This window comes from Homo sapiens, chromosome 15 (genome assembly GCF_000001405.40).
Source record: "Homo sapiens chromosome 15, GRCh38.p14 Primary Assembly".
Classification (NCBI taxonomy): Eukaryota; Metazoa; Chordata; class Mammalia; order Primates; family Hominidae; genus Homo; species Homo sapiens.
Genome location: NC_000015.10, coordinates 92379470 through 92501365, shown reverse-complemented (window position 1 = coordinate 92501365; position 121896 = coordinate 92379470). Strand labels below are relative to the sequence as shown.

Sequence of the window (121896 nt, the reverse complement as noted above, 5' to 3'; positions counted from 1 at the left end):
AGAATCTCCAAACTGCTTTTCACAGTGGTTGAACTAATTTACACTCTCACCAGCAGTGTATAAGTATTTGAAGGTCCATTTTCTATTTTGATAGCTATTTGCAAATTGTCCCCCAGTGGAGTGGCACTGCTTTACACTCCTACCAAGAATGTATGAGAATTCCTGTTTTCCCACAACCCATACCTCATCAACCCTGGGTGTTACTACACTTCTAGATCTTTGCTCAACTGATAAGCAAAACTATTATTGCTTTAATATGCATTTATTCATTTCTTATCATTTAAATTGGCTTTTACTCATTTGTGAGGAAAGTTGGGCAATTTTTCACATTTTATTATGCTTAAAATTCATTTTTATGTATTTTTGTAGAGACTGGCCACAGAGATATTTATATTTATGTTGTTTCCTTGAAGGCTTCTGGCTTCAGCATCATGCAAAGAAAAGCCTTCTCAACTTTGAGGTTTTAAAGTGATGCTCCAATAGAAAAAAGATTAAATAAAGCATTTCTGGAGTGATAAAGAAGGTCAAGCCCGTTCCATTTGCAAGCATTTGGCTTGTTCAGAACTTTTCAGGAATGCGTGTCTTGGGTGTAGAGTGGCATAAGTGTATTTCTTTCCCATCTGGATGCCTGGTTAAAATGGTTGTTCCCCCTTCCATTGAACAATTACGAACAGCTCCAATCTCAGCTTCTGGTGAAGGCTGGAGCTCCCGATCTGAAGGGCGAGGTCGGGGCTCTGGTGGGAGCCCCTGCAGGATGCCCCCCTCTTCCTGATGTTGTTTGCCACCCATTCCTAGGGCCTCGTCGATCCTCTGTAGGTAGCTTCCAAATACCAGCTCCTCTGGGTCTTGTTAAAATCCTTTATCAATGCCCATCTTTCTCAGCAGGGGTGACCTTTAACTCAGCTTTGCTGTCACTACCTGACTTGGATAACCTCCAAAGGAAGGTTGCCATGGCGATCCAGCATTCAGCTCAAGCAAATCTGGTTTCTGTATCTTATTAAATGTTCCCTAAAAAGGAAATCACACCGAGATACGGAAGACGAGGTCATTAGCATGGAGCCATAATGTTCTGTCACCCTCTCCCCCTCCCCAATTACCAGCCTGTCCTCTACCATGAGTTGAGTCATTGCCCCTCTTCTCCTTTTCCTAATCTCAGTTGTCATGGTGAGTGCTTAAATTTTAGGGGGTGGGAGGGGGTATGGTTATGGCAAATGTCAATCTGCCTTTCAAAAGACGTTTTTATAGCTCAAATCTAACACCACTGGCAAATGTCAGAAGTGGGTGCATAATGAGGTCGTGTTAGAGAGGCCGATTGGATGGATGGATATGCTTTTCTTCTTTTTATTGTGGCATTTTCTCTCTTTTCCTGGGGACGCTGTTTTCACCATGACTCTCATTAAATTGAGAGATAATCTCCTTTAAACTACAAGCTCAGTGCTCCTTGCTCTGGGAGAGCAGCTGGAATGTACAATTGCTGCTGGTGGCTTTCAGAAGGTTATTTTGTATTCACTCCGTGATTAAAAGAAGAGAGGAGAAGGCAGGCAATATGGGCACCCGCAGAGTTTGTGGGAGGGTGGACCCGGCTTTCAGTCCTTTGGTGACGGTCAGCCTGGTGAAAGGGATGATCGGGTATCAGGGAGGATAAAGCCACTATTGGAAAGGTTAGGGGCTGCGGTCAGTCCTTGGGCACGTCAGTGGCCTTGGCCTCTAGAGGCAGAGCCCCACATCTGCTCCGGGTGGAGGGGAGGCCTGACCTTCTGGCCAGTGCACAGAGAAGTGGAGGGTGCAGGGGAGGCAGAGGAGGAGGGGGCTTTGCTGGGTGGGGGCCTTACCTCCTTCTGGAAGGTGGTCCCCACTGTATTTGTCTGCTGGGGCTGCCTTAATAACATTGCAGTCTGAGAGCCACAACAATGGGAATTTATTGTCTCTCAGTTCTGGAGACTGCAAGTCTGGGATCACGGTATCAGCAGGGTTGGTTCCTTCTGGGGCCCCTCTCTCCCTGGCTTGTAGGAGGCCGTCTTCTCCCTGTGTCCCACATGGGCTTTCCCGGGCATGCCCATGTCCTTATCTCCTTTCTTTTTTTTGAGATGGAGTCTCGCTCTGTTGCCCAGGCTGGAGTACAGTGGCACGATTTCAGCTCACTGCAACCTCTGCCTCCCAGGTTCAAGTGATTCTCCTGCTTCAGCCTCCCGAGTAGCTGGGACTACAGGTGCCCGCCACCACACCTGGCTAATTTTTGTATTTTTTAGCAGAGACAGGGTTTCACCATATTGGCCAGGCTGGTCTTGAACTCCTGACCTTGTGATCTGCCTGCCTCAGCCTCCCAAAGTGCTGGGATTACAGGCGTGACCCACTGCACCTGGCCTCCTAACCTCCTTTCTTACAAAGTCACCAGTCAGATTGGATTAGGGGCTACTCTAATGGCTTCATTTTTACCTTAACCATCTCTTTAAAGACTCAGTCTCCAAATACAGTTCTATTCTGATATATTGTGGGGTAGGAGTTAGGGTTAGGTTAGAGTTTTGGTGGGACACAATTCTGCCTGTAATTCTTAACTGCTTCTGCCCAGCCCTCTGTTCTGGGCCACTCTTGGCCCCATGCTGTATTTGAGGGGAATAGCCAGAAGTCTGTTCTGCAAGCATGCTTCAGCATTGTGCAAAACCAAACAGTGTCTGGGACTTCACATTTACGAGATGTCGGCTGCTGTCTTGACGGAATGCCAATAACATTTGATGTTCAACTAATACAATAATCTGCTGTTAAAAATATAATAAAATATAATATTCTAATAAAATAATAAAAGTTGTCAGTTAGATCACTTGTTATAGTATCTCCTAGCCCTCTGTTCTTCTCTTCTGCTGACTCCCCAGACCCATAATACAGTGCTTGTAGAATGATTAGGTTATTGTTCCACTTGATTAGAAGCTTCATCCAGGCAACATCCAGGCCTGTTTTTCTCACCCTGTATTTGGATCCCCTTTCACAGGGCCTGGTACATAGTGGGTGCTCAAAGGTACGTGGTGGATCAATGGAGTGATATGCATTCTTATTTTTTCCTCTAGGAGGGAATGAATGACCACTTGCATCAGACACTTTTTTGACAAGTCAGTGTCCAGCTTCCACACATATCTGGAAGATACCCACAAGCACCAAAGGGGCCTTCAGTTGAGGGGGAGTCCATCTCATCCAGCAGTCTGCTCTGACCCCAGAGCTAAACACTGGTTCTTCCCTTTTTTCATTTCTAGTTTAAAAAGTTTCATTTCATGTTATTTTTTAATTGGAAAATAATAAGTGTACATATTCATGGGGTGTCGTTACTGTACCCCACGTATTGAAATAATGATATTTCAGTACACATAATGTACAGTGGGTGATCAGATCAGGGTAATCAGCTTATCCATCATCTGAAACATTTACCATTTGTCTGTGTTGGGAACGTTTGCTATCCTCCTTCTAGCTATTTGAACCTATGTAGTATATTATTGTTAGCTCTCATCATCCTGCAGTGGTACAGAGCCCTTGGACCTACTCCTTCTACCTAGCTGTAATGTTGTTTCCTTCCCCCAGTTTTCTAAAGGACCAGCACAAACACTGATCTGTTTACAAAACCTCACCAAGGTTTGAAGAAATTACACAAAAGAAAATGAGACCTTAAAACTGGCACTGGGGTTTCCTTTCCATCAAAGCCCATCTCTGCTGTGGGCCCACAGCGCTTCTCACCTGCCATCATCCTCATAGCAGTCTTTTGCCTGAGTCCAAGTTATGAGGTCTTGCCCTCCACAACTGAGTCAGTTTTGTGTTCTCATGCCCTCACCCCCACTCCCACACACCTCACCCCTATTCTAGAGCCCCCGAGCCCCTGTGGGCTTGTCTGGGCCAGGTTGGAGCTAGCAAAAATCAGCTAGCCTCAAAATCCTTTTTGGAGAGACGTCCCTGACCCTGTGGGAGTGACCGCCTTTGCCTTGATTATACCCCGAGGTCCCTGTCCCCATACAGCATGCACATCTAGTTGCCCATCAGGCTCAGCATGCCTGCCTCAGGACACCTGCATGGGGGCTTAGTCCTTGCCCTGTAAGAGAACCACCAGAGTGGCCTCTACCCACCGCAAGGGAGGGAGCCTGCCCCCAAGGAAAACCACAGCATCTCCCCCAGAGCCTCTGGAAAGAAATTCCCTGGTCTTTGGCTTCACGTACTGGAGCGTCAGAAATACCGCGTTCGGTGCCAGAGATGCCTGTATTGTAGCTCTCCTTATCCATAGCCTGGGACCAAGGTGACACTCTGAGACATTAGCGGACAGTGACTTGGCAAAGGGTGGTAACATTGCTCAGTGAGGAGTGGCTGGCACAGGAATGGCATCAGTCTCTGATGCTCATCTGGGTGACCCAGCACACGTGCTGAGAAGCCCACTGATAGGCTAAGTGGAGTAGGGAGAAAGAGAGGGTTCCAGAGTCAGCCCCAGGTGGTCAGTACACTTCCCATCCCCTTCCCTTCACTCCACAAACCTGGGATAAAATCAGCGCTGCTGGGTCAGGCCAGAAAGACAGGGCTTCCCCGGGGACGGGGGCAGTGGAAGCCCATGCCTCTCCCTCCCCTAGGCTTGCCTGCTTGGAAAGAGGGCTGAGGAACTGGGCTGAGGTGAAGCTGGTACCTGTGGTGATGGAACAGGCTGAATTGTCCACGTCACTCTTTCTCACTGTGTGCTAGGCACTACACTAGGGATTCCACACGAATGTTTCCATCCAGGTCTTATGGGCACCTGTGAGTTTACAAATAGATCAACGGGAGCTTCTGTGAGGCCCAGATCACACTGCCAGATTGAATCATGGCTAGAATTTGAACCCAGATCTCCTGACTCCAAACCTCACGTCTCGATGACTCCCACTTCTTTACCACTCTCTCTCCTAGTAGGCAGAGTCCTGGGGAGATGGTGCTCCTGTGTGGTTTTGAAAAGCTCATACCTGAGAGGTGATGACTGAAAAAATATTTTAGAAGTCTTTATATCATCAGTAGCAGCAAACTCAACTCTCTGAGTCGCTGGAAGGACCCTAGAATTCTCGGGGCTCCCCTCCTGAGTACATGGTAAAAAGAGCTTGCAGCTGTAAGGATGGCAAGCTCCTTAGGAGCTCAGCACAGAAATGGCCGGGAGCTCTGGGGAAGGCCAGCCCTGCCTGCATGGGGAGGGTATTCTTTCCAAAAGTACCTGCTCTTCCTCCAGGTCACCTGCTGCTTTCTAAGGAAGGATCCTGTGCTGTCCCCACCATGACCATGGGCTTCCCTGTCTCCAGCCCTCTCAAGCTCGGCTCACCTTCCAAAGAAGGTGGACAACAGATCACACCACCTTGGGCTGCTGCAAGGTGGTCACTGGGAGACTGGTGTCATGTTTTTAAAAGGCGTTAACTGTGTTTGTCCCTTGATAATTCCTGTCTTTGCCTCCCATACACCACCATGATTATCCTGCATCCCACAGCAGCAAAAAATCATATCCAACAAAACAAAACCAATGAGTGGGGAAGCCTGACTGAGCCTCTGCCTGAGTCACCACTGGTGACTGTGTTTCAGGAAAGGGCAAGAATCCCAGGCAAGCATCAAGAGTGGAACCTGGAATCTGGGTGAGACAACAGCCAGCCCCACCCCAAACCCCAGAAGAGCAGAGTAAGAACCTTCCATCAAGGCACAGAAGCAGGGGAGAGCAGCCTGCAGGGCATAAAGGAATGGAATGAAGGGGGTGTTGGTAAATGTCTAAGTTGACAGCTGACATCAAGGACCAGATGGTGCCCCTGCACTGGCACCACGTAAGTCTCAAAGTTTAGGTGCAGTCACTGGGAGGCGAGAGAATCCTGCATTGACCGAGGAAGACTTTTTCTAGCCCTGTGGAGATGGCCCCAAATAGAAATAAACTGGAGTTATGGAAAGAGGAGGCAAGTCTTATTACCCACACACAGAACTGGGGACTATGATTCATGTCAGCCACACATGTTAAAAGATTTAAAGGCCCTTTCTTCAGGCAGGAGAATGCTGGGCTTGTTTGCAGAATGGATGTGGGAAAGAGGGGAGGGGCCAGTTCCGAATCTGGAAGTGTGTATATTGGGGTCGGGGGCGATGAAAACAGGCTTACAGGGGGCAAGGGCAGAGTGGGGGTGGGGAGGAATCATGTGGCAGGACGACATTGTTTGGCCTCTTTTCCCAAGGAAGGGAGTGAGGAGGCAGGGATGAATGTCTGAGCATAGAGTAAGTTTTCCAGGACATGGGCTCTGTTGCCAATTTTCTTTTAGAAGCAAGAGCTGGCTCCCAGCCTGGGCAAGCAGGCCCCTCTCCCTGGGACCACACTCAGCCCAGCAGGGTATCCTCGACTTCACATAGCTCTTTACTTATGCACCCTGGAACTTGCCCACATTGGCACCTGCTGGGCCAGCCGCTGACAAATAGCTCCTCAGTGAAGAGCTCTGATGTGTGTGCTCTGAGATCAGGAAACCAGAAAGAAATTGTGCTAAGCCTCACACTGGGTGTCAAAATGAAGACAGAGAAGAAACCAAAGGAAAACAAACAAACAGAAAGAATCTTCAAAAATGCCCCTGATTTACCTTTTCAAGAAATCCATATGTTATTGTTTTACTTAGAATAGATAATAGAAAACTAAATAGCATCTTCTTTTAATTTCCTGATATGTTTCATCCCCATCTTGAAAGCGGCAGCAGGCACAAAACAAGCGGATGTGACAACTTCCATGACCTCCTTCCAATCAAGCAACAAACAAGGCACAGTCCCTGTGCACATGCCTTGTGGTCTGCTACAAAAGAAAGGCCACTTCTGTCTGAAGGGCTCCACTAATTCTTTCTCTTGGAAGTGATTCAGGCTTGGGTCCCCTTGACCTGCACCATATGTGATTATCTAGGTTGGTATAGTTTGCTTAATGTGTGCAATTATAAAAATGGCTCTTGTAACCAATAAGCCTGGTAGCTTTCCACAGATCTGCTTCCAAGCAAGAAATACGCATCCATGACTCTGAGTCTGGCAGGACATTTACAGATGGAAGGTGAAAAATGGGTCTAAAACAGCGGATTTCCAACAATGGTGGTTGGATTCCTTAAATTTCTTAGACTTTTCAGGGTTTCTCCTTATGGGGAGAAGAAGAGCCATGAGTCTCCCCCACCGCCACCTCCCCACCCCATGCTTTCTTCAAATGAAGGAATTCTGTTTGCTAATTTCATCTGGGGAAAAATAAAATAGGTTGCCAAAATAGTCTTGAAAACCATGGAACTAAGACAACCAAGAATGGATCGTAAGAAGCACAAAGCCTTCACTCCATATGGAAAAATGGGCAGTATGGGATTTTTGTACATTTTGGACTTAATCACTGCTGTCTTGATCGGAGTTATGTAATAAAATGTTAAGAAAACCAGTGTGAAGATCATCATTTGAAGCTTGGTCCTATCCAGGTGGGAATGATGACGTCAAGGTCCATGCAGGGCCTTGCCCTCTTCTTTGAATAAGGGTCATGCCTGGGGAGTAGTTGCTTTTCCTGGAAGCCCCACTTTGGGCTCACTAGTACTTCAAACAGCAGGCGAGGCCATCTTATCCAGAGATGCCACAGCTCAGATGGGTGTTCAGAGGGACAGCCATGCCAACTTTTCCTCTTTAATCTCCGCCTGGGCTGTGGGGCAGGAACACTGGCGTTTATATCCTGGGCTGCCACTTTCTGTCTTCGTGACCTTGACAGCTTACTCTTTGAACTCCAGCTTCTTCATCTGTGAAGTAGGGAGGACAGTGCCAATCTCATGAAGGGACTGTAAGAATGAACTCGGACAACTGGTGCGTCACGTGTAGTGTGATGCATGGCACAGAGCAGGCGCTTACCGCTTTTCAACATCTCTATCACCATCATCATCACCAGGAACTCGGGAGTGGGTAGGGTGTAGTTCAGTGACTGAGCAGTAGCTGGGGCTGCACGTGTGCCCTTTGTGATATTCCAGTGCAACATGTGGCATGGAGGCACAGTACAGTCATTCCAGGATTAACTCCAAATTCTCTAGTTCTTTCTTCATTTGGGAAGGGCCAGGTCTCCTGCCCGCTGGGCCTGCTGATGTCAAGTGTCCCTTGGAGATTAACTGGAAGGGCATGAACTGGTCTTCCACTCACAAGATAACGACATGAGGCAGTTTTAAAAAGAGCATCTCCTTGAATTCTCCCTCCCGTCCTAGACTTGGGGTGTCAAAGCAGGATCAGCTGTGTCTGGTGTTGTGAACCCCTTGAAGTCTGGCTTGTTAAAGAAGTCGAAATGCTTAGTGGATTTCCTGGGGGGAATGGCTCAAAATAACTTAACAGAGGGTGGCTTGAAAGATGGAAAAAAGGCATTTTGTTCCTTCAAGGAGACTGTCAAATACTCAGTCCAAACACCCCCGTAACTAATTCATTACTTTGCACCAAGCAGACATCTTTTAAATTAGGCAGAATACAAATGAGTCTTGTTTTGTGCCATTAATTTCAATGGTTTTACACAATATTTGAATCACTGGCTTTTCTTCTCCTTTGGAGGCAGACCAAATCAGGCTGAATCTACTTGCATTAAAAGCCATTCATGGGACCCAGCCAGCCTCATCCTGCAGATGGAACACCATATGTTTTGGCTCGCCCCCCCATATGGAATAGTAATATGCAATCCAGGAATAGAATGCGCTATTTCTTTACATCTGCATTCCCGGTCACCTCCAACCCACAAGCACTTTCCATTCTGGACAGAAGTAGGCAAATTAGTCAGAAAAAGATTCAGAAAGATGCCGAGCATCTGAACGGATGGTTTTTGTTAACTCTGGTTCCTTTTAGACTCAAGACCTTAAATGTAATCAGCTCCAAAAGTTTAGTGCTCTATGATATGGTATTTGTAAGTATTCCATTTTCACTTTTCCAGGAATATGTTTGGCCTTTTAACTTGAAAGCATAATATTTGACTTTTTGCTATGGCTCTGGAGGCTCTAGAAGTTGTGAGTTAAGTAGTCCATGCAAAGGCATTTGAACTTGATTTGATATTTTTGGGGAAGATCTCAGGATGGAAGAGCAGGAGCATTGTGGCTCAGGAGATACTCTGGTAAAAATGGCATCTGGTCACATATACAACTAGAATAAGCCTTCAGTTTTTGAAAGGACTTGATGGGAGGGATGGGCCAAAGGTAAGTAAGAGGCAAGGGCTCCTTCTCCCATTAATTCGAGGTGGGGTGGTTGAAAGAGCACTGAACTGGGAGTCTGGTCTTTGTTGTTGACCAGCAGCGTGACCTTGAGCACACTGCTATGATATGATAGGAACATGATCTAATGATGTTCCTTACCAATAAAATAAAGAAACTAGGTAGAACTGGTAATGGCAAATAGATTTTATCCCTCATGCCATCTTGCACTGGTGGGTACTGCCGAGGCTAGGCTCAGAGGCAGGGTGGTGAGATGAATTAATACTTGCCATGAATATGTAGTCTGAGAACGAATGTGCTCTCCACTTATCCAATTCAGAACAGAATAGAATGTGTCCAAGGTCCCTTCCGGCAACACCATTTTTCAAACTATGATTCAGTTACTTCAGCAATTGACCTTAAGAAGCCTGGGCACTATTTGGAAACCTCTTAATGACTGAAGAAGGGCATTTCAGCTTCCACATCACTCTATCACACTAGGAGAGCCTCTGTAAAAAAAACTCCTATAAACATCTGTCCATTGCTGTGAAGTTTTACTTCCTGGCTAGGGAAGAGTTCTAGTAACAGACTATTCAATGTCATGAAAACACAGACGCTGCTAATCTGGAATTCTGATTTTAATGCGGTTGTAAACCAGAGGCAAGGGGCAGATAATGGAATTTCATCTAGTTTCAGATTGCCAAGATGTGCCTCACATTTCTTGCAGTTCTCTTAAGTTTTAATCAGCTATTATCATGGCTCTTAAGTTACCAAATATCTATTTTCTGGGACCTTAGAGATTGTGCTGTAAGACATTTGGCTTCTGAGATTGCCCGACCTTTATAAACTGTCACTGTAACAGCATGTTAAAACGAGACTCTCTGCTTCTCTTTTATGCAAGATGACTAAGGCCCAAATCTAAAACACTGCAGGTACGTACCCTCACATTTCAAAGCTTGCTAAGCATCTATTCAGGACTTGCCAATGGGGATGACCTAAAACCAGTGTCCTGACCCTTAGACTGTCACCCATCTCAGTGTAAAACCATCAAAATTGGCTACTGGAAAGAGAGGATATTTGGGGAGAGAGTTGCCAGTATGTGGTATGATTTGCTATTAAAACATAGCCCTAATCTATGCACTGTAGGGGAGGGGAGGTAAAAGAAGTGAGAGAAGCCATTGGAAGGGCCACCTGGAAAGCTAGAGAGGCATCCATGGAATTGAGGGCACAGTCTGGCCTGGAGTCCGACACATCTCAGATCTACAGACAGTTTTTCAGGCTGAGGCACCAGGGCTGGGAGAACTGGGGCTGCTGGGAGGCCATGTTGTGAATTTCCTCTGAGTTGAATGGTCATGAGGGGGAGACTTGGCCTGGAGATGCCTTAAAAGGGACTTTGCCCAAGAAATTCAACTGGAAAGATAATGAGACCCTAGCAGAGAGCATCTCTGAAGGGTCTTCAGAGTTCCCAGAAGCCAACAACTGGAATTGTTAAGTGGCCAGTTAGAGGAGGCATCTGCCATGGCTAGAGGCATAGGAGGAGAAGGTGGAGCTAGGAGAGAGAAAAATTGAGTCTTCCTTTCCTTTTCCACTCTCTCACAATCAGGCATGAAAGCAGCAAAGATTTCAAGGATGGAAAACAATCTAAATTCATTCATCTATTAATAGTTTGTTCCTTTTTATTGCTGAGTAATATTTTATTCTATTGCTATTTTGCAATTTGATTATTCATCCTTCTGTTGATAATGATGTGGATCGTTTCCAGTTTGGGGCCATTAGGAATAACACTGCTAAGAATGTTCATGTACAAGTCATTGTGAGAACATATATTTTCATTTCTCTTGATTAAATACCTAGGAGGAGAACTGATGGCTGACAGAGTAACTGTATGTTAACTTATTAATACAAGGAACATGCTGTTTTTTTTCTGTATTGTTTCATTTCAGTACATATGCTGACAAAGTGAGCACTGCTTGGTTATTTTTGACTGTGTGCTGCTCATTTTCTGGAAAACTTATTTGTGAGAAGTCTTTTTTGGGCTAGGATGAAAGTGTCTTCCTCTGGAGAATGTTCACTTTGGCTTTTGCAAGGGGCCTTAGCAGCCCAGGATCACTTTCAACTACATTTAGGGCTGGAAGTTTATTTTGGACTATCCGTGTGATGAACATCTGGGCTGAAAATTTACATAAATGCCAGCTTTTGGTCATGATTGTTCCAAGAGGACTTCTTGATTTTTATCCCCTGCTTTGTTGAGTGCCAGAGCACCTGTCCTTGCAGACCCCTGGGTATAAATGGAAGCTTTATGGAATGGATTTCTTCCTAGTCCTCTGTTATCCTGGTAGTGTAATGTTTGTTATCTCACAAAAGGAAAACTTAATTTCACTCAGTTTGGCAATGCCTTTTATCAAAACAGACCTCAGTGCTCAATTTACCTCCCTAGATTTCTGCTTTCATTTAGGTTTTGGATGGGACATTCATTATACTTCCATTAGTGTTTTTATGTTTGTAAGGTATTTTAAATATTTTATCTAGCATTTTTGGTTGCCTTCAGAAAACTTCTCCAGATAAAAGGTATATTCCCAGATAAAAGGTATATCAGTCTATTTTCATCCATTTTGCTGGACATTTTGTGAGTTTTTTTTTAAAAATTAAAAATTTATTTCTGTTGTTAATAATTTTTTTTAGTTATTTATTTGATACTTATTTTTCGCCTTTAAGTTTTCTCCACTTACTTTGGAACTACAATTATTTGGATGATAGACCTCCTATATTGATGTTAGTCTTTTTGCCCTGTTTTCTGGGAGAATCCTTCAATGTTTTTCAAGTGCTTCTATGGAATTTTATTTTTTGCTCTTATATTTTTAATTATAAGAGCTCTTTTTTGTTCTGTGAATGCAGTTTTCTTTTTTATAGCATTTTTGGTCATATCTTTTGAGTGAAATACTTTATTTTACTTCATTGAAATGATTAATCTCAATGCTTCATCTTCTCTTGATTAATCTTTGTTCTTCCAAGCTGCCATCTTTGACTTGTTCTAGCCTCTATTTTTTTTTTTTTATTATACTTTAAGTTTTAGGGTACATGTGCACAATGTGCAGGTTAGTTACATATGTATACATGTGCCATGTTGGTGTGCTGCACCCATCAACTCGTCATTTAACATTAGGTATATCTCCTAATGCTGTCCCTCCCCGCTCCCCCCACCCCACAACAGTCCCCAGAGTGTGATGTTCCCCTTCCTGTGTCCATGTGTTCTCACTGTTCAATTCCCACCTATGAGTGAGAACATGCGGTGTTTGGTTTTTTTGTCCTTGGTGATAGTTTGCTGAGAATGATGGTTTCCAGCTTCATCCATGTCCCTACAAAGGACATGAACTCATCCTTTTTTATGGCTGCATAGTATTCTGTGGTATATATGTGCCACATTTTCTTAATCCAGTCTATCATTGTTGGACATTTGGCTTGGTTCCAAGTCTTTGCTATTGTGAATAGTGCCACAATAAACATACGTGTGCATGTGTCTTTATAGCAACATGATTTATAATCCTTTGGGTACATACCCAGTAATGGGATTGCTGGGACAAATGGTATTTCTAGTTCTAGATCCCTGAGGAATCACCACACTGACTTCCACAATGGTTGAACTAGTTTACAGTCCCACCAACAGTGTAAAAGTGTTCCTGTTTCTCCACATCCTCTCCAGCACCTGTTGTTTCCTGACTTTTTAATGACCGGCATTCTAACTGGTGTGAGATGGTATCTCATTGTGGTTTTGATTTGCATTTCTCTGACGGCCAGTGATGATGAGCATTTTTTCATGTGTCTTTTGGCTGCATAAATGTGTTCTTTTGAGAAGTGTCTGTTCATATCCTTCGCCCACTTTTTGATGGGGCTGTTTGTTTTTTTCTTGTAGATTTGTTTGAGTTCATTGTAGATTCTGGATATTAGCCCTTTGTCAGACGAGTAGATTGCAAAAATTTTCTCCCATTCTGTAGTTTGCCTGTTCACTCTGATGGTAGTTTCTTTTGCTGTGCAGAAGCTCTTTAGTTTAATTAGATCCCATTTGTCAATTTTGGCTTTTGTTGCCATTGCTTCTGGTGTTTTAGACATGAAGTCCCTTGCCCATGCCTATGTCCTGAATGGTATTGCCTAGGTTTTCTTCTAGGGTTTTTATGGTTTTAGGTCTAACATTTAAGTCTTTAATGCATCTTGAATTAATTTTTGTATAAGGTGTGAGGAAGGGATCCAGTTTCAGCTTTCAACATATGGCTAGCCAGTTTTCCCAGCACCATTTATTAAATAGGGAATCATTTCCCCATTTCTTGTTTTTGTCAGGTTTGTCAAAGATCAGATGGTTGTAGATATGCGGCATTATTTCTGAGGGCTCTGTTCTGTTCCATTGGTCTATATCTCTGTTTTGGTACCAGTACCATGCTGTTTTGGTTACTGTAGCCTTGTAGTATAGTTTGAAGTCAGGTAGTGTGATGCCTCCAGCTTTGTTCTTTTGGCTTAGGATTGACTTGGCAATGCGGGCTCTTTTTGGTTCCATCTGAACTTTAAAGTAGTTTTTTCCAATTCTGTGAAGAAAGTCATTGGTAGCTTGATGGGGATGGCATTGAATCTATAAATTACCTTGGGCAGTATGGCCATTTTCATGATATTGGTTCTTCCTACCCATGAGCATGGAATGTTCTTCCATTTGTTTGTATCCTCTTTTATTTCACTGAGCAGTGGTTTGTAGTTCTCCTTGAAGAGGTCCTTCACGTCCCTCCTAAGCTGGAATCCTAGGTATTTTATTATCTTTGAAGCAATTGTGAATGGGAGTTCATTCATGATTTGGGTCTCTGTCTGTTATTGGTGTATAAGAATGCTTGCGATTTTTGCACATTGATTTTGTATCCTGAGACTTTGCTGGAGTTGCTTATCAGCTTAAGGAGATTTTGGGCTGAGACGATGGGGTTTTCTAGATATACAATCATGTCATCTGCAAACGGGGACAATTTGACTTCCTCTTTTCCTAATTGAATACCCTTTATTTCCTTCTCCTGCCTGACTGCCCTGGCCAGAACTTCCAACACTGTGTTGAATAGGAGTAGTGAGAGAGGGCATCCCTGTCTTGTGCCAGTTTTCAAAGGGAATGCTTCCAGTTTTTACCCATTCAGTATGATATTGGCTGTGGGTTTGTCATAGATAGCTCTTATTATTTTGAGATACGTCCCATCAATACCTAATTTATTGAGAGTTTTTAATTTTAGACCAATATCCCTGATGAACATCGATGCAAAAATCCTCAATAAAATACTGGCAAACCGAATCCAGCAGCACATCAAGAAGCTTATCCACCATGATCAAGTGGGCTTCATCCCTGGGATGCAAGGCTGGTTCAACATACGCAAACCAATAAACGTAATCCAGCATATAAACAGAACCAATGACAAAAACCATATGATTATCTCAATAGATGCAGAAAAGGCCTTTGACAAAATTCAACAACCCTTCATGCTCTAGCCTCTATTTTTTATATTAGAGACTTTTCTCAGAACTCTGGTGATCCTTGAGTACTCATTTAACATTATGCACCAAAATGGTGATTAAAAATTCTGTGTGTGTGGTTTTGTGTTAGCTAGGAGAGACTAGACTTATGTTTTGAAATAAACAACAAACAGTTCTCAGTGGTTTAGAAAAAGAAAGTTTAGATTCTCACACAGCATATCTAGTGATGTTTTCTATAGAACTCTACTCCACACTCAGGGGACCAGGTTCATGGAGATTCCATCATTTTATAGTTGCTTCATCCGGACCATGCAGTCTCTTTGGGTACCTCAGCAGGGACAGCCAGACAATTGTATACTGGTTCTTATATGTTTCAGTCCATGCCACTTCTGCCTATAGTCAATTGGTCATATCAAGTCACAGTTAGGCTCCACCTAACTCCACCTAACTGGAAGTGGGTTGGAAAATGTGGAGTTGCAAATGGAATGCTTATTAACCACTGCTGCCTTTGACACAAGCTTTTTTTTTTTTTTTTTTTCTTTCTTTCTTTTTTTTCTATGAGCTTCAGTATACAGTGATCTGGCTGGCTTCTGGTATCAGTATCTTAATGGTTTTTCCTCTTGAACTGCTCAGAAGCCTTAAAAAAAATCTTTTCTAATTGCCTACCAAGAAGGTGAGTCCTGGAAACCAATGTTCTGGAAGCTGAGATGGGAAAGAAGGATAGAATCTGGGTTGGAGGTGGGGGCTCTATCAGCATTCAGTACGGACATAGTCATTCAGCCCCTGTTTTTAGTTGGTGCCCTTGTTCTATACCTGTCCCTGGTGTTCACAGTTTTTTGGCTCCAGCCTTTCCAGTGTTGGGTGTTTGAGAAGCCACCTTCCAGTTTCCCAGAGGGGAGAGGCAACCTGAAGGCCTAATTGCTCCTTTAAAGTCTTTTAATCAGTTTTTCTGTTTTCAGTCTCATCTTCATCCTCACATTCATGGGCACCTGGTGCCTCCTTTCCTGAAGCCAGCTTACAGCGTAGCCAAGTCAATTCCCACTCATCCATCTGCTTTTTTTCTTCCAAATGTCTCTTCTTGTTTTCTCTCCAATTATTTATGTGCCAGTGGATTTGTATTCCTTTTTATCATTTTAATGGGGGTTCTGGAGGAAGTAGAGTTAAATGGATGCTTTCCATCCCCATCTTTATACAGTCCTATTCCCACAATTCTTAGGAAATGGGCTTTTTTGTTGGATGACTATGACTGGAATCCTACATATATCTTATCATTTTAAATTGTTTTTACTTGGAACTTGGAACAGTTCTGTACCACTGCTATTCATGAAGCAAAAATAAAAAGCATTTTTTAATTCACCCTCTATTCCTCCTCATTAGGGAGGGTGATAAGCATATTTCTTAGCTTTGAAGCATTTTTGTAGATGACAGATCATGGTCAGTTGGAGGAAGCTTCCTCGAAGAGGAGTGTTGAAAGTAGAAAGGTAGTTTTCTTTCTCACCATCCAGAACAAAAATTTATCCATCAAATATCCCCTCAACACCTAAAACTGTTGTACTGTTACTCTGGTACCATAAGCCTTAGAATGTGAAAGAATAGTCTACCGTGGCCTTATCATGGACTTTTTCAACTCAGAAAAGTCATCATGTTGCTTAATGTTTAAGAGTTTCTTTAATTTTAAAAAAAATTATTTTTTTAGATGTTTAATATCTGTATAGTTACTATGATTTAGCCAATCCAAGAACAGTGGTAGAACCTGCCTTGTTTCATATGTGTGTGTGTGTGTGTGTGTGTGTGTGTGTGTATGTGTATTTTTTTGAATCAAGACATAATTGTACATATTTATAGGGTACATGTGATATTTTGCTATATACATGTAATGCGTAATGATCAAATCAAGTAATTAGGATGTCTATCACCTCAAACATTTATTATTTCTTTGTGTTGGGAACATTCCAAATCTTCTCTCCTAGCTGTTTTGAAATATATAATAAATTATTATTAACTGTAGTCACCCTACTGTGCTATTGAACACTAGAACTGGTTTCTTCTATCTAACTGCATTTTCATACCCTTTAATCAACCTCTCTTCATTCCTCCCTCCTCTCCACCCTTCCCAGCCTCAGGTAACCATCATTTTACACTCTACCTCCACTTTTTTAGTTCCCACATATGAGTAAGAACATGTGATATTTATCTTTCTGTGCCTGGCTTATTTTACTTTAACACATGACCTTCAGTTCCATCCATGTTGCTGCAAATGACAAGATTTCATTCTTTTTTATAGCTGAATGACATTTCATTGTGTATACATACCACATTTTCTTTATCCATTCATATGTTGATAGACACTTAGGTTGATGCCATATCTTAGCTATTGTGAATAGTGCTGCAATAAACATGGGTGTGCAGCTATCTCTTTGACATACTAATTTCCTTTCTTTTTGATATGTACCCAGCAGTGGGATTGCTGGATCATATGGTAGGTCTATTTTTGGTTTTTTGAGGAACCTCCATACCGTTTTCCATAATGGATGTACTAATTTACATTCCCACCAACAGTGTACTAGCATTCCCCTTTCTCTGCATCCTCACCAGCTTTTGTTATTTTTTTGTATTTTTGATAATAGCTGTGTTAATTGGGGTGAGACAATATCTCATTATGGTTTTGATTTGCATTTCCCTTATTTAGTGATATTGAGCATTTTTCTTTCTTCTTTTTCTTTTTGAGAGAGGTTCTCACTCTGTTGCCCAGGCTGGAGTGTAGTGGTGCAGTTACAGCTCACTTGTAACCTTGAACTCCTGGGCTCAAGTGATCTTCCTGCCTCAGCCTCCCAAGTGGCTAGGACTATAGGTGTGCACCACCATGCCTGGCTAAACATTTTTTCATATGCTCGTCAGCCACATGGATGTCTTATTTTGAAAAATCTGTATTCAGCTAACATTCCACTGTGTACATATACCACGTTTTAATAGAATTATTATTAACTATTGAGTTGTGTGCATTCCTCATATATTCTGGTATATATAAATTCTTTATATATTCTTGTTGGATGGATAGTTTGCAAATATTTTCTCCCATTCTGCAGGCTATCTCTTCACCCTGTTTATTGTTTCCTTTGCTGTGCAGAAGCTTTTTAAAAATTTATTTACTTTTTAATTTTATTTTTATTTTTTGAGACAGAGCTTTGCTCTGTTGCCCAGGCTGGAGTACAGTGGCACGATCATGGCTCACTGCAGCAGCCTTGACTTCCCCGGCTCAAGCTCTTCTCTCACCTCAGCCTCCCAAGTAACTAGGACTACAAGCATATGCCACCATACCCAGCTAATTTTTTCTGTTTTTTGGTAGAGATGGGAGTCTCACTATGTAGCCTGGGCTGGTCTTGAACTCCTGGGCTCAGGTAATCCTCTCGCCTCAGCCTTCCAAAGTGCTGAAATTTCAGATGTGAGCCACCGCACCAGGCCAGAAACTTCTTAGCTTGATATAATCCCATTTGTTTTGGTTGCCTGTGCTTTCAAGGTCTTATCCACACAAAAATATTTTTTCCTGGCCAATGTCCTGAAGTGTTTCCCCAATCTTTTCTTCTAGTAGTTTCATACTTTCAGGTCTTATATTTAAGTTTTTAATCCATTTTGATTTGATTTTTGTATATGGTGAGAAATAGGGATCTAGTTTCATTCTTTTGCATATGGATATCCAGTTTTCTCAGCACCATTTATTGAAGAGACTGTCTTTTTCCCTAGTGTATAGTCTTGGCACCTTTGTAAAAAATGGATTGGCTGTAAATGTGTGGATTTATTTCTGAATTCTCTATTTTACTCCATTGGTCTATATGCTTGTTTTTATGTTAGTACCATGCTGTTTTGGTTACTGTAGTTTGTGGTAAATTTTAAAGTCAAGTAGTGTTTCCAGCTTTGTTCTTTTTGCTCAGGATGCTTTGGCTATTCAGGTCTTTTGTGGTTCCATATGAATATTAGGATTGTTTTTTCTATTTCTGTAAAGAATGTCATTGGCATCTTAGTAGAGACTATACTGAATCTGTAGATCACTTTAGAAGTATGAACTTTTTAACAATATTAATTCTTGCAATCCATGAGCATGGAATATCTTTCAATTCTTGTGAGTGCCCTCTTCCACCTTTTTTTAAATCATGTGTTATACTTTTCATTATAGAGATCTTTTACTACCTTTGTTAAATTTATTCCTAAGTATTTTATTATACTATTTTTGTAGCTATTGTAAATGGGATTGCTTTCTTGATTTATTTTTCAGGTTGTTCACTGTTGGGGTATAGAAATGCTACTTATTTTTGTATGCTGATTTTGTAACTTGAAAAATCACTTTACTGAACTTGTTTATCCACTCTAACAGTTTTTTGGTGGAGTCTTTAAATTTTTCTAAATATGATGCTATGTCATCTATGAACAAGGATAATTTGACTTCTTCCTTTCCAATTTAGATGCTGTGATTTATTTAAAGCTTGATGAAAGCCAAGTTTGTCCTCCTTATAAAGAGTCATAAGAGACCCCATTCCAGAAACACATTGCAATGTAGCTAATATTTTGCATGGAGAATACGGCAGAATAAATGGAGAGGTCAGGGGAGTGTATTGGGACACAGGGACAGTATGTGGAGATTGTAGCCTGGGATAGGCTCTCACGGGCTTCATTGCGTCCCCAGTAGAAGTGTGTTATTGTTTTACTTTCCAAAGGGAGGACAAACACAATGCTTTGCGCTTGGGATTTGGCTTCTGAACCCTGGTATAATGTTGAGAAGATTATTGGGACTCAGTTAACGTACACTGATGTTAAGTCTACTCTGGATGTATGTTAGGCATCTTGGACCTACCCCCTATAAACACATATGTGAGAACATTTGACATTATTTAATCCTCTGGTATAGAGCCAAGGCCTTTTGAGTTAAGCCCTGGTGGCAATGCCTAGTGTCATGCATAGGAATCAAGGGCCAGAATTATAAATCCAGAACAGTTCTCCTTGCTATCTAAATGTTTCCTGCCTTTAGAACATCCATTTTTGAGTCTAGCCTATGACTGAGTGTTTCCCTGGGAAACCTCATAGCAATTCCAGAATAGAAATCATGTTGTTCTCAAAATTCTCTCTCAGAACTGGTAAGGGCAATGCCTGAGTCAAAAGCAGGCAGGGCACCTCTTTGTGCCCCAGCTTCTAGACCCTCACATTGTGCATGCTATTTTAAAATAGGCTGAGTTCAAAGTCAAGACCCGGTACAGCCAGAAGCATGGCTAGAGAGTCCTATGGAGGAGTGAACCCAGAGATGAGCTCTGTTGGCATCTATGCTGTTGGGTGTGAGGTTATAAGCACTGATAAAACACTACCATGTCGTTATGTGTCATTATGTTTGATTTCATCTGGCTTCATCTTTCACACTTGATCTTAGCCAAAAGGCCAAGAAGTGATCACCTGGCTTCATCTTTCATGAGTCTTAATGACTGTCATGCCAACTTACTAAACACTTTTGAAAAGTCATCACTTTGTAGAATGGCCTTCTCTGTTGTCCTCTTCCATGACCTCCAAATAGTGGTGGCAGACCCTGGGTGGATACTCCTGTTCGTACCCCCCTCCAAACCCTCACATTTCTTTTTAACAGAGAGGCAAATTGTGGAGCACCTTACTGTTTAGAGTGCTGCATTTCTTCCTGTCATTCATCTCTTCCTGTAGTTGGGAGTGAGCTCTGACTTAGGACTTCATCACACATCCTTAATTCCCATGGACAGGGTGAGTAAGAATTATTCCTTTGTTTGGAATGGAAAACCAAGTCTCCTGGAGATTGTAAGAACTTTGGTGGGATTCTGGCTGAAGACATCATGAGGTGCTTAGACTCTGCTCTTCGTGTCAAAGAAAAGTCCTTCTCTTTCCAGGCCAGAGTAAAAAAATACTGGGTCATGTTTACCTGGCTTGGTTATCTATGAAGCTACTACTGCTTTTCTTCTCAGCCTCTCTTCTCTGTCTAGTTTTACTCCATGAGACAATGGCGAGAGACTTCTATTGTCCCCGAGAAAGACAAGGAGAAAGCTGATCTGCACCTCAGTGGCCTGTGCAGTTGATCATAATCCTGGGAAACCCCATAGTATTTCCTGAAAGACTGGACTGGCGACTAGCCGACTTTCAAAGGCCATCTGCAGAACTTCTGAAGAGGCACCTGGGAAGTTAGAGCAGAGGCTTGCCAGGACTCCTCCTCTGTGCTCTAGCTTGAAGATTAACAATGTCAAGTTGAGAGTAGGCAAAAAATGTCATGCTCACAGACAGCACCAGACAACTAGGGCTCAGTTGAAGTTGGTGGGGGAGACATGCAGTGCCAGCATCAGGACCATCTGGGAAAGAACATCTAGAGAGTGGGAGACATAGCTGCATGGAAATGCTGAGAAATAAGGACACCTAAACTGAGGCCCCTGGATTGGGAGAAACTTGTCCTTGGCAGTGCACTGCAGATGCACTGCAGGAAGGACATGATAGGTTGTAGAAATTTCCTAGATTATTGTATGAAGCAGGGCAGTGTTGTGGAAAGAGCATGGGCTCAGAAATCTGACTCGTGATCCCTGGTTGGTTGTGTGTCCCTGGACAAAATTACCTAAGAAGTCTGAGCTCTATTGCCTCATGTGAAAAATGTGGGTGATATATATAAAGCTGCTCACTGTTCACAATAGGAAAGCCTTGGAGCCAACCCAAACGCCCATCAATGATAGACTGGATAAAGAAAATGTGGCACATATACACCATGGAATACTATGCAGCCATAAAAAAGGATGAGTCTACGTCCTTTTCAGGGACATGGATGAAGCTGGAAACCAACATTCTCAGCAAACTAACACATGAACAGAAAACCAAGCACACATGTTCTCACTCATAAGTGGGAGTTGAACAATGAGAACACATGGACACAGAGAGGGGAACATCACACACCAGGGCCTGTAAGGGGGTGGGGGGCTAGGGGAGAGATAGCATTAGGAGAAATACCTAATGTAGATGATGGGTTGATGCGTGCAGCAAACCACCATGGCACGTGTCTACCTATGCAACAAACCTGCACGTTCTGTACATGTATCCCAGAACTTAAAGTATAATTTTTTTAAAAAAGCAAATTATATATATATATGGCTGTTAACATAGTTCTTAGAGAATTGTGGACCTCCGATGTACTGGATTTAGGAAACTAACATTCATTGCCACTCCCTTCAAAGCTCTTTGCCATATTTGTGTGGTTGGAATTCTGGGAACTGTTGCATTTCCTGGCATCCCATACCAGCAAGACTCTGACTGGGACTCCACCAATGGGAGGCACCCATGCATGATTTGAAAAGCAGAAGAACAACAGAGGTCATTCTTATTCCTGCAACAAGACAGAATCACCTGGGAGTCAGGAAACAGTAGACCTGCCGGAGGTTTCGCCAGTGGCTTACGGGACCTCCTGCTACAGTTTACCCTCTTTTGGGTGGTGAGAGACACAGGTTCTGGTGGCAGCTTCCTGAGGTTCCTGTATGTTCTAATTTCCTGAAATTAGTGGTAGTTTTTTCTGACTTTCATTCTCTTAGTTCATCCAACAGTGTGGTAAGCCTCAAATTATCTGCATTAAATCCTTCTTTATTTGAAATGCTTGGAGAAGTTTCTGTTTTCCTGACCGAATCTTACTAACATATCTGCAGAATAAAGTGCAAAAAAATGCAAAAAGAAGGTGAGAATGAGTAGTCTTATATTTTCTTAGTAAGAAAGAGAAACATTTGAATATCTGAAGGATAGACTCCGGGGACTCTAATTGGAACAACTGAGGTTGCTCTAAGAATTGGGAAGACTTGGCTCAGGTTTAGCCAGTAGAGCTCGAGGAAGAGAGGATGGGAAATCATAGGCATCGCAGTAAGAAGTGAGATTTCAAAATATCTGTAGATATTATCTATATTATCTTTATCTTATTTATAATCTTATTTATAAATAAGATAATTAAAGAAATATTTATCTTTCCCTGCTGCTGGACAAGGGATTCTTAACAGTGGAATGATCTCAAGAAGAATAAATTTAACAAAGAAAAATGTAACCCAAATGGAAAAATCATCTTCCTAGTGCTGATGCACATGAGACTGTAGCCGGAGAAGAGATGATTGAAATAAAGAGATTTACTCCATAATAGATGTGCACCCATATGACCTGCGGGGAGAGGAAGAAATCTATAATCTCAACAAAACGATAGCTTTTTAATGTTTTGCTGGACAAACATCCTGACCCCTTTTAAATGAATGTTATCCAAATCCCATTCAACTAGCCTTTTTGGAGTTTGCTAAATTATACAATTTGTCTTCCCCTTATCTGCAGAGAAGCATGAAGCCCCTCCTCCTGTCCAGACCACAAGGCACTTCTCAGAGAGGGTCTTAGGCTGTACCCTGGCATAATAGAAAGCCCATAATTTTGATACATTCAGCAATGTGATTGTCAATCAGCTCCTGCTTGCGAATGTTCCCTTCGCCTCCTTCTTCCATGCAGGTTTTAGGTAAAGGACAAAGCCTTATTTTAAACTCTGAGTCTTTATCTTATTTTCTACACAAAATCAATCAAGATAAGGGAGCAAATATGAAGAGAGACTTCATCAAGTAACAGGGATGTGTCTCTTCCATTATCAGTTGATGGCTACTCAGATTGGGGTTGAGAGAAGCAATTTCAGTGTTACATACTATCAAGATGGTTCCTCATATCTGAGATTTTATTTTCCTTGGAGTCTTGAATGCACTTCCTTCGGCACTAACACCAGCTGGAATGGAGTGCCTGGGGGTTGGGGCCCAGGAAATTCCTGTCTTTACCCATCTGGACTGCCCCAGGAATGATTTCTTTGGAGGCTCCCCAGGAAGAGTCAGGGGTCAGCCACTCTGGGGTCTACTCGGTGTGTGGGGTCAGAGAGAAGAATCACAAGCAGACTTGAGCTAGGGGAGGTTATGGCAGGGTGAGCCCAAGATGGACAGGCAAATGAAGCCGCTATACCTGAAGCCTGGGCACAGTGAAGCCCATGGCTGAGGAAATGAGAGGGAGCAGACTTCGCGCCCGGGAAGATGAGAGGGCCATCTTGGACGTAGTCAGAGGAGCTTGTGGTTGCTGGGTTGGGCTCTGACTTTTGTGTGCCTTTTATTAGTGACCTTGGATTCCCATGCCAGCCTGCCAGTCATGACTTAAGGGCATCCAGCTCCCTCTAATGCCTACTTTTTCTGTAGGCAAATTTAGTTTTACCCAAATCTACTGTTGGGTAGATTTGATGAGAAAAGCTATTATTTTGGAGGAAGCGTGTATATTAGGACAAGTAATGAACATGTATTTGTTTAGAAATGATTTAGGCGGCTTGTAAAGGAATAGTGTTATTTTTATATGTGTGTGGGCATAGTTCTGTTATGTTGGTAGAATTAAAAGTGTTAAGTAAATCAAGAGAGTGGGTCTCATTCTATAAGGACTAGGAGAAAGTGATGTGATGAAGAGGGGAGAGCCACTTAGCAAGGCCACGTGTGGGGTGACCCAAAGCACAGGTGGACGTTGAAAGTCGAACAGAGGGTGCAGCTGAGAACATGCCAGGCAGCCCCCACCCCATGCTGGTGGCTGTGGTTAGAGACAGTACTGGGCCCCACTTGCCCAGCTCAGTGATCTGTGGAGCAGCCACCACTTTCATCCTCAGCTCCCCATTTCTTTCCACTTTGACTCCCACAGGAGGGTAGTTGGAAACATCCATCCTCCCCCAGAAACACCAGGAGAAAACTGATCTGCATCTCAATTGCTTCTGCAATTGACAGTAAGCCTAGGAAACTATAGCATTCCCTCAATGGCTGGCCTGGTGACTGGTATTACAATCAGAAGATCCATAAACAAACCATGAAAACTATGATTAGAAGTGGAGCATTGAGGTCTCATTATACCTTGGGGGAGGGTGCAGAGGAAAGAGAATGAAGGCATGAAGGGGTGGACTTGGGTTGGACAAAAACAAGGTGAGGCTGCAGGTCTCAATGTTGACTGTGTGGGCACCTGCCTCTCCCTCCTCTGGCATCGCTGAGACCATTATCCACAAATCAAGGGCCTCGTGAATCGAGCTGGCCTCACCTGGGGCATCATCACGACCTAGTAGGGAGGCTGGGCAATGGTGGCAGGGCTTATTCCCCTGGTGGCTTTTGTAAATTGGCCAGGGTTGGCAGCAGTGTGATAGCTAGCGTCTTGAATGCTTCTTCTGTTCCTTGCTGCCACTGAAGAGGGTGGAGGTTTCCCAGAAGGGTAGACCAGAGAGTCAACATCCCACTATCAAAATCCCACTCATTCTTCAAGGTCCAGCTTATCTATCACCTTCTCTGTGAATCCTCTGAACCCCCTCAGTTGGTTGGATTGGCATTTCCTCTTTATTTCATTCTGCCATTGGCTGTGCATAATTGTTCCCCCCTTAGACTTGAGCTTCCTGAGGCAGGGACTGTGTGTCCTACAACGTCCACAGCAGGCGTAGTTCATTGCTGGCTCTCAGTGGTGTCTGTGAAGCTGGATGAATGAATGGAAGCACATACTCTTTGGCACACACATGGAGACCTCTTCTTGACCTATTCTTGTTGAGATCTATTGGGTGGCGCATCAGTGTAGGTTGTGTACTATGCATGTGTACTAAACCTCACAGCCCTGCAGCTAGAAGGGTGCGAAGCTTTGGATGTGGGGGTATGAGGGTCAGAGTGTCCCAGCCTTCACTCTTCCCCTGCAGCCTGTGTCTGTAGAGGAAAGGAGAGCTCCCTTCATGGGCACATGAACTACGTTCCTAAGGCTTATTTCAAAGTTCTGCTTCCATTCGGCAGTAAAGATGGTCCTAGAGAGAATGGATAAGTTAAGGAGGAAGGCATTGAAATGGGTGAGTTGGGGAAACAGCAGCAAGTATTCAAAGGCTACCCTCTCCTCTGTGAAGCTTCCCCTGAAGTGCCCTCTCTGGTGTAACCTCCTGCAAGTAGAGTTCCGGGCTCCTTTCCCTCTGTGCTCCCTCTCTCTACACAGCAGTATGCTCATTGTTCTACAACAGCTCTTACAGTGCTCTCCTGTGTCTGCTCTCTCTCCCCCTCCTACCACTGCATGGCAAGTCCCCATAGGAGCAAACACAGGGTGTTCATATGCCAGGACGTCTAGTGGACACTCCCTGATGTTTCTTAAATGAATGGGTGAAGAAATCCCCTCGAAATTCATAGGTTGAAATCCTAGCCCCCAGGTGATAGTATTAGGAGGTATTAGGAGGTGGGGAGATAATTATGTCATGAGGGTGGGACGTTCTTGAATGAGATTGGTGACCTTATAAGAAGAGACATGAGACACCAGAGCTTGCCTCTGTCTCTCTGCTTTCTGCCATGGGAGAATATGGCAAGAAGACGGCCATCTGCAAGCCAAGAAACAAGCTCTCACCAAGAACTGAACCTGCTGGTACTTTGATGTTGGACTTTCCAGCCTCCAGAACTGTGAGAAATAAATGTTTGTTGTTTAAGCCACCAAGTCAATGTTATATTTGTTATAGTAGCCTAAACTGACTAAGATAGAGAGGAATGAATGAACGAATGAATAGGCTTCAATTGCTATACAGATTAGGGAGGCAGAGATTCCTAGAAGCAAGTTTCAACCTGAGTTTGATCCCTGTTCTGCCACTTACTAGCTATGGGACAAGCCATGGGCCTTGTCCATAAAATAGAGATAAATAACACCAGCCTCACAGGGGGTGGTGGAGGAATGAGTGGCCTAATCAAAGTGCTCGATGCCATAGCTGGCACACAGCAGACACTCAACAAGTGGAAGGTATGATGGCTGGTTACTTGACTCATTTAGGGTGCTGCAGGAACACAAAGCCATTCCAACATTCAATGAGGTGCTGACATTAGATTGAGGGTGCTGTCTGTTCTATCCCTGTGCTCCTAACTGTGGCTCTCAGGTAGAGGGAGACAGAGATTTCTGTTCCCTCAGTTGTTCAGGCCTAGAAACTGAGGTCTGGGGAGCCTACTTGTTGAGTAGCCAAAGATGAAAGATTTCAGTAAACTGGAAAGCATTCATCCATTCATTCAACAGGGATTCATTCATTATTGGGCACCTACTGCATGCCAGGCCATGCCTGCTTGCTTCAACAGTGAAGAAGGTAGGCTGAGCTAGGTACAAACTGAGTAGAACTTGCCACCAACTAGTCCTTGCCCCCTTGGCCTGAGAAAGCAGCCCCAGAGGAGAAGCAATGAGTTGCCAAGCATCTAATGCTCTGAGTGGGTGAAGAACTTAAGGCTGTATATCTAGTTTAATCACAAGAGCAACCCAGCCCGGCAAGCTTTTAATTTCCACTTTACTGATCATTGAGTGGCTGGATCCACTCTGCTCAGTCAGGAAGCTGAGGAGGCAGGGGTAGGGCCTGGGCCATCTGAGGTCCCCTATTTTCCCTGATGCTGCAAAGGAGGGCCTGATACCCCTTCCCTGCAGTAACCCAGCCTGATGCAAACACTTAATTTCAAGGCAAGCTGTTGGAGCAAGGGAGCCGATTAGGTGAGCTGGTAGCGTCTTGTAGCATTCAAGGACAATGCCCTGCACTTTAGCAGCCCATTTCGCTCTCCAGCTCTTCATTCGTTTGCTCTGTCCTCTGCTTTGTTGATTTCACTTCTCGCTTCCAGGCTGGCCTCTGCCAGAGAGTGATTCCACATTTTCCCAGCAGCCTGGCTGCCTCCCATCTCATCCTCAGACACTGAGCCAAGTGGCCCGGTATGTGCAAAGAAGGATGCTCAGCTTCCCTGGCAAATTCGAAAGGCAGCCGCAGCAGCCATGGGCCCAGGGCTATGTAGCCTGAGCCTGTCGCTGGTTCTGCACTAGGAGCATTTCCACTGGGTGGACCCGGGTGACAGCTGGGGTCGGAGAGGCGCTGGCGGCTGAGCCAGGTGTGGGGACAGCAACTGTGGGAACTGGCTGGATCACTCACCTACGAAGTCTAATGCTGTGGGTTTGGCTTGATCTCAGGCCTCAGTTTCTAGGCCTGAGCAAAATAGGTACATTTCTCTGTCTCCCTGTACCTGAAAGCTGCAGTTAGGATCATAGTGATAGAACAGACCACACCCCTAAATTAATGTCAGCACCTCATTTAATGTTGGCATGGCTTTGTCTTTCTGCAACACCCTGAGTCGAGTAGCTAGCTACCTTCCATTAGCTGAGTGTCTGCCGTGTGTCAGCCACTGCACTGAGCACTTTGACTAGACTGCTCCTTCCTCCATCACCCCCTCTGAAGCTGGTGTTATTTATCCCCATTTTATGACCTTCATCAGCTTCAGTGGCTGCAGATCAAGGTCAAGCTTAGAGGCTTCCTGCACCACTCTGGAACCTGAGGGCTTCAGTTTAAATTCCTGCTCAACCATTTCCCAGTTTTTTGGCCTTGGGGAAGTTTATCAACCTCTTGGTTCAGTTTCCTCCTCTGCAGAGTGAGAATAATAATAATGTCAACCTCAAATGGGTAGCTATGAGAATTAAATGATCTAGCCCATGTAAAGCGTCTAGTTAGTGCTCAGTGAACATTTCCTGTTCTTTTCTGGTCCTCAGACCCTCTTTCTGTTTCTGTCATCCTCTGGCCCTTCACTGTGTACCTCTCAGAGGCTATTCAAGGTGATGGTTTGCTCATTACCAGTCCTGGCTGACTCTCATAAGATGCCTCTTCTGGTGCCTCTCTATGCTTCCGCAATTGAATTTGCAATCTGTACACACATCAGCTACACAGAATATCTGCTTTGGGTCGAGGATGTGTCTGTGGAAAACAAGAGAGGAAAGCCAGTCACCCAAAGTAGCTGCCACAGAAACAGCAGTGCAGTGAGGCTCTGGTGTCTTGCCCAGTGGTCTAAACGCCCAAATCGGCCACCTGGCCCCTAGTTTCTTGCCTGGAGAACCTGGGAGCAGGGGTGATATGCAAAGTATTTACCAATACAGAGGGCCCCTGACCAATCAGAATGGACCTTGGCCACAGTGCTGGAGCACAGGGCACAGGGGGTGCTCAGAGCTGTGGCTCTTGACCACCTGGCAAGGAAGCATTTGAACAATTGACATTGCTATACAGGTGTGCTCTGGGTCTGTATCTGCTTTGCCAGTGGGAAGAGCCAGGGTGGAGCAGTAGCCTGTGAGGAGTCTGGGCTATAGGAAGGTGAGTTCTGTCTTCCTGTCACTCCTGAGTGCAGGCTCACCTTATGACAAGATGGTTGAAGGTTGGTAGAATTAAGTGGCCTTCAGGGCTTTTGAGCTGAGATGGTGTTAACAATGTTGGCTTCAGCATCAAACCATCCACTCGTGAGCTTTGGCATCTTAAATGAGTCTTTAATTTCTGATAAACTTGGTTGTTTGATCTGTAAAATGGGTGCAACACCCCAACAAGGGCTAGTATAGAAAGCATCTCACACAGGGTCCAGACACATGGCCTCGCCGAGAAAGGGGGAGCCGTTCCTTCTCCTCTTGGGGAAGTCTTGGTGTTCTTCCTATTAGGTGGGACCCCTTCCCCACTCTGGGGGTCAGCCGGGTGCAAGTCTTCCTTTGAAGCATCCACACTTGTTCTTTTGTTCATGCAGCAGGAGTTTATTAAGTGCCTACTCTGTGCCAAGCACAGTTCTAGTGGTCAGGAATGCCTCGGTGAACATGCCAGACAAGGCCCCTCTCCTCACAGAACATGAAGGGGAGGCAGAGAACATGGTAGACAGGCCTTTCCTCCCACTGCAAGCATGCAGTAATCCGGAGACCTGGATGCCACTAACACAACGGCAGTGGCAAAAAAACCCACCAGACAAAACCGAGCCCAGCCTGGAATCAGGAAAGGAAACTCTCAGAAGCCAGAAGCAAAAGAAAGACCTCACACCAGGGGCCTGAGAGGGGCTGCCATGGAAGCGGTCACAGAAATTCAGGAACTGAGTCTGGGTCAGTGGTTCCCAGCTGGGGCTACACCTCTGTGTGACCTGGTGAGCTTCAGGAGATGCCCGGGCCATACCCCAGACCAAGGAATCAGATTCCCTGAAGGCCAGACCTAGGTTTCAGGAGGTTTTAAAGCTCCTCCAGTGGTTCCAATGTCCAGCTGAGCTCATAAAGGTCTTTGGGGTGGGGCTAGGGGGTGGAGTTCTAAAGCCTGCACAAGCCAGGAAAGAGCCTCCTGGGTAAGGCAAGGCTCATGAAATTCTCTGAGTGGGTCAAATGGGGACTGGAAAAATTCCACCCACTAGCTCAGCTAATGGGTAAAAATGCTGGACATTTATCTGGAGCTGCAGGGGGTAAAGTGTCATCCTTGGGAAATTCAAAGCTGGCCTGTACCTGCTGAGAGCACCAGGGATATGGTCACATTGCAAGCCTGTTGCCAGCACCCCAGGCAGAGTCATCAACAATTACTTTGGAGGAGGGCCACTTCCACCTTCCAGGGCATAGGTGACCCCTGTGGAAAACAAGTACCCCTGGAACATCCTAGAAGTGGAGGTGGACCATAAACTAGTGAGCAGATATGTCATTGTTTCTCAGTTCTGACCGTGAGCCAGGAAGATGTCCGTGATCAGCTTCCAGAGATGTTTAAACTTGTGTGGAGTGTGGCCTGAGCACTGGGATCTTTTAGGAGGGTCCTTGGGGTTGAGAACTACAAAATAAATGAGATAATTTAGTTTATGAAGACCACCTAGCAGGATAATGTGTCGTGTAATAGAAAGTAATTAGCTGAGGGAGACAAGGAGCAGGCTCCCCAGGAGGTGACATTCAATTTGAAGCATGAAAGATGAGACAGAGAGGGAAGGCAAGGAGCTGGGAAGCAGATTTCCAGGCAGAGGGCGCAACAAGTGCAAAGGCCCTGACACTAGAATAACAGGGAGCCAGAGGGAGGAGGGCTCAAGGTCTTGTAAGCCATGGTAAGATGCTTGGAATTTTCTTGCAAGGATGAAGGAAAGCCACTGAGGGTTTAAGCAGGGCAATGGTGTGATCTGATGTTGGACAAGCAGAATCCTGAAAACTCACAGCTGCATACATTTCACTTGCTTTATACCACTGAGCATCCCCACTCCCTCTACCCAATTTCTCTATCTACCTTGTCCTGTATTTGCATTTTTGCAATAACTGCATAAAGGAGGTCGGTAGGTGTCTTCTCCATTTTACAGATGGAAAAATACCAGAGCCAAGTCTCATTCATGCCCTCTAGGTTCTTGAGTGGCAGGCTTTCAGATCATCTGGTACTCCTTCCAGAGCTCCTGACCAGAGATGGGGCATTTGTGAACACAAGATACAGCCAAGCAACCTGTCCCGCTGTTGTTATTACAGTGAGTTATATTCTTGCCCACCTAGGCCACTGGAATGAGAATGCAGTAAAACAGCTTGCCTCAGAGTGGTCTTCCCTGGAACACACAGCTTCTGTTAAGCATTCATGATTCTGACGGGCCAGTCATCCCTTCATTGACTTTGTCCAGCAGCTCCACCATTACAGTCTCATTTTAGAAAATAAAGACACTTGGAAACAAATTGAAAGGGCGTTTTCCTGCACCAACCCCATTTGACTTGCCTCAGCATGCTGAATGGAGGGCTGCACTCCCCCCATGACTGCCTGGACCCATCACTCTAGGGTCCATGTGGGTTGCATGGCAGTCCTCCACTTTTTGGCCATTGGATCCTCATTTTCTATTAATTCCTTAAGGGATGGCCGCTCATAGCTGGTTCTGGGTCAGTTTTGGAGAATGCTTTTAAATATTTAAAAATGTTGTCATGACTGGAGAACTTGAGGTCTTTGTTGGCATGGTTCTTGGAAGCCCACAGTAGCCCCATTTCCCATCCCCCAGGTTCTAGGGAAAGGTGGCTGAGGAAATGGTGAGGAAGACTGAGAAAGGCCACAAGGGACCTTTAGTGCTCTTTGTTGGGTGGTTCTATTGGGCTTTGGCTGCAGACAGCTAGGACGATTCTAGAGAAACTATGATCTGGGGCTGGATGGCTCAGTGGACTATATATGGAAATTGCCCTGTCACCTGGATTGCTAAGAACAGAAATTACATTACCCCCATCATAAAGCCCCAAACAACTAAGATATTGCTTCTAGATGGTAACCATGGAAACATCCCATTGTTGTGGATGACCTGCCACCAGAACAAAAGCCTGTTTTTTTCTGCTTCCATGAGGAGTGGCATATAGTGCTCCCCACTCCACACTCCCCTCCTTTCCTGCTGTCTCACAGCATTGCTCCAGGTCAGGGCTCAGGGACCCAAGAAGAAGGGATACCACTCAGCTCTCTGGGCTCACTCTGCTCCTGGTGAATGCCAAGGGAAGAGCCCTGAAGACAGGAAGCAAAGAATAGAGATAAAGATGAGAAGAGATGACATTCGGCAGTGTTGGTGAGAGACAGAGGCTGGGGCAGGCTGTCAGTGTCATTGGGGATAGCATTAAGGACATTCATGAGGCAGTACACATGTCTGGAGTCCCATCTGACTGGCATCAGTAAACATCCTCTTCCATTCATTCTGGAGAGGGAGCCTTAATTAGGCATGAAGAGATTTATCAAAAAGCAGCCCCCTGGAGTTGTTAGTCTCCCTGCCATCTGGAAGGATGGTTTCCTACCCTCAACAACAGCAGTGGGAATGACTGATGGGGTCCTATAACTCCACCTCCCAGGACTCGTAAAACCCAAATGGCTTTCGTCCTTCCCAGAAAGGAGTGAGATTTTGCCTGTGCTGATGGGGTTCATGCTGAGGTTTGTTGGGTCTCTGTGTCTAGGCCTCTGCATAGGGCTAGTTTTCAGTTTACAGTGATCCAACCACAAAGATGAACAGGAAAAGCCCTGAAGTGAGGATGAGAAGACCTGGATGAACATTCTACCAGGAAGCCGTGAGGCTTCATGCAGGTTTTTGGCCTCAGTTTTATGACCTATACAACGGGGATAATGATTTCTGCTTTGGTCCAACCCACATGATTTTTCAGAGGTTCTTGTGATATTATAGATGCAAAATGACTTCCTTAAGTATAAAGCCCTCTACAGGTATTAAGGATTTAATCCAACAAACATTTATTGAGCAACTGCTGTGTGCTATGCACCACGCCTAGTGCTGTGATGGATACAGATGAATAAAACACAGTCCCTGCCCTTGGCAAGCTTACAGTCTAAGAACAGTCAAAGGACAAGTGCACAAATAACTATAATACAAGGCAGAATATGGTAAGTGCCATGAGAAAGGTACAAATAAAGTGCTACGGTGGTTCAGCAGAGGGAGAGATCCCAGTGGTTGGTACATCAGGGAGGGCTTCATGAAGGACGTGGTTTCCGCATGGGCTTTGAAGGGAAGAAAAGGGAGCATTCCAGGGGATGGGGATAGCAAGACCAAAGGCACAGAGACAGTAAAACGCAGGCACCCTTTCCAGGAAAAACAACTCTCCTAGGCTGACCAGGGGAGGGTGTAAAGGAAGAATGGGGCCTTATCCGGTGGTCTGTAATGTCAGAATAGAGAATTGTACATTTGTTCACGGGCCGGGGAACTTTTAAAGGTTTGTGTGCAACGGGAGAGGAAAATCACTGTGCATGTTCAGGATGGACGGGACCACGTGTCAGTGTGCACAGAGGTAATCTGGGAGATGAGACTGTTGCTGAAATAGTCCAAGTGACAAAGAGTCGAGATTAGTGCTAGTGGGAAGAATTAGCAAGGCAGGACAGGGAAGAATAGTCGAAGATAACGTCAGCATCTCAGACTGGGTGGCTGACGGGATCACGGGTCTTTTACTAGAAAAAGGAGGGATTGTGGGGGAAGGGGACACAGATGATCCACTTGGCTTCTGACTTGTTGAGTTGATGGTGCTGCCGTGGGAGCAGATGGGGTGAGTGTCCCTCCAGCGGGTGTAATCCCAGCCTAGAGCTCAGGAGAGGGCTGGGTTGCAGAGAGGAGCTGGGGCAGGGGCAGCTTAGGAAGTTGCAGCCGGGTCTGAAGGCAGGTGTGAGGTTGCTGATGGAGAGTGCGGAGGGACTCAGGAGAGGACGCCAGTGTAAGGCATGTCCATGTGGTGGGACAAGGAGAAGAGAGGGGAATACTGGTCAGATCTACCTTGATTCCTTTGTCAATCAAAGTAGGGGTTTCAATAAATAAATAATAAATAAAAAAATACATACATATATAAATAAATACATGGTTGAGAGGGATTGGGAAAGAAGGAGGAAAAAAACACAAGAATGTGGCATTCTGGGTGCCGAGGGGCCAGGGAGCGTCTAGGAGGGGTCGCTGCAGAGCCAAGTGGCGTGGAGAGCTGGGAGGTGAGAGGGGCAATGTGGAGGCGCTGGGACGCTGCTGCCAGGCTGGGGGGAAGCCGAGGGGCATCAAGAGGAAGGGCAGTTGTGGGTGCTGGAGGCCCTTCCTGCGGCTAGTGGAGGAGGTAGGGAAGAGGCGGCAGGAGCCAGCCCAGGTGGAGTCAGTGTGTGCTGATGTGCAGAGGCAACAGAGATGGACGAGAGAGGGTGAGGGTGTACAGGAAACGTTAACTGGTGGGGATGACGTTTCTCAGAAAGGGGAAGGAGAAGAGATTTTCAGGGTAGATCTCATTTCAGAAGGCTCCGTCTCTTCCATGAAGTGGAATGACAGGGGCCTGTTGGGGCTTGAGGTGAATGGAGGTCGGAACCACTCGGGTGGCTGATGGCGGGCAGGCTGGGTATCTGACAGGTGGCAGGAGGTGACAGAGGGGTGCCTGTCAGCAGTGAGGGCTGGCTGAGGGTGGAGGCCCATTCTCCCGGGATGCCTGTGACCCTGCAGTTACAGCAGAGGATCTCGGGGCCGGGTACAGACTGTGTGACTCCCTGGGGCCACCCAACACCAGCTGGCCCACACCAGGAACTGCAGTGGAGGCTCAAATTGAACTCTGAATGGGCAGGGAAGGACAATTGGCCCAGATGGAGAAGGACAATGAGCCAGAGAAAGCCAAGGCCCCTGGAGCTCCGCCATCAAATGGCCAGGCCATTTTGGTAGTGCAGGACTCAAGCCGAGGAGGGGAACGGTGCACATGTTGATTGTCCTGGGGTCTCTAACCTTTCTCCAGAGAGAACCTGAAGGCAGGGTGGAAGGACTCCTTGCACTCCAGCTCATATCAGCTTCAATTTTAGGAGCCATGACTAAGATAGGCAGAAGGAAAACCATGTTCTGGTCCCCCAAGGAGTTCTGGCCCTTTGACTCCCCTGCAAAGGGATGGTGGGGTGCTGGCTTGGTGGATAGAGCTCAGGGCCAACTCCAGAACCTGACATGTAGGTTCTCCACAGTGCTTACCATGAAACATTCTGGAATCCAAGGCCTTGGTTAATCCACCAAGGCCCTGCTGGAAATTCTACCTGCTCCTCGGGGCACTTCAAGCTTTAGAAATTAAATGTCTTCTACGGTCTTTGAGATCCTCAAGATGAAAGGCTCTGGAGATGTATAAAATATGGTATTAATTATTTCCACCGCCTGTGAGGAGTCCGAAACCACTCAGTTCCCACAGAGGCTATTAGGGCTGTTGCTTTTTAAAATATTCATTTTATAACGCAAATCCCCAATCACAGACTTCAAGCAACAACAAGGGAAAATGCAGAGATATATCACCTTCCTCACGGTTTTGGGCTGGAGTGTTCTTGTGTAGGGTTAATGGTTCTGCCGCCTCCAATCCCTTCCGGTCAACCATTAATTTAGAGCCAAGGTCCTGTTCTGCATTGCCATTGATTAATTACATCTGGTCTCATATGCTTAGGAGCAGGTCTTGATTACTTTTCTTAACTCCCTTCACCTTCAAGATGGTAGTTTTTTACTTACCTTTCAAATATGTTTTAAAACACTGTTATTCATCAGGTGAAGGAATACGACTAACAAATTCAAGCTGGCTATTTCTCTATGTGAGACCTGTGATTCCAGCCCCTAAGTTGTAGGCCTCGAGCCCAGATTTCCCTGGGAGATTATGTCCACTATTTGGAACTGCATTTGGCTTTGGGTATTTTTTTTTTAATCTTAAATATTAATCTCAATAAGGGGAAAAGAATTTTGCAAAATTCTAAAATTGCTTCTGTGGGAAGAGGCGGGTACCTGGGGGTGGGGTGGACATTGGAACCTCTCCCTGCAGAGATGAAAACCTCAATGTCGGAGCTTGGGGTGGGCTAGTGTGACCATCAGGGTAGGAAAGTGACAAGAAAGTAACATTGACACAGCAGTCTGGCTGCAAAGGCCCCGCAGAGTGCAGAATGCAGAAGGCAAACAGAGAGTGGTTGCAGGGACATGGAGCTAGATGCTGAACATTCTTTCAGGTCTCACACTCTGGGGCTCTGTGAGGCACCCAAAAAGGCAATCATATGTATTTTAAGAAGGATGACATTTATCTTGACAGCACCCTTTCAAGCTCTCATTGTGGCTTCCCTGGTGACAGAGGGGACAGTACAGTCCCTCGTGACATTCTAACAGGGTGAGACAGAGACTAACCCAGAGGGTGAAATCCCAGGGTCTCTTCCTCCTCAGTGGACTCACATTGCTTTAAAAAACACCCAAAGCAGCTAGATTTTAGACACTCTCCTGCCTTATTCTAGGGTCAAGTGGGCCCTTAACAGGAGGTCTTGATTTTTCAAAAACATGATTCGGAACATTACTCCTCTTCATTGTCATCTGCTTGCTTCACCCAAAGTTCTTGGTGGCTCTTGCTAAGCCAGAACATGAACCATCCATTGTGTCTCCTCCAGCCTTCTCTCCATAGCCGTGGAGGCCTGTCTGAAACATGTGAGTCATTCGTGCTGTCCCTTAGGCAGTCAAACTCTACGTTCGTGGAACGAGGCCCTCTGTGCTGATGGGGCCTCTGCTGCTTGGTTTCCTTGTGCTCCTTTGCCCGGTTGAAGTCTCCAACCTCCCTCTCCTCCGTGAATGGCACCCACTTTAGACTGGGTCGAGTGTCCCCTCTGGGCCTCAGCTTTCTCCGAATCCACATATCCCAGAGGCTTGGGGCAGCTGACAACAGGTGGCTCGCCATTCATCCATGAGCCCAAAGATCCCTCCAAGCCAGGAGGCAGTTTGTCATCCAAAGTCATGGGACTGGCTTCTTTTCATGTCAAGTCCTTCCACCCCCAAAGATGGATTGAGTCTCAATCTGGTTCAGGTGGGTTCTCCACACCTTCTTCCTGTGGCCTATCTGCCTAATGCTAGATGAACACCACACAGTTATAAATACTCAGGTCAATATATATATGCAGGTATAGATATATATATTCTGGTCACTGTTTTACACTTTAACAAAGAAAACCACTAGCCTGCTTGTTCTATTGTTTGTGCCACCCCGACTCCCATCTGCCTGTGGTGTAGCTGGCAGGAAATGTGAGCCACTGAGTCCCATGGGGTGCCCACCCTACGTGGCCCCATCGCACTGGCCGACAGTCAGTTTCAAAGCCCCCTGCTCATGTAGGCTCTTGAGGGCCTTAAACTCCAAGGGCATGGTATGCGGGCTGGCCTGGGAGGTGTAGCCATACTTGAGGCTGTCATAATAGTGGTACTTGACTGGGTTCTGGTTCTGATCCAGCGGAAAGGGCCAGAAGCCGTAGAGGTAGATTTGTTTGCAGAAACGTGTGGCCAGGGTATACATCAAGAGGCCGGTGGTGGGTCTTTTGATGTGGACTTTGTTGGTCAGCCAGTATCTGGAAAAAAAAAAAAAAAAAAAAAAAGAAAAGAAACATGGGTCTGTGAGTCATCCTTTCCAGGAAGACAAAAATTTTATCCTGCCCAGCAGCCTGCCTTCTGCCACTCCAGGGACCGATCAAGCTACACATCCCTGGTTCCCTCCACAGAGGAGTGACAAGCACATGAAGCAACTGAACTGCTCCTTAGCCTGGATGCGGTCACAGACACGAGTTTATGAAATTCTCAAAACAAACCTGTTGTGGGTACAGATGCAGAAATGGGGCTCTGAGGTGAAAAATGGCTTGCCCAAGGTTACCTGGGTAGAAAGGGGCAGCACTTGACTTGAACTCAGGCCCGTGGACAGCTCAAGCAGGAGCTGGCAACCTTTTTCTGTAAGGGGCTAGATGATCAATAGTTTTGGCTTTTGGGCCACAACAATCCCAATACTACTTGACCGTTGTGTAGCTGTAGCATGAAAGGGCCACAGACAACACACATGGGTGTGGCCAGACTTGGCCCTTGAGCAGCAGTTTGCTGACCTCTGAGAAACCACTGGCTCTTGTGTGGTGCCTGCTGCCTTTCCAAGAGTCCCACAGGGCGTCCCCTCGCGGATCTGCATTCCTGATTCCATCCTTGCCTCCTGAGCGTCTTCAGATTTCCTTGCTGTCCCTGCTGCAGGACCCCCTCTCTGATACCCATCTCTGACCAAGGGTGACTACCCTGGGGGCCCTGGACACTGGTTTGCCATGCAAGGCTGGGTTCTGCCCACTCTCTTTCTTCTAAAGACTGCTCACTACATCTTGGTGTATCCACCTCTGAAACAGAGTCCCCGCTTCCTGCCTCAAGTCGTCTGTTAAAGGGTTACGAGAGGAAACAAAGAGAAGTGAAGAGAGAAGGGTGCAGGGTGCACCTTAGCCAAGAATGCAGTGAGGAAGAGACTATGTGCATTCCACAGACTAAGAAACATGCTCAGAGGGGGGAAGTAACTCAAGACCTGAGTTTTAGTGACAGTTTGGTCACCAACTATCTGTGTGCCTTTGAGCAAGTCACATCTCTCTGCTGAACCTAATGTTTCACATTTATGCAATGATGAGTCACAGTCTAGGTGATCTCCAAGATATCCTCCAGGTCTCAACATTCCAAGAAAATCTAGAACTTTCTCCCAAAGTGGGAAAACATCCATTCTATTTGTCATCCTCTTACGTTCCATCACAGTTATTCTCCCTCTGGGACTCAGAACGCATGCTGATGTGTGGTCTAATGTCTTTATTTCTAGTAAAAGCTTCCACTTACCCTAGGCTGAATCCCTTAAAAGGCAATGCTTATGGCTTGGTGGGAAGACATTTTCCTTACCACAAATTTCTTACCATTGTGTCTCTAGACCAGACACAATTCACATCTTTCTGTCCTCAAGCAAACTCCATGGTTTGCCCTCCCTAACTAAAGTGAAGGCCAGCATGGTTTCTGTTGACATCTCCACAGAGATGCATGTGACTGTATAATCAAACACACCCATTAAATTCAGGCCAGAAGTAAAGACATGTCAGAGAAAACATTTACATATTGCTGAAAGATGAAACTGTTTAATATGATTTAGTGCTTTTAGCTGAAAGGTTGGGGTGGGAGGGACAGGTTTTCTAGAAGCCCAAATACTTCTTTATTTTTGCAAAATTGTTCCTTTTGCAGCTCATAAAAGGAAACCCATAAAACATCCCACAGTGTCGACCTTAAATCCTTTTTGTTTGTGTGTTTGTAGGAGGTGTTAGCCTGTGAATCAGATGAGGTTATAGATTATCAATAACCTATGTAAGTTCAGTGAGTCACCTAATCATGTAACAATTGATGAAATAAAATGCATTTTGAGAATCCTCATTCTCACACCCCCCATCCCGACTATGGGGCTGGGGTGACTTGAATCTCCCCTTCGACATTGCTGATGAAGGCTGTGGTCCTAGGTGGCCAGAATCGGAGTGAACACGATTCTCCCGGGCACGACAGGAGCCTCCTTGGGTGGCCCCTAGACAACCGCGGTTGTTTCATAAGCCTGTCTTTCGAAGACCCCTTTCCTCGCACTTTCTCTGATTTCATCCTGTCTGGGCCAAGAAACTTCCTTGCAGCTGAATTTTTCAACTGGAAACCCAAGGGAGGGACAAAGGCAGACACAGAACAGGGCAATGGCTCTGGCTGGTAACTGCAAACACAGTGCAATTGAAAAATAACAGGAGCAAGTGTTTGTGGACACTGAGATCTTCGTCATTTCTTCCCTGTGCTCTCTCTCAGAAGTCTCTGCAGTGGCAGCCCATCACCGTGATCTGTCCTCCACCTAGTAGCCCCCCAGGCATTTCTCCGAAATCTCTCCCTGCTCCACATACAATCCAAGTTCCATAGTTCAGAAACTCTGCAAGACCTGGCCCGTGCCACCCTCCAGCTTCAGCTCCCACCAACACTTGCACCCTCCCCAGAAGGTCTGGCCCACAGCTACCATGGCACTGCGCTATTTCCTTGTGCCTCCTGCTACCAAGGCTCAGATTGAGATTCCTTTGAGCTTTTGCCCATCTCTGAGCTGTGCTAAGTTTGTCCCTCTGGGCACCCATGGAGACCTGTGCGCCAGGGGCTGCAGTGTCCATGCCTGCCTTACACACTGAGCTCTGGGGTCCTGGAAGGTTATCTCTCCTGCTGTCTCTGTGCTATGGCTCATGACGGCTGAAGAAGTGGATGGTTATTTCAGAATGGGAAAGGATGCTTCCCAGAAGAGATATATATTTTTGGGGCTTTTTCCTCTTATATTTGTGATTCCAGGGGAACACAGCCAATTTTCTATGGGGTGGGGTAGAGGGCTGGGGCGGGGTGGTACCAGTCCCCAAGAAGTTCTGGGAATGTGAGGGGCAGACTATGGGTGGGGTGTCCCACTGGCCACGTACAGAACTGGTGCCACTCTCAAGAACTCCCAAGATGCCTTGGAATTTTTAGGAGGCTGCGTTGTGATCAGGGTTATTAGATAACTGGCCCATGTCTCCACTTTGCTCTGAGCTCTGGGCTAAATGTCTCGTTTGAAAGGCCCATTTCATGCCCCTTTCTCTCTCTCCAAACCTTCCTAACCACACTGCACAGCTCCTCCCTTCCCTCTGTATCACCCAGCTGAGATCTGGCCCTCTCTCAGCATCTTACCCTCACCTACCACTTTACAGCGTGTCCTCGACTCAGGCCCACACTTCAGACCCAGGCTCCACACAGGGCACGAGGATTGAGCAACACACTCAGATGGCAAGGGGAAGAGCCAGGTCCTCCTTTCAGGCCTTCTGACCCCAAGTCCTTGTTCTTTCACCTTCATGAAGCAGACCCAACAGATAGGTGGGTGGCTAGGAATGTGGTTGGTCTAATGTGATTGTCCTGGGACTACCCCACACGGCCCTTTGCTTAGTCATCAGCTAATATGTAGGAGGCAGGAGGAATGGTGCTGGCTCGGGGATGTTTGATGCTGAGCTTGGGGTTTGTTGGATAAGGAGCCCTTGCCTAGACCACCTCGGCAGCATCTACGCTCAACGGAGCTAAGCTTGGGAGGCTTTGAGGGGCAAAGGCAGGAGGACTGTAAAGAGGAGAAGAATCTCAGAAGAGCAGCAGCTGATGCTGAGATCCTCTCACAGATCCCTGCAAAGTATTCATGCACCTTGGCTTAACTACGTCCCATAACAGGGAGCTCACCCCCTCCTAAACTAGCCCATTGCATTTTCAGCTCTAATGCAGAAGTTCTCAACCTACGCCACATACTGGAATCATCTGGAGCTTTAAAAGCTGCCTGGATCTCACTACCATGTGTGGCCTAGACACTGGGATTCTCACAGCCTCCTCCAGTAATTCAAATGTGCAGCTACGCCTAAGAACTCCTGTGATGACTGGTGGGTGGTTCTGCCAAAAGGACCCAAGAATGAGATATATTTAGAGAAAAAGAAGAAGTGTCAGGAATATAGTCATAGAGTTTTAAAGGTGATTGGGACTGGGGAGCTCAGTTAGCTCAGCAGCCTTGCAGGGCACGTGACTGAGCAAGCTGGGATTTGGGACATGTGTAAGAAAAACGAACACCCAGCCTCAGTGTTGTGAAGGCAGTGGGGAATGGTGAGGACTGGGGCATCGTGACGGGTAGCCAGTCTTACTGTTGTTGAGTATGGTGGTCCCAGATCTTCAGATTTTTTCTGTATTAGAAATCAGGATTTTTATGCAAATTCTCCAAATTTTTAAATGTTGGCAACTAATTAAAATTTTACTTTGAGAGGCTGAGGCGGGCGGATCACCTGAGGTCAGGAGTTGGCCTGGCCAACATGGTGAAACCCCGTCTCTACTAAAAATACAAAAATTAGTTGGGCGTGGAGGCATGCACCTGTAATCCCAGCTACTCAGGATGCTGAGGCAGGAGAATCGCTTGACCTGGGAGGCAGAGGTTGCAGTGAAACAAGACTGCGCCATTGCCCTCCAGTCTGGGTGACAAGAGCGAGACTCCATCTCAAAAACAAAACAAAACAACACCATGTGAGGCCTTACTGGGTGATCCCACAGGCCATGTCTGTGTGGTGAACGCATGGGCCTCCTAGACTGAACTTGTCCCCTTCTGTCATTTTAGAAAGGAAAACGCGGGAGTCCAGTGTGACTTGCTTGAGAAGAGACAAGCTTCTCAAACAGCTGGTTAGACAGAGTTTGGATAAAACACAGGCATCTGAGGCTCCTGGTTCTTGAGCATTTTTCACCCCATGGCAACTCCCCAGGCTGGGAATGAGCTGGCTGCAGCTGTGGGCTGACGTTACCCAGGGATCGTCGAGCCACCACGGTGTCCCTGCATGAAACATCACCCCGATGTTTACTTCCTAAGTGAACTCAAGCCCTAACACAGGCCAGATAAACAATGGTTTGTTTATTTTCTGATAGCAAGGTCTTAGTAGGGGAAGGCTTTCAGAAATGAATTTCTTTTCAGGCCATCAATGTTATGACCAGAAAGGGGGAGAGAGGAATCGAATCAGCGATGAAACGTCCAAGTGGCCCATAGGTGCTTCTGAGGTTACTCAGGCGTGTGCTGGGCCTCCACACGTGCTGGGTGCTCGCCTAGATGCCTTTCCCCACTGATCCCTGTGGTGAACTCTCTTTCCCACCTCCAGAAACTAAGCACGTGCATCCTGTCTTCCTGGAAATATTGCCTTTGTTCTACTGTCATCTCCCCAGTCAGACTGTTAACCACCTCCAGATGATTACCATCAGCTTTGTTTCTACTTCTCTTATTGTGCTTAGCAGCCCAGGCTGAAAATTCATTACTATGCTGTTTCATGGCACCTCCTCCTATCAAGGCTCAGATCAACACTCCTTTGCACTTTTGCCCTGTCTCTGGGCAGCTGTGGTCACCCGTGCACCAGTGTCCTTCCCTGGCTCCAGTCTTATGCATTGTGCACACCTGCCTTTCCCGCTGATCTGTGGGCTCCTGGGAAGGTCGTTGGTCCTGCTGCCTCTGTGCTGAGGGCCTCAAGAACTATGACTGCGGAAGAAGTGAATGGTCATTTTAGAGACGGAAGGGATGCTTTCCAGAAGGGGAACATGAAACTGTACTGTGGTCTCCCCAAGCGCAGGGACCACACCTTACACCCCTTTGTAGTAGGATTCAAAGGCATCTTGCTCAGTGCATGCTGGGTCCAAAGCACTGTTGCAGAGACGGCAGCACTCAACAAACATCTCCTGGCATCTCTGGTAACTGGGCTGGGGTCAAGTGACTAGTTCTGGCCCGATAGCCTGCGACAAAGACAATGTGTACTTTCTTGGTTGGTGTTCAAGAGCAGGCTCTCCCACTTCTTCTTCCCCTGCCTTGGAGAACTTCAAAGTCTCCTGGTCAGAAGATGTCAGCCTAAGATGGAAGAATCCTAGATCCCCGAATCCCTGATTGGAAGAGAGCCCCTGCCAGCTCACATCACAGTTTGCGAGTGAGTGAGAAATAAACTTCTGTTGTGCTAAAGTGCTGGAGTCTCAGGGTGTGTTACTGTAGCATAGCCTAGGATTGATTATCCTGACTTCCGTTGCACTCAGCAAACATTTGACTCAAATGGAATTGAAAAATGGGAAGATGTAGGTAAGAAGAAAGGAGGAAGCCAGCAGTGCACACAGCTTTGTAACTGCGGCCAGCTGGGACAGGAATAGAAATGCCCAACCTCTCAGATCTGGGGCCAGGCTTTTCACCCAGAATTGCTAACTGGAAAAGGTGTTAACAGCAAATGAGGCTCCGGAATGAATCCAGAGCTCAGTGGCACAGAGGGACCCACTTATTTCCGATTCTGCCTCCACGGGTAAACAAGAACTCCTGAGCGATGTCTGACAGGGACACGGGAGCGCCACTTAACGAGCAGCTTGTAATAGAAGCTGACTGAGTTATACAGGAACAAATCACTCTCGATTTCCTTTATCTCTCCTCCGTTGCTCTGGCCAATTTAGAGACTGTGTGCATGGCCGACTTGAAGACTATTCCTTTCCTTAGGATAACAGCTGGGTGTTAAAACACAAACTAATTAATTTTGCCTTCCCAAATGAGGTTAGCTGGGTGCATCCGGGACGTTGTATTGACAGTGCACCTTTAATATCCCAGTCTTGAGATTTTAATTAGAAGCCAAAGTAATCTCAAAGAAGGCAGTAATTATTTTTCAAATTGGCTACCCCAAATGCCATGACAATTAAGCACCGTATTTTATGAGCACGGACAGCAATCAATGAGGATTGCCAAAATCATCTCCAAAGCACATTTGTCTTTTTCCCTGGGTTCCTGGGCTGGGTATGTGGAAAGAATAGTGGCTGTCACTGTTGGAAAAGGGGACCAAAAGGGCTTCCTCCAAGAAGCTAAAAGCACTGTGGGATAAAGCTGATGATGTCCCTAAGGAGCAGGAATGCCTCACAGGTGGTCATCAAGGGAGACTCAGTGATGCTTTGTGAACGATCAGCAGCAAAGCTGGGAACAGAACTTTCGGGCTCCTGCTCTCCTGTCCTCTGCATTGGCAGCCTCAGCCGTGATCCAGGGGCCCTACAGCCCACGGCTGTCCTTTCTTTGGGAACACTGTTGAGGCCTCTGGTGTGCTGCAGGATATCTCAGAATGAGACACCATCTCTGCAGTATTGGAGAGCTGAGGACTTCGTCTTAGAATTTGGGGCTGTTGGGAAAGGCTGATCAAGGCATGGGGATGCTGAGTCTAATTCCAGATCCCCAGGCCTCCCTGCCTGCCTAAGCCAACACTCTTGCTCAAGTAAGCCAGGCTAGCCTCAAATATGGACATGCCACTGAAAACTCTCCAGTGACTCCTGGAGTCCACAGCATAAAACCTGATAGCCTCCATCGGGCTTGTGAGGCCCTTGGGATCTGGGCCTGCACATCTCTCCCAGTACCCAGTGTGCACAGCCACACTGCCACGAGGAACATCTTAGTTTCTTCCATGACACGTCCTATGTGGTCCTGGCTAGCAGTCCCTTCTTATGGTCTTGGCTTTGAAGCCACTTCCTGCAGGAAGCCTCCTGGACCTCCCTGGATGGTTTTGTGTCCGGTATGTTGTTCTTCCCCTATCAAGCACCTATCACGCTACACTGGAATTACTTGTTTACTTTTCTTTTCCTTCCCTACAGTTTTAAATTCTATAAGCAAATGTACTGACTTCCTGCTTCTGTATAACTCCAGATCCTAGCATGGCACATATATAAAGTGGGCACCTCACAAATCTTTAATAGAGCAGTGAATGAAAAGCAGCAAGCAGAGGCTAGAGGTTCATTCTGGGGACATTATCAGGAGAGATAAATGACCCCAGCTTCACTGCAAGCCCTTTTAGGCAGCTGCCAGGACTGCACATGGGAAAGGCAGGCTCACACCATCCTAGACAGCAAGTTACCAAAAGAAAGGAGAAAGGTATGGCACTGGGGGTTTTTCCTGCTACATGGCGGGCCCCGCCAGGAGTGGTGAGACTACTGCTCATGCCCAGGTATCATCTCTGTCCCCTGTGGCCCAGCAGGAGGTCCAGCAAGACCATTTCTTGGGGGCTTAAGCCTTCTGGCTGGATTCTGGAGTTTCAATCGATGCCACTCCAAAGAAACAAAATTATATTCAATCTCATTCATAATCAAAGGAATCCAATTTCAAACAACAATCAGATACCACTTTTCATTGGATTGGTAAATATAACTAATGTTGATAATACACCCATTGGTGAGGTTAAGAGAAAACAGGTATTTTCCATAATTGTAGGTGAGGATATGAATCGATACCTACCTCTAGGGAGGGTAATTGGCAGTAACTATAAAAATTAACAATGCAAATTGGCAAAGACTTCTGAAAAGCAAAACCTATAGATGTGCATATGTTTGCAGATATCAGCACAAGGGTGATCGATGTAGCATTGATTATACTGGCAAAAAATTGGAAACACCCTCAATGCCCGCCAATGGCTTCTGCTTACATAAATTATGGTCCAGACACACAGTGGACTGCCAGTCAGCTGTGAAGGAGAATGAGGTGGTGTGTGTCAATAGGGAATACTTTCCAGAATTTAACAAGGTGCAGTACTTAAACCACGTTCCGTAGGTGTAAAAAGGGGTTATTTTTGGAAGGATCCACACACAGAAAGCAGGTTTAACAGCTTGCTTCTGTGGAGGAGGACAGGGGGTGCGGAGCGGAGTTGGCTTTTTACTTTAAATCCTTTAATCCAATTTGGATGTCTTTTCACTATCTGCATTGCTATTTAAAAAAAAAATTGGAGAGAGAGAGAATCCATTACACACAAATGCCGGGAGCCACCTATGCCTTAATATCACAGACGTCCCTCCTTTTCTCTTTCATGGAGCACGCTTCCAAAAAGGTGATAGTTCACCTCACCCTCTGTCAACCGGAGGAGACTGGGACCAGCACAGGGAAGGGACCAGCCCTAGGGACACACTCTCTGGATTGCCATGGTCCTGTCTGGGAGGAGCCACCAGCAACCTGTGCTGGTCTCTCCCTATCTTTTTGCACCTTGCTTACTCTTCTCTCACCTTGGGCCCTCAAGTCTCTGCAGCAGGGCTGGCTTTGCTGACCTGGCCCCTCTGGCCCTGGCCAGAGGCAAGCTGAATCAGTGCCATCCTAAAGCCTTAATTAGGCTCCTGGTGCCTAATTAAGCACCAATTCACAGGCCTTGTCTGCACCCAGGGCTGCTTTCCTGCCTGAGGGGCCACCGTCTCTGTGGGTCGCAGCCTCCTTCGATGTTGTAATTAAATTAGAGCCATTCACCACCAGCTGCCTGAGGCCATACTCAATTGCCTCAGTGTCCTTCCACTCCATTGCTCACCTTCCTAGCCAACAGCCAGCCAGGGCTCCGTGCCACCCCACAGGCCAGCAGAGCCAGGGGCCCCTGGGTGAGCTGCTCAGGTTGGGGCAGCTGAAGCCCGCCTTGTTGGCACCAGAGGCCGGGCCCTGCCAGCTGCTGGTGAGAGCGGAAGGGCAGGCCTTCTGCTTGGGTTTCAGAAACATGCTCCCCTCTCCCTACTCACTGCCTCAGATGGGCAGAAATTTTGTAAGTCCACTGTGGGGGCAGAGACTCAGATGTGTTGAATGAGAGAATCTCAGAGTGGGAAGGGAGGCCATCTAACCCAGCTGTTATGGGTTGAATTTCTCATTTCCCCCAAACTCATATGTTGATGTTTTAACCCCCAGTACCTTGGAATGTGACTGTATTTGGAGGGAGGGTATTCACGGAAGTAATGAAGTTAAAATTAGGTCACTAGGGTGGGCCTTAATCCAATATGACTGATGTCCTTGCAAAGAGGGGGGATTTGGAAACAGGCATACAGGTAGAAGGCCATGGGAACAAGAAGATGGCGATCTGCAAGCCAAGGTGAGAGGCCTGGTGCAGATCCTTCCCTCACAGCCCTCAGATGGGACCAACCACGCTGAACCCTGAGTTTTGAACTTCCAGCCCCCAGAACTGCTAGATAATACATTCTGTCGGTTAAGCCACCCAGTCTGTGAGACGCTGTTACGGTAGCCCTGATTAGCGAGCTAATCTGCCAACTCTGTATGACAGGGATTTCCTCTCCACCACCTCAGTAATGGGGGGTTCGCTGCTGCCTGAATATCTCCAAAGATGCTGAATTCACCACCTCTTAAGAGGCAGCCAAGCCCATTTCAGATGATCTTATTTGTTGGAATATTCTTCCCAGCGTCCGGAAGGAATCTGGCTTCCTCCCCCAACCCTAGTTCTACACCTGGAGCCTCACAGAGCAAATCTATGAGCCAATGGAGGGCAGGAGCCTTGTTCTATTGACTTTTTTATTCCCCCAGCACAGGGCTGGAGCCTACTGGTGCCTAAAGAGTATTTGCTGAGTAAATAAAACTCTCTTGTTCCTTGGAACCTTCTCTCTCAAAACCTCTCAGCTTCCAAATTTCTCTGCCACTGTGGCCCCTCTCTGGCCTGGCACCTAAAGAAAAATGTGATTCTCTAAGTGGGATCTGGCCAGGCAGAGAAAAGCAAGGCCATCGCCAACCTCCCTGACTCTCAGAGATGCTATCCATTCATTGCTGTGACCCAAGACCATGTTATCCTTTTGAGCAACCACACACCCACTGATGGTTGGTGCTGTTCATCTCTCTGCACTTGTATACATGATTTGAACCTAAGTACAGAATCTTGCATTTGTCCATGTCAAACTTTTTCCTCTTTGGTTGAGTTGGTTCTAATTCTGAGACCCCAAATATGGAGAATCCCCCAAAAGTCACATCACCAGTGAATGTGCTAAGCAGACCACTGATGCTGTCATTTAAGTTATTGGTAAAAATGGGGACAGACACCAAGCCCCGTGGCTGGTTCAGAGAGGTCTCTCTGTGGTCCACATTAATCTAATTAGCATCCTTTGGGTGTCAATGGTCAGCACATAGTGGTTAAACTATCTGTCAAGGATACAAGGAGGTCACAGTGGAGATAGTAGAGATCACTGATGCCTATATACGTGGATTTGAATCCCAGCTTCCTTCCTCTCCTCATCTGCAATTTACAGAAGGGCAGGCCTTCTGCTTGGGTTTCAGAAACATGCTCCCCTTTCTCTGCTCACTGCCTCAGATAGGCAGAAATTTCATAAGTACACCGTGCGAGCAGAGACTCAGATGTGTTGAATGAGAGAATCTCAGCGTGGGAAGGGAGGCCATCTAACCCAGCTGTTACGGGTTGAATTTTCCCTTTCCCCCAGACTCATATGTTGATGTTCTGTAAATTCCAATTGGGCAATTTACTTTGCATTTCTGAGCCTTAATTTCCTTATGAGTAGAAAGGAGAGGAAAATAATATCTATCTTATCAGGTTGTTCTGAGAAGTCAACATTTGTCCCCTTCGATTCCCTAAACTGTCCGTCAAGTTGCTTTGTCAAGGTAGCTGACTTACGTCCAGATGTGAAATGACTATACTAATCCCTGGTCTACCTGTCTGCTGCCTGCCTCACAAAGGAACATCAGAACAGTGTGCCCAGGTATCTTCCAGTTCTACTTCTCCATCTTTAAGCATTCATCAGCCATGGGATTGGTAACCTATTTGAAACTCTAGCTTGGTGTTGACATTAAGCTCACCATTGTCCATCCTTTCCTCCTGTTTAGAAAATTGGGACAGAGATTGCCTGTCCCTGATTCCCTTCTCTAATTCTGCATGATTTGGAGAAGATCATGGCCAGCTGCTCAGTGGTCTGACCGCAAGTTTGCCCCTGGGAGGTTCATTGGTTTTGACTTTGTGGGTAGCAGTGGTTCTCAAACATAACGCTGTGCATGCAAATTACTTGGAGCACTGCTGAGACACAGATTGGTGGGCCCCACTCCTAGAGTTTCTGATTCACCAGGTCTGGGGTGGGCCTGAGAATGTGCGTCTCTAACAAGTTCCCAGTGATGCTGATGCTGCTGGTCTGGGGACCATGAATGTAAAGAACCACTGCTTTAGAGCAGTAAAGTGGGACTGTCAGTAAAGAACCCAAAGGCCCCGTTCCCCTATCCAAGTAAAAGACTCATCTTTGCTGAAAAGACAGATATAGGGGTTGAGGAGTTCATTACACATTTGCCCTTTGTAGCCCCTATGCCATCTGCTCCTAGCCCTTTGGTTCTTACTTGAAACATAAAAAGACTTTTCTGTTTTTCTTAATATTTTCATAAACTCAAACCCATCCTGGCCTTGGCCTTCCTGACATGATTCTCTAGGGTGCCATCACTATTTCCTAGTTATGTGTAATAGGGGCAAATGGATGGTGATCAGGAGCAGGGAGGAGACCTGGATCTGTCCCTAACCAGCCGTGGGATCTTGTGCAAGTTACTCCTTGAGGCTCAGTTTTCCTATCTTTAAAATGGGGATAATGGCAGTAGTCCTCTCATGACATGAGATAATGCTACTTGGCATGGCGTGCGGCATGTAAGCGTTCACTATGGTAGTATGTGCCCCTCAGCTGTTTTCCTACATGTCCTGTGGCAAGCCATCGAGAGCAGCATGCAGAATGTGTGACTGTATTTCTGAGCCTTTCTGAGTCACCACCCAAGGATGTCTGCTTTCCTTCTGAAAAATGCCTTTGTTGTGAAGGGGCAGCCAAACAAATTGAGAAGAGCGAAACCAAAGGCACATTCAAGGGCAAGGGCAACCTCAACTGGGGTTTCAGCACAACTGTGTCATGCCCAGGTGCTGGCTGGTGTTTGAGGGGATGCTGAGGAGCTCTGACCTTTCAGCTTGTTCTCCCCGATAAGGTGCTGCCCCAGGCTCTGAACAACTGCAGTGTGTGCACGTGTAGCCTTGATGCGTTGCTGCCTGCCGTGGTCTTCTAACACCTCTTCTCCAGTGTGGCAGCTCCTGGCCCACTCAGCTCATTGCCATCCCTGTCCCTAAATGAGTGCAAATTTCTGCTGCACCTGGTGCACCACATTAGAGCGAGAGAATGCAGTTCAGTTCCTGGTTGTGCCACTTAGATGCTGGGTGGCCTCATACAAATGACCTAACTTGTCTGAGCATCAAGTTCCTCTTTTGCAAAATGAAGGTAACAAGATGAAGGTAACAAGTTAACGTTTGTCCCCTTCAATTCCCTAAACTGTCCGTCAAGTCCAAGTTGCCCATGAAATGCTTTGTCAAGGTAGCTGACTTATGTCCAGATGTGAAATGATTATACTGATCCCTGGTCACTGCCCTAAAAGTGAATTCTCATTTGAAATTCCCACCAGCAAAGCAGAAGGGTTCCTATTTCTCCACATCCTCACCAACACTTGTTATTTTCTGTGTGTGTGTATGTGTGTTTACTAATAGCCATGCTAGAGGGTATGAAGTGATATCTCATTGATATGGTTTGGATCTGTGTCCCCACCAAATCTCATGTTGAATTTTGTAACCCCTAATGTTGGAGGTGGGACCTGGTGGGAGGTGATTAGATCATCAGGGACAGTTTCTTGTGAATGGGTTAGCACCATGCGGTGGATACTGTCCTCATGATAATGAGTGAGTTCTCATAAGATCTGGTTGTTGAAAAGTGTGCAGCACCTCCCTCTCTCTCTTGCTCCTGCCATGTGAGACGCCTCACTCTCCCTTTGCCTTCTGTCAGAACTGGAAGCTTCCTAAGGTCTCCCCAGAAGCTGAAGCCGCTATGATTCCTGGCGAGCCTGCAGAACTGTCAGCCAATTAAACCTCTTTTCTTTATAAATTACCCAATCTCAGGATTTCTTTATAGCAGTGTGAAAACAGACTAATACATTCATGTATTTAATTTGTATTTCCCTCATGATCAGCGGAGCATCTTGCCACGTACTTATTGGCCATTTGTATATTTTCTTTGGAGAAATGTCTATTCCAAGTCTTTTGCCCATTTTCGAATTGAGTTATTTGGGTTTTTTGTTGTTGAGCTGTAAGAGTTCTTCACATATCCTGGATGTTAATCCCTTATCAGGTATAGTATTTGTAAATCTTTTCTCTAATTATATGAGTGCCTTGATAGATTGTCCTTTGATGCACAAATGTTTTACATTTCTAGGTAGTCCAATTTATCTATTTTTTCTTTCATTGCCTGTGCTTTTGGTGTCATACTTAAAAGACCATTGCCAAACACAAGGTGATGAAAACCTTCTCCTAAGTTTTCTTCTAAGAGTGAATTTCTTCTAAGTGAAATGTACAATTAACAATGCTTAAAATGCAGACAACCTACAGAATGGGAGAAAATATTCACAAACTATGCATCCGACAAAGGTCTAATATCCAGAATCTATAGGGAACTTAAACAACTCAACAAGCAAAAGACAACCCCATTAAAAAATCGGCAAAAGACATGAACAGCCACTTCTCAAAAGAAGACAAATAAGTGGCCAACAAATACATGAAAAAATGCTGCTCACCATGAATCATCAGAGAAATGCAAATCAAAACCACAACGAGATACCATCTTATACCAGTCAGAATGGCTATTATTAAAAAGTCAAAAAACAACAGATGTTGGTGAGGATGTGGAGAAAAGAGAATGCTTATATATTGTTGGGATTGTAAATTAGTTCAGCCACTGTGAAAAGCTGTTTGGAGATTTTGCAAGGAAAGTAGAACTACTATTCCACCCAGCAATCCCATTACTGGATGAGTATCCAAAAGAAAACAAATCATTCTACCAAAAGACACATGCACTGGCATGTTCATAGCAGCACTATTCACAATAGCAAGGACATGGAATCAAACTAGGTGCCCAGAAGTGGTGGATTGGATAAAGAAAATGTGGTACATATACACCATGGAATACATCATGGACGCATGGTGTATAAACAATACCCATTCACAAGTAACTGTCCCTGATGATCTAATAACTAGAGGCCGTAATCCTAAGTGAATTAACACAGGAATAGAAAACCAAATGCCACATGTTCTCACTTATAAGTGGGAGCTAAACATTGGGTATTCATGGACATAAAGATGGCAACAGTAGACACTGGAGAAGAAGGGAATGGGGAAAGGGTTGAAAAACTGTTGGGTACTAAGTTTAGTGCCTGGGTGGTGGGATCGTTTGTATCACAAACCTCAGCATCATGCAATATACCCAGGTAACAAACTTGCAGAGGTACCCCCTGAATCTAAAATAAAAGTTGAAAAAGAAAAAAATCATTAAAATCATAAATTTTATGTTATGTATATTTTATCACAATAAAAGTTCATTCACACCCCCCCCCACATACCCTATAAACAGGGGGTTTATTGGGTAACACATCTTAACATAAGGAAACAAGATTATTTTGCAAACTGCAGTCCATTATTGGGACTTCAAGGTGAAGAACTCATGAGTGACTGGTTTAACTTAGTCCACTGCTCTGACTACTACAGAGTCCTGTCTTAAATTCAGCCTATTGCACTCTCCTCCTTGTGGCTCCAGCCTCTGGAACTCTTGAGTCCATAGGACAAGTCTTATGTCTTTCCCACATTGTAGCTCTCCAAGTGGCAGGTGGCAGCTGCCACAATCACAGTAGGCACGATTGATTAATTACATGTGTCTTCTGCGGGGCTCTGGGGGAAGGCAGGTGATACAACCAAGCCAGTCACGGAGCTGGGGTCTGGACCCTTTGGAGGTGTCGCTACTGCCAAAGCCCATGGTTTTGATGCTAGGCCACAGTGCCTCTTGGCCGGATTCCTCCTCAGCCTTCCTCTCTACAATCCCTTGGTCTTTTCTCGTGTGACTTTGTACTGCATCCCTCCCCAGCCCATTCCTCCACTTGCAGTGAACACCAGGTAAGGTCCCACCAAGGCAAGGGCTAATGAACATGCTCCCTAACTTTTCATTGGTGTCCTATTAGACCCAGCACCCTGCAGAGTCCAATGGCCCCACGGAGGGAGAGGATCATTGGCAGAATTCCATTCCAAGCCTCCTTTTCCCCTTCTTCTCCCCCTGCTAAAAGAAGAGGCTAATCTCCTGCAGTATTTCCTCCTGGGGTGGTCCTGCAGCTGAAGATGTTGCAGTCTCAGGATGAACAGCCTGTTTGTTTAAAGGGCTTATTACTGGTGCTTAATGCTGTTTTGACAGATGAAAGTGAGTCAGTTATAGCTGGAAATAGATCTGGCTGCATCAGTTTCTTCCAGGTGGTTGCCCATTCCCCATTCAAGGGACATTTTCTCTCCTTAACAAAGGGCAGTGTTTCTCCTCTTATCCCCAAGGACTCCAGAACCATCTCAAGAGTTTCCTCCTTCTAGGAAGGAACGATATTTAATATTTAAACAGTCCACGAGATGAGGGTTGCCACTGCAGACCTACTCTGACAGGGATGAAGTGAAAACATGGTCCTGAGAGACCAACCTCTAGGATAAAGTATGTAGCCCCATTGAGCCCCGTGTCCATATGGGGATCATTCTGGCTCCATCAGACACACATGTGGCTGCTCCTTATCGAATGTCTCTCTCGGGCTTTCTTGGGGGCAATGGGTTTTCCCTGTTGATACCCATCTTAATGAGACCAGTGTTGGTCACAGGCTTGGGTGACCACAGTCACCATGAGGACAAGAATCCTTTGTGGGTGGCTCAGAGGGCTTCCCAGGGTCACACTGAGTTATGCTAAGTCCCCAGTGAAGAGCATCCTGATGCCCCTCAGTCAGTGGGGAGTCTGTACACTGGGCTCCCTCACATCCCTGGTGATCTGCCATGTGGTTGGATGGGCAATTGGGTATAGGGCCTGACCCCAAGCTGGGAGGTCAGGAGTGTGGTAGGATATACATTTGTAACAGGCATCTCACACTTCGTATGCTCAAGAAAGAACTCCCTTCCACAATGCCCCCAAACATGCATGGGCTTCTCTAAGCTCTGCTATCACAGACTATGGCACTGCCACATTGTGCTTGTTTGCTTGGGCTTGTTTGCTCAAACTCTAATTCTAAGAGTCATCCTGGATTTTTCTCTTTCTCTCCCCCATTATGGTCCTTAAATAGAATCCACCGGCAAATCCTGCTGCCTTTACCTCAAAATTTTATAGCAAATCTGACCAACTCTTAGATATCCCATGCCATAATCCTAGCCTAAGCCATCATTATTTCCTGCCAGAGCTATTGCAGCAGCTTCCCAACAAATATTCCAGCTTTCATTCTTGCTGGAGGGATCTTTTAAAGACACAACTCAGGTCTTCTCCCTCACCTCCTTCACTGCCCCTCAAACTTAGAATCAAACCCAAACTCTTTACCATGGCCCACAAACATATGTGCATTCTGGCACCTGCCTCTCTCACCAACATCATCTCCTTCCCCTTTCTCCTTGCTCACTCTGTTTCAACCACATTTGTCTCTTGGTTGAACCTTGAACACACCCTCCTACCTCAAGGCCTTTGCACTTAAGGTTCCCTCCACCTGGAAGGTTCCTACCCCAGATCTGCACATGGCTGGTGCTGTTTTGTCCCTTGAGACTTAGCTCAAACCAACTTCTTTCTAGAGAAGAGTTTCCTGATAGCACCATTTAAAAGTATCTTATTTATTTGTTTACCTGTAATTTATCTTTCCCTATAAGAAAACTTAATTGTTAATGAGATCTGAGATCTTTATTTTATTCACTACTGTGTCTTAGTGTATAGAACAGAGCCTAGCGCATAGTAAGCACTCAATAAATATATGCAGAATGAATGTGTGTAAGTTTTAAAACATGTACACAAATTGGCACTTTCCCATTGAGAGGCAGGATCTATGTCTACTCCCCTTGATTCTAAGCTAATTTAATGACTAGGTGACTAGTAGATGATAATAGAAGTGACACTATGTGGTCTAAAAATGTGATGCAGCTTCTGCCTTGGTCTCTGGGCCACTTGTGCTAGAGCCTGGGCCACCATGTACACGTCTGACCACTCTAAGGCTACTATGCTGTGAGGAAGCCCAATCTAGCCCATGCGGAGAGATCATTTGGAGAAACCCTAATATAACATAAAGAGAGAGAGACGCATGGTCAACCCCAGCTGCTTCAGCCCCCCACTGTTTTACTTCTAGCCAGTCTGACTGCACCTGACCTAAGAACCATCCAGGTGAGCCCTTCTCAGATTCTTAGCCAACAGAAATTGTAAACAATATAAAATGGATGTTGTTGTTTTTTTAAGCCACTAAGTTATGAGATGATTTTTACTGCAATAGATAACTGGAAGAGAGTGAATGAATGATTAATATTAAACTATTTTTCTTGTGGCTGCTATCATGGGCACTAGTAAATTCCTAGCCAATTTACTGATCCAAGTGCCAGGGAGATCTATGCCAGGTCACATGAATGGGAGGAAACAAGGAGGAGATTGGGAACTACTACTTGTTTGGCTGGGGCTGTTTAAGAATGCCATCCAGGTTGACATGGACTTCTTGATAGGAATAGTTCAGACCCTCCTCAACATTTCCTATTTGTTTTCCTTAATTCTTGGAATCTCTTTCCTGGAATTAGAGATCCAGGCCTAACCAGGAAAATCCTTACCTAATTAGTTACATCAAAACTCTTCTTAAAGAGAGTGGATTCCATTGCTTTAACTCTCCCTATCTCTTTCATATTGCCTAGGTAAAGTTCCCCTCCATCTTAGAGAGAAGACCTTGTGGACAAAAACATATCCTAAGAGACGCTCCTTTGAAGATCTCAGCCCAATCAGTAAGATGTGCTCTGTAGAGTTAGAGAATATTGCACTGAGACATAAAGATAGCGATGATTGATGATAACATTAAATGTTTCTACCGCAATTTTACTACGCATTTCACGTACATTATCTCATTTAGTCTTCACATCCTCCAATGTTACCATTCCCACTCATATTTCCCTGAAGAGGCAACTAAAGTTTAAAGAGATTAAGGTGAATTACTTGAAGTCAAGTGCATCTGATCCTGATTTTCTTGAAAATCACACACCTGGGATGGTATGTGACTTGCCAGCCGCCATCTCTCCTCCCATGTTCATGGCGTCTGTTCCCATTGAGCCTCAAGACAGCCCCACCCCCAAGATCATTCTCAACTCAGTTCCCTAGGCAGGCACTACCCATTGGTCAAAATTGGCATGCCAGATGAAACCCACTTGCCAAACCCCCTCATCTCTCAAGGAATGGAGGCTCAGAAAGGCCAGGTGACTTGCTGAGGCCATCCAGCAAATGAGTGGTGGAGCTGGGATGGAAATGCACCTGGGAAAGGGATACTGCCTACCAAGAATCTCCCACACTTAGTGACGGTCCTACTGGCCTGTAGGGAGGCCGCTCACCCGCGAACGGCGTGCAGCAGGCGCAGCGAGGGGTATGCAGTGCGCACGTTGACGTGGTGCTTCAGGATAAGCTCGTTGACCCACTCAACACGCTCCTTGCCGCCCCGGGCCATGAAGGCAGGGATCCACAGGATGCTGCCATTGAGGCTGTGCAGCCGTTGCAGCAGCTTCTCCCGCCACGTGGCATTGACCAAGTCCTCAAAGGCCCGCTGGATGACCGAGGGGTTCATGGTTACCAGGTCTGTCTTGAGCCCCACATCCCGGGCATACTCCTGTACTGGGGCCAGGTTGCACCTGCCGGAGAAAAAGGCAACATGATCCTTTTGGGAAAGCTGAGACCCCTTCCTCTGTTTAACTCGATCCCATCCTTTGCCTCTCCTTGCTTCTTTCTCATCCCCAAACAAAGACCCAGGGCATCTCTCCACACTCACAGGCCCCTCCCATCATCCTTTCTCCTCCTTTTTCTGCCACAAAGGTTTACTGAGCTCATATCGTGTACCTAGAACTTTGCTAGACCCTGTGGATGTAAATGCCTGTCTTCTGGAGTTCAGGATCTAGGAGAGGAGGAAAGAAGCAAGTAAGCCAGTCCTCAGTCCACAAGATGATGATGCTGTTGCCAAGAGTGATCTGGCCCATTAGGTGACAGAGTGAGGGATCTGAAGGCAGACTCCCAGGCTCTAAACTGGCTTGGACACTTTCTACCTGTGTGAGTCTGGGAAACTTGCTCAACCTCTCTGTGCTTCCTGAGACCTTCCATTACTTTAGCTTTGATAGAGATCACAACAGCATCCCTCCCAAGGATTAAAAGAATTGCTATATGCCCAGTACTTAGAACACTACTGGATATAATAAGAGCTTGATAAATGCTAACTGTTGTCATCGCTCTTATGGGAAGGAGGAGTGTCAGGTGGACTTCCCTGAGGTGGTGACCACTAAGCAGAAGTCTGTTAGTGGACAAGGTACACGAAAAGAGTGCTTCTCCAGTTTGCCAAGTCAGAAGAATCACCCCAGGCGCTCGTTAAAAATATAGATTCCCGGGTTCCTCGGCTGGAGATTCTGATTCAGCAGGTGAGCCTAAGCATCGATACCTATTTTTCACAAGCTCTTTCTCTTCAGGTAGTGTTATAGCCAAGCAGGTTAGGAATACCATGCTAGAGCACTGTAGGCACAAGAAAGGCATCCAAGGGCAGAGAGGTGAGAAACAGCATGGGTGTTTAGGGAAAGGCAAGTGATCTGGTCCGACTGGAGCATATTGTGTGGAGGAGATGGGCTTGGGGAGGCAAGCAGAGTGAGATATCAAAGGACCTGTGTGCCAGGGACTTGGTTCTGGGGGCAATAGGGAGCCACTGAGGGTTCTGGAGCAGGAGAGTGACAGGGACGGTTTAGAATTTTTGGCCACGATTAGAAAGCAATGAGATGAAGTTGCAGTATGGATTGGAGGGGATGGATTTGGGTACTGGAGGGCAAACTAAGAGGCCACTGCAAACTCATGCTGACAATCAGGCTGCCTGGGTGAGCAGCCTCTGCTATTTAACCTGATGACTTCCTTGTGGGAGACCCGGCCTGGGTGTGCACACCTGGGTTTCCTGCCTGTGCCTAGGACTGGGATGGCAGCAGAGGGCACTGCAGGGGAGGTCTGGCTGCTGTCTGGCACAGAGGATTTAATGGTGGAAAAGCCCTTTGACCAGTGAAAATAAGTCTGAGAAATCCAGTTAAGAGTGTAAAAATAGAGGCTGGAGACATGAAGACAAGGGATCACAGGTCATCATCAAACGAAGAAATCCAGGAACGTACCATTTATCCTCCCTTTAAGCAAGGACTTTCCTTTTTCAACAACTGGGGAGAAAAAGTGGGTTAATCAGAAAGAAAACTAATATTTTTTGAGCCCCTGGTGTGTGCCAGGCACTGACTGGTCCTTTAACATAGGTCAGCTCTTTTTTTTTGTGACCCAGTTTTAATCACCCTCCTGTCACACAGGAGGAAATGGAGGCCCAGTGTGTGAGAATCAACTTGCTCAAAGGCCCAGAGCTAGAAAGGGAACCACCAGGAGTCAAGATCAGGTATATTTGACTCAAAGAGCCTGTTTGTGATTTCAGACTGAACCCCCTAAAATATCGCGTCTTCCCATCCCTGCCCCTAGGCCTTGCTATCTTTGACTGTGGCTAAACATTGTAAGCAGATAGGATTGCCCTGGGTCAATTCACCTTCAGGAGCCCTTGCCACAGGCCTCAGAGACTGAGGTGTCACTGCAGCACATCAGCCAGTGTGGGGCTGCTCAGGTCTCAGTTACTTTTATTGCCTTGAAACCCGGCTGAGCCAGGCTTCCAAGGCCTTCCTGAGGGTCCTGGGGCCAATTCTAGGCCAAGCTCTGGGTCCTGAGAGCAGGGCCAAGTGGACTCCATGCAGTTCAGATGGATTGGGATCAACCATGGGGCAGGAGGGGCTGTGAAAGAGGCAAGGAGAATGAAGGGGATGTGGCACCTGACCCTGGCGGCTCACGAGGGGTGAAGCAGGAAATATACTCCCAACTGCAATGTTGGCCAGTCTGGGATGCCACCTCCTGGAAGATGCTGTGGGTAATGGGAACAGGGGCTGTGAGCTCCTTGCAGGCAGGCCCCAGCCCTCATTCAGTATAGGACTCGGCTCACAGTAAGGGCTCCATACCTTACCTGCAGAGACACAAGAAGAGGCAGGCAGGGATGGGCTGTGAAGTCCAAGCTTTTCCAATGACTGTGCCTCAGTGAGGATGCTGGGTTGGGGGAGCTCTGCCCTAAGTGGACTGTCTAGATGTCTTCCTTCCCCACCAGATGTGAATTGCTTCATTTAGTTGAGAAGGAGGCGTTAGGAAGGGGTTCAATCTGATCTAGGCTCTCTTTTGTCCAACAGTAGGCCAGGCCTCCCAAAGTGACTTCTGAATGGGCTTGGCTCCGGGCAGGAGAGGAGTCACTCCCTTCCAGAAACCACCACACCTACAGGTACACATTGAAGAGTACTCTGCAGGGTGAGAGAGGCAGCTTGGGCAGGCTCTGGAGGCCAACTACCTGGTCCACTGCCTGGCTCCAGCCCTCACTAGCTGTGTGGCATTTGCCTCTCTCTGCCTCAATTTCCTCACTGCAAAGCCAGGATAAAAACAGAGTGCTCCATACAGAATAGCTGTGATAATTAAATAAGTTAATAAACATGAAGTACATAGAATAGCACCTGGTACGTTCAAAGTGGCCAAAAAATGGTAAGGGATAACAGTGATGATGATGTGGTTTATCCATGGAAGGGCATTTGTTCATCAGATTCTCCCTATGGAAGAAGTGCGTGTGTGTGTGTGTGTGTGTGTGTGTGTGTGTGTGTGTGTGTGCATGCACAGTGAAGTTCTGTTCCCCAAACATCTGGGAACTTATACTCTGCACACACGATCCCAGATAGACACAGTGTCCTCAGCCTGGCACTGCAGGATCGTGGGGCTCTCCTGGGCCCAGCCCCTCAGACATTCCCAGCAGCACTTTGTGCAGCTGACGCTTGCTCGAGCAGTGCCCTGCCGGATCCATGCATCTGCCTTCTTGCTTCCACACCCCTCTTCATGCTGTTTCCTCCTCCTCACCACTTTTACTGGTCAAAGGCAAGCCACACTCCAATGCCGCTTCTGCCGGAAGCCTGCCCTGGACTCCCTAGGAGGCACTAGGTTTTGCAAGATAGTTGCATTTTGCGTGCCATGTGTCCCACCAGGACTTACAAGCTTGTGTTCCCCACACAGAGTTTTCTGAGAGGGGGTGAGGTCTTGCGTGTCTTTGTGTTTCTCCCACAGAGGAGGTAGGGTGAATGGATTGAAGACTTGGATTGGCAGAGACAGAAACCTCCATCAGGAGCTTCACAGCGTCTGCCATTCTAGTAAAGCCACATGGAGGCCCTCCTCTGGCCTGGCACAGCCTTGTACGGGAGGCCCAGAGATGGACACAGCCACTCTGCTCTGGAGGAGCTCACCACCTGGGGGTGAGGTGGGTGGAGTGGAGACAGAGTCCATGGGGAATTAACACTTAGTGTCCCTGTTGTGTGGGAGAAACCATCCCAGGCGTATTCACATATGCCGTCTCATTTAATGCTTGCAACATCATGCTCTCTTTACTGTTAGTGTGGGGCTTTGGCCTGTAGGATATTACCAAGTGCAGGGCACGGAATAAACTCCTAGATGGGAAGAACCCAGAGGAATAGTCCCAGTGGGGTGGAGGAGCTAGTGCCACTGCTGGGTATCGTATCCCTGATGTCAAACGTAAGTCTGTACCCAGTGGGGCTGCATAATCTTGTCCTAAAACACCCCACAGGTCCACCCCAGAGACACGTGGGAGTTTCAGAGCCATGGACATAGGCCTAAGGGACAAAGAACAACTGCACTTTTTGAAGTAACTTGCTCCTTGGCATTTTTGACCCATATTTTCCAAGTATGTGTGGATGGGTGTGGACGTGACTCCCAGGAGTGAGGCAGAGCACACCCCGGCTGCACCTGTCCACGTGCAGTCACACACCAGCAGTGGCGTCCCCTGGGGTGCTTGTTAGAAATGCTGAGTTGCCGGCTGTACCCTAGACCCCAAAACTCTGCATGTCAATAGGCCCAGGTGACTCCTGTCCATGGTAAAGTCTGAGAAGCACTGGGCTGGAGTACAGACTGTATTCATAATGAAAGAACCTCAAGGCCAGCCAGTCCACCCAGCCCGTTTTACAGATGATAAAACTGAGGCCCAGAAAGGCAGAGAGATACACTCCAAGTCATGTGACAAATGGGTAGCAGAGCCAAGGCACAGCTTTGGACTGTGCGCTGCTGACTATGTGAAAGGGTCCCAAAAGGAAACTGTGGCCAAAATCTGCCTCTCAAAATTCCTGGGTCAGGACTTCATGGGATGTGTAAAGCTCACTGTGGGGACTCATGACTTGTGACAATGGAAGAGGCATGGCTTACATGTGTGGCTTTAGGTCAGACAGCCACCCCCCCGCCTCCCCCGGATACTGCTGGGCACTCCTGGAGAGGATCCGACCCCTTGGGAGGAGGCCTTGGCCCCCACACACTCACCTTTAACACCCACCCGTCACTCCTTCTCTGGCTTCCAAGCAGACAGACCAGCCACTCTTCCTTCTTCCTTTCCCCTCCCCTCACCCTCCCTCCACCAGTCTTTAGGCTAAAGGGCTTTGAAAAACAGGGACTGAGCTGTTGGATATGCCAGGCCCAGACAGACCTGGCAGAGGATGACAAAACTCTGGCTGCCAGGCTGTGGTAGCGTTTCAATCCCAGAGGATGCAAGAGTAAAGACACGGTTTCTTCCCATGTCCCAAGGTTTAGGGAACTCTACAATAGGGCGGCTTCCCAAAGCCCCAGGACAAGGCTGTCTTTGCCTCGAGTTGGTCCCCACAGAAATATGAGAACGTTTGCGGTTCTGCCAGGGCTGGGGAGCCGGCTGGAATGAAACTCGAGGCTCCGCGTGCCCTAATTTTGACCTGGAGACAGCAAAGCCTTGTTTCCATGACTGTAGTGGGTTGGGGGTCAGGTGGCAGGGCCATGGGCAACCTTGTGTGCAAATGTCCCAGGCAACTGGAAAATGAGAGCTGATATTTTAGAGAAAATTATAGTCAGGTACAAAATTCAAGTTTCTCTGTTACTCCCGCACTTCCCAGATTTTGAGAACAGGGTAATAAAGTCACTAGTAGGGCACCCCCTCCCAAGACACTTACAAAGAGTTTTGCAAACTTGAACCAACAACTGGCCAGCCCAGGAGATTTTCTTACCAACCTTTTGTACCAGGCTCTACCTCAGGGGATCAGCAAACTTTTTCTATAAAGCGCCAGATAATGACATTTTTGGCTTTGCAGGTGATATGATCTCTCTGTTCTGACTCTGCAATTTCACCCAATGATTTAACCGTGCCCAGTGACTCCACTCTCCTTGTAGTGAGACAACAGCCATCAATGATATGAAAACGGGTGGCATGGCTGTGTTCCAACCAAACTTTAGGCTGCAGGCCAGCATCTGCCCATCTTTGCTGTGGATCAGTGATTCTCAACCTTGGCTGTAAATCAGAATGACCTGGGCTCCCTGGGTTGCCCGCACCCCTGCCACGCCTCTCTTCCCCTCTCCTCCATTGATTTAATTGGTTTGAGGTACATTCTGGACATTGGAGGCGAAGCTCCCCAAGTGATTCTGATGAGCAGTCATGGTTGAGAGCAGGGGCTAACTCCACCAGGGCCTCTTGTTTCAATCTCTTGGGACAGCTGGCAATGCTCCACTGAAACACAGCCTGCCCGCCGCTCTGGCCCCAGAGTGCCTGCTGGGGCATGTTACCTGATGACGAAGCTGTGGGCGTCAATCTCCTGCCCACAGCCGCTGTTCAGCAAGACCCCCGAGTTGCCCACGATGGCACAAGTCCCAAAGTGCTTATTCTTCAGTGGCGAAGTCCTGGGGAGGAGCTCGTAGAGGTTCTGGGACACATTCATGGTGCTGTCTCGATCGAAGATGTAATGAATAATATCTCCAGGCTTCAGGGTTCCCTTTAGGACAGAAATGTCCTTTTCAGCATCCAAGAACTTTAAAATCTGCTTCCTGTGAAAACCAAACATGCGTGAGGAAATTCTCCAGGGTGCCAGCTGCCCTTTGCCAGCCCAGCTTTTCCTATCCAGGGTCGCCCTGCACGGTGGCTGCAGCCCAGCAAACACGCAGAGTATGATGAGAGTTCAGATGCCCTCGAGAACAGGTTCCAGCCAGGGATGGCCAGAAGTGGCCCAGAAGCAACTACGGTGGTGGCCAATATGGGGGTTGCCAGGGTTACACCCTCTTCCTTTGCTAGGTGAAAACTGCCCTGTGGAATCACTCCATTAGGGCTGGAGTGAGCTCCTCACAGCGGGCCCCAGAAGGAAGGGTGGCCCACCACCCCAGTTTCCCCAGGACTGCCTGGCTCGGGCACTGAAAGCCCCATGTCCCTGAAAGCCCCACAGTCTGGGGCACACCCAGACATTTGGTGAGCTTACATTACCCTCACTGTCTTAGGGGGATTTAGGGCCATCCTCTGACGGGGATGAAAATGAATGGCTAGGTATAAAATCTAAGTTTCTCTGCTACTCCCACACTTCCTAGATTTTGAAAAAAGGATAATAAATTTGTCTAGGAGCAGAAAGCCAGATGACAGGCGCCTCTCACTCCTTACCGGCCCATTTTCTTCCACGGAAGGTTTCTCTGGGCACATTGCAAAGGGGCTTTCTGGGGGGATGGATACTGTGACGTGTATGGACACTTTCTGCCTTTGAGACACCGAGAGGATGGCCTGCCATCCTGCAAGCTGGTGCACGTCCCCTTGCTGCCCCCTCTAGTTGCTCTCTAGTGTTTATGGGGGGATTGTAAACATGGACCCCTCCCAGTTCCACGGAGAAGGGCTCCTTTGCATTGTTTCAGAACGAAGCACAGCTCTCTAGGCTCTGGGGTAGCTTTGATTTAGAGAAAGTTCTCGAATCGAATCATCTAGCAAAGCACAAAGAAAGGATGGAGTGGGGTCAGGAAAGGGATGGGTGTCCTCTTAGCCTTGCCAGAAAAGCTTTACCTGAAACACACAGCCTTCTGCCAAGGAACCTGAAAATCCTAGCTGGGCGTTTTACTTAAAGAACTGTTTAAATCACCTGAGATTTTAAGAAATGATTCCAGTCATAAAGAGAAAGGAATTGAGTACCTAGATAAGCTGAAATTAATTTCATATTCTGCTGCAAATTCCTATCTAGAACAGATACAAAGATGCTGTTCTTTGTTTTCAGAGTCCTGGAGGTGCAGAATTTTCATGCACTTTGCAAATGTTAGACGCTGCAGGATGGCTGTCCCATCTCGCAGATAGTAACACTGAGGCCTGAAAGCCTGCTGGATTTGAGATGTTCACAACCTATGGTACGTTCCAGTAGGCTGCACATTCAGTCACTTGGGGAACCTTTAAGTATTTCAAATTTCCAGGCTGACATGTGAGAAATCTTGATTCTGAGAGTGGCCCAGTTCTCAGCATTGCTCTCAAAAGCTCCCCGGGTGACTTTAATGTGTGTCCAGGTTCAAGAGCCTCCGGGGCAGCCAGGGGGCAGCTAGAACACTTGGTAAGCTCGGCGCGTCTCATCCATTGTCTTTCCTTATTGATGACCTGCCTCTCTTGCTATCATGTAGGGGAAACCACCCTTGTAGAATAATTCGTATCTGTTGATGGAAAACAGAGGCACTGTTTTTATTTACTGTGCTTTACCAAGGATTATATGACTTGACAAACTAATATAGTTGGGAAATTGCTGAAACCTTTGCAATTACTTACCCCAAAGCATTTAAAAACAAAGAGAGCCCCTAGAAAGCCCATAAATAAACACCTCTGTGAGTGAATTAATTTCTAACTAATTAGGAGAAATTACCATCAATTATTAAACATCATTCCAAATCACTTGCAGAATCTTTTATTATGAATAATCTTGGTGATTAATTGAAGCTGGAGGAAATTCTTTTTCCCTCTGGGTAAAGGTACATTGTTGCTGCTGAAGGGACTGTGTTTGCAGGGTCTTTATGAAGGACACAGTCTCGTCTTCACAAGGGGTGGGGGAGCTATTTCTCTATCCAATGGTTGGAGAAAGGGACATTGGGGACCATGGGTAGCTCATACTGGCAGGAGGATTTCATTCACGGTGGTGTAGTGGGGAGAATGGTGACCCCCTCTAAAATATATGCCCACCTCCTAACCCCTGGAACCTGTGAATGTGACCACATGTCAAAAGAACATCTTTGCGGATGTAATTAACTTAAGGATCTGGAGATTAGATCCTGGATTACCCGGGTGGGCCTTAAATACAATGACAGGTGTCCTTATAGGAGACAGAAGAGAAGAAGATAGAAGCACAGAGGAGAGGGCCACGTGAAGATGGAGGCAGGGGTTGGAGTTCTGCGGCCACCAGAGGCTGGAAGCGGTGAGAGGATGGGTTCTCCCTTGGAGCCTGCAAGGGGGTGCTCAGAATTGTGGCATCCAGAGCGGTGCAAGAATACATTTCTGTTGTTTTAGGCCGCCGCCGCGTTGTTGGTAATTTGTTACAGCAGCCCTAGGGAGCTAATGCAGTTGGGGTTGCTGACTCCACGGTGTCCCTGATCAAAGGGGGCGGTTGTTAGGGCTTCGTGAGGGGGATGGAGGGCCACCAGGAGGCCTCTGAAGAGGCGGTAAGTAAGGAGTGCAGGGTGGCAGGGAGTCAGCTACTTCAGATGGTTTCTCAGCTGCTAGGTCCCCAGAGCTCATGCCTTTCAATTCCCCAGCCCTGCACAGGTCCCAAAACTAAGCTTCAAGAACTAGGGTGCAGAGGCATTTCCATTTTGACAGTGAGCCTTGTGGAGGGGGCAACTCCCTGCTCTGCGTGGTGACATTGCTGATGGCTGCTCTCCTCTCTCCCCATGGTATGGCCTGGGATGGTCATCAATCATTCCCCGTCTGGTCCTGCCTATCGTCCCAACCTTACCCCCCTATTCCTTGCCTCCTGCTTCCTGCTCCTGCAGCACTGTCCACAAGCACCAGATCACAGACTCTGTGCATGTGGGAAGCAGCTTGGTGAACTCCTAATTATCCTTCAAAACCCACTGCTCCTGGCCAGCCTTTCCTGGCCAGTCTTCTTAGTCCTCTTACAAAATGAATGACTCTTTGCTCAGTATGGCCTGTTTATTTCCATCTATGTGTAAGATGCAGCACCACCTCATGTGTATGTCATACCACGCTGTCTTGTCTTTGCTTATATTCATGTCCCCAGCTAGCATGTCTGATTCATGCTAGCACTCCTGGGGCCCCAGCACGATGCCTGGAACTGAATAGTTGGATTATACTTACAAATATTTGCTGGGTCAATCATGGCTATATCTAAGCTAAGTGTCCAAAATGCCGAAGTTGTAATTCCTTCTCTACGGTTCCCCATTGCCACTACCCGATGATGGCTGCAGTGCTCTGAAAACATCACTCTGCACAGATCAGGACGAGAGCTGCTCTCTGGCTAAACAGACCTCTGCTTTCTGGTCGGGTGTCATGTCAGTTCCTGGGTTCTCCGGATGCCCCTATGGCTCTAGGTTTTCATTTTCACGTTGTTAGGGAGGAGCAGCCTATACAAGCCCAAGGGCTGAGAGAGGGAGCAGCTCTCCAGGAACAAACTGGAGGACTGTCACTGAAAGGGGATGTGACTCCCAGGCAGACCCCAACAAGTAAGGACTCTTTATGCCTGGGAAGAAGCAGCCACCTGTGGCCTCCACTGCCCAGATTCCCTCTGCTGCTGACCCGAGACTCAAGGTTTGCTGCTTCTAAGCCCAGAACCTCAGCGGGTGTTCCTGCCACCGCCTGGCCCCAGTCGCCACATACACAGGCTGGGCCGCTAGGCTTGTCTCGGGTTTTTATTTCCGATTGATCACTTACAGATGAAACCTGCCTCAGTGGGAGGTAAACATTTTATTTCTATCCTGACTTCTTTAGATGACGAAGAGAAGCAATTTGCCCGTGTATGCTCAAGACCAAGTCTACCTCTTGTCCTGTAGGTAATTACCAGTACCTGATCCTCAGAGAGAGCGTCTGGTTATGTCTCCATTTGGACGAGGCTGGCTGGATGTTGTGCTTGATGCTTTCATTACTTCTGTCAACAACAGCTGGTGATGAGGAGCCGTTTATTACAACTTCAGCTCTGGAAGGGAAAAAAAAAGAAAGAGGGTAGACATGATGTGTTAGCAAGCCGACGACAAGTCTAATAGTTTTGTTTTTGCACGGGCTTGAATGTAAACTTCTCCAGAAGAGCAAAATTGCAGTTATTACCTGAGAAGAGAAGGAAGTCTATTTATCTTCCAGTAATGCAGAAACTCTGTCCCTAAGGTATAACCTACATACATTGTTGGAGACAGGAAGGAGGGTGATAAACTTATTCTTCTTCCCCTGCCCCTAGTGATTTTTTTTTTCCTGGTAAAACCTGGCAGTCACTGTCAGAAGAGTAATATTTCTTATTCAAGCTATTGATAAGAAACTCTACAAGGAGCAGGTATATGAGCAACAAAGTATCAAATGATGGTCTTACAAACTTAAAAGAGAAAACAAGAACTCATACCAGGACAATGTCATTGTAGCCTGTGGCTTCACCCTCCTCCCTGGCAGCCCCATCACTCTCTTGAGGGTAATTCTGAGATATGCTCCTTGAAACATGGACCTTGTTACACAGTCATCTGTGCTGTGTCTGTCCCTCATAGGAGACTGTACGCAAGGGATCTCCCACATTCATTTTATATTCCCTAATGGTCTAACATAGCGGGTGCTCAATAAATAAGTATTGTTGAATTTAGGTTGAAATCGATCCCGGGGGAGCCTGGAGTGAATGAAAGAACTGGCTGGCTTTATACTCCCTGGGTGGATCACGATTCTGGGTAAACACCCCCTTTCCATCTGACTCAGGAACACCAGGTATTATAGGACTGGCTTGAATTCAGAGGCTTGAAATCTATGCTAGTAGGTTTCTATAAACTAGGTTACAATTCTATCTTTAAAGGCAGTGTAAGAGTTAGCCGCCTTGCTGCTGGATGCACACAGATATATGTGGGTCACATCCAAAGTTCTTTTTGTCTGTGCTGACAGCAGATTCTCCCAGTTAGAATAAGTGGATTTGTGATGACACATTCTGAAGCTTTAAAGAGTTCAAACCAAACATCTGTGTCCTCTCCATTTATCTTGAAACAGCCAAGTTAAAAAAGATGAAATCCTGTTAGTGAGTTCTAAACCTGACGCTCCACTTTGACTTTTTTCTTTTTTTTTTTTTGGAGACAGAGGCGGGCTCTGTCACCCAGGCTGGGGTGCAGTGGCATGATCTCAGCTCACTGCAACCTCCACCACCCAGGCTCAAGCAATTCTCCTGCCTCAGCCTCCTGAGTAGCTGGGATTACAGGCGAATGCCACCACACCCGGCTAATTTTTGTATTTTAGTAAAGATGGGGTTTCGCCCGTTGTCCAGGCTGGTCTTGAACTCCTGACCTCAGGAGATTTGCCTGCCTCGGTCTCCCAAAGTGCTGAGATTACAGGCATGAGCCACCATGCTTGGCCCTAGTTTGACTTTTGCAGGTAGAGAAGGACTTCGCTTAGGGGTGCATGTTGTCTCACACATTCCCTTCATGCACCCACCTCCATTCCTCAATATTTCTGACTCCTTCTGGCTGATATCACTTCTCTTGAATTCAAATATCTGTAACTTCGCAGAGGATAGAGAATTGACGAGTTTTGAGTAAGGCAGAGGAACTCTTCCTAGCATGCAGGCTTAAGGGAGCTTCCGAGAGGGTACACAAGACCTAACCCTTTGGAATTTTTACTGTTTTCATGCAAGACGCATTGGGTACAGTGGAAAGATTTCATAAGCTGTGTGACTGTGGGTCGATAGCTTTACTTCTCTGAGCCACAGATTGCCCATTTATAGAAACAAGGTGTAGAAGAGACAGATATCCATCTCGTGAGGTTCTGGAATTTTCAAAGGAGCACCGATGTTTCTGGCATGCCCCACTGGCTGCCACCTCATGAGGCTCTAGCAGGAGCTGGCATTGCTGCATCCTTTTGATACCACCAACTTCTATGCAGAACACAGGCAGGGGCACTGACCTCAGCGACACAGAATTAGCGGCTTCACCCCAGCTTTGTTGAAGCCTACCTCAGTAGGCACGCACAACAGAAATGCTTTAATGTTGGTGATGAGGAGTTATCGCACTAAGAGGCTAGCTGATGTACTCATCAGAAATCAGTGACTGGGCTCTGGTGTCTCATGGCTTAAGGTGGGTTCAGTCTAGGGTGATGCTTCTCAGAGACTGGGGCACACTGGATGGCACTAGGCTCAGGAAAGAAGGAGCTGCAGAGGAATTCTCCCGTGGATGCCTGGAGAGGAGACCTGCTTGGAAACCTCCAGGAAAGGTTTCCAGACTTCTCCTGGACACAAGATGGCAAAGGCTGGAAAGGGAGAGAGATAAATGCTGGTGTGGGTAATGGTAAAATTCCATTTCTCTCTCCACTTTCCAGGGTGAATTTGGATGGCATCCTGCATAGCCCATCATGGTCTTAAGGGATTTTAACCCTGGCTCAGTTGCAGTCTACCTGGGGGACTTGGAAAAGTCACTTCAGATTTCTAGACTCTGCCTTCTTATCTGTAAAATAAAGGGGATGGATTAGAAAACTCCAGGGTCCACCTCGGTTCACAGGTTTTACATGCTGTGTGCTGCACAAACACGTTGGATTGGTGAGTTGAGATATTCCTTTTCAATGAATGTGTTCTCCTGTTTCCAGTCCCCTCCCCCATTTCCAAAATGACACTAGAGGTACATTTCAGGCTTAAGTTGCTTCACCTCCCGACTCCTGAACTTCACTCCCAGTGACCTTCTTTTCATGCCACAGATATATCCACAGTAGTAGTAACAAGCATCAAATAAGTACCTTTAACATATCAGGTGTTGGGTTAGATAGATTCTTACATTTGGTGGTTCTAATCCTTAAACACTCCTCAAAGAAGACACTGCAGTATTATTCTAATTAAATGGGGAAGCCAAGGCTCAGAGGGGTAAAATCACTTGCCTAAGGTCCTGGCTAACAAACACTGGGGCTGAGGCCAGGGCTGCCTGGCTCCCAGGACTGTTTTTTTCCACTTCTCATACTTGATTCATATGAGACTGTGGCCCCTCAAGCTACCACGAGGACTTGGGCTTCAGGGGCAGGATCTTCTTTCTCCGAAATGGGGCATCATTTCATAATAGAACAGAGAGAGACTTAGGAGCACATGGCCTTCTTTCTTTCTGCCATATTCACATTTCACCTGGCATAACACGGGCTTCATTCATAGCTCCAAGGTGGCTAAGAGGTCATTAGAGAGCTAGAAGCAATGATGTCAGGGACAGAGGGAACAGTTTCTCGAGTCAGTCATGCAGGGTCAGGGACAGATGTACTTCACAGGTCTCATACAGAAAAGAGATCTAAAAAAATATGGAAGGGCAAATAATAGACAATCCTCTGCATCATATGGACCTCTTATTCCCACAATGACCAAAATAGGATATTTAGAAAGAAAAACAAGGCCCTGATTTTGAGTAGTAGCCTTTGTTTACATCATATAACTTGGCACTTCCTTCCACCGCTCCTTAAGCTCAAGCTTATAAGACTACAGGCCATAGCTATGGGGCACTTGTCATTGATGGAGAATGGGGACTCAGAAGCATGGTGTAGCCACAGCCAGGGGCAAGCCTGGGTTTGCACGCTGTCCTGCATCAAGCTGTCCCCTGGCAATGACTGTTCTGCACCATTACATGAAGTAGAAACACTCTTTCAGAATTTGGAGCGTACGTTCAATAATCAGGGTTAACATTACTGTGTTGACTCCCTAAATATTTTAAGAGGTCTCAGCAAAGTTCCCGAATGCTTTATTTTCCATCTTAACCTCCTGGACGAGCCATTTACCACAATGAAATTGAGTGAAAATGCTGGTTCCCTTCAGGGTCTCCATTGCTCAGCAAACATGCAAGTTTGAGTAAGCTCATTGGTGTCCCAGGCATTACAAAGTGGGTGGGCTGTTTTCCAGAAAGTGACTCTTACCCATCTGCATTTTCCATCTCTGCAGCCTCTAGACCTTGGGCCATTTCATGTGATCTTCCATTGACAGCTCCCCCCAAAAGTGATTAGGGAAATGCAAAGCCAAAGTGAAACGAAACAGATCTATTTGCTAAGTAAGAAGGGCACCATCCAGCAAAGAAGAGAAGCAGATTAATAGCTGCCTTACAGCAAAAACAAATGAACACAAAATCTAATTTACAAACCTATTAGATTTGCTATGTAAGCTGTTCACAGCTGATCTGATTGTACCTCTGCCTCCCGAATTCCTGCAAGACAAAGGAAATGCATTATTTATAAACCCAGCTCATCTTTGCAAAGCCCTCTTCAATTGCCAGGAGATCCCATAGCCCACCTGGAAAACTACAGAGGGTGGAAGAGACCTCATTCTGGACTCTGCAGAATGGGCAAAGTCCTGGCCCCAGACACAGCCCAAACATTTTATAGGGTGTGGACCTCCTGGATCCTCCCCTGCCCCTCTCCCCACTTGAATATTGTTCCAATTAGTAAGTAGCCAGGTTCTCACTTGAGTCCCTCATTTAAGACGGCAAATAAACTCCCTGGGGATTAGTCTCCCCTGGTGAATCCCACAGGATAGCATAATTCAACATGACTCAGCATCTGCTCTAGCATGACTCAGCACCTGCTGGCTGTCTTCTCTTGCTTTCACTCACATGTAGTGAGCTGTTGTCCATTGCATTCTCTCCAACTTTGAGACACCAGAAATTCAACAGAGGCAGCAAGGTTAACTCAACAGTGCCTCCATTCAAATGTGATCATAATTTGCTCTTTGGTGGCAAAAGAAATAGTATTAAGTGGTGTCACTCTACTGGGAAGTGAGAAGGGTGTATGTGAGTCATGAGATCCCTTGTTTCTTCCTCTGTAGGATAGGCTTTTGAAGTAAAAGCACTCTAAGGCCCTTTCCAGCCCTACACTCTATTCGGTTCTGCCAAATCCCATTCTGTCTGGCCACACGGTTTCATCCCGCTTCACTGACACGTTAGGTTGGTGGATGGATAAATACATGTGCCTCGAGTACCCCCGACTTTTTGCCCTGCATGTTTTAGAAAAGTTGTATGTGAGATTCATTATTTTTATTAATTAAAAAATGATGGGGTATGCGGTGTGGGGAGGTACTGGGTGCTTTTCTCAGTTTTTAAAGTTCCATTTAGCCTTTCAGTCAAGGTGTTGGCAGACTCCAAATAAATAATGAAAATCACTGGGGAAGCTGTGTATTGAAAGGAACCTTGTCATTAAATGAGAACACTGCGGGGGGAGTTATTGCCTATCCACACACTGGTTTTAAGTCTGGATTTTGTATCTGATTTCCTTAGGATTCACATACTTGTATATATCACATTGTATGTGCACACACATGTGTGTGCATGCTTATATGTACATGTCTTTTCCAGATAAATTGTCTTTTCAACATTATTTGGCAACAGGCTATATTTACCCATTTCATAGGCAGATAATTAGACAACAGAAAGGGTATTATGACCTACCCAGTGTCTCACTTTAGTTCTCCCTTAAGGTTCCAGATTTCATCACTACAAATCTAGTTCTCAATTACAAAGAGTAACGTTGGGTCTTCTCATTTTAATTTGATGCCTAATATTTATTTTTGTCCCTCCCCATTTCCCCTTGGAAATATCTCCTTGGGATAACAGTGTTCTTGTACTTCCATGTTGGGGTCCGGGAATGTCGGGTCAGCTCCTGTCCTGTAACCCACATTCACCTGGGTTGGGTCCCAAGGGCATTGCTGGATGTGCTATGGCCCGTGGGTCACTGTCTGCTCACATGCCACCAGCTGGACCCTAACCCTCAAAATCAGCCCTCCTTGGGGAGAGGGGAGACCTGCTTGGCCAGACATTAAGTCAAGCAGAGTTAATTCTATAAATAGTTTGGAATAGTTGGTTAATGATCTGGTGGTTGAGTTGGGAGAAAAACAGTTGAGTGTCACCTTACTCTAGACAGAAAAAACATCACGGATTTAACAAATGTTTCCCAAACTTTAGTAATTTTCAGATCCCTATCACCAGTTTTTCATATTTATCAACTGCACACACTATTATCCACTTAAATTTTAAAACAGACCCATCTTTAAAAACTTACCCTTACCCTAAGCAATATCCTCTGTGAAATCAGGTTTCATGTCTTGATTACAAAGTTATTTAAAAAAACCCTACACTACCATTAACACAAGAATATTTATCAATAGAATTCCTAAGATAATCTTACATTATCACGACGAGTACCAGGAGTACCTGCACCACCCTCTGAGAAAGACAGAATGAAACAGTTAATTTTTGTTTGTTTGTTTGTTTGTTTTTTTGAGACCGAGTCTCCCTTCATTGCCCAGGCTGGAGTGCAGTGGCGTGATTGTGCATCACTGCAAACTCCGCCTCCTGGGTTCAAGTGATTCTCGTGCCTCAGCCTCCAAATAGCTGGGATTACAGGCACCTGCCATTACGCCCAGGTAATTTTTGTATTTTTAGTAGAGACAGGGTTTTGCCATGTTGATCAGGCTAATCTCAAACTCTCGGCTTCAGGTGATCTGCCCACCTCGGCCTCCCAAAGTGCTGGGATTACAGGGAGGAGCTACTGCACCCAGCCAGCCTGGCCAAAACAGTTGAATATTTAAAGAAAGAAACCCACAAGAAACTGGTAAGAACAGGGAAGAGGATATTCATCAAATCTTTGATGAGGGCTGAGGAGTGTATGGGAGGGACTTTTTAAATTTAGAAGAAAAAGAAGAAATTACAAAAAAAAATGTCGACAGATTTAACTTTATAAAAATCCAAAATTTGGCTTGTACTAAAAGCAAACCTCAACAAACCCAAACCCAGTTTCTTTCATGAAATCTAAGGTGGCTCTGGATGAGGATACCAATATATCTAAGTTATTTTTTTCTTATTCATTCAACAAAAATATTTTGAGTAATATTATATTTCAGGCTTTGGCCAAGCTAGATATATATAGTCCCCGTGCTCATGGAGTATAGCTTAAGAGACAGTAGGGATGCATTAATCTTTGCTTTTTTTTTTTTTTTTTTTTGCCAAGTGCCCAACCTCCCACCAGCTTTATTAAGACATAATAGACAAACAAACTGTGTATATATACTATGCGTAACATGATGTTTTGATATCTGTATACATTGTGAAATAATTAAATGAAGCTAACTAACATATCCATCACCTCATACACTTACTTTTTCTCTTTGAGATGGAGTCTCGCTCTGTCACCCAGGCTGGACAGTGCAGTGGCCTGATCTCGGCTCACTACAACCTCCACCTCCTGGGTTCAAGCAATTCTCCTGCTTCAGCATCCCGAGTAGTTGGAGTTACAGGCGCCTGCCATCACGCCCGGCTAATTTTTGTATTTTTAGTAGAGATGGGGTTTCACCATGTTGGCCAGGTTGATCAACTCCTGACCCCCTGACCTCAGATGATCTGCCTGCCTTGGCTTCCCAAAGTGCTGGGATTACAAGCGTGAGCCATCACGCCCAGCCCACACTTACCATTTTTTGTGTTAAGAACATATAAGATCTACTTTCTTAGCAATTTCAAGTACACAATACAGTATTATTAACTGTAGTTATGCTGTACAGACCTCTAGAACTTATTTCTTCTGTCTGAAACTTTGTACACTTTGCCCAATACCTCCCCTCCTCACAGCCCCACCCCCAGTCCCTGAGAGCCAGGCTTGGAGGAGACCAAATGCCTTGAAATAGCTGGCTCCAGCCTTTCTCTTTTCCTGCTTCCAGCCAGGTCCTGGAGAACTCAAATCTCGCTGATTTGGGATACTACAAATCCATGCACTTTTCCATGCCAGTTCTTACTCAAACTCAGGGGTTCTCAACCTCGGCACTCGATATTTTGGTGGAGATATTTCTTTGCCGGTGAACTCTTGTTTTCTGCCTGGTGCCTCTCAGAAGAGGAGTCCCCCATGCCTCACCCCCGGTTCCACCAGCCCGCCCATCCACATCATCTTTCCATGCAAACCCCCTAACCCAGCATCGGTGCCTCCCTTCCAAACCATCCCAATTTTCAATTCTCAGCTGCCATTTCCTTTTTTCCCAAAGCACTCAATTCTATTATAGCATTTGCCACCTTCTTCTCATATTTAATTACTTCATGGAATCACAGATGGGAGGCTTTACAAAATCTTGTCATTTACACAATTCGAACTCCTCCTCATACAGTCAAAGAGACCAAGGCCTGGGGATTTGTGTGCCAGGTTCGGCTTCCTCCTGCGGGCCACAATAAAGTGTAAGTCCTCGAGGGGGCGTGTTAACCATGTCTTTTATTTTCTGTATTCCAATGCTTTGACATCTGGGGCTTTTCTGACGCTGGAGAAACTGCCCCTCTCAGGGTTAGCTGATTTCTAGAGACAGCAAACGACTCTTCCTGGGAACGCTCCTGTCAAATTGCAATCTTGAATCCACACCCCTACTGTCTCATTTACTGGGGGCCAGTATTCCCCTGCCCTGTTGTAGGGCCAGGTATTCCCCTACCCTAAGTACCCTAGGCTAGGTACCATGCAACTAGCGACAGCTCCCACCCTGCAGAACCTGCTGAAGTTACTCAAACTAGCCAATCCTAGACCCGCTCTGGCCCCACCGTGCCCATTCTTTCCTGTGCAAACCACAATAAAGGCTCTTACCAGTTTCCCCCTCCTCCTGCCTCCAGACCAACCCCAGTATCTCCTTGTGTAGAGCCCCGTGATGTGAGTATAACAAACTATCTTCTTCGTGGCAGTCATTGCTTCATCTGTTGGCCTTGACATACCTAAATAATAACAGAACCTACAGTAAAACAGAATAGAAGCCTGTCTTGTTCACTTTCTTAGCCTTGCACAGTGCTTTGCCCCATTGGGACTCAGTGAAGCAAATCAGGCTTCAAGAGTTAAGTGGGGGTTTTCTTCTGAAGTCGTCCCTGCAGTTTATGTGCTGTGTTCCCGCACATTATTTACACTTGTACAAGACACTGCTTCACCTCTCAGTTGTTCATAGAACAGGGAAGACCATCATTCAAAGAAACTGGGCTGCAGATGTTTGGCTCTAGAATAAATCACAGGAATTGATGAGGGATTTGTTTTTTCTAATTAGGTTTTGCCTCAAATGTTATTAAAATAAGCTTATATTCCTTGCGATGGGGAACTGCTGATACCTGCCTGGTTGATTGATAGAAGATGATCGGGTAAGAAACATTTGCTAAAGATAATTTATAGAGTGCTGAAATTGTAGAAACAGAGATGCTTAGATCATCCAAATGAGAAAACATATGGGGATACTTTTTGCACACTATAAAGAACTCTATAGAATAAGGTATAATACTAGTAATAACAACTGTCCATTTGACCCTGCTGCAATATTCTCAACCATTGTAAGGGTAGAGGTTGACGACTTTAAAGGTCTACATTTTAGAATGTCAATTTTTACTTTGGGAGGCTGAGGCGGGTGGATCACCTGAGGTCAGGAGTTTGAGACCAGCCTGGCCAACATGGTGGAATCCCATCTGTACTAAAAATACAAAAATTAGCCAGGTGTGATGGCGTGCGCCTGTAGTCCCAGCTACTCAAGAGGCTGAGGCAGGAGAATCACTGGAACCCAGGAGGCAGAGGTTGCAGTGAGCTGAGATTGCCACTGCACTCCAGCCTGGGTGACAGAGCAAGACTCTGTCTCAAAAAAAAAAAAAAAGAATGTCAAACTTTTTTTCACACTATGGACATTATATTCTCTCCTAGTAGAATGTACACAGTAAACGATGATAGTAAATAAAAATGGTATGTTAAAAAAATGTAAAACAAAATCACACCACACACAGCTGGATCTATTCTAGTGAAAAGCAAGTAGCAAAACCTGAAAACTGCATTTTTGCTTAGCCTCTTCATCCAAGCCCAATTGTTTATTTTATTTCATTTTTAATAATTTTTTAATTGAAAATTCGTAACTGTGTATATTTATGGGGTACATCATGATATTTTGATATATACACCAAGCCCAGTTATTTATAGGTAAGGTAAGGTCCAGTATGTTGGAATCTCCTAGCTGTGTTAGAATTTCCCACGTTTACAGTTTCTCATGGGAGAGTCAGGCTCAGAATGAACTTTCAGGAGCTGACAATTTTAATTAAGAGTCTAGAGCCAACTTAAACAGGTGATTAGTCTTGAGAATAGAAGATGAAACTAAAGCACAATTCATGAATTTGCAGATGGTTCTTCCTTCACATTTTTGGGAGACTAATGAATGCTTTTTTTCAATTTGCACATTAAAGCCACTGAGGTTTATGCCTGTTGACAGCCCAGGAACAAACTCCAAGGACACATGGACAGGAGAAAAGTGAGGAACAGGATGACTTGGGGTCAGTCACATGACTACAACCAGGGCTGTCAACAGTGGTCGAAGGCTTTTAAGAATTCTTCCCCTGAATCCCAATTTTTAAAATCGTGGTAAAATACGTATAACATGAAATTTACCATCTGCTATGCTTGAATGTTTCGTTCCCTTCAAAATTTATGGTCGAATAGGAAAATTAACCTCCAATGCAACAGTGTTAGGAGGTGGGGCCTAATGGCAGGTGTTTAGGTCTAAGGGCTCTGCCCATATGAATGGGTTAATGCCACTATAAAGAGGACTTTTGGGAGTGGGTTCACTTTTTTCTGCCATTCTGTCACGTGAGGACACAGTGGTCCTCCCCTTTGGAGGAGGCAGTGCTCAACGTGCCATCTTGCAAGCAAAGAGACTGGGCCCTGCCCTGCTGGTGCCTTGCTCTTGGACTTCTCAGCCTCCGGAACTATGAGAAATAAATTTGTTCTGTCTAAGTTGCCTAGCCTGTGATACTCTGTCATAGCAAAACAAAATGGACTAAGACAACATCTTAACCATTTGTTTTTAAGATGGAGTCTTGCTCCATAGCCCAGGCTGGAGTATAGGGGCGTGATCTCAGCTCACTGCACCCTCCACTTCCCAGGTTTAAGTGATTCTCCTGTCTCAGCCTCCTGAGTACCTGGGATTACATGAGCCACTGCGCCTGGCCCATCTTAACCATTTTTAAGTGTACAGTTGGGTGGTGTTAAATACATTCATAATGTGCAAGCATCATCTGTCTCCAGAACTTTTGCATCATCTAAAGAGAAACTCTGCACTCTTTGGGCAAAAACTCTCCCTCTTTACATCTTTTCCCCATAACTACTATCTACTTCCTATCTTTATGAATTTGCCTATTTTAGCTATTTTATGTAAGTAGAACCACACACTATTTGTTCTTTTGTGTCTGGCTTCTGTCACTTAGCATATGTTTTCAAGGTCTCATCTGACACACAGCACGTATCAGAAGATGTGGCATTTGATGCAGAAGTTGATACGGCAGTTCTAAGGAGGCAGAACATCACAGAGATGAGCAAGGAAAGACCCCTCCAAAGTGGTAGTGTCTAGAGTCTTGAGCACAGATGATTAGAATAGCAGTAGAGGTCCCACCAGCTGACAAGTGCTTGACTGGCTCAGGCACTCGCCTGCCCCAGAACTTACTTGGCTAGGAGCTTTTTGAATTTGTTGTCTGCAGAACAACCAAAGGTGCTACCCATCTTCTTTTCCACCTGAGGAGGTGGCTGTACTTGGCCAAGTGCTTAGATGGGCAAGGGGCCGCAGCCTTGGTTGACCTAGTACAGATCCTCACCATGAGTTTGGCAATGCAAGAATCTTCAGTCACCCCAACACAGTGGGAAATAGCGCCCTATCCTTCGGCCTGGGCCACTTTGCACTCCTGAAGAGATTCCATCATGGGGTCTGTCTGATTCACCTTGAGTAGGAGGCAGTTGCCCGAGTCCTTGTCTGTAGTCTTGGTAGTTCCTTTCCGGCTGGGCACAGGGAGATGATTCCCTGTCACATGGATATAACCTGCACTAGCAGAGAGCTTCTGCCAAGTTTCTCGGTCATCCTGGTCCAAGGCATCTTCAGTAGACACCACCGAGTAGTCCTTGATGAAGGACTTGTACCTGCCTACCAGCTGGTCAGAAGTGATGTAACTGCTAAGGACATCTGGAGGCTTGAACATCAAGGTCATATTTCCTGAACTGTAAGAACTAGAGGCTATTGTCCATGCCATTCACTACTTATAATACAGCCAGGCTTTCTAATCACATTCCATAGCAGCTCCAGTGTTCTGTATTCTCTAGGATATGAGTCAGCAAACTTTTTCCAAAGAGGCCAAATGTAAATATTTTAGGCTGTATGGGACAAGAGGAAAAACAGATGGTACTATGCAGGTACTTAAGTAACAAGAGAGAAAATAAGTTTCTACCAATAATTTATTGACAAAATTTAAGCTATAGTCATAATTGAGACCACGTTTTTGTCATAAAAAACTTCACTAGGCCTGGTAATGAGAATAATGTAATTTTGTGGGGGAGGGCACATGATTTTGCTTAATTAGGATTCAAAGTTATTATTCCAGCCATCATGACGGAAAGGTAGCCTCGTTCTTCTACAAAGCCTTTCCTTGGTTCTCTGAGACACTGTTATCTTCCCTCTTGTGAACACACCAGAATGTGATACCTGAATCTCTCTTTAGGAACTTACCTTCTACCTTTAAAGCACTGGGGAACTTTTCATACAAGGAAGCACGTTAAGAGAGTAAGCTCGGAGCTAACACTCGCTGGGTCTGTAATTATAGCTGAACAAATCATTATCTGTATGATCTTTGAGTATTACTTAACCTATCTAGAAGCTTCCATCTGTTTTCTCATCTATAGAGTAATAGTATCTACTTCATGGGTTCATTGTAAAGATCACATGAGCTAATGAATGCAAAGAGTAAGAACAGTGTTTGATTTATTGTAAATCATTTGATACTGATGTTATTCTTCTTTTGAATTTTTCTATTTTTGGCTGGAGGACAAGCCATGTAATAACAAGGAGCTGGCTGGATTTCACCTGTGAGCCAATATTTGCTAATTCCTGCTCTACGATGTGAAAAGCAAAACACCCCTTGTCCTCACTAGGAGGAATCTTTGCCATATTTCTGCCTGATGACATCCTTCTGGTAAAGCACGGCTTTCCTGAGGTTACGGTTCTAGCAGGGAGAACCATGAACTCCTGCACTGCCGGCCCATTACCACTGTGAAAACTACCATGGACCTTGCTGAAAGCTGGCATTGGCTAGATACTTTTGGATTGCCAGCCAGGACCCATTGTGACAGTATAGGTGGCTCCTTGCAGCAGCTTCAACATCACAGACAGCAAGCAGCACTTCTAGTAAGGTCTTTGCACCCAATTTAGATGTGTTCCCAGTTAGATTTAAATTCATGCCTTCTTCCAGTTTGTTACTGTCCCCCAATTTCACACACACAGCTTCTTGCTCACCAAGACGGGCGGAATAGCTTTATTGAGGTGCTCAACAGCCTTTGAGATACTTTTCCTATACAGCAAGTCTTAGCCTTGTACTGAAGCTCTTGAACCTCATAGATACTGAGACACCGCTGGGCACAGCAGCTCTGGAGACCTATGCTGGTTTCAGCCTTGATAGTGTTGTTTCCATGACAGTTGCCATCTCTGGTATTGGGCGTCTGAGGGTGTTGCAGGGGCCAATGGGGAGAATTTTGGGTGTCTCTCTTTTTATGATGACTCCTGAGCTCTCCTTATTGACTGCTCAGTTCTTTTCTTGCCATCCCTTCTGCCTTCAATTTAAACATTAGCTTGATTGGATTTATCTTTTTGCTTCGATTCCAGCAAACTTTTGCTTGTTAATCAGCTTTTATTGGTGTACAAAAAGGTACCAGCTCACCCTTGGCTCTCTCCTTTGCTCAACTTCAGAAAACATCCCTGAGAACTTTGGGCTTTCATTATGTTCCAGCCAATTTCCCTAGTCTTTACATAAAGGTACTTAGAGGCATCTGCACATCAAAATGCAAGTAAACAAGTCACCTGGATGCCAAGCATTTCTCACTGCAATCGTTCCTGATCCTTCCTCTTTCTCATAATGAAACTGTGGGTCACCTATAACCGGCGGGGGGACAATATAACTTATCATCCAAGTGAACAGAAACGCCAACCAGAAAGGATTCATAAACAGGGACTACCAACTGAAGCAGGACTCGTCCTCTGATCTGCACCCATCTTATAAAGGAGACAGCCTTTAAAATACAGACTTCTGGCTGGGTGCAGTGGCTCATACTTGTAATCCCAGCACTTTGGGAGGCCAAGGCAGGCAGATCACGAAGTCAATAGATCGAGACCATCCTGGCCAACATGGTGAAACCCCGTCTCTAATCAAAATACAAAAAATTAGCTGGGCGTGGTGGTGCACGCCTGTAATCCTAGCTACTCCGGAGGCTGAGGCAGGAGAATCGCTTGAACTCAGGAGGCGGAGGTTGCAGTGAGCCGAGATCGCGCCACTGCACTCCAGCCTGGCGACAGAGCGAGACTCTATCTCAAAGAAACAAACAAAGCAACAACAAAAAACAGACTTCTAAGATAATGCTGCATTCTGAAATCCTTAACACTCAAAATCCCAGAAACCAAAGCAATTAAAACCCAGGGCAATACATATATGTATGCTGTTGGTTGAACTGGACCTAGTGAAAAGTTGTGGGCAGAGAGGACTACTTCTCTATGGTGCTCATGGCTATAGAGCCTTTGCTGGTTCCCCCATCCCAATTTTGGAGCTCCCTACTATACAACGAGCCTGGGCCTCTCACCCTGCCTCGGCGTCCTGGACATACCTGCAGAAGGGTGCCCCCTATATTCAGCCACCATTATCTCTATGCGTTCGGCTTCAGCACCCCCTCCCCAGACCATGGCCAGGCACAGGATGCGGGTCCTGCTCATCTCTGCGTTGCTGTGGGAGGGTGTATTTCCCGCACACCCAGTGTGTTCTAGAGAGGACCACTCAATGGAGAGATGAGCCCAAATCACCGAAGATGACCCTCTCCTGTAGAAAACAGGATTCAGAGAAGTCCATATTCCCCTCAGCGATTTCTCTCTCGCCAGCTCTTTGCAAACTTTCTCAGGTCCGTCTACACTAGTTGTCTCTGTTTCCTCACTCCACCCCCTGCTTCTTCTGAGCCTGCCTGGTTTGTGTTCCTGTCCCTGTACCAAGAGAGCTCTGATATGGCCACCTTGCAATGACATTCTTCAGCCCCCAGATGGCTGGAACCGCATCGGTGTTGGATGAGGGTGGCCACTCCCTCCTTCCTGGAGAGGTGAACTGGGGCTCCCTGGGTCTGGTTCCCACCTTCTGCCTGGCTCACACGTGGCCCCGGAGAGACCTTCTCTCTGGGAGTGGGGAGGCAAATGTCCCCTTGGGCACCCCCTGGAGGAAACATGCTGCGGCTAAGAGACATGACAAAGGATCCCAAATGAAGGGATGGGTTAGAGTCCCCAGGGCATCTTTAAGAGCCTTCTGGCCCAGAAAATCCTTTATTTTACGTCATCCCCTCACAACACTTTACGACTTCATTTAAAATGGCATAAAATTCCTCCTTGATCCTACTGTTCCCCTGGCAGAGGTGCCACAATTAAAAATTGTGATTTTTCTCTGTATTTACACCCAACAAGATTTTGTTCAGCATTACTTTCTACAGTTTTTCTATACCGTTTGAATATATACATATATATTTTCAAACTAAACAGCTTCTCTCCCCCTCAATCAAAGTTCACTCTGTAAGAGTGATGCCTCCACCATCCCAAATGATCATTCTTGTCCCAGACAGGACAAAAATTCTCTTGCCTGTCTCTTCCTTAGACATGGATGCAGATTCCAAGACATCAATTAAAAATATTAAGAACTTCATTCCCTTGAGCCCCTCCATGTGCCAGGCACTCTACCGAAGCCTTTTTTTTTTTTTTTTTTTTTGAGGGAGGGTCTCACTCCTGTCGCCCAGACTAGAGTGCAGTGGCGTGATCATGGCTCACCATAGCCTCGACTTCCCGGGCTCAGCTGATTCTCCCACCTCAGCCTCCCAAGTAGCTGAGACTACAGGCGTGTGCCACCATGCCCCATATTTTTTTTTTGTTTGTTATTTTTAGTAGAGTTTGGGTTTTGCCATGTTGCTCAGGTTGGTGTTGATCTCCTGGGCTCAAGTGATCTTCTGGGCTCAGCCTCCCAAACTGCTGGGATTATAGGCGTGAGCCACCATGCCAGGCCCATAGTAACTTTCTTATTTCTGACTTGGTTTTGGAAATAGGACACCCAGGCTCAAAAAGGTTAAGTGATTTGCCCAGGGCCACCCAGCAAGCAAAGCAGCAGAGCAAGGATTTGATTGTGGTCTGCATGAAGCCCAACCTCCTATGCCTGCAGAAAGTGGCCCCCTGCGTCCTGCCCTTCACCTCCTGCCTAAATATATGTCGAGGAGGCCCCAGAGAATTAAGAGGAAGCAAGGGTTACTCAGCAAATAGTTGTGAGATGGCAAGTTAGCTAAGTGGGAAAATATTCAAGCTAGACTCTCCGCTCACATTACACTATAAGGATAAGGCGTGACCCAGACACTCAAAGCGATGTATAGGAGCAGTTTTATATGAAAATTCATGCAATCCGCCATTGCTTAGTTACTCAGCGTCCATTATTGACAGTCACTGGGCCTTGCACTGCAGATACATTGTTAACCTCAGATGTCATTTTTCCTTTTCTATTGTAGGAGAAATATACTACACAGAACCTTAACCAAGAGGTTGGCAGCCCTGAAAACTCCTCATTTCATTCATGTCACATGGTATGGATAAATCCATGCTCTTTAAAGAGAAGCAGAACGCCCATCCAGTGTGCCATGCTTTGCTCTTGAGTCTGCCTCGAGGGGACTTGAAAGACCCCTGCCTTCAACCAGGCTTTCTTCCCTCTCTTTTGTTCCCTTCCTGATGTACCCGCATTCAGACACAACATCCCTGTGAATGTCAGCTGCAGCCTCTTCGTGAGAGAATTTCTGGAGGGCACTCAATTTGGGGAGGACTTTGAAGTCACTTTTCTTCTGGGTATTTGATGTGTCCCCTTCCCCACCTGCCTGGTTCTAAGGCAACGGCCACTTCCTCTGCTCCAGCAGCCATGGTGGTTACCACTCAGGAAGCCTTGGTGTCAGATGGAAGGAGGATGGATGGGACCACCGGCAGAGGGGACTGGAGTTCTGGTTCCTGATGGGTTCTAGTTTTGCAGCCCTAGACCTCTCTCAGTTTTGATGTCCTCCTCTGTCAATTGGGGTTCCTGCTGTAGGATTAAAATAAGAAGGACTGGACAGAGGTGGATGTTAGTTGCAGTATTGTTGAAGGTGATGGCTACTGCCCTTTGGAAAGGAACAAACCAGTTGCTGCCTGTGGAGTTTGACAAGTCCCCTTGGAAAAGCTGTCCTTGGGTAAGTTGGTTTTGAAGAGTGCAGTCCATTAGGGAGAAATAAGAATCAGTGGAGGAGAGAAAGTGGAGCGTGCTAGCGTGGTAGAACAGGCACCTGCTGTTGCCCCTGCAGCTTTCATGGATGGAGTGCTGGGGGCCCGTTCAGAGCGGGGCCTGCTGGGGAGTGGACATGTGCATTTTTTTTTCTTCAGCACAAGAGGCACATCCGAAGATCACATGGCCAGGAGGTGGGCAAGGCCTGCCCACAATCCACGGGGCTGTGCAGGACTGAATCCCGACGGGACCCTGGCAGGGAGACCCTTGCAGTATGTCCCCATGTCTCCTGGAGCGGGTCCAACGGCACGTTCTCTCTGCTCTGTCAGTGACCTGAGCATGACCCTGAAGTACCCCTTAGGCCATAGACTTCCCGCCTCCTTCATCCTCTGGCAACACTTTCTCCGGGTTTTCTTTGACCTTCTCTTTCCCAGCCCCTCAGGATGCTGGGGTTGGTGTGAGTGTGCCCTTTGCACGCGCCGGTTTTCCAAACCCTGCTTCCATTGTCCCTCGGTGTCTGATCTGCCTCTGGACACCTCACTCCCGGCTCCAGTCACAGCACAACCTGGCTGCCTCCACACACCTCCCACCCACCTCCACCCCTTCCACCTGTCTCTCCCGGTGTCCTCTCAGGGAATGGCAGCCACCCCTAGTTCATTCAGAACCAGGGTGATGTCCACACTCCCCACTCTCCCTCACCACACCCCCACCCCCCCTTCAAGTGTCCCCCAGCCTCCAGATTTGAGCTCGTCCACCTGAGGGTGAGTGCCAGTGCCCTCATCCCTCTGCCATGAATCTCTCCTGTGCCTCCGTCTTATCTGCGATGTGCAGAGACTGCTGATCTGCCAGCCCTCCCTACACAGACACAGCTTTCCGAAATGCAGTGTGCCACATGCCTCTCTCTCCTTTAAACTCTTCAGTCTCTCTTACCGACCCCTGCAGCTTTCAGAATGAGGTTCAGATCCCTTAGCATGGCACAGAGACCCTTTCTGAACTGCCCCTTCAGCCTCATCTTCTTTTCCACACATCCACCTCCTACCAAGGGGCAGTTTCTGGAATGCGTGACTCAGTTCACAAGCCTGTGTCTTTAAATATCGTGCCCTCTCTCTGGAATCCCTTGTTCTATTTTTCATTTGCTGACTTCAGAGTTTATACACTGCCAGCCCTGGGTCATATCTAGCCTAAACATGTGTTCAGGGGCTTGCATGTTCGACCTTTTTAAAATCAGAGGCTACTGTTTAAAACTCAAGAGACTAGTCGTTATAAAATATCCTCATTTCTGGCTCCTTCTAAACAGTCAGAAGATCTGGTAACAGTGAACCATAGTCATTGCTGGAGTTGGGAAGTATCTGTGTCCTCTTGTTGTGGGGGCGGGGTGGGGGGTGTATATGCTACATTTTTCTACAGCCCACACTACTCCCTACTGTCTTACACTGAGCGTCATCACTTATATCTGTGACTTGCCTGGACCCTAAAGGCATTTGGGTTTAAGATCCCTAGACTCGTCCTATCAATTAGCAAAATTCAGCTCATGTCACTTTCTCCACAAACTTCCCTGACTCAGAAACCCCTCCCGTGCCAGGTACATTAGGACTGCAGGCCCTAAGGAAATGGCAGAGGTGCTAGTTTCTTGCCTCTTCTCAGTCTCAGCTGACCAGATCCTTATTGATAAAATCAAGCAGAAGCAGTAGGAGGAACACCCAGGGGCATGGTCATTTTCTCCCTGTAATGTTCAGAAACAAAAGCTTAGGAGAAGGAAATTCAGGAGTTCTATGCTTCCTAAGACACTTGATGAGGCTGCTTCCTGGGCTTGCTGAGGACCAACAGATAGAATAGGAAGAGGAAGCCAGCCCTGGCCTCTGGAAGGGTAACAGCCCCAGGTGTCTTCAGGCATCAGCCATGACCTCCGTCCCCACTTTTCCCAGCCATGCTCTTTTAGGAGCCCAGGGCTCTGGGGAGGAAAGGGGGCGGAGGAGAGGTTCTGCCTCTTGGGTCCTCCCTGTGAGCCACTTCCTGATTGGCTAGGGGAAAGCCCAAATATGTGTTCAGGGTGGAAGAAATTAACTCCAGCCATGTTGACTTAGGGCATGGGAAATGGCTGCGTCCAACTAATGCCACGATAGCTTGTGGTGGGTACGGGTGGGGTGGTGACGGGTCATAGAGAGGATGGTGGCCCCAGGGATGTGACCAGCTTGATGCTAGAATCAGGTGACTGGATGCAAGCATGAGAAGAACCTTGCTCGGATGGATGGATGTTGAGAAGAGTAATCATTACCAGAGTTAATGCTGCCTGGGCCCTTGCCACATGGCAGTCCCTGCTGTGGATTTACTCTTTTCATCCCTGTCCCAACCCTATGAGTTCGGCATTTTTCTTCCTCCAACTGACTTAGAGATGTTAAGCATCGCATGCCAAGATTGACAGTGAGGAGGGAGCTCTAGGCGGGATTTGAATACACCTCTGTCTGACAGATTGTCTCCAAATTGGGGAGTAGGTGCAAAGGTGAGGTTGGGGTAGGGGCTTGTCAGAACCTGAGATGAGTCAAAACTGGAATGTAGTCTCACAGGAACAAACTGACAAGGGAAGCCAGAGGACAGGGCCAAGCAGCCAATGTACCTGGGTCACTACACCTGACTCCAGACAGACGCCAGAGCTTCACCCAGTCAGATCCGAGAGGCAGAGGTACGAAGCCAGGTCAGGGCAAGGGGAGTGTGTGCAGGGACCTGGGGTTGTCCCCTGTGATTTTATTCCTATGCCTTCCTTCTTGGCAGTTCTGGGCCTGTGCTTTGAATATTTCCAGCAGATTCCATCAGGACGTTCAGGCTGTGCAGAAGGCGGGGAGGCTGGCTTGTGTTCTGAACACCCACAGAAGAGAGGTACAAAGAAGAATCAATGGGTCCTTTCCTCTTTGCTTTTCCCATTGCCCTGAGTATCAGCACAGACTCCCACTTTGGGCTGGGCCTGGAGGGGACATGAAAGTCACAGCCTATTAGCCCCCAGGGTCTGGGCTGGTGCCTATAGACGGTGCCCTGAGGGCAATGGCTGAAGGTGTCATTGAGGGCATCACACCGGGGGCTGCCTCAGAGCCTCACCCTCTCCCCACACTCCTGCCATCAATTTCTTATAGAAAACTGCAAGAAAGAGGGCCGGAGTGAAAAGGGATTGTCTGCCGCTCTCTAGGGATTAGAAGAATCCAAAGGCAGAGAGAATTCTTCCCTGCTGACTTCTCCACATGACCGCAGGGGCCTGACAAGTGGACAGGAGATTTAACCCTTTTGTCCTAGGCAGATCACATGCACGTGTCAAGCACCCTGGCACACAAAGGGCTTCCCGGGACACATCTGGAATAGGGCAGTACTTCAGTAAGTGTGCAGTGAGGATGCGCGGAAACTACCCACCCACTGGCCGGGAGGAGGAGGGAAATGGGACATGGCTTCCCTGTTTTCTTGACAAACATACCTCTTTGATACAACACTATAAAAATAAAATGAGGTGGCAAATGAGAACACAGTCTTCGGTATGGTCCCTAGCTCCACCTTAACTCGCAGAATATTCAGACTGAGTTTCCTCACTCCTTCAGAAGGGTGAACTGTGAAGAGTAAAAAAGGTAATGAAAACATATCAACAGCTGGCAGATGCTATTTTCATTTTAATGTAATTACTGTTCTGATTAAAAGTTTTCTGAGAGGAGGATAGGTTATGGCTGAGTTCTACCTTCCCTTCTCTTTGTTTCAATTAACATGCCTTTCTTTTTCGAGCATCATGGAGCACCTACTCTGCAACGGGCACTGAGCAGGGCTCTAGGGTTGCAGTGGGAATGGAGACAAATTGTCTCCAGTTTGAAGGTGCTTAAAATAGAAATTTGGGGACATGAAACAAACGCACACTCACCCCCCTCCCCACCCTACACCCCCCACCAGCCAGCAAAGGAACAGAGCTATAAACACCTACCCATTACTGGGCAATGCTGAGAAGAAAACAGAGGCAAGGGCTGGGTGCAGTGGCTCACGCCTGTAATCCCAGCACTTTGGGAGGCCGAGGTGGGCGAATCACTTGAGGCCAAGAGTTTGATACCAGCTGGCAAACATGGTGAAAGCCCATTCCTACTAAAAATACAAAAAATTAGCTGGGTGTGGTGGCATGCGCCTGTAATCCCAGCTGCTTGGGAGGCTGAGGCATGAGACTTGCTTGAACCTGGGAGGCAGTGGTTGCAGTGAGCCAAGATCGCACCACTGCACTCCAGCCTGGGTGACAGAGCAAGACCCTGTCTCAAAACAAACAAACAAACAAAACAAAAACAAAAACACAGAGGCAAATGGTGGTGCATACCAGACTGCATGGATACTGGGGAGTGGACAGGAAGGGCTGTTTCAAGAGATGGCATCTGTCAGAACTCTGAAGGAAGATGGGGAACCAGCCTTGCAAAGGGCTGTGGGAAGAATATCAGGCAGAGAGGTCTGCATGGGCCACAACTTGAAAGGCAAGAAGAGCCTAATGGGTTAGAGGATCCCAATCTTCCCTCCTTTAAAATTTACCATGTTTCCAGGCCCTGCTCACCCCTTCATCTCTCCTCTGAACCTTCATCCCTCCTCTTCCCCTCCCCACCTCTGCCATTTGGTCTCATTTTCACCTGACTGTGACCCTATCATTGAACCTCTCCCCCCTTCCTTCCCTCCTCTCATTTCTTTAGTTATTTTTACAGATGCACTCTTTTATTTTTAAAATATTATTCTCCTGCCTGCCTCCACCCCTCACCCACTTCTCCTTCCTTTTCACACCTCCGGCAAGGCCAGTATGCCCTCTCTGGCCCCTTTATCAGAGACCTCTCTTTGGAATCTCGCTTCACCCCACAATTCCAAGGAAGGAGGTATCTCTCAAATGCCACTGGGGATCTGCCGACAACCTGGCCTGAGGCCCTCGTCTGTAAGGACCCTCCCACCGGGAGCACCTGCCTGTCTTGCCTTGCTTCTTCCTCTTGGTTGCCTCGTACTTCCCTCACTGCCCTTCTGCATGGCCTTTGCTACCTTGGTTTCTGTTTCCAATTCTCTAAATCAGAGCAAAGACCCAAGCTTAATTCTGGGGTCTTTTCTACTTTAGAGATTTTATCTACACTAAGAGCTTCAACTGCCATCTCCCCCAGAGGGCTTCAGATCTAGCCTAACCTCCAGCCTAACTTCTCTCCTGTTATTCTCTTACGAATTGGTCCCCAGCTGCCCACCATTGAGGTGACTGTGGACAAGTCACTTCCTATCTCAGGGCCTCAGTGGCTGTACCTATAAAATGAAAGAGGGGTGGTTCTGCTGCCCTCTTATCCCCTAGTTGCTCCAGTAAGTGGTGGCTTAATAATTTTTAAATTGTCTTCATTTCCACATAGATAAACTCAGCCTCTTAAAATGATCATGTTTAAAACCAAACTCACTATAGGACCATAACACACAGCTTCCCCTCTGATGTCCTGCACCCACAGTGGGCTCAGTTGTTCATGCAGCTGTTACTGACTGTCCCGAGAGTGCTGCAGAGCTGTCATTTCTTCTTCATAACCATGGCTTCCTAACTCCCTCTTCCTTTTCAACACCCCCGCCCGACCCTCAATGCTACTCCCATGGGTGGTCTTCCCGGCACCTGCCCCCTCCAAGCAACTGATGCATCGTCTGCACATACCTTTGGTCAAAGCACTTCAAGGGTCCCAACTGTCCACAGCGGCTCCTCTTAAGCTTTTGTGGGTCCCTTTGGGAATCCTTTGAAATGTTTGAACCATCTGCTCAGAAAAATGCCTACAATTTCAAGGGGTTCGTGGATCTGAACCCCATCACAGATTCTTTAGAGGTCTCCGGACCCCATGTTAAACCAAAGAAACCCTCAAAGAATCAAGTCTGAGTTCTTCAGCCCTTGACAGCCTGGCTCCAAGCCCTCTGTCCTCCCCTACTTTCCTCCACCTCTAGGCACTGCCAGAGTCTGTGGCAGCCGCGTCACAAATGTGAGAACAGCTCCTCCTTGCACATGGGAAACTTTCTTGGTCCTGGCCATTCTCTCCATCTAGGTCACCAATGTCATTCTTTTTCCAGCTCAAGTCCTTGGGCTCTTCCTTCAAGTCCCCAAATCCTGCCTTCTCTCATCCCTAGTCCTTGGTAGGGAACCCCCTCTTTGGAGCTCCTACGGTAGGAATCAGCAGTACTATGAGCACGCTATTGTTATTTTTGTTTTTATTACACGTCAGCTCACCATGGGAGGTCAGGGATGGCAATTAGGCTGATATACTACTCTCATAAGATGTTTGTTGGTGATAATGAATTTTCCTCATAGTTAAGTGAAGAAGGCTTCCAAAATCACCACATTTAACTATGCTTGAAAATAGCTTTTCTACATCCCGTTACGTGCACTCATGTGCTTTTCTAAAACTCGGTATACAGGATGTCATTTGACGGGAACACCAATCCTGCTGTGACACAACGGTCCTCTAAGTGGACTGAAGGGTGCAGCAGTGACGATGCTGTTGCTCCCCGTCCTGCAAGTTTATCAGGACGTTCCATTGAGATGTGAAAATGTCAAATGCAGTGCCTGGCAAAGAGCAGATACCCAGTATATTAGCTTGTCTTCCTCTTGCCATATAGCAGCTTTCTTTTCTTTTTAATGTAGAGCAGGTGGTAGGTGAAAATAGACCAACACCTATTTATTGCCCTGCTCTAAAATTTCAGGGCAAGGAATTTAGGGGTGTAGCAGCAAATGGATTTGCTATTTCCAGTGAGGCTGAACTCCACTGCACAGGAAAACTCCTTGAGACAGCTCTCCAGTTTTGTTGCTCTAGAGCAAGTGAAGACCTGTAGGTCCATTGAGTCCACTTTTTATAAATGCGAAAACTGAGGCCCAAAGACGTTAGGGCCTGCCCTTAGGGCAATGGCCTGGTGGTGGCAAATCCACAACCAAAGCCCAGACCCCGAAACTCTCACCTCCAGACACATTCCTCGTCATTACACAACTCGCTCCCCCACCAGATCACAAACTCCATGAGCACCTTCCCTATGCTGTACTCATCTTTTCAGTCGCCAGCACTCAGCACAGGGCTTGTAAGCACCTGTAAAATGGATCGGATGCACTTTGCTCACACACAGCTTTGCAATGACTGCACAAAGCTCATGGTAACCATCACAGAAACCAGGTACCAGGAAACCGTCCTGACGCCTTTTTCCAGGGGCACTGTGAGTGCCTTATAAGGCTGCTGTTTTTGCACCTAATCAGGAGCAGATTGGCTTTTCCAGCAGGGTGGCTCGTGGCACACAGTCTGTGCTGGTGATGCTGCAATGCTGCATTTGAGAAATAGTTACTGAGCATGTACCAGGTGTCATGCACTCGCTATACAGAAATGAACAGGAAAGAAATGGGCCCTTCCCTCATGAAGAATCATCGAGCGGAAAATGAAAAAAGCAGAACAAAAGTAAATAGACCACCTAGTCCAGACAGAACAACCCTCTCCGGCAGCTAATCTCTGCCTATTTCCAAGACAGAAAATAAAAACAACACTACACAATGGGACTCTGATGAAGACCACAAATCCCAAAGTCAACACATTTTACTTTATTTTATCTCAATTGATCTCAACTCCCAAATGCGTGAGCTTCAAAAGGTAAGATTAGGTACCATTAAGCCAGCCAGACCAGCATTGATTTGAAAACCCTCCTCCCTAATACAAGACTGAGGAGGTTGCAGGCCCTCATTAATCTCCTTGTTATCAGCTTGATCTCAGCCTGCCTGGAGCCAGCTTGCCTGATTCCCAAATCTGGTCACATCCCTCCAGTCCTTTGGCTTCTGTGCACGAGACCTCAGAGCCCATATAGAACTGCGGATTCGCCTGTTAGGAATACTTACTTAAACTGTGGGCTGGTCTTTCCCCATGAAATGAGGGGCAAAAATGAAAGTGGGTGTCTTCTCTAAATAAGACGGTACTCAGCTGGGCATGGTAGCTCATGCCTGTAATCCCAGCATTTTGGGAGGCCAAGGCGGGCGGATCATGAGGTCAGGAACTCAAGACCAGCCTGACCAACATGGTGAAACCCCGCCTCTACCCAAAATACAAAAATTAGCCGGGCATGGTGGCGCACACCTGTAATCCCAGCTATTCAGGAGGCTGAGGCAGGAGAATTGCTTGAACCCAGGAGGTGGAGGTTGCAGTGAGCTGAGATCACGCCATTGTACTCCAGCCTGGGCGACAGAGTGAGACTCCATCTCAATAAATAAATAAATAAATAAATAAATAAATAAATAAATAAATAAAAAAAATGGAACTCAGTGGATTTCAAATCAGACAATTGCACAGGGAGCTAATATAGCCCCTACCACATTTTTTTCTCCTTTGGCCATAGAGAGAAATATGTAAGTGATCCTAGAATATCAGTAACTGGGGCCTATCTCAGCCTCCCTCAAGGAACTTACTCCCTCCCCTTCATCCCTTCCCTCCTTCCTTCCCTTCTTTCTCCAAAAGAGCACCTACTTTCCACCAGGCACTGTAGCAGGAGCTGGAAGTACAACGGGGCACACATCTGAAACGGTCCTAGCCTTCAAGGAGCTACAAGCTAACAAGCAGGCAAGAAACCATGCAACAAACATGGTGTGGGGAGATGTGCCAGAGAGAGGTAGGGAGCTTCAGAGGATGGTGAGATGAGGGTCTAATCTAGTGGTGTTGCAGGGGTGAAAGGTCTTCTTGGGCCTAAGGCATCCTCCCCTCTCGGTGGGACCACCCTCTCTTGGAGGAGGGTTGTTGGACACTGTTTGAATCATTCATAAGGTTGTTTTATTCAAGGATTCTTTTGTTGTGTGCTGGGCCGTTTCCAGACACAGTTATAAATGGTTTCTGTAAGTAGGTACTTTCTGAAGGATTAACTCAGTCACTCTGGAGAGAAGTTTTGCAAGGAGTAGTCATGAGTTTGCTGCCATCCAGGGCAGATAATGACTATCGGGGAGAAGAAAGGCTGGGATGTCATTGCATAAACTTCAAACATTTTCCGGGTCTACCTTCATGCGTTTTGCTAACTAGACTTTATTGACTTAATACTTTCCTTTAAATTGACTCACTTAAAAACTTAAATGAATTTATCACAAAAGGAATCTTTATACCACTACCATAGATAGAATACCAATATCCCTTGCCCTAAATAGAAGGTAATAGCAAAAATAAATACAATTAAATTCTTGGCTTCCAGCCTGCTTGGAGACTTTCTTTATCTGGAAGAGCAGATTGGTTTTAAAAGGCTCCCCTAGACTTGCCTTCCATCACCCCTAGAGGCCTTCCCTCTCCATTCCCCTGCTTTTTATAACTGAGAGTGCAGTTTGGAACTGGACCGCAGGCTGGGCAGGCCACCAGATCCACTCAGGAACCCCCAGAACTCTAGGGAACTGTGACTGCATACGCCAACTGTGAAGTGGGGCCCTGTGCTGTGTGAAAGATCGCATCCCAGCCAAGCTCATTGGAGGGCTTAATGACACAGCTGATGAGCGCTTTGCTGTCCAGTTTCTCTAGAAATTTCCTTCAAGTGCTCCAGCACCGGGTCAAGCCTGTTTCTGGACACACTGTATCCTCCTTGGACTTATGTAATAAATCACTTCAACCCTCGGTTAAGATCTCTGCTCTCCTCATCTTATGCCTCAGGCCTCATTTGGGAGGACAAAGGAAGAGAAATATGCTAATGGCTAAAGGCTAAACCCCTGGCACCTTGGAAAACAGCCAGCTAGATCGCCACACAGTTTAAGTTCTTTTTCTGTTTCCTAAGCAGTCACTCTATCTGAGTCTCAGTTTACTTGTCCGTAAAATGGGTGTTGCAGGGGTTTTATAATAAATGTGTGAAACAATGTATAAAAAGCTCCTGGCATACACTCAGGAATCCAACCAGTGGCTGTAATAAGAATCATTATTCATTTTTCTTTGTAGTGTTTTTTTTTTTCTTTTCTTTTTTTTTTTTTTGAGACAGGGTTTCATTCTTGATGCCCAGGCTGGAGTGTAATGGTGACATCTTGACTCACTGCAACCTCCGCCTCCCAGGTTCAAGTGATCCTCCTGCTTCAGCCTCCTGAGTAGCTGAGATTACAGGCGCACACCACCACGCCCAGCTAATTTTTGTATTTTTGTAGAGATGGGTTTCGCCATGTTGCCCAGACTGGTCTCGAACTCCTGGGCTCAAGTGATCTACTCACCTCTGCCTCCCAAAGTGCTGGGATTACAGGCATGAGCCACTGTGCCTGGCCAAGAATCATTATTCATTTTTCTGATATCCATTTGGAGGTCCCTCTAGGCTGACTCTGTGATGGGCAGTGGAGCTACACTGACAGGCTACCCCTGGTGTGATGGGCCAAGGTCACTGCTTAGGGCAGGCGCTCTGTAGAAGGCAGGGAAACCAATCATTCCCCCAGCAAAGTGTGCATACACTTCACCTGGGGGCTTGTTACTGAGCGGATTCAGATTCGGCAGGTCTAGGGTTTGGAGGAGGGCCTGAGACACTACATTTCTACCAAACATCCAGATGATGTCCATGTTGCTGGTCTGAGGACCACACCGAGTGACAAGGCTCTAGCTCACTGGTTCTCAAAGTGTGGTCCTGAAATGGGCCAGCAGTGTCAGCATCACCTGGAACCTGTTAGAGATGCAAATTCTCAGGCCCTGCCCCAGGCCTGTGGAAACAGAAACTCCAGGAGGTGTCCAGCGTTCTGTTTTTAACAAATCCTCGAGGTGATTGTGATGCTCTCTCAAGTCTGAGAACTGGCTTTGGCATCTCAAGCCTCCTGGAATCCACCTCACTTGCTCCTTCCTGTGGTATTATAGAGAGCCTAAAAGGGAAGAGACAGCTGTGCCCTACCTCTTCCCAGCTCAGCAGGAGCCAAATCTTGGGATCAGTATCTCGGACTCTTTTCTTTTCAGGTTCACCCTTGAGCCAGAAACAGTTTAGAGGCCACCCGTAGGCAGGTGATAAAGAAAGGGACTTCTGGAAGCTGCGTCTGGGAGGGAGGGGGTCTGGACTGTCTTGGCCTCTCTCCCCCATCACTCTGGGCCCTCCTTGCAACTTAGGCTTTGGCAAAACCTTATGGGCCCCTCCACTAAACTTAGATGGGCAGGGCAGCCAACAAGAATTCAGAGTGGCCACACAAAAGTATGCTTGCACTTTCCACAATCCTAAATCCCAGATGTTGGGTATTTGGGCCACCTCCAGCTTGTGTATCCAAACATACAACAAAGTGATGATTTGTATTTTTCTAATTCTGTGTCTATAGCCACACCTCCCCCCTTTTCTCCCTCCATTTCCCCTGTATCTGCTTTTTGGTCCTGTATTATTTTTAAAATTAAGTAATACCCACATTGATGTTGCTTTGTTGAAAATCACAACTGTGCTCTTAAAATAAGTCAGTGTGTCCCGAGCACCTGCCAGGCACTCTTCTGGCTGCTTGCGCGCGTGTGTGTTTCAATTGTGGGAAAATACACATAACATGCAATTTACCATCTTAGCTATTTTTAAGTGTTCGGTTCAGTAGCATTAAGACATTCATATTATTCTGCAGCTATCATTACCATCCGTCTGCTGAACTCTTTTCATCTTGCAAAACTGAAACTTTATACCCATTAAACAAATTCCCCTTCTCCTTCCCCAGACCCTGGCAACCGCCATTCTACTTTCTGTCTCCATCAATTTGACCATTCCAGATGCCTCATGTACGTAGAACCATACAGTATTTGTGCTTTGGCCACTGGCTTATTCCACTCAGCATAATGTTCTCAAAGTTCACCCATCTTATAGCTTGTGTCAGAATTTCCTTCCTTTTTAAGATTGAATAATATTCCATTGTATGGATATACCTTTTTAAAAAAAATTTTTAAGAACAGGGTCTTGCTATATTGCCCAGGCATGTCCAAACTCCTGGGCTCAAGCTATCCTCCTGCCTGTGCCTCCCTAAGAGCTGGGATTACAGGGGTGAGCCACCACGCCCAGCATCTACCATATTTTGTTTATCCATTCACTCATTGACGGATACCTGGGTTGCTTCCACCTTTTAGCTACCGTGAATAAGGTTACTATGAACATGGGTGTACAAATATCTGTTTGAGTCCCTGTTTCCAATTTTTTTTTTTTTTTTTGAGATGGAGTCTTGCTCTGTCACCCAGGCTGGAGTGCAGTGGCATGATCTAGGCTCACTGCAACCTCCGCCTCCCGGGTTCAACCTATTCTCCTGTCTCAGCCTCCGAGTAGCTGGGACTACAGGCATGCAGCACTACACCCAGCTAATTTTTTTTTTTTTTTTTTTGTATTTTTAGTAAAGACAGGGTTTCACCATGTTGGCCAGGCTGGTCTCAAACTCCTGACCTCAGGTAATCCACCCACCTCGGCCTCCCAAAGTGTTGAGATTACAGGTGTGAGCCACCACACCTGGCCCCTGCTTTCAATTCTTTTGAATATACACCCAGAAGTGGAATTGCTGGACCATATGGTAATTCTACGTTAAATTTTTTGAGGAACCGTCATACTGTTTTCCATAGTAGCTGTACCATTTTACATTCCCACCATTTGTGTTTTATTTAATCCTCAGAACACTGTAAGTTGGGTATCATTAACCCCATTATACAGATTAGGAAACTGAGACTCAGAAAGGTGAGGTCATTTGCCTGAACTCACACAGGTAATAAGTGTTCCACTGAAGACTGGAGCCTTAATCTTCCAAGAGTAGCTCTCAGTTGCTCCAAAGGTCTGGCCCAATGTCCTGAATTATATGCCATGAATCCAGCTCTGGCAAGAACTTGTCAGTCCTTACAGATAAACGTAAGGCCCCAGGTTGGCAGCAGGGAGAGATGTATGATGAATACCTAAGTGAGCCATTCTGGCATTCTGCTGGAGGTTAGAGCTATGGTATGGTGGGCAGTTCTGGCAGGTTGGGGAAGGGCCTGTGGAGCCTTAACTGGCTTTACTACCAAGGCTGGGCCATCACAGGTCTTTCTTTGGGATGCCGTCTGTCAGCACGTTGCTGCCTTTGTGTCCAGCCGGCCTAAGAGGCTCCCTGCCCGGGCCAAGACAGAACACCACGGGGAGTTTCTCTCTTGCCCTTCTCTTTGCTTCTCCTGGGAACTAAATGTTTTGATTAGCATACAATTTGGGCATCATCCTGAGTCCACCTAAAGTCAAATCCCAAATTGTGGGAACCTCAAGAGATGCAGTAGGAGGGCCTTTACTGCTTGTAGGAAAATAGCAAACTAAAGTCACCTGCCCTATCAATTTACTAATTCACTTTCTCCAGACATCTTATGCCTCCCGCCTTCATTATTAAGCTACTCTGGCAGTTACCAAGAAGGCGTGAATTAACCCTGGGTATCACTCCTCCGCGTGCAGCCGATTTTCAAAATTAGAACTGGGGAAGCTCAATAACAAGTGCTCACACCTCCCCAGGTAGAGTCCAGGTATGTCTGCCTCTTCCAGAGCCTCCGCTGAAGTGTTGTGCCCGATGGTGACAGATGCCATTGTGTTCGCGAAGCTATCTGACATGATGAGTCTATTCTATCGTCTCAAAAGTTTCCAGCATCTTTGTGCAAACTCTCTGCATGGTACAGAAAACGGGATAAAGTGTAGGAGGCCCAGGGCAGGAGGCATGAGGAATGGGGGTGAGCAGCCAGGTAACCTCAGTATAAAAAAGTGGCTAAGACCAGATGGACCATGGAGTCAGGCAAACCTGGGTGGAATCCCAGCTCCATGTTTACTAGCTGTGTGACCTTAGCAAGTCCCGAGACCTCTCTGAGTCTCCATTTCCTCATCTGCAAATGGACTAACAGGGTGCTTGGGAAGGTTGAGTGAGGTGATACATGTGAGCTCTCAGCAGAATGTGGTTACAGTAGGAAAGGGGGCTCCTTGGGATGTGCTATCTCCTTGCATTAAGCCTGGCCCCTCCCCGAAGGGCTCCCTCCCTCCGTCACTCACTCCCTCCCTCCTTCCCTTCCTTGTCAGGCTCCACTGACCTGGGGAAGCTGACAGCACCAACTCTTCTGTCTTCCCCTAGAAGAAAATTCCTCCAGGCCTTGATCATTTGTGTTGTTTTTCTCTTCTCTCTCAGTGTGTCTCTCTCTCTCTCTCTCTCTCTGGTAATGAGATGGTCAAACAAATGCCATGCTCCGGAGCCATTCTGATGAGACTCCGTGCGGGGAAGCTGGTGTGAGAGGAGAGGAAATGTGGGGAGGCAGAGGCAGAGCGGTGTGCCCCTGGCCGTCATTCCGCATTAAGGTGTTTTGGAACTGGCAACCCTAAATTGTACTGATCTTTTGGCTGCCATGTCCCATTATGGCCTGGGCTCCAACATGCTATCCCCTAAGTTTCCTTCAGCATCGCTACATCCCAGGGTTCTCTCTCCCACAGACCTTTGTGTTTCCAAGGCTTATTCCTTGAAAATACAAGCACGCATCTCTTCCCCACTGGATGTCATTTAAGACATCGTTTTTTGGAGAATTATCCTTGTTCCTGGGAGCCTGGGTTTGAATCCCAGCTCTGCACCTTACTAGCTGTGTTATTTAACTGCTCTGGGCCTCAGTTCACTAATCTGTAAAAGGGAGATAATAATAACATAGACCTCCTCAGACTGTTGGGAGGATTACAGGTGTGAATACAGCTAAAGTGTTTAGAAAATCATTTGGACCCCAGCAGACACAGACAAAATATGACTTTGTTGTTATTCTCTGCTGGCATCAGCCTCCATGGGGAAGAAAATATGTGAGGAGTGAGGCTACTTCCTGAAATGAGCTTTTCAGAATACCTTGTGGATCCAGACCCCAGACAATCAGATTTCAAGGACCCATAGTATTTCCAAAACACTGGGGGTGGGGACTCATGAGGTTACCACCCTCTTCAGCCAAGGGAGAATTTCATAGCTACCATCACTCCCTTTCATAAAAGAAAGGACATCTTAGTATCCCAAAGGAAAAAGGAACATTATCTCAGAATATAGAAGAGTTCTTTTCAGGCAATGGCAGCTGGCAACTTGAAACTATTAATAATCATGGCTACATTGCACTTTTTTTTTTTTTTCTGGCTCCTTTCAGATCACCACTCCTCTGTGGCTCACTATTTGGGAACCACTGACCTAGGGGTTCTTTCATCCTTTGGCCATCAACTAAGAAGCTGGAGGAGGAGGAGGAGGAATTGTTTCCCTGAACCTTAAAAAAGGTCCAGGAAGCAAAGCTGAGTCCCTCCGCATTCCTTCAATAATAAAAAAAAAAGGCACTGGGAAACCCTTGGACAGAGCTGAGAGCTTCATGCTTGCAGAGCAGTTTGGGAAGTCAAAGGCACACCCACACAGCGAGGCTGGATGCTGGATTTCCCAGGGGAGTGAATCGGGATCCCAAGTGCTTGAAAGTGTCAGGAGGAACCTCGACTGCCAACGTGTAATACAGACACATGTCGTGTCGGGGCCGCTGCTCTCCCCAGTTGGAGCCGTTTCCTCCTTGCCATCGTCGCGAAGTCAGTGACAGCCAAAGCTGAGAAAACATGGGACACACAGGTCCCGTCAGGACACCGGGCAGCTTCCTAGCTGGGTGATAAATTGCAGGAGACTAAAGAGAATTTAAAACCAGCCCAGATGCCACCCAAGAGAGTGACTAATCTCAACGCTTAAGGACCAGCCTTGGCTCTGGAGAGATGGTAAGCAAGCCCAGGGGCGGTCAGCCGGCCGGCCACAGGCGACGGTGTCTCACCCCACAGTGCCTCTCCGGAAGATGAGCTTGTCCCCACGCCCTGGCAGGAGATAGCCACCTGACTCACCCAGCTGGTGGCTTTCATGTTCCTGTCCCTCCCCCGGCCGTTTCCACTGTATCCTCCCAACTGTCTCTAACTCATCTCTGCTTGAGACAGCTGAGAGAGATGAGGCTCCGGACCTTATCTAGGATCCACACAGCTGCCCCAAGTCTTGACCCGTCATGAGGATTCACTGGTTTGACCAGTGTTTTCAAATAAAAACACCACTAGAAGGTGCTTCATGAGGAAAATCTTTGAGATGACACATCCCGACCTGACCTCACATTTCTTACTGTCAACGTCTCTAACACTCAGTTTCCAGCATCCTACCTGGGGACCAGCCCTTGCACGGAAACAGCTGGCCCTGCGTTCCTGGTCTGCTCTCAACGCCACTATGGAAGCCCTGAAGGGGATTAAGGTAGACGGGGCCGGCTGTCCTTCCAGGCAGGAGGGGGCAGCCTCAGCAGCACTGTGGGCAGTGGAGGGCTGGAAAGGGCTCTCTGGAGAACCAACAGCCGGCAGAGGCTTGGCATCTGGGCTCTAGATCTTTGGTTTTTACCTAAACTGGCAGGGGGCAAACACCACTGGGTCCTCTGCTTTTACAAATTAGAAAGCAGCTTTTATTTCCATTGGCCCCAAACATTCCGCAATGGTGAATAACGTCATAGCCAGACTGTGCTCTTCACTGGGATGCACCCTCCACGCTAGATACACAGGAAAAGCAGGGGGCTTCCAGATCAAGCAGAGGGTGTTTAATTGTTGTTAGAATAGTATGTACTTTTGGGAGCAGAGAGGCTGAATGCTTATTTTTGGCATATCCTCGGTCAGAGTTTGTTCCTTCAAAAAATATTTAATAGGCTTCATTTACTAAACCATATACGTATCACCAGGGGCTGGAGATAAAGGATAAATAAAATATAATTGTGAAATGCATGTCCATGGGGTGCTGCATGATGGGGTGCTAGGGTGCACACAGGAGGGGCAACCAATGCAGATGTCTCGGAAGGGGACGGGGTCTAGGAGATACCAGATCTTAGCCTGGAAGAAGACAGAGCAGTGAGAGAAAGGAAGGGCCTGGGAGGAGCAGGGCAACAGCAGGAAGGATGGTGTGTGCGCAAGGAGGGCATTCCACAGAGCAGGAGCGGGATGTGCAAAGGCACAGAGGTATGAAATCCTAGGACATTTTGGGGAACCTGTAAGCAATACAAAAATGGCTGGAGCCCAGGCCGGCTACAGACAGAGGCAAAAGACCAGATGATGTGTTGCTTTGTATGCCCTGCTAAAAGCAATGGGAGCCTTTCTAGAATCCCCTCTCGAAGAAGTATTTATAATTTGCAATCTACAACATTTCCAATTTGTAAAACCTAAAACATGTTTAAAACCTAGCAACCCTGCCTTACAGGGGGAAAGAGGCTCTGAGTGGTGAATTGGTTTCTAAGATGGTATCTATTTACAATTTAAATGTGATGTTTGGAACAGTTGGCAATAAGGACTTGGAGCAAGTGAGTTAAAACCAGATCTTTCTCTCCTATTTTATCTTCCAATCATGCTTATACTTCAGTGAAGTACACCAGTACTAGGGAGAAGAATGGGCTTTTTTAAAAAAAAATGCATCGTGTTGAGCAAACGTGTACTTCTTACAGAGTGCCTGGACTGCAACTGCTCAAGGTCATTTTCTTTCCCATCCACGTGCACTCGTCCACTAAACGATTCACCTCACCTCACTCTTGGCTGTTGGCAGTAGTTGCTGCCTGCTCACAGATCTCGTCATGGCTGATGATCAGAGCTAGCCTCTCCTTGTCTAGTGTTTTCCCAGACAGGGCCTGGTGTTTGGCTGAGGTGCACTAGGACCCCTGGCCGTGGTGTACTGGATGGCATCAGTTCTGATGGGTCAGATGTCCATTCTAACAGGTTGGTGCTGGAGAGGGAGCAGTTGTTAAATATCTTTACTATCTCCCCTGCTCCGGACACCTAGATGCCCAAATATACAGCACGTAGTATCGAGGCAGGCCCTTTTGATTGACATCAGAATCAGGTTTGCAATGGAATAGGAGCTTTCCTTCCTCCTGTCACTTTAGCCCCAGGCTCCACCTCAGAGTCTGGAATGCTCATACCTATGGCAGGTGACCTTGTGTAACAGGTTGGGGTTAATGCCATTCTGTCCTCCAGCATGGCACTGAACTTAGCTGGACTAGAGGGACATTTTGGGGAGATGTGCTCAGAGTCCTCCTCTGGTCCTCCTCATTCACCTTCTGTCTTTCTAAATGACTGATGGAGAAACTACTAAGGCCAGACCAGGCTCTCAGGAAAACTCTGGGCCTTTAGAAGAACCACTGGGGATGAGTTGGTCTTCAGATATATTCGTTAACATTATTAGCTCAGGGTAAAAAAAATAACTCAGAGGACAGGGCAGTCTAGCACAATGGTCAAGAGCATGCATGGGTTTCGGCCTTCCACAGAGCTGCTTTATCACAAGTTTATCAGCAGGGTATACAACCTCTCCAGGCCTCGGTTTCTTCATCAATAAATGGGGATAGAAATGGTACCTACCTTAGAGGGTTCTGGTGAGGATCCAGCAAATGTGTTTCAAAGCAGTTAGCCTAGCATCTGGCTCACAGAGCTCTACAAACAGTGCCACTGGCAGGTGACCACTGGATTGCCATGAGGCTGGAATGTGTTAACATCTATAAAGCACTTGGAGTAGCTCTTAGCTCTTAGGAAGCACTCAGTAAATGCTAACCGTGATCATCATCTTCACCGTTGTCATAATTGCTATTGTTATCTTTACTAGTCACTCAACTTCTCTTTAACAAGATTTCTGTAATTCCTTTATGGGTAGAGGAACTAATATGAGGATTAGGACATTGGGTTACAAAAGAGGAGACCTGTGCAAGCCTGCTCTGCCCTTAACCAGCCAGGCTGTGATCTCAGATTAGTGATGTTATTTCTCAGTGTCAAATTCACCCTAGCTGATAAAAAGGAAAGGTTTCTACAGGGAGAGCCCTATGCTCTCTTCTTGTCCCAAGGCTCAGTGAGTTTCTTTCTTTCTTTTTCTTTTCTTTTTTCTTTTTTTGAGATGGAGTCTCGCTCTGTCGCCCAGGCTGGAGTGCAATGGCGTGATCTTGGCTCACTGCAACCTCTTCCTCCCAGGTTTCAAGCCATTCTCCTGCCTCAGCCTCCCGAGTAGCTGGTATTACAGGCACCCGCCACCATGCCTGGCTAATTTTTGTACTTTTAGTAGAGATGGAGTTTCACCATGTTGGCCAGTCTGGTCTCGAACTCCTGACCTCAGGTGATCTACCTGCCTCGGCCTCCCAAAGTGTTGGGATTACAGGCGTGAGCCACCGTTCCCGGCCAGCTCTGAGTTTCAACTTTGCCCAAGGATGCTGTGTGTGCCCATCACTGTGCCAGACTCAGGAAAATATTTATCCAACAGATGTTTATTGAATGCCTTGTGTGCCCAGTTCCATGGACACCATGATGGGCAAGACAGCTACGCCTCACAATCCCCTAGTGGAAGTTACACTCAAGATTAAAGGCCAAGAAACAATCAGAAGATTTTAGCTTACAACTTGGTCGAATTGGATCTAAAACTTGGGAGTGTGCATGAATTGATCAGGGCCTATTTTACCAAAGCCCCACCCAATTTCTGACTTAGAATTTGAATTCACTCCTTGGCTACCAGGCAGGACTCTCTAGGTGCTTTGCAGAGAACTTATCTTTCTACATTTTGTTTTCTTAGTCAGCTCCAGCTCAATGAGAGCAAGAGAGTCAGAAATGGAACTTTGGAAAATAATCACTAAGGAAAAGAGATGTGTGTCTCAGAAAACTCCCCTCAAAGAAAGCCCTGCCCCTCAATTCATGATGTATAACTTTTCAGGCAGGACAGGACCTCTGAGACCACCACATTAAAAGCCTCATTTTATAAAAAAAAGAGAATCAAAAGCTTCAGAAAAGTAAATCTCAGTTTTATCCCTCCAGATAATACACATGTAATTCACTTTCTTCTTTCACTTTTTAAAATTCCTTAATCCTTGAAAAAGTTACCCCCAAAAGAGGTTCCTTCTATCTTTCCTTCCTTCCAACAGATCACAGGGTCCCACTGTTCATTACTTTCCAGAAACAGCCATCCTTTTACAGAGCCATCGCTTTCTCCCAGGGGCCGACACGCGCAGATCATCTGTAATCCTCCCTAGCACAGGTCCGGAGTGAGTTGGGGATGGAGGGGCAGGGCTGGTGCAAAAGCCTCTTGTGCCTGAGTATGATTCGAGGTCTCCAGGAAGGCATATGGTGAGGAAGGCGGAGCCCTCTTGACGCCCCTCACTGGCCACTGTGCCAAGGCTCTTATTGGGCACTGAGCCCAGCTGCCCAAAGTTGGGGTAATTCCAAGAATGAATTTAGTGTTAAAACCTCACTTGTGCCGGGAGGGGTGGCTCACGCCTGTAATCCCAGCACTTTGGGAGGCTGAGGTGGGCAGATCCCCTGAGGTGATTGAGACCAGCCTGGCCAACATGGTGAAACCCCGTCTCTAATAAAAATACAAAAATTAGCCTGGTGTGGTGGCAGGTGCCTGTAATCCCAGCTACTCGGGAGGCTGAAACAGGAGAATTGCTTGAACCCGGGAGGCGGAGGTTGCAGTGAGCCGAGATTGTGCCACTGCACTCCATCCTGGGCGACAGAATGAGACTCCGTCTCAAAAAAAAGAAAAAGAAAAAAAGAAAAGACAAAAAAAAAAACAAAAACAAACAAACAAAAAGAAACCCCTCACTTGTAAGCAGACAGAAGGTGCTGTTGGGATTCCCATGCTCTGCCCATGTGTTTACTCCTCCAGCCATGGTGAATCCCAAAATATGCCTCCATTCCTCTGGATTAAACATGTGTGGGGCTGACCGTGGGTGGGGCAAGAGTGCCCATCCCAGTCGAAAGGCATATGCAGTGTTGACCTAAGGCAGCTACATCAGCCTGGGAGAGAGGGTGTCTTAGGCCTGGTCAGGACTGGTCAAGCCAGTGGTCAGCCTGGGACGAGAGGCAAGAGAGGGAAGGAAGATGCCACAGGAGGTGACACATCGTACTTGTTTGACCGTTTTTTCCTAGGATTGGCCCAGCAGAGACAGGATAAAAAGAAGCAGGGAGCACTCAAGTGAGACAAGTCCCCGGGGTGCGTACATATATGGGAACAACCTGATGTGGGGAGCGTAGGCTTCACCGTGCATTTGGCAAGAAAGTGCAACATTATGTGCAAAGTGATCTCCTGATTGCATTTTAAAAATTAAAAGTTCCCAGCATGTGGAAGGTATTTGGTAAGAATTCAGTGAATGGCTGACCTAGGGGTGCCTGGATAAGCACAGCACTTATGTTTTTATAACAGGACAATGGGCAGCGCCGGGCCTTCCCTCTCACATGGGCAAAGGTCAGCAAGTGATCTGAGCCGGGCAGTGCCCACATCCGGAATCAGAAGCCGGAGAGCCTAGAGGAAGGCCCTCCTCACCGCATCTTCCATTACCCCAAGACGTGACTTGCCCGATTTCCTTTCCAATCCACGTTTCTGAGGCGAGCAGCTATGAAAAGTAGCATGTTTATCTCTGCGTGGGAATTGGTGGCACGTTGTGTATTAACTGCGCAGCATTTGTGAAAGTTTTCAGAGCTCTTGGGGAAACCGAGAATGAGAGGAGAAAGAGGCAGGGAGAGGGGTTCTGGAAGCCCAGCGGAGTTCACAGAAGGAATTCCAGGGAGATGGGCAGGGGCAGGGAGAAAATGAGAGCAGGAAGCGGCACTTGTCACAAGTTTTTGTCCTTGGGGCCTCGGCATCCCGCCTGGGCCCAGGACTGGCATCTCCCATTTGAGGGACTGACAGTGTGGCGGACCCTCAACTAGCACAGATAACAAATGAAGTAACAAATGGGACAAAGGAGGGGCGCACGCGGCGCGGGACTCGAGAAGAGCGCCTGGCAGAGCACAAATCCCACAGAAGAAGAGACCTTCTGCCCTCTTTGAGACCTCACCTTCCCCTTGCCCAGGGCCAGGAAGCTCTCCTCGGGCCTCCTCAGAACCCCGGCTGCCTCCCCACCTGTCGTCTACCGCCCTTTGGAGGTTCCGGAGAGGGGCCCGGCCCGGCGAGCCGAAGGCTGCGGGGCGGGGCGCGAGTCTCAGCCCCTGGGACACACAGCCGGTGCGTCCCGCGCCTCAAGTGCGCACTCCAGGAAGTCCGGAGCCGGGAGGATCCGGGCTCGCGGTCCCACCCTACCTCTGGCGAGGTCGGGAGAAAAAAAGCGCCAGATCGCCCGCCTGAGGGCCCAGAAGCCCACCGGGCGGCGGTACAGACTTTCCCGAAATGTCTCCGTCTCCGCGCTGCGAGCGCACAGGAACCCAGGGTCGCCGGGGTTGCCGTGGCTTGGCTGAACGTCCAAAGCCAGGCGAGGGCGGGGGGTCTCAGTCCAGCTATGCGAGCCCTTCTCTAGTGGTGCCAGCTCCTACGCCGGGCTCCCGGGCCGGCGGGAGGCGCGTGTGCCTGTCTGTGTGTGCAGGGGACATTCCGCTTCCCAGTAGCCCATGCAGAACCCCGCCCTCCGCTCCGGCCCCAGGAACCCCTCCCCCAGCTCAGAGATCCCTGCGCGCCCCCTGCCCACTTTGCCAAGGCGAGAAAGCGGCCGTGCTGGAGACAAAGAAACTCCTGCCTCCCTCCACTCTCGGCCCCTCCGCCCGCCCGAGACACTCCCCGGCGCCCTCCCTCGACCCCGGCGACACTGCGCTTGGACACGCCAGGCAGGGGGGCAGGGTGGGCGAGTCCGCTTCCCGACGCGGGCCAGCTGGGGGCTTCCCGTGAACCCCGCCCGGGGACACCCCACAGCAGCCGCGCCCCCACCCTCCTCTCCCCAAACCGTCCCGGGCCCCTGTCGCCGCCACCTTCTGCCAAACCGTCCCCATCTCTCCAGCGGAGCTACAGCGGGGCGCGGCGCACACAAAGGGGGTCGGAGGGTGGAGAGTACAGAAGGAGGGAGAGATCCCGCCAGGGCTCGTGGCACGGGCCTGGGAGCAGCTATTTACCCGATTTCTTCTTCGATCTCTGAGATGTCTGCGAAGATGAGGAAGACCACGAGCAGCGTGAGCGCGGCCAGCATCCAGCTCCGGAACTGCAGCTGCATGGTGGGTTCGCGCCCGCCGGGACCCACGCGGGCCGGCGCGAGGAGCAGGGGCCGGAGGGCGCAGCGGCGGACGCCGGAGCCTCCGCGCGCCGCGCGCAGCTGGGCAGACACCCTGCGCTCCGGACGAGTCCGGGCCGGCGGCGGCAGCGGCAGCGGCAGCGGCAGCGACAGGCAGGGGTTGCTCAGGCGCGGCGAGCCCGCTCGCTCCCTCCCGGCTCCCGCCTGCCCCTCCCTCCCTCCTCTCCCTTCCCCCGCCCCGCGCCCGGCTCCGCGCGCAGTTTGACAGCTTTGCTCCGCGCCTCTGCTCGCCTCCTCCCACCAACTCCAGCGTCCAGGCGCTAGCCTTTGCTTCTCCCGCCTGGCTTTATTCAGCTCCCGAGGGCGCGGGGATGCAGCCGGACGCCACTCCTGGCCTAGAGAGACTGGGCTCTGGCCACCGCGAGCGACCGGGTACGGAGCTGAGCCCAGGGAAGTGCGCGCACCGCCCGGCGCACCCCTCAGGCTGGCAAACGCCCTCCCTCGCCCGCTCTTTGTCCAGCTCCCTCGCCTCCTCGCAAAGTTTTCTCGACACAAAGACCAACACCTGGGGACAGCCCCCAGCGCGCGGCGAGAAGGCGGTTTCAGCCAGGCAGATGTTTCAGCAGTTGATGAATTAGGAGGGGAGGTGGGGGAAGGGGAGGAGAGAAGAAATATCCAAGACAGGCCAACTTCAGTGAAGATGCTGACTACAGTTTGTGGGCGAGGCTCTCAGCCCTCGAGAAACCACTCCCTCCAGGTGCTGATCTTTATCTCCATTTATAGACCCGATACTGGGTCGGGAGAGCTCTCCGAGCTGCCCCCAGATCACGCAGTCCTGGCTGGAACCCTCGGCTAGAACCCCAATGGGAGACTCAGCGCCCGCCTTCCCTCCGCCCTCGCGGTGCTGACGCCGGGTGGCCTTCATCTCCCCAGTTCTTGGACTCTCAATGACCCTAAGATCAATAACCGCGGGAGGCCTGTCTTGATCAAAATGCCTTCTAGAAAAATATGGCTCCCACAAGGGGTAATGCCCCCCACCCTTCCGAATATTGTACACTTTCACAGCCTTAGACAGTTTAAGTCAAATTACATTTCACACCAACCATTGGCCAGGGGTGGGAAGGGCCCCATTAAGTTTTACTGGAATTAGATAATTACCTTTTATTTTCTTTGCACGAATTGGAACAATTCCTGAAATTAAGAAATGTAACTTTCCAGAAATGATCATCTGGTTTATGAAAGGGTCCTTTGGGTTTGAGTGTGGGGAGGAGGAGTCCTGTTGGAGAAGCTACATGGAATGTCCTAAGTGCTGGAAACCACACCCCAGTGAATGGGAGGGGCGTGTCGGCCTTATCCCCTGGACCACTCAGAGGAGTTTGGCGAGGGGCTGGCAGCAGCCAAGTCCCTTCATGGCGCCCCCGGGGATGTAAGAGGGCCTTCTGATTTTCTACCAAAGTACTGCTTGTGCCCAGAGCCCTTCTGCCCCTTCGTGTGTAAGGAGGGGCAGGAGGGAGGCTTCCAAGCCGGGGGCTGCTGCCCTTGTTGACCCTGGGAGCCAGGGCAGGCTCTCCCCTGCAGGAAGAGGTCCCATCACCCAGCCTGGAGAATGGATTAGGGAAGCAGCACAGCGTCAAGGGAGAGCTCTGCCTCACCTCCTTTGAGGAGTGCCAGGAGCAGATGTCTTTTCCCCAGAGGAAGCGTGTACTAATTCCCACCTCAGCGCTTCATTTCCTTCCCATTCCTTGGCGAAGTCAGCGCACCCTGCTCCTTTTACAGTAAGCACTTCGAAAATACCATGTATTTTTCTTGGGGTGAGGTTTTTCTGATGTGGAGAACAATGTTGGACGTCACTCTCCCTGTCTGTTAGAGGCAGGGATGAGACGTCAAAGGAGAGTTTCCCATCAGTGTGGCTGGCACGGGGTCTAACCATCCTTATTTCAAGTTTTCAAAATGCCAAAATCTTTCCCTTTGTCTTGCTTGAAGGGTGGTTTAGGAGGTGTGGAGTGGTTTTTGTCATCATTTTGCCTTGTTTTTCTGAAGGGAATGGTTGGGATACCTGAATAGGGAGAGGAAAGTACAGGATGCGCCTGGTATGCTGCTCTGTATTTGAATCGCTCCTCCACTCACTCCAACGTGCAGCAATATTTAACCTACCTTGTACCAGGCTCTGTGCTAGGAGCTAGAGACACCAAGTGGAGAGAGACACCTCGGGTTTCCTGCCCTCTAGTGGCTCACTGTTCACAAGGGAGACAGACATTCAGGTGTCTAATTATGATAGGGGATTTGAGCTGCAGTAGACCTAAGGTCTCCTGGCTCACTTATAATTGATTAATAAGATCCCCCAAAAGAGCAAGAAGAAACTGACCTTTCTCTCCTCTGTTCTCTGCTTCTCTGCTTCTCTACCTACTGCACTCTTACCATGCAGAACATCATGGAAGTGTTGCCGTGGTACTAAATTCACCAGGTCGGGTCAACCTCATTGCTGCAAGCACAATTACAACAGAGTCTATTTCCATTTCCTGTTAGGTGACCCACGATTACAGCAGAATCTATTTCCGTTTCCTGTTAGGTGGCCCATGTTCTCATCCCAGGCTCAGTCTTCCTTCTTTGCACCCACCAGACCAGAGTCATATGAGTGGACAGGAAACAGTGGAAGCTTTTGTTGAATGGTTCGATTCCATATAGAGAGATCCCTGTAATCAGACCCACAGAGCAATATCTCTCAAGTATACCTGCTCGGAAGTAGAGCTAGCTTCCTCACATAGACGCTGTCCTTGCGATGAGAGTCACTGAAGTGGGATTTTTCTTGGAGGGTGATGGGGGACCCTTGTGATCGTTGACTATAGAATACCTGCTATCTGTGATCACTTAGGTTTGGGTCTCGTTGGGCCAGCTCCTTTAACAAGTGATTGTGTACATACACCACCCGTTGCTGCCTCTGCAAAAATGAGTTTGTTCCTGGAATCTGGAAAGAGGAAGACTGATGAGATTGGTGGAGAATGTCAGACTGGTGATGTGAACTGCCACATGGGCATGTGCTTGGCTTGGCCACCCTGACCCCTCCCCTCCTGCTTACCCCTCTGTTTAAGCAAGTCTCTTTTCCTGCCTTGGATTTTCCAAGAAGCCCGAAGGTCCTACAGCCATCACTTCTGTAGACTAAGTCATTGAATGTTTGGGTTAAAATGAGGAAGTGGTGGCAAATTAAAGGCCATTACCACCCATTAACATTTTAACTCAAATTAATTGAGTATATAAGCTATTCAGGCAACTGGTAAGGCCCTGGGCAGTTTGTAGTAATGAGGGACAGAGGGCCAAGAGGCTTTTCAGAAGCTCAAAGGAGCCCAACAGGGTCACACATGGACACCCCTTCCTTGTGTCTGACACTGGCTGAGGGCATGTTTGTCCTTCTAGCTGCAACCTGGAGAATGGGGAACCACCCAAAGCCTGAATTCGTGGAAACTCTAAAACTGTATCTACCATTTACACATAGGGCTAAACTCCCCCTCTCCACCCCAGCTATGCAGAATCTTCACCTGAGCGACTTCTTGGGAGTAGTAAGGTCTGTATTGATAATAACTTGTCCAAGTGACTGGCTGGAAATGGGGGCAAGTCGGACGGGGGAGGGAGCAAGGGGGAATGGAGCTAACATTTGGGAGTGCACACAAGTTCAAGGCGCTGGCCTGGGCTATTTCTCTGATTTAATCCTGGCAATCCTTTCATATAGATATCATTATCTCCCTTTTACATTTGAGGAAACTGAGGCTCAAAGAAGCTGATTTCCTACCCTGACCCAGCAACATGTGGGACTGTGGGATGGCCAATATCCTCTTCCGCACGTGGGGCAATTCTAAATAGATTTGTAAACAGGCATCTTCTTTAATTCTGACTATGTGCCCTTAGTTCTGGCATGTGAGGATTCTGGGAACAAATCTATCTTCACTCACTGCACACCCTTCATCATTTGTGAGACTATAGTAATAAATCTCTGTTTTCATCTTTCCACATGGAAAAAACGAGTTATTTCAATCAATTCAGACTTAAAAAAACCTTAAGAATAAATAATAACAATCGCATTCAAAATTCTGACCTAACACCTTTGAACTCGCTCCAAGAGCAATTTAGAATGTGAAATAACTACAAAGTGGTAATGGTCTTGCTTTTTCATCATCTCTGAAGGGGGAACTGTATGTGTGTTGGGACTGGGTAGGATGGGAGGGTGATGTCAACAGGTAGAGTATCATAGTCGGGATACATTCATTGGCTATTGTGTTTCTGCACTGCTAATAAATGAGAGAATTTGCCTTATCTTGAGAAATTTACATTAAATTTGAGTATTCTCACAAATGCAACGTTTTCCGCTTTAAAATCAGACTCAGAGTGGTAAGAATATGGAAAAGTTAACGGGCACATTTGCATTCCTTTTGTAACTTTTTTTAAATAGCAAAATTATAGTTTAGCCAAGGAAAGAAAAGAAATGTACTCAGGCGATTGCTGTAAATATTTCCGAGACTATCAGCAAGAGATCTTGGGAGGGGTGTGAGAATGAGCTCCACAGCGAGCTGGAAGTGGTAGTGGGCAGGGGGATGGTTCAATGTTTTTTTGTTTGTTTGTTTGTTTGTTTTGCTGGGAGTTTAACAAACTCTTCAGCTGGCATTCAAGGCAGTATTGAACCAAAGCATGAAGTCAGGTACCAGACAACAGAGAAGAACTAAAAGGAATGTCCGCTCACGATTCTCACCAGGGCTTCGAGGAATGATCACTGTGATCTCAGTCAGACTTCCTGGCTTGCCCAACTTCTTGGCTTGCCCACCTTTGCCCAGAGTCCAGCATGGCCCCTTCCTTGTAGGCATCTGAGGAAACTGGCCCGTGTTGACCATCCCTGGCTCTCAGTCTTGTGCCACTTCTCTTAACCTTAGTTTGGATCATGGACCTCCACATTCTCAGAGCTGGAAGGGTTGGTGGAGATGGTGCTTTCCCACTCATTCATTTACTTGACAAGCATTGCTTCATTGCCTCTTACATGTCTGGAATTATGCTGGAGGGCTGGGATGTAGCAGCAAATGGGGTAAACGCAGCTGCTCCCCTGGTGGAGCTTGGAGTCCAATGGGATTTTCTAGATGAAAAACGCTGTGATGAGAGACCAAGAGACTTGCCCACAGTCCCACCACTTGTTTCAGAGCTGAGAACAGATTCTAGCTCTCCTGCCTCCTAGCTGAGTTCAGTTCTAGTTCTCCTTCATACATAATATTTTATTTCATGTTTGTGATACTTCAGTGAGATTGGAAACTCCGAAGGGATAGGGACTTTTATTCCTCTCTGGCCCCACATTATCTAGGAGGAAAGAACCCCAGTCAATACCTGTTCCCATCATGGTCAATTTCAAACCATCATCGTCACGTTGCTGAAGGCAGAGTTAGGAAAAGATGTGAACCGCCCAGCATGACACAGTATTCCCACCATATTCATACAAGAAACAAGATAACTTCAAGAACATAGATCATGGTCAAGGGTGGAAAATGAAATTAGGAAGTGATGAGTTCTGAGTATTTATTGCCTTTGTTTTTGATATAATTTATTGAACTTCAAGTTGATATATTTCCATTTTTAATAATGACTGTATTGAAGAGCCAGCATGAGCCACCTCCAGCACAAAACTAGGGACCAGTGGCAACAGGAGGTCGCCAAAGTCACAATGCCTTTGTGAGCATGCCAGGTGAAATACTGTTTCTAAAGTAAACTCGAAGCGGCATAGTCCCCAAAGACATGGCAGCGTTTGCCAGGATGTCGACCCGCTGGGATGTTGGCACCAAACACTGGACAGAGGAAGGAGACTCTTGGTGCCAAGTCAGTTTCTTGTAAAATGTCCCTTTGGGAATCCTCTTCCACTTCTCCCCTGCCTCAAATGCCATCTGTGTGGTTATACATCCTCTCTTCCCAGTCCTCAGATCAGATTTGTCAGAGCAGACTAGGGAAAACTGGGAGCGGGGGGGTGATCAAGAGACCAATTTGGCTGCATGAGTATACTAGTTTGGATTGGATTTGGCTACAAGGGACAATAAACCCAAAATGCTAGTGACTTATTCGAAACAGAAGTTTATTTCTTCTTCATGTGCCAGTCGTCCAGCAGGCAGCCAGCACTGGTTTTGCTGTGGTTAGTCTGCGAAGTCCTTAGGGATTCTGATCCTTCCAGCTTCCTTTCCACCATCTCCAAGGTGAGACTCTTTCCTCTTCTTCCATCAAATCCAGGTTCCAAGCAATAGAATAGAAGCAGAGATAATAAGGAAGAAAGAGGAAAGTTCCTGACACCTCCAGAGATGCTCCCATTTACACCCCTCTGTCTGGACCCTGTCCTGTGTCCCCCCGCCAGCTGCAAGGGATGCGGGGAACAAATCCTTATTCTGGGCTTCTGTGTGCTCAGCTAAGACTCAGTTTTGGAAGAAGGGAGGGAAAGATGGAGGGGGGTGGGGACAGCCGGTAGCATCTGCCACAGTGAGAATGGAGAAGCCCATCATAGGATTTTTCTCTCCCATCTTCAGCTCTGCAGGCAAGTCCTCACCGGCCCTGTCTTATGCTTGGGTGGAGCAAGGACTCGCCAGAAGTCACTCACCATTAATGACAGAGTTTGTGGGCAACAAAGCTCTTTCTGAAGCTGAGCTTCATAACACTGCATCTTCCTATTTCTTAGCATCTTACTCGGCTACGTTGATTTCTTTGTTTTCACTCCAGGGAGGCAATATAATGGTTTAGAGCAATGCTTTGGAAACTATTTGTGGCAAAGGACCGAATTTGTTTCTTCTTAAATCTCCAATTGATTTCAGAGTGAGTGTCCTACTATCTGAATGGTATTCAGTTCACACTAGGTGCCCCTCGCCAGCCATGCAAGTTGTGTGCCCCCAGACCCTTCATCAATAAGAGTCAGTGATTATGCACATCACAATGTGAAGTTGCCACAAAGGCATCTAAATGCTTGTCCTGGATTCCTACACTTATCTCAGCATTGACCAGTAATATACAGTTCATAGATCAGCACTGGTCCCTGGACCACACTTGAGTAGTTCTGGTTTAGAGTTGATTCTGAGATCACACCTATCGGGGCTCAGAACTCATCTTTATCTTTTGCTATTTGTGTGATCTTGGTCTGTTTTAGTTCCTTGATGTTAAATGGGAACAATAATAATACTTAATTCACAGGTTTTAGTAAGAATAAACTAAGATAATGTGTCTAAAGCACTTAGCAGAATGTTAGCATAAAGTAAGTGCTCATTTCATAGAGAACTTTATTATTTATGATAATGCAAAAATAGAAAGGATAAATATATATAATTTTTTATAAAACAGCAGTTATCTCAAGGTAGTAAAATTGGCATTGATCTTGATTTTTCTTCATACTTTTCTCTGTTTTATAAATTTTCTACAATGATCATTAATTACTCTGTAATCAGGAAAACAGTTATTAAAATTTGTTATGCCTATTTTCTCTGCACTGAGGTTCTTTTTTTGCCAGAGCTTAATATTCTTTCTCAATAAACGATATAAGCACACATATTTAGTAAAATTGGTTTTGCAGACAATTTTCAACCTTTCTTTGATGTTTTGTAAGCATCTACCTAATATTCATGTCGCAATTTTCAGGGGAGGAAAACAGGCTGTAACACATTCCCCCATTGGGCCAAAAACCTTGGAGACACTTCAGGGCTCCTTTCTTACATCCTGTTCACCTTGTGACGACCTCATCATCACCCAACCTGGATGTCTCTGTTCATGGCTGAGAATCACAGCAAACCCCCAGCTTTTGGAGTGAGGGGGCGATTCAAAGAAAATACGCGGTGGCTTCACATCCACGTGGTGTCCCAGTCTCAACAGCAAACGCAGGCAGAGCGGGCTATGTCCCCGGCTACCTCACCATCGCTCAGACACCACTGCTGGTGATTTCGTGCAGGAAGCAACACAGAAGATACATTAACATGGGGGAGGGGTAGACAAGTATGAGGATCATAATAAAGAGACTTTCCAAATCTCCACAAATAAAGTCCTTGGTGAGGTCTTCCAGTCATCCCGCACTGCTCAGCTCTCTGTGAGAATAATTATCGTCACCTTGAATGCAGCAGCGTGGAGACTACTACATATTTTGGAATAACGTTTTTTCTTTGCTAGGAGAGAATTTATTGAGATAAAAAAGACGACAGTAATTTAATTTTCCTTGGACGGTTTCTTAGAGATCTGTAAAATCCAAATGGTCTCAAACTCTTCCAAACTCTAAGCGGGCATTATAACTATTTAGCATTTATTAGTGTTAACATTTGTTTGGAAAGACTATCTTTATGACCTAGTAGTGTTGCATGCTTTTGTGTTACAAATATTCCTTAGGGTACATTGAAATCCCAGATATAACTGAGGCATAGAGTAAATGTTTACTAACAGGGAGATAATTTTGGCAATTCTATATAGGGATCTATAACTGTGTATCTGCCTCTATGTCAACATGTTATAATATGGTAATAGCTATGATTTATTCACTTCCAAATCCTTGGGCAGTAACAGAACCCTCCGTTATATCCTTGATCCAATGGAGAAAATGCAGTCCATCTTGGAGGTTTCTGGAAATTCACTGAGATGACAAGAGGGCACTGCATTGCTCTTAAGGTCTGAAAGCAGTTCAGTAAATTTCCCTAAAGTGGCCCTGGGAAAAGCCATGGCCTCAAGCTATCTGACATCACTGGGAGGTAGATTGGGCTCATCACAGCAATCCCTGTGAGCATCTAAGTTACTCACACACTGAGTCAGAGAAATGCGTGTGACTTTCCCAATATAGCAGAGCATGGGCCGGAGAGAGATCAGGAAGGCCAGCTTGAGCTTCTAGTTTTCTTCCCAAGGGAAAAGACTGGGAGTCTTAGAGGAGGAAAGGCTCTAGAGGTGGTTATCATACCCCTCTAAATCCCCATAAGATCTTTAGCCAAACTCTCTCAATTTTACTGGAGGGACCCACGGGCTCAAGTCCATCAGCTTTTGGCTGTATGGGGAGAGTTCAGGAATGCAGAATCGGTAACAGTTAGATGCCCTGGAGGACTTTCTTAACCGATGTCCTTCTCTTTCCCTTTTTTTGGTCTGTGTGAATAATCCACATTTAGGCCAGCAAGGATACGTTTGAGAATACTGCATTTATGTTGCAGTTTTTAAGGTATAAGGGACTTCATCCGGCATGAGGACCACTTACATTTTCTAATGTTGTCTTTCTACCTTTCCAACTGGATTGCTAGCTTCCTGGCTCTCGTGTATTTTATAAAGCTCTTATTTTCTGTAGTGCAGCTCATTTCAAAAGGTAATATTCACTTGTGGCTCAAGGCCTAGCAAAAGGAAACCCATCCTCTCCTGCCCTTCTTTCCCTCTGGTTTCCAGCCTCTGGGAGGAACAGACTCCTCCCTGCAGGATGAGTGCCCGCAGCTCAGACCACAGCTGGCCTCTGGCAGAGGTGTGCCAACAAAGGAAGAAAACAAAAGCCAAGCTGCATTCATTTCAAGCTCCATTAGGGGCATGCATTGGGGTGAGGAAATCAGTGGGGAAGATGAAACTGGCAGGAAAAGAACTTCTTTTTCTCAGTCTCTACAATGGAATTCACCACAAATAATGGTAGGGCAGAAATCACTAAGCAACACCCATTTTAAAAATAGATAAATGTAAAAATCACATCCAATAAACATTTTTGGGGTCATTTCCAAAACATAGCTAAAAAAAAAAAAAAGATAACTGCCACTTTGTTCTTTTCTTCTTTACATGGCAAAATACCAGCCAGGACCCAGGATTACGGTACCCAGCCAGCCTTTGTGAACATCAGGTGCTTTGCATGAGGTACGAATTGTTGTTCCGAGGTTTGCTGCAGCCATTTGAAAGGATAAACTCTTAAGTATCAATAATATTGATGAATCATCATAATTTGCTAGAGAATAGAAAAACATTTTATAGTTTTGCTTTCAGAAGCCAGTAAAGAGAGAACTTCCTTAGGGAATGGTTAACCACTCAAAAGTCCTCCTCATTCTCTGACCATTACAATATAAAAGGTATTTTGAGAAAAGATGTGAACAGAAGTATAGTTTTGATGTTTGTAAATAGTCTCCACAGAATCAATTCTTACCCTGTTTTCATGCAACTTTTGAATCTATGGGAAGTTCCATAGAAGGAAGATTTTTTTTTCTCTCTTTCTCTGTTTCTCTATATCGGTCATTTGCTTTCTTTTATGCGGTTAATCTTGGCTGTCTTCATTTTCAAGGATTGGGTAGGTTTTCTCCTGCTGTTGTTGTCCTGCTGTAATAGCGGAGGGGGGCCACCAGGTGACACTGTGCTAGACGAGGGGCCCCGGAAAGACAGCGGACTTGGTCTGAGCCAGTGGCAGGTAAATCCTGGGGCAGGGAGGGGTCAAAGGAGAAAGTGAGAGGATGAGAATAGGAATTTGGAGAGGTTACAACCAACTGGAGGGCAAGAATCTTGCCTTTTGCTTATCGACTAACCTGAACTCCTGGAAGCCAGTTTCAATCACCATATAATTGGAACTGAGATGAAAAGTGGACATATTGTCTGTGGAAATCAGTATTCAAGGCAAACAAATCGAGGGGAGATGCACCTGTATCATCAAAACTTGGTTGGAAAGTCCAGGTAATCTCTGCAGATGGGTCTTTTCATTAATGCTGCTAGCCTTGGTGAAGAAATTAAATTTGAGCAGTTCTTCCAATAATCAATAATGAAAATCGGTAACAGATTGACACCTTGCATGATCAATGAAAATTAATAATACTTTGACACTTTGCACTATCCCTGATTTGGGCACAACCAGAGTAGGTGTGCATTTCTAGCTGTTTACATTTAAAAGTTAAAAAATATAAATTGTCTCCACTTTGCCCAGTTATCCTTATAGTATAAAATTAGACCGAGAGTCTTTCTCTTAATGCCCCCACCCCCTACTCTCCAAAGGAAGGTATATAAAACAGTAAATCCACTTTCTTGGGGGAGGAGGAGGGGGGTTACATTAACACAGCATTTGTATTCATGAAGTCTGCACCAAACATCAGGTAGTTACTAAATATCTTCCCCTTATGTACCCTGCACTGTGCCCAGCACTCTGGTAGTTAAGAAATAGAAGCCATAACTTTCCCTCAGAGTTTTTGCAAAAAGATCCCTTATTCAATTATGGGGTGATGCTTGTCACATGTTGCACAGATATAGCTGCACCTAACCCCTCATTAACTTAATGGATTCCTATAGTCAGTTCTCCAGGGATGTGGAATTGAAGCTGCTGAGATTCACAGAAAGTGTGGGTGTATTTATAAATGCATCTCCCATTACTCCCAGGTTCTCAAAAGGAGAGAGCTCTGTTCCCATAGCAGGTAAGGAGAAAGTGAACACTGTAGCAAGAAGCTGTCATCATTTGTTCATTCAGTTATGCTTTTTATGACACCTAGTTTTGCATCCCAAGAAGAGAAAGTCTGGTCATTTTTGTGTTCTTTGTCCATCTTGGAGTTCCTGATGGCCCACTTTGTATGATTTTTTATGTAGTAAGGACTGAATATTTTACTACACACGGTCACTTGTATGAGCCAATTGGCTTTGCTTAGGAAATGCTTTTGTTTCATGATCAGAGGCAACAATTCTACTTTTTAAAAATTACCAATTGTTTCTCAGGAATAAATCATGGATTATAAATTCATAGCCCACATATAATCTGAGCCACAAAAATATTTTGTTGGCCCAGCAACGTGTTTAAAAATGTTTTTGAATATGAAGGCCTTCAGTGGGCCATAGACATTCCAGTTCTTTACAGGGTCCCCACTTTTTGGTGATTTACATCTAGCCTGACTCACATATGAGAGGTTTTCAAAATGTTCATGAAAAATACATATTATGAAAAAAACTATGCATGGATTTCAAAAATTTGTTGCAAGAAAATAAACTCATACTAACTTGTTATAACATGTCTGAACAGGATCTAGATTGAGGCACTAAGAAAGATAAGACCTCAGTCTGAAAAGAGCCCCTATCAGAGCAACATGAATTCTGCTAAAATTGAAGCAAGAGCAAACATCAAATTTATAGTGAAGCTTGGATTGAAGTATGGTAAAATAACTGATGCTTTACAAAGATTTTATGAAGCCAATGCCCCCAAAGAAATTAGCAGTTTACAAATGAATAATGTGTTTTGAAGATGAAGCCTGCAGCAGCAGATCATCCACATCAATTTTTAAGGAAAAAAATTAATCTTGTTCATGTCCTAATTGAAGTGGACCAATGATTAACAGCCAACACCAAAGACATCTCAGTTGGCTCAGCTTACATGTTTCTGACTGAAAAATTAAAGTTGAGCTAACTTTCTACTCAATGGGTGCCAAGATCATTGCACCCAGGTCAGCTGCAGACCAAAGCACAGCTTTCAATGGAAGTTTTAAACAAGTGGGATCAAGATCTGGAAGCATTTCTTTGAAGAATTGTAGCAGGAGTTGGAACATGGCTTTACCAGCATGATCCTGAAGACAAAGCACAACCAAAGCAATGGCAACCAAGAGAAGGAAGTGGTCCCATTAAAGCAAACATGGATCAGCCAAGAGTGAAGGTCATGGCAACAGTTTTTTGGGATGTTCAAATCATTTTGCTTGTTGTCTTTTTGGAGAGCTAAAGAATGATAACATCTGCTTAGATGAGAGCGTTTTGAGAAAGTTAGCCACAGCTTTAGCCTGAAAACTGCTGGGAAAGTTTCACCAGAGAGTCCTTCTTCACCACAAAAATGCACCTGCTCACTCCTTATCAAACAAGGGCAATTTTATGATAATTTAAATGGGAAATCATTTGGAATTCACCTTATAGTCCTGATCTAGCTCCTTCTGACTTCTTTTTGCTTCCTAATCCTAAAAGAAATCTGTAAAGGGCACCCATTTTTCTTTAGTGAATAATGTAGAAAATATTGCATTAACATGTTAAATTCCAAGGACGCTACGTTGTTTAGGGATGGATTAAATGGCTAGTATTATCACCTACAAAATTGTCTTGACCTTCATGGAGATTGTGTTGAGAAATAAAGTTTATTTCTTCCTCTTCTTCTTCTTCTTCCTCTTCTTCTTCCTCTTCCTCTTCTTCTTCTCCTTCCTCTTCTTCTTCCCTCCTCCTCCTTCTCCTCCTTCTCCTCCTCCTCCTCCTCCTTCTTCTTCTTCCTCTTCTTCTTCTTCTTCTTCTTCTTCTTCTTCTTCTTCTTCTTCTTCTTCTTCTTCTTCTTCTTCCTCTTCTTCTTCTTCCCTCCTCCTCCTCCTTCTCCTCCTTCTCCTCCTTCTCCTTCTCCTCCTCCTCCTTCTTCTTCTTCTTATTTTTAGAGACAGGATCGTGCTATGTTGCCCAGGCTGGTTTCAAACTCCTGGGCTCAAGCAATCTTCCTTCCTCAGGCTCCTGAGTAGCTGGGACTACAGATGCATGCCACTATGCCTGGCTTCTATTTTTATGTTTCAGTTCCATGTTTTCCACGAACGTTTTGAAGTCCCCTCACACTTGTGATCTCTGCCTGGCTCCAGAGGCATCTGGGAAATGGAACAGCATAAAACCCACATATGTACTTCATTAAGGATGGACCAGAACCTTCTCATATAACAGATCTAAAATAAATGGGGATAAATCCCATACACTGTTCACAACATGGTAAATTGGAACAACTTCTCTTGAGGGCAATTTGGTGATATAATAGAAGCCTTGTTATATGGGGTTCCCATTATGTAGGGTGATTTGATAGTAAGAATGGAATATACAGACCCACCAGAAGGAGGCTGGCTTCTCCTGCACATAGGCATGCCCTGGAAAGAGAAGCATGCTTTACCACTGGGAGGAAGGGAGAGCTCTCGCCAATCTAACAAGTCCTTTATTTGGAGATCAATTAAAAAGATTTCATAAAGTAACAAGTCTTTAAAAAGAGCATTGTCTTCCAACTCAACAATGCCACTCATCTCTAGGAATTCTTTCCCAAGAAAATATATAAATGAGTGTGGAAATGTTTAGATACAAGGATGTGCATAACAGCATCACTTGTAGAAATAAAAACTGGAAAAAAATCTCATGTTCAGTAGTAGGGCTTGGTGAATAAATCATGACAGTGATTCAATGGAATACTATGCAGCCATTAACAACGATATACAGACGACTGTTATGGATATAGAAAGTCATTTGCATTTTAGAAATTTGAAGATTATCAAACAGCACAATTCCACCTTTGTGAACATAAATATGCACATATTTAATGTGGTGGGCAGCCTCTAAGATGGTGCCCAATGACATCTCTCTCCTGGTATTCACAGCTTTATGTAATCTTTTTCCCTTGAATAATTTGTTTCTAACTGATAGAATTTTGCAACATCGAGGAAATGTCAACTCCATGATGAGGTTACAGATTTGGTGACTTCCATCTTGCTCTGAGACTCCCTCTATTGTCTTCTTGGCTTGCTCACTTTGATGAAGCAGCTTCCACGTGGAAAAGGTCCTCATGGCAAGGAAAGGAGGGTGGCTTGCCACCAACAGCCATTGGAAAAATGAGGTTCCAGTTCAACAACCCACAGAGGG

At 46.5% G+C, this 121896-nt stretch overlaps 1 protein-coding gene, 2 long non-coding RNA genes and 2 pseudogenes across 6 annotated transcripts, besides 1 other annotated feature; 1 reads left to right on the top strand and 4 right to left on the bottom strand.

Annotated features, from left to right (window-relative positions):
- Nucleotides 1-248: 248 nt before the first annotated feature.
- C15orf32 (chromosome 15 putative open reading frame 32) lies at nucleotides 249-29689 on the bottom strand. Of its 2 annotated transcripts, none has more exons than NR_161371.1 (3): nucleotides 28844-29689; nucleotides 28256-28413; nucleotides 249-1008 (listed from the first exon to the last, which is right to left on the bottom strand). It is a non-coding gene; the product is annotated as a chromosome 15 putative open reading frame 32 (long non-coding RNA). The 2 variants fall into 2 exon arrangements; NR_161370.1 differs by having other exon boundaries at nucleotides 28294-28413.
- A 130-nt stretch (nucleotides 29690-29819) lies between these two features.
- Nucleotides 29820-31133, top strand: LOC104613533 (uncharacterized). Its single transcript, NR_126501.1, has 2 exons — nucleotides 29820-30125; nucleotides 30960-31133. It is a non-coding gene; the product is annotated as an uncharacterized LOC104613533 (long non-coding RNA).
- Nucleotides 31134-32637: 1504 nt separating this feature from the next.
- On the bottom strand, nucleotides 32638-107485 carry ST8SIA2 (ST8 alpha-N-acetyl-neuraminide alpha-2,8-sialyltransferase 2). 3 transcript variants are annotated; one of them, NM_006011.4, is made up of 6 exons: nucleotides 107204-107485; nucleotides 71255-71317; nucleotides 66991-67119; nucleotides 62756-63013; nucleotides 56437-56730; nucleotides 32638-37266 (listed from the first exon to the last, which is right to left on the bottom strand). In NM_006011.4, exons 1-6 carry the CDS (start codon nucleotides 107299-107301, stop codon nucleotides 36981-36983), a joined length of 1128 nt encoding a protein of 375 aa, NP_006002.1. In that variant the 5' UTR covers nucleotides 107302-107485; the 3' UTR covers nucleotides 32638-36980. The 3 variants fall into 3 exon arrangements, with proteins under 3 accessions (NP_006002.1, XP_016878131.1, NP_001317345.1); XM_017022642.2 differs by lacking the exon at nucleotides 107204-107485 and adding an exon at nucleotides 87879-92428; NM_001330416.2 differs by lacking the exon at nucleotides 71255-71317.
- Nucleotides 70939-72138: an enhancer, noted in NCBI's record as "MED14-independent group 3 enhancer chr15:92972458-92973657 (GRCh37/hg19 assembly coordinates)". NCBI's record gives its function as "activates an origin of replication core promoter dependent on BRD2, BRD4, P300/CBP and CDK7 cofactors, and independent of MED14, by STARR-seq in HCT116 cells {active_cell/tissue: HCT116}" and the evidence as "EXISTENCE:reporter gene assay evidence [ECO:0000049][PMID:35650434]".
- ENO1P2 (enolase 1 pseudogene 2) lies at nucleotides 78579-79232 on the bottom strand (annotated as a pseudogene).
- LOC124903615 (uncharacterized) lies at nucleotides 83677-83819 on the bottom strand (annotated as a pseudogene).
- Nucleotides 107486-121896: the final 14411 nt, after the last annotated feature.

Bases quoted from the DNA above. Each gene is read 5' to 3' on its own strand.
- ST8SIA2 (XM_017022642.2), bottom strand. From the start codon at position 88,039: ATGTTTTCATTACCTTTTTTACTCTTCACAGTTCACCCTTCTGAAGGA. The intron at 67,120-71,254 runs GTTTGTAAATTA...TTTCCCTTCCAG, and splicing joins TTACATAGCAAATCTAATAG to AGCTGAAGTTGTAATAAACG. The intron at 56,731-62,755 runs GTAACATGCCCC...TTTCTCCGGCAG, and splicing joins GCCCACAGCTTCGTCATCAG to GTGCAACCTGGCCCCAGTAC.